This window comes from Oncorhynchus nerka, linkage group LG26 (assembly GCF_034236695.1).
Source record: "Oncorhynchus nerka isolate Pitt River linkage group LG26, Oner_Uvic_2.0, whole genome shotgun sequence".
Taxonomy (NCBI): Eukaryota; Metazoa; Chordata; class Actinopteri; order Salmoniformes; family Salmonidae; genus Oncorhynchus; species Oncorhynchus nerka.
In genome coordinates this window covers 14,992,585-15,135,520 of record NC_088421.1, presented here as the reverse complement: position 1 = coordinate 15,135,520, position 142,936 = coordinate 14,992,585, and the positions used below count along the sequence as shown (strand labels likewise).

Genomic DNA, 142,936 nt, shown 5'->3' with positions numbered 1-142,936 from the left:
TCGAGGGTCGGTAGGATAGTCAGTTTTACTAGGGTAAGCTTGGCGGTGTGAGTGAAGGAGGCTTTGTTGCGGAATAGAAAGCCGACTCTTGATTTGATTTTCGATTGGAGATGTTTGATGTGAGTCTGGAAGGAGAGTTTGCAGTCTAGCCAGACACCTAGGTACTTATAGATGTCCACATATTCAAGGTCGGAACCATCCAGGGTGGTGATGCTAGTCGGGCATGCGGGTGCAGGCAGCGATCGGTTGAAAAGCATGCATTTGGTTTTACTCGCGTTTAAGAGCAGTTGGAGGCCACGGAAGGAGTGCTGTATGGCATTGAAGCTCGTTTGGAGGTTAGATAGCACAGTGTCCAATGACGGGCCGAAAGTATATAGAATGGTGTCGTCTGCGTAGAGGTGGATCAGGGAATCGCCCGCAACAAGAGCAACATCATTGATATACACAGAGAAAAGAGTCGGCCCGAGAATTGAACCCTGTGGCACCCCCATAGAGACTGCCAGAGGACCGGACAGCATGCCCTCCGATTTGACACACTGAACTCTGTCTGCAAAGTAATTGGTGAACCAGGCAAGGCAGTCATCCGAGAAACCGAGGCTATTGAGTCTGCCGATAAGAATATGGTGATTGACAGAGTCGAAAGCCTTGGCGAGGTCGATGAAGACGGCTGCACAGTACTGTCTTTTATCGATGGCGGTTATGATATCGTTTAGTACCTGGAGCGTGGCTGAGGTGCACCCGTGACCGGCTCGGAAACCAGATTGCACAGCGGAGAAGGTACGGTGGGATTCGAGATGGTCAGTGACCTGTTTGTTGACTTGGCTTTCGAAGACCTTAGATAGGCAGGGCAGGATGGATATAGGTCTATAGCAGTTTGGGTCCAGGGTGTCTCCCCCTTTGAAGAGGGGGATGACTGCGGCAGCTTTCAATCCTTGGGGATCTCAGACGATATGAAAGAGAGGTTGAACAGGCTGGTAATAGGGGTTGCGACAATGGCGGCAGATAGTTTCAGAAATAGAGGGTCCAGATTGTCAAGCCCAGCTGATTTGTACGGGTCTAGGTTTTGCAGCTCTTTCAGAACATCTGCTATCTGGATTTGGGTAAAGGAGAACCTGGAGAGGCTTGGGCGAGGAGCTGCGGGGGCGGAGCTGTTGGCCGAGGTTGGAGTAGCCAGGCGGAAGGCATGGCCAGCCGTTGAGAAGTGCTTATTGAAGCTTTCGATAATCGTGGATTTATCGGTGGAGACCGTGTTACCTAGCCTCAGTGCAGTGGGCAGCTGGGAGGAGGTGCTCTTGTTCTCCATGGACTTCACAGTGTCCCAGAACTTTTTGGAGTTGGAGCTACAGGATGCAAACTTCTGCCTGAAGAAGCTGGCCTTAGCTTTCCTGACTGACTGCGTGTATTGGTTCCTGACTTCCCTGAACAGTTGCATATCACGGGGCTATTCGATGCTATTGCAGTCCGCCACAGGAAGTTTTTGTGCTGGTCGAGGGCAGTCAGGTCTGGAGTGAACCAAGGGCTGTATCTGTTCTTGGTTCTGCATTTTTGAACGGAGCATGCTTATCTAAAATGGTGAGGAAGTTACTTTTAAAGAATGACCAGGCATCCTCAACTGACGGGATGAGGTCAATGTCCTTCCAGGATACCCGGGCCAGGTCGATTAGAAAGGCCTGCTCACAGAAGTGTTTTAGGGAGCGTTTGACAGTGATGAGGGGTGGTCGTTTGACTGCGGCTCCGTGGCGGATACAGGCAATGAGGCAGTGATCGCTGAGATCCTGGTTGAAGACAGCGGAGGTGTATTTGGAGGGCCAGTTGGTCAGGATGACGTCTATGAGGGTGCCCTTGTTTACAGAGTTAGGGTTGTACCTGGTGGGTTCCTTGATGATTTGAGTGAGATTGAGGGCATCTAGCTTACATTGTAGGACTGCCGGGGTGTTAAGCATATCCCAGTTTAGGTCACCTAACAGAACAAACTCTGAAGCTAGATGGGGGGCGATCAATTCACAAATGGTGTCCAGGGCACAGCTGGGAGCTGAGGGGGGTCGGTAGCAGGAGAGAGTAATTTTCAAAATTAGTAGTTCGAACTGTCAATGTTACACCACATGGAAATTCACACCCACCCCACCCATTTAGACACTGACATATCACTCAACAACATCAACAGTGTCTGAGTTGTACCTGAGTGAGTGTGTGTTTCTTGTGATTTCATGTCATTATATAATTGTATCCTTTAATTAGGGTCCTGAGTTGTTTCTATCCATGTGACCTGATCAGGAAAAACTCAGGGCCCTGTCTACTGATGACTGTTACCTTATTGCATTATTGCAACATATCAATATAACTTTTTTATCGCTCATTGAATACTTTAATTTCTTGACTTTAATTGCTCTCAAATATTCGTCTTCAAATTGGCCATTGTGGGGTTAAAACTAATTTCCTTTGTCAACAATCAACTTCCGTTCAAGTTTTGTTAGCGGGAGGCGAGCACATGTTTAAGTACCACCCTGGGAGACAGAAAACAGTTACTATATCACCAGAGTAGATAATAACTATATGATAAACTACAGTCAACATAAACATCATAATCCACACAGCGATCACAACAATAGATATTAATAGATAAGTATGGACCAAATTAACCACTCACTTCCATGTAACAGCATGAGCATGAGGAGGCCCAACATCCTCTGGAGTGAGATCATGGTAGTTCTCTGGTACCCCATGCTGAGCAAGGTGAGGGTGATGGGGGATGTTGTAAGACAGGATGCCCTGACTGATGGTCCACCCGTTGGTCCAGGCTCGGTCCTAACACTGTGCTAGTGCCAGTTAGTGTATCTCAGGCAGAGAGCTTACTGTGTGAAGCAAGTATTTCAAAGAGGAAATTCAAACCCTACCCTGATGCTGTGCAAAGAGGAAACTGTTAAACTGAAACATGACTGAATCAAACCAGTGATGGAAAAAGTACCCAATGGTCATACTTGAGTCAAAGCAAAGATACCTTAATAGAAAATGACTCAAGTAAAAGTGAAAGTCACCCAGTAAAATCCTACTTGAGTGTAAGTAAAAAAGTATTTGGTTTTAAATAAACATAAGTATCAAAAGTAAATGTAGTTGCTCAAATATACTTAAGTATCAAAAGTAAAAGTAGAATAATTTCAAATTCCTTATATTAAGCAAAGCTTTTTCCTTATATTAAGCAAACCTTTTTCCTTATATTAAGCAAACCTTTTTCCTTCTACTAAGCAAACCTTTTTCCTTATATTAAGCAAACCTTTTTCCTTATATTAAGCAAACCTTTTTCCTTATATTAAGCACATTCTTTTATTTACCGATAGCCAGCACTCACACATAATTTATAAACAAAGCATTTGTATTTAGTGAGTCTGCCAGATCAGAGGCAGTAGGGATGACCAGGGATTTTCTCTTAATGTGCGTGAATTAGACCATTTTCCTGTCCTGGTAGGCATTAAAATTGTAATGAGTACTTTTGGGTGTCAGGGAAAATGTATGGAGTAAAAAGTATATTATTTTCTTCAAGAATGTAATAAAGTAAAAGTCATCAAAAATATAAATAGTAAAGTACAGATACCCCCAAAAAACGACTTACGTGGTACTTTAAAGTATTTTTTACTTAAGTACTTTACACCACTGCATCAAACCACAACGTCAGTTCTCATTAGCAAAAGAAACGGACTCCTACTTCACCTTGTGGTGTAATCTTCAAACATTTTTTTGCAATTTTTTATCAAATAAATACATTGCAGTTATAAAACAATTCCACATGTTGTGTTGGCATGTCAGTCTAACGCTGTCTTATTAACATACCTGTTTAACATATAAGAACTTCATTAACATCCTTCCTCATCCATGAAGGAACCATAATATTGCTGTGATGCATGATTGACATGTGTATAACACAGGAGGCTGCTGAGGGGAGGACGGCTCATAATAATGGCTGGAACGGAGTGAATGGAATGGCATCAAACACATTTGAAACTATTCCACTCCAGCCATTACCACGAGCCCGTCCTCCCCAATTAAGATGCCACCAACCTCCTGTGGTGTATATCTAATGGGAAGAGGGTTAGGTGGGTTTGATCATCATGGTGACTGTCTTGAGGGAGTAGGAGCCCCCATGGAACTCTGCCCAGTAAACCCCGTCCTGGTAGCGGCTGCGGTAGTGACCCCCTCGATACCACACGCCGTTTAAGTTGGAGTGGGCACACATGTGGTACCACCAGCCCCCCTTCTGGAAGTGGGCACAGTTCCCTAGTGAGGAAATGGAGAGAGAAACCAAATCATCAAGCCAAACCTGGGTGTTCAAACAGGCAGCCATGAAAAGAGCCAGAAATGAAAAGAGAGAGGGTAGTAGAGGTCAGAGTGGATTCACCTGAATAAGCATCCTTATCCTTGTCCAGAGTTGTAAAGGCTTTGTCATTGTGCCAGGACATTGAGTCTCCGGCGTTGCCTTGGTATTCCCCCAGCCTCAGACGGTACCAGTCGCTCTCAGGCTCCAGGCGGAAGCTGTCGTACTCTGCAAACACCTGCCGGCCCTGCCAGTCCTCCATGGCCACACGAAGCTTGTAGTGGGCCTGCTTGGTCAGCCAGTAGAGGTGCTCCAGACCCAGCCAGTACTCTCCATCCAGGTTCCCAAAGCCTTGCTGGGGTGGAGGGGTACAACAGATAGTTTAGGGTTATGTTCACTGTAGCAATAGTTTTCATGATTTCTGTGGTGTTAAACCGTCCTCAACTGAAGGATACTCTTGAGTCTCTGAGCTGTAATACCAGCTGTTTTTCTGGTTTTATAGCCCACTGTGATGGTTGTCAATTACAGTAACTATGCTCCTCATGTTTCATCACATATAATCTGCTGAAATGAAAGGCAAATGGAGGAGGGGAAAGGATTATGGGTCTGCAGTGCACACACTCACTGTGTGTTTTGTATTACAATGGTAATAGCACACTGGCTGATGTCATAACAAGCCCTTGAGTGCTTCACTTTTAGTGGCTCACTGCAAACTGGAGGTGAGAGCACCTTGTACTGCTCCCAGGTCCTGAAGAAGTTGACTGATCCGTCCTGTCTCCTCTGGATGACGGTCCAGCCTCCCTGGGCCTTGGTCTGTTCACACCAGGCCTGCAGAAGCCGGTTGGCGCTCTGTGGACGCAGCAGGTAGATCCCATTGGTGGTCTCGCCCGAGTCCAGCACATGCTGGCAGTCCCTCCAGGGTCCTGAGGGACAGAGATGGTGTAGGTATGTGGCTCACAAAGGCAGTTAGGATTTCGGAACCTGGGTTCAAATAGTCATAATTGTGCTCGATTGAGCCTGTCTGGTGCAATGGAACTAATGGAAGTCCAAACTCCGCCCACCTGCCACTAGGCAGGCTCAACCAACTGCTGGAAATGAGGGAGTGAGTGAGACACGTAATGGAGAGAGTGGTCTGGAATTCTGTTTGTTTTAGAGCCAACAGGGTCACAGATACATGTTTTCTCGATTTGCTTCAGCTTATCTCTTTGCTGCAGAAGACATTCTTTCACAACACATGTTGTATGTCTTATGTCACACTAGAAGAGATAAGCGTACACCGCATGAACGGACGCAGAAAGGCTAAGCATCACCTCTCTCTCACACAGTCCAGACCAGGGGTTATTCATACTGTAACCGTACACTCATTCTATAGACAAGTATCTTCTTGTCACTCATCCCACACACATAAGCTCTGAGTCATGCTCCCTTTATTCTACATTGTAACTGGTGTGAAGTCCACATGCTGCTGCTGCTGCTCAGCTCCACTGGGGGAGGAGCCTGTCCATACAAGGTGGTGTCACACATCTGAATGCTCTGCCTTGTAATCTCACACATTCCAGTGGCTCACACAACGTGCATTGTATGGGGGTATCACCTTGTAATTCAAGGTTACATAGCAATGTCCTAAAGATGGCTGTGATTAGGGTGTGTGTGTGTGTGTGTGTGTGTGTGTGTGTGTGTGTGTGTGTGTGTGTGTGTGTGTGTGTGTGTGTGTGTGTGTGTGTGTGTGTGTGTGTGTGTGTGTGTGTGTGTGTGTGCGTGTGTGTGTGCATGTGTGTGAGAGAGTTTGTTTGGTAAATTAGATTTTTTAGATTCTAATATATTTTTATTTGGAATTCATCCCACTTTCTAAAGAGGAGGTGCTGACAAATCTGGTTATTGGTACCAAATTGTGGATTAGCTACTTTTGATGGTTTATTTCCTAAAAGAGGATTATATTTTGGCCCATTTGATTGTTATTTATAACATATATTATTGATGAATTTGCAAATGTTATATCAAAGTCAAACCTTGTGTGCATGCGTGTGTGTGTGTGTGTGTGTGTGTGTGTGTTACTCATTAACAAAGCCCCTTCTCTACTCTGATAAGAACAGTTGGCAGTTATTAGACATTGTTTAGGCATTCCCAGAGAGATAACAAAGTCCTATCAGCGGGTCAGTGACTCCCCGAGCTTCTGCACAGTGTCTCCTGGAGTGTAAATAACACTGACAAAATACTAACATTGTTTCATACACAAACTCAAGGTCTCAACAGCAAACAATGAAGCATTTGAAGGGCCGAAAGAAAACAGCTTGCTTGTTCTGATTGTTGTCAGAGGTGACAGAAAAACAATATCGAAAAACAATATCGAAACAAAGCAGGAACCAATGAGATATGCAATGTATTGACTGAAATAAAAACAAGGTGTTATAATGTGTGATAACACTGCCCGGGGAAGATACATAGTGTTACTCTTTCACACGGTCTTACAAAGACAGACCTTCATTCCTACATAGACAGTGTTGGTTAAGCTGAAAGCCCCATTGGCAGTTGTAAGCTCTGAGGGTGCAGTGATTTACCTGGGGTCTTAGTGACAGGGAAGCTTATGAAGGGGGCGTCGGTAGGGGTGTCGGCCATGTTGGTGGGGAGCACCTTTGTCCCCTGCAGGGGTTCTCTCTCCTCCTGTGGCTGTAGTGGAGGGGAACCCTGGTCTCTCTGAACATCATTAGCCATCTCCTTGGACTGTGAGCTGTCATTCAGACACCCACTGGACTGGATACTCAGGGGTTCAGAGGTCATCTGTCCAATAAAACACAAATATATGAAGACTTTTGTACAGACCATTGTGGGTACTGTAGTATGTTATGGTGCAACTTTAGCTTCATGGGTCAGGGTCAGTGCTTGAGAAAGGCCCATGATAACAATGCCAGTGGTTTGATAAATACAGAGCTCCCCCTACCTGTGGAGGTGGGGTAGTGTTCTTGGTGGCCTGGCACAGCTTCTCCAGCCGAGCGATGAGCTGACTCTGGTTGCTCATCATGGAGGTGAGGGCTCCATACTTCTTCTCCAGCTCCCTGTAACTAGTGGAGATCTGCAGCATCTGGGATGTTGGTCCACCATGACCGAGCAACAGACAATGGGACAATCAGGGATGTATCAAGGTGCTACATGCCTGTCATCGATAGGTAAAGGATACTAAGACAGTAGAGAGATAGTAGGAGCAGGTATACAGTTATATGATTTTAACTTCCCCCTTATGAACACAGCTGTTCCCACAATGCTCTCTGTCTGATTACCTGTGCGGTGACGTTGAGCAGTAGGTTCTCGACCCGCCTCTGTTCGATCACCTGGTCCTTCCTGTACATGACCTCGTGCAGCAGCTGGGCATAGAGCTGGGCAATGCGGGAGTTCATGCTGCCGCTCTCTTTCCGTAGTGCCCCTACCTCCGTAACCAGGGCCCCCTCCTGTTCTAGCTGGCTCCTCAGCTTCTCCAGCTGTTCCTGCTGACGGCTGAACTCACCCCGCAGAGCCGTTACCTCTGAGTGGTTGGAGGCTCCGGTGGTGGACTCGGTGCTCACGCACAGCGCCCCTTTCAGTTTCTGCTGGGGAATGATAAAGGTGTAGGAGCAGCGGCCTGCTTTTAGCTCTGAGGAGCGGGACGGGCGCTTCTGGGACTCTTCCTTCCGCCCCCCCACCTCAGGCATGACTAGGAGGAGCCCCAGCAACAGAGACAGGCCAATAGTCAGCTGCTTCTCCATCTACCTGTTCAACTGCTCTTCTGTCCGTGGAAATAAGCAGTGATAGAGATTCATTAGCAGATTCCCCCAATAAAACATGATACTCTATATCTAGAACATGTAGAGATGTATTCATTCAGTAAAACTAGCTTTTCCCCATTTCAAACTATAATTGTACACCAACAAGTACATCACAGTCAGACACTGGCCACAAAGATGCAAAATTCCAGGCAATTTCAGTGAAAAGCAGAGCATGTAAAAGTGGCACCACAATATCTAAGATGCAGCTCAGACTGTCTTCAAGCCTTGACAGCCCACCAGATGTTCCCCTGGAAGGTGAAAGTACACTTAACCCTGTCTGCCTGGCTGGAGTTTATTAGCAAGTCAACACTGGGGTGACGATGTTCAACAAAACCCAGTCAGAGTCAACTCACACTTCCATCCCATTGGTCAACACAATCCTTTCAGGGTCAACTCTGGCTACCACCATTGTCAACACCATAACCACCATTATCACCTCAACATTGACACAATACACTATATTTGCAGGGGTCACTACTCCTCAACCTCAGTGAAACACATTATTGGTACCAACAAGTTTCTGTAAGTAAACTGGAATACCAAAGAAAAAGAATACATCACATGATTGCCAAATGGTAGTGTCAGAAGCCCTGTACCATATCGCCAAACATTAACCATTGATCATCTATCATTATAATAGCAGCACTATTCTTATTCAATCTGAAAGGTGATCCTACCTTTGTAACTTTTAAAGTGAGGGAGCATGACTTACCTCAGTCCTATTCAGAGGTATAGAGTCAGTTGGCAAACTCCGTCAGCTGTGTTCCTGTGCGTATCCCAGAATCCTGAGCTCTAATGGGTACAGAATGTACTTCTTTAAAGCATCCTCATCTAGAATCCAGATGACAGGACTAACGGACCTTTCCTTAGCATTGCCTCAGAATGGTCTACTGCCGCAGAATTGCCTCCCAATGAGAAAGTCCACCGTTGTGGCTGTAGCATGCAGCCCGGCGACCCTTTTTCCTAGTGTGTCTCAGGCAGACCAGAGAGACTGAGCTACAGCAAGAAAGACTCAAGGGAGAAAGAGAACTACTCACCAAACTGACACACAACATTTTTTCAGCAGCAAGACCTCCCCCTCACTTCATCCCTGTCACAGGCCATCTAAACAAAGAGAGACATAATTACAAACTACCCGAATGACACCCCCCCTGTCTCTCCCCTCCCATCCTCTCAACTCAGCTGCCTCTGGCCCTCAGTGCAGGCCCGTTGCCTACCCTTCAGCCTCACAAAGCCCTGACCTCAATCCCATAGAAAATTTGTGGGCAGAACTGAAAAAGCGTGTGCGAGCAAGGAGGCCTACAAACCTGACTCAGTTACACCAGCTATGTCAGGAGGAATGGGCCAAAATTCAACCAACTTATTGTGGGAAGCTTGTGGAAGGCTACCCGAAACATTTGACCCAAGTTAAACCATTTAAAGGCAATGCTATCAAATACTAATTGAGTGTATGTAAACTTCTGACCCACTGGGAATGTGATGAAAGATATAAAAGCTGAAATAAATCATTCTCTCTACTATTATTCTGACATTTCACATTCTTAAAATAAAGTGGTGATCCTAACTGACCTAAAACAGGGAATCTTCACTAGGATTAAATGTCAGCCAATTTATTTGGCTAAGGTGTATGTAAACGTCTGACTTCAACTGTATGTACTGTACATATAGGTAGGGGTAAAGTTACTAGGCAACAGGATAGACAGTAGCATCAGCGTATGTGGTGAATGTGAAAGTGTGTGTGTGGCATCAGTATGCATGTGTGTGGTGTCAGTATACATGTGTGTACATGTTATGTGTGTGTGGACGTATGTAGTGTGTTTGTGTGTGTGTGTGTGTGTGTGTGTGTGTTTTGGTCACCTACAAACAAGCAAGATTTCTGGCTCTCACAGACCTGTAACTTCTTCTTTAAGAGGCTCCTCTGTCCTCCACTCGTTACCTGTATTAATGGCACCTGTTTGAACTTATTATCAGTATAAAAGACACCTGTCCACAACCTCAAACAGTCACACTCCAAACTCCACTATGGCCAAGACCAAAGAGCTGTCAAAGGACACCAGAAACAAAATGTAGACCTGCACCAGGCTGGGAAGACTGAATCTGCAATAGGTAAGCAGCTTGGTTTGAAGAAATCAACTGTGGGAGCAATTATTAGGAAATGGAAGACATACAAGACCACTGATAATCTCCCTCGATATGGGGCTCCACGCAAGATCGCACCCCGTGGGGTCAAAATGATCACAAGAACGGTGAGCTAAAATCCCAGAACCACACGGTGGGACCTAGTGAATGACCTGCAGAGAGCTGGGACCAAAGTAACAAAGCCTACCATCAGTAACACACTACGCCGCCAGGGACTCAAATCTTGCAGTGCCAGACGTGTCCCCCTGCTTAAGCCAGTACATGTCCAGGGCCGTCTGAAGTTTGCTAGAGAGCATTTGGATGATCCAGAAGAAGATTGGGAGAATGTCCTATGGTCAGATGAAACCAAAATAGAACTTTTTGGTAAAAACTCAACTCGTCGTGTTTGGAGGACAAAGAATGCTGAGTTGCATCCAAAGAAAACCATACCTACTGTGAAGCATGGGGGTGGAAACATCATGCTTTGGGGCTGTTTTTCTGCAAAGAGACCAGGACGACTGATCCGTGTAAAGGAAAGAATGAATGGGGCCATTTTATCGTGAGATTTTGAGTGAAAACCTACTTCCATCAGCAAGGGCATTGAAGATGAAACGTGGCTGGGTCTTTCAGCATGACAATGATCCCAAACACACCGCCCGGGCAACGAAGGAGTGGCTTCGTAAGAAGCATTTCAAGGTCCTGGAGTGGCCTAGCCAGTCTCCAGATCTCAACCCCATAGAAAATCTTTGGAGGGAGTTGAAAGTCCGTGTTGCCCAGCAACAGCCCCAAAACATCACTGCTCTAGAGGAGATCTGCATGGAGGAATGGGCCAAAATACCAGAAACAGTGTGTGAAAACCTTGTGAAGACTTACAGAAAATGTTTGACCTCTGTCATTGCCAACAAGGGGTATATAACAAAGTATTGAGATAAACTTTTGTTATTGACCAAATACTTATTTTCCACCTCTCTCATCTTTTTAAGTGGGAGAACTTGCACAATTGGTGGCTGACTAAATACTTTTTTGCCCCACTGTATATACTGTAATCTAGTCAAGGCCTGTCCTATTTAATTATTGCTGTACATATACTATTCTATACTACGTATTCTTCAGATATACAAAATATTCGATCTATATACTGTCCATAATGTCTATACATCCCAGTATATATATACAGTACAAGTCAAAAGTTTGGACATACCTACTCATTGAAGGGTTTTTCTTTATTTTGACTATTTTCTACATTGTAGAATAGTAGTGAATACATGAACGCTATGAAATAACACAAAAAAAGTGTTTAAAAAAGTGTTAAAGTGTTAAACAAATAAATATATATTTCAAAGTAGCCACCCTTTGCATTGATGACAGCTTTGCACACTATTGGCATTCTCTCAACCAGCTTCATGAGGTAGTCACCTGGAATGCATTTCAATTAACAGGTGTGCATTGTTGAAAGTTAGATTGTGGAATTTCTTTCCTTCTTAATTTGAGCTAACCAGTTGTGTTGTAACAAGGTAGGGGTGATATACAGAAGATAGCCCTATTTGGTAAAAGCCCAAGTTCATATAATGGCAAGAATAGCTCAAATAAGCAAAGAGAAACAATAGTCCATCATTACTTTAAGACATAATGGTCAGTCAATACCAATATTAAGAAGAGACTTGCTTGGGCCAAGAAACACAGTGGAAATCTGTCCTTTGGTCTGATGAGTCCAAATTGGAGATTTTTGGTTCCAACCGCCGTATCTTTGTGAGACACAGAGTAGGTGAACGGATTATCTCCGCATGTGCTGTTCCCAAGCATGGAGGAGGAGGTGTGATGGTGTGGGGGTGCTTTGATGGTGACACTGTCTGTGATTTCTTTAGAATTCTGCATTCTGCATTTTGCAGCAATACGACATCTCATCTGGTTTGCGCTTAGTGGGACTCTCATTTGTTTTTCAACAGGACAATGACCCAAAACATACCTCCAGGCTGTGTAAGGGCTATTTGACCAAGGAGAGTGATAGAGTGCTGCATCAGATGACCTGGCCTCCACAAGCACCCGACCTCAACCCAATTGAGAAGGTTTGGGATGAGTAGGACCGCAGAGTGAAGGAAAAGCAGCCAACAAGTGCTCAGCAAATGTGGGAACTCCTTCAAGGCTGTTGGAAAAGCATTCCTCATGAAGCTGGTTGAGAGAATGCCAAGAGTGTGCAAAGCAGCCATCAAGGCAAAGGGTGGCTACTTTGAAGTATCTAAAATATATTTCGATTTATTTAAATTTGTTTTGGTTACTACATGATTACATATATGATTATTTCATAGTTTTGATGCCTTCACTATTATTCTACAATGCAGGAAATAGTACAAATAAATAAAAAACTTTTAATGAGTAGCTGTATCCAAACTTTTGACTGGTACTGTATATATATATTTTTTAAATATTTTTTTTATACTCCAGACTCCAACATTGCTCGTCCTAATATTTCTATATTTCTTAACTCCATTCTTTAACTTTTTAGATTTGTGTGTATTGTTGTGTATTGTTAGATATTACTGGACTAGTGGAGCTAGAAACACAAGCATTTCGCTACAGCCACAATAACATCTGCTAAATACACTACATGACGAAAGGTATGTGGACATCTGCTCGTTGAACATATCATTCCAAAATCATGGTTATTAATATGAAGTTGGTCTCCCCTTTGCTGCTTTAACAGCCTCCACTCCTCTGGGAGGGCTTTCCACTAGATGTTGGAACTTTGCTGCGGGGACTTGCTTCCATTCAGCCACGAGCATTAGTGAGGTTGGGCACTGATGTTGGGCGATTAGGCCTGGAAAAGAACTTCCCCAAAATGTTTCCACAAAGTTGGAAGCACAGAATCATCTAGAATGTAATTGTATGCTGTAGCGTTAAAGATTTCCCTTCACTGGAACTAAGGGGCCGGTCCCGAACCATGAAAAACAGCCCCAGACCATTATTCCTCCTTAACCAAACTTTACAGATGGCACTATGCATTGGGGCAGGTAGCGTTCTCCTGGAATCCACCAAACCTACATTAATCCGTCGGACTGCCAGATGAGTGATTGATCACTCCAGAGAATGCGCTTCCACTGCTCCAGAGTCCAATGGTGGAGAGCTCCAGCCCAAGCTCGGCATTGCGCATGGTGATCTTAGGCCTGTGTGCGACTGCTCTGCCAGGAAAACCCATTTCATGAAGCTCCCGACGAACAGTTATTGTGCTGAAATTGCTTCCAGAGGCAGTTTTGGACTCGGTAGTGAGCAGTGGTGTAAAGTACGTAAGTACGTAAAGTACTACTTAAGTCGTTTTTAGGGGGTATCTGTACTTTACTTTACTCTTTAAATGTTGGACAACTTTTACTTTTACTTCAGTACATTCCTAAAGAAAATAAAATACATTTTACTCCATACATTTTTTCTGACACCCAAAAAGTACTCGTTACTCCTTTCCCTTTACATTTTGAATACTTAGCAGTTGTCACGACTTCCACCGAAGTCTTCCACCGAAGTCGGTCCCTCTCCTTGTTCGGGCGGCGTTCGGCGGTCAAAGTCACCGGCCTTCTAGCCATCACCGATCCACTTTTCATTTTCCATTTGTTTTGTCTTTGTTTTCTACACACCTGGTTTCAATTCCCCCCATTACATGTTCATTATTTAACCCTCTGGTTTCCCCCATGTTTGTGTGCATGTTTGTTTTATTGTAAGGCTGTATTCTAACGGCTGATATTATTGTTGCCGGGTTTTGTTGTTACGCCCGTTTATTTCGTGGTACCGGTATTTTTCCAGCACCATAGTATTGTGTTTGTACGGGTGTTTTCTTGAATTAAATACCTTGTCCACGCATCTCAGCTCTCCTGCGCCTGACTCCTTTCACCAGTTACCTACAGCCTTGACAGCAGTACAGGAAACTGGTCCAATTCACACACTTATCAAGAGCAAATCCCTGGTCATCCCTACTGCATCTGATCTGGCAGACTCACTAATCACAAATGCTTAGTTTGTAAATTATGTCTGAGTGTTGGAGTGTGTCCCTGGCTATCTGTAAATACAAAAAACAAGAAAATCATGCTGTGTTGTTTGCTTAATAAGGAATTTGAAATAATTTATACTTTTACTTTTGATACTTAAATATATTTTAGCAATTACATTTACTTTTGATACTTAAGTATATTTAAAACCAAATACTTCTATACTTTTACTCAAGTAGTATTTTACTGGGGGACTTTCACTTTTACTTGAGTCCTTTTCTATTAAGGTATCTTTACTTTTTCACAAGTATAACAATTGGGTACTTTTTCCATCACTGATTTTGAGGGGAACATTATGTAATTAATGTGTAATTATACAGTACGTCATCCACCCTGACAACCTGGCCGTAATTTTAAAGATTCTGGAAGCACCAGCCAAGCGAAAAAATGAACACACTATTACTCCACAGAGTATGTGTAATATCTGTATAAGTGTAACGTAATTACTAGGTGTTACACAGGATTTAGCCAGTTAAAATTAAGTGTATCTTGAGATGTACTTACTTTTAATTATTGTGTACCTACAAAGTACGTTACCCATTCTGACAATGTAATCATTATCCAAGTGGGACAATAAACACACTAATACACCACAGAGTATAACTATATCTGCAATATCTGCATAAGTACAAGGATGTCACTAATTGTTACACAGGATGTAGCTATTAAAAGTGATGTGTAACTTTATAGTTACCGATAAGCAATTTCGATATTACAAATTACTCTTTACCAAGTGAAAATACCTACAAACAACAGATGAGCTTCTACTTTAGTCAACTTTATTGCAACATGTAAAAAGACCTTACATTACTTACAAAATAATAAGGATTTCTATTGTTAGATTCCTAATTTGATTAATTATATTAAACAAAGATATAGGCCTACTCAATAACATAAAAATAACAATTCTAGTGGTGACTCAAATCGAGTCAAATTTTATTGGTCGCATACACATACACTATACAATAGTAGGTGGACACCCCTTTAAATTAGTGGATTCGGCCACAAACGTTGCTGACAGGTGCATAAAATCGAGCGCACTGCCATGCAATCTCCATAGACAAACATTGGCAGTAGAATGAACTTACTGAAGATATCAGTGACTTTCAACCATCATAGGAAACCATCTTCCCAACAAGTCAGTTTGTAAGTTAAATATTAAGGCGCTAACCAACAGTGCAAAAAAGGTATTAGGTGAAGAATAGGTAAGTAAAGAAATAAAAACAACAGTAAGCGGGGCTATATACAGGCACCGGTTAGTTGGGCTGATTGAGGTAGTATGTACATGTAGATATGGTTAAAGTGACTATGCATATACAGTGGGGCAAAAAAGTATTTAGTCAGCCACCAATTGTGCAAGTTCTCCCACTTAAAAAGATGAGAGAGGCCTGTAATTTATCATAGGTACACTTCAACTATGACAGACAAAATGAGAAAACAAAATCCAGAAAATCACATTGTAGGATTTTTTATGAATTTATTTGCAAATTATGGTGGAAAATAAATATTTGGTCAATAACAAACGTTTATCTCAATACTTTGTTATATACCCTTTGTTGACAATGACAGAGGTCAAACATCTTCACAAGGTTTTCACACACTGTTGCTGGTATTTTGGCCCATTCCTCCATGCAGATCTCCTCTAGAGCAGTGATGTTTTGGGGCTGTTGCTGGGCAACACAGACTTTCAACTCCTTCCGAAGATCTTCTATGGGGTTGAGATCTGAAGACTGGCTAGGCCACTCCAGGACCTTGAAATGCTTCTTACGAAGCCACTCCTTCGTTACCCGGGCGGTGTGTTTGGGATCATTGTCATGCTGAAAGACCCAGCCACGTTTCATCTTCAATGCCCTTGCTGATGGAAGGAGGTTTTCACTCAAAATCTCACGATACATGGCCCCATTCATTCTTTCCTTTACACGGATCAGTCGTCCTGGTCCCTTTGCAGAAAAACAGCCCCAAAGCATGATGTTTCCACCCCCATGCTTCACAGTAGGTATGGTTTTCTTTGGATGCAACTCGGCATTCTTTGTCCTCCAAACACGACGAGTTGAGTTTTTACCAAAAAGTTATATTTTGGTTTCATCTGACCATATGACATTCCCCCAATCCTCTTCTGGATCCTCCAAATGCTCTCTAGCAAACTTCAGACGGGCCTGGACATGTACTGGCTTAAGCAGGGGGACACGTCTGGCACTGCAGGATTTGAGTCCCTGGCGGCGTAGTGTGTTACTGATGGTAGGCTTTGTTACTTTGGTCCCAGCTCTCTGCAGGTCATTCACTAGGTCCCCCCGTGTGGTTCTGGGATTTTTGCTCACCGTTCTTGTGCTCATTTTGACCCCACTGGGTGAGATCTTGCGTGGAGCCCCAGATCGAGGGAGATTATCAGTGGTCTTGTTTGTCTTCCATTTCCTAATAATTGCTTCCACAGTTGATTTCTTCAAACCAAGCTGCTTACCTATTGCAGATTCAGTCTTTCCAGCCTGGTGCAGGTCTACAATTTTGTTTCTGGTGTCCTTTGACAGCTCTTTGGTCTTGGCCATAGTGGAGTTTGGAGTGTGACTGTTTGAGGTTGTGGACAGGTGTCTTTTATACTGATAACAAGTTCAAACAGGTGCCATTAATACAGGTAACGAGTGGAGGACAGAGGAGCCTCTTAAAGAAGAAGTTACAGGTCTGTGAGAGCCAGAAATCTTGCTTGTTTGTAGGTGACCAAATACTTATTTTCCACCATAATTTGCAAATAAATTCATAAAAAATCCTACAATGTGATTTTCTGGATTTATTTTTTCATTTTGTTCGTCATAGTTGAAGTGTACCTATGATGAAAATTACAGGCCTCTCTCATCTTTTTAAGTGGGAGAACTTGCACAATTGGTGGCTGACTAAATACTTTTTTGCCCCACTGTATGATAAACAGAGAGTAGCAGTAGCGTAAAAGAGGGGTTGGTGGGTGGCAGGTGGCGGGACACAATGCAGATAGCCTGGTTAGCCAATGTGCAGGGGCACTGGTTGGTCGGGCCAATTGAGGTAGTATGTACATGAATGTATAATTAAAGTGACTATGCATATATGATAAACAGAGAGTAGCAGCAGCGTAAAAGAGGGGTTGGGGGGGCACACAATGCAAATAGTCCAGGTAGCCATTTGATTATGGCTTGGGTGTAAAAACTGTTGAGGAGCCTTTTGTCCTAGACTTGGGACTAGGTACCGCTTGCCATGCGGTAGTAGAGAGAACAGTCTATGACTGAGGTGGCTGGGGTCTTTGACTATTTTTAGGGCATTCTTCTGACACCGCCTGGTGTAGAGGTCCTGGATGGCAGGCAGCTTCGCCCCAGTGATGTACTGGGCCGCACGCACTACCCTCCGTAGTGCCTTGCGGTCGGAGGCCGAACAATTGCCGTACCAGGCAGTGATGCAACCAGTCAGGATGCTCTTATCTTCTTACTTGGATGGTATAAGGAGATTCAGGTTTTCATAATGGCTAGCGTAAACATTAATTATACATTATTTTTGTATTATAATCTGGGATGACACCCATATGGTAGACCCCAGTCAGTGAGGTTAACTTATATATAACTGTCACGCCATGATCTGTTTCACCTGTCTTGTGCTAGTCTCCACCCTCCACCAGGTGTCTCCCATTTGTCCCCATTATCTTCTGTGTATTTATACCTGCGTTTTCTGTTTGTCTGTTGCCAGTTTGTCTTGTCCCATCAAATCCTAACCACATATTCCCATGCTCTAGTTGTTGTGTTTCCTAGTCTCCCCAGTTCTGCCCTTTCTGCCTGTCCTGATCCTGCCTGCCGTCCTGAACCTGCCGTCGTGTTCCTGCCTGACTCTGATTTGGAATATGACTCTTTGCCTGCCTTGACCTACCTTTTGCCTGCCCCTTGTACTATAATAAACTCTGAGACTCGTACCATCTGCCTCCTGTGTCTGCATCTGGGTCTTAGCCTGAGCCATGATATAACATGTTTTTATAAACTCAACCAAGTTAACCCAGATGGTACACTTTGGGGGCAAGTGCTAGCAACAACATTGAGTGGAGCAGCTTCTATCTCAACGCCATCAGACTGTTAAATAGCTATCACTTTTCTGCTTCCACCCAGTTATACATAGACTTGAAATCACTGGCCACTTTAATAATGGAACACAAGTCACTTTAATAATGTTTACATAGTTTTGCTTTACTCCTCTCATATGTATATACTACGTTCTATTCTACTGTATTTTAGTCTATGCCACTCAGACATTGCTCGTCCTAATATTAATATATTCCTTAATTCCATTCTTTTACTTTTAGGTTTGTGTGTATTGTTATGAATTGTTAGATATTACTGCACTGTTGGAGCTAGAAACAAGCATTTCGTACACCCGCAATAACATCTGCTAAACATGTGTATGTGACCAATAACATTTGATTTTGAGATTTCGAAGGGTGTGGATTGACAGGTTGGTAATTAGAGCCTATTGAGCATCTAATTTGTATAATCTCGGACACCCAGCGCATCTGTCCACAAGAGATACGACCTTGTGACAGTTATTACTGAATCGGATGCAGTTTAGAAGAAACTAAATACTAAATTGGTGAATTGAAACACTAAATTGTTGAATTTAGTGGAAACTTGCCCCTTTGTAACAAACATGGTAACAAGCATTTGTTGTTACACCTCTGTAATTACAGAATGAAATGACCACCAGTTACATGTTATTACAGTGTAACTATGAGTTATTACAATTAACTACACTACCTGTTACATGTCATTACACTGTAATAATGAAGTTTTACCTTTTGGACTTCATATTGCAAATGTTCTTCAAATTCCTCTAGCAACACCAGGTAGGTTGCCAAATATACATACTGGAAGCTGAAAACAAAAGTTTGGTTAGGCATTTGAATAAGACGAACGTTTTTCAATGTGACACACAACGCGCCTGCGCAGTGAGATCCACGTGGTTGGAGAGCAGTATCTGATTGAAATGGAGGACTCAGAGAGGCATAACGGAGCTTGCTCGCTTTTTACATTTAGATAGTTAGGTTCATTAGCGACGTTTTATATTATTGACTCTATTATATTGATTTGTTAAACTGCCATTATGGGAAAGTCAAAGGTAAGCGGTTAAGTAGATGTTGGCTAACGTTAGCTAGCTAAAGTTTTCTAAATAACGTTAGCTATCTAGTTATTGACACGATTATTGTAAACTGAATAAAGTTACTGGTAACTATATTTAATATTGTCTCATCTGCATGTGTAGTTAGGTGGATGAAAATGATGTTTTTATGAGAATATCTGAACAATGATTAAAATATTTGTAACTGATTACATCCACAACGGCGTTAGCTTGTAACATAGCGAAGTATCGTGGCCATTTAAACGAACGTGTTAATTCAATATCAGACCAAAAACCAGAGGAAGTCACGTTTGAGTGCGAACCATGTGGCGGAAGAGGTGTTCGGTGCGGTCCCTCAAGTGTTTCACCGTGGCCAAGTCGGCAAGAATGTCGGTCAGCTAGTGGAGAACATGCGGCGCGTCGTGGAGCCCTTCACTGCAGAATCCCTTAAGGTCCGTTTGTTCATGTCATGAAACTCAAAGCTGGTATTTATAACTGATTTGAATCAAGTGACGTTACTGCATGCCACATTTGTTACTTAATATATGTGTTAATTTTTATAAAACTTTCAACCACTGTTCTGAGTTTATACATGGAAGCGTGTCTTGGCTCATAATGGATTGCATTTTGAGGTCTTGCCTGCTTGTGATTGACAGGTGAGGAAGAAGAATGTGCTGAAGGACTTTGTGGCTGTAGCAGGGCCACTGGGAGTGACACACTTCATGATCTTCACCAAGACGCCCAGCAGTGTCAACATGGTAAATAAGTCTGCAAACACCAGGTGTGTATTCATTATTGAAACCGTTTTACTGTTTAAGAACCATTTACTGTTTAAGAACCAAACTGAAGCAAATTAAACAGGGAGTAACATACTTGATTTTGTAAAGTAGAAACTCGTATTTTATTTGTCAAAAAGTATGTTTTGTTATATATATTTTTTACCCTTAATGGGTTTTGTTTGGCGTAAACAATTTATTTTGCAACAGACAACATTTTGCAACACCTGTTGCTTTACTGTACCACGAGGGGCTTTAACAGTAGACACTGCAGCTGCTGTAAACCCTTGGCCTTTTCAAAGGCAGGCAAAGGGAATAGCTTTATGATTTATCGCTATTGATCAATGAAGTATATGCTGTGTTAGCCACCTCCTTAGTTATTCCAATTGCTGGTGCAGATGATGAGTTATGAGAATATCTGAATTCATGATTAAGATGTTTTATCACTGATGCATCAATATCTACAGTTGGGCTGTTTACTAGATCCTAATGGCAAATTAGCAAGTGTATTGAGTAATTTCTTTCTCTTTCCAGAGGCTTGCTCGGCTGCTTAAAGGCCCTATGCTCCATTTCCGGGTGACCAAAGTGAGTACACAAACCCATATGACTTACTGGAAGAGATGGGCTCAAAGGATGACAGATTTTGACGTGACTGTTCGGTGATATATGTTCAGAGTAAACGCACTGATGAGCCCCAATACTAGAAACAAGCAATTGCTTTTCCTGAAACAAGCAATTGCTTTTCCTGAATATGTTTTTAATCGTTTTAGGTACTCCCTTATTAAAGATGTGGTCTCGTCACTGAAGAGGCACAGAATGCATGAACAGCAGTTCACACATCATCCACTGCTGGTCCTCAATAACTTTGGCTCAGAGGGCATGCATGTCAAACTTATGGCCACCATGTTCCAAAACATGTTCCCTTCCATCAATGTGCACAAGGTATGTCAAAGGCACCAGTACCTGGATTTTTGCTTTATTGGGGATTTGTGAAATATGATGATAGTACAGTCTTCTGATTATCTGTGACGATCACTCAAAAGTAAACGCTTTCTGATATCCCACAATCTTTTTATCCTCTTATTATATTGATGAGAATTTGGTTAGTATGCATTTTAACAGGTTTGCTTCTTGTAGGTAGCCCTCAACGCCATAAAGAGATGTACTTTGCTGAACTACGATCCAGTGTCTCAAGAAATTGAATTTCGCCATTAGTACGTATACAAGATGTTTTGTGCACTCGTTTTAATTCAAGTGTGGCTTGGTTACTCTATAGGAAGACTGCTTGGGCTCAGAGGATGACAGATTGTGATTTGACTGTTTAGTGATGTATATTCAAAGTAAATGCACTGATGCACCCATCATGCAGAATCCCCCCCAGTAGATTACTAAATGGTTCAGTCCACACTCATCCTTGTCCTTCTCCCTGTCCCCCTCTGCAGCAGCCTGAAAGTAGTCCCTGTGGGCATGAGTAGAGGAGTGAAGAAGCTGATGCAGGAAAAGTTCCCCAACATGAGCAAGTTTGAGGACATCAGTGAGCTGCTGATGAAGTAAGAGCCCTGTCTGTCAGTCCTATCAGACTGCAGAGTATCTCCTGCTGTACTTGATCTATCTGGTCTATCTGCATGTGTTTGGGTTGTCACTATTGCTTTGATGAATTTGAGCTGTTTCACAATGTTATTTGGGTGATACTACCTTGTCTATGCTGGCTGTGAAGTGATCTACCTACAAAGTCATTCTGATTTGGCCAGCTGTTATGTGTTCTCTTACCCTGCTAACTTTCTTTCAGAGGGGCTAATCTTTCAGAAAGTGAAGCAGAGCAAGATGGAGATCACAACATAACGGAACTGCCACAGATCTACTCCGGGCGTGGTAACATGGCGTCTCAACAGAGCGCTGTGAGACTGACTGAGGTGATTACCATGGTGACTTAGTGGCTGATCTTACTGATATTACATTGTAACCAGTGTTTCTATAGAATTGTCTACTCCTGTGTTGGCAGTGACTATAAATGATAGGTTTATAGCATCAGTTTGTCTTGTCATTTTCTGTCCATGGGATGTACATGATGAAAATATATCTATGATTACCTGTGATATTTCACAAAAGTAAACGCTTACTGACACATCCTGACATTTATCACCATGGTGCCTTCAGCGGTTGATCCTACTGATGTGACATTGTCAGCCGTTTCTGGTAGGGTTTTACAGCATCAGTTTGTTTTCTCTTCAGATAGGCTCACGCATCACCATGCAGCTGGTGAAGATCGAGGAGGGAATGGAAGAGGGGAACATTCTCTACCATGCAGTCAGTAAGTACACCTGTCAGTTTCCTGTTTATTTAGCTGTCCATGGGATGTACATGATGAAAATATATCTATGATTACCTGTGATATTTCAACAACAACAAAAGTAAACGCTTACTAACATATCCACTGAGAATGGGTGTTTCTGTTGATTGGTCATGGTGAAATGCTGATACAGGCACTCTGAATGTCTTTTCTGAAGTCTCCAAGACTGAGGAAGAGCTTCAGGAGATCCTGATCCGAAAAGAGGCGCAGATGAAAGAAAAGCAGGAAGAAAAAACAAGAGCCGGATGTTTCCCTAAAGAAAGCATTACGGGAGGAAGAACAAGTGAGTGTTATAGCACATTGGAACTGCTATTCATTCCACCTGAGTTGGAGTGGAACAGTGATGTTTGTTTCTGTAATGTCAGGAAAAGAAGCATGGCAGGCATCAAGAGGAAGCGCCAGGAGGAGGAAGAGCATGACCCTGAAGTGACCCTGAAGGTTGTTGAATCTGACGACGAGGCAGAGTACTACAGACAGGCTGTAGGAGAGGAGCCAGATGAAGGTATGTACTCTTTCAGTACTGAACCAAGTCTCTATAGTTTGTGTTTTGTTGTACTATATTTTTGTGCTACTTTGGCAGACAAAATCACCTTCTATATTTATTTTTCTCCCTCCCATCTAGATATGTTCCCTGCAGCCAAGAGGAGGCAAAGACCTGAAAGGCCCTCAGGAGGACCCTTCAAGAAGAGGAAACCGTTCTCTGGCGACGACAGGAAAAACAAATATGGTTCCAAGTCACCTCATAGGTCTGGTCCGAGAGGGAAACCCAGAGACCGAATGGGGGGGTGACGTGGACAGGAAAGAGGGAAAGAGATTTGGGGATGGGGGCAAATCATTTGGAAAGATGTCACCAGGGGGCAAAATGTTTGGAGGAAAGACATTTGGCGACAGGGATAAAAGATTTGGAGGGAAGTTTGGGGGGGGGCAGTACATTTGGGGGTGATAGGGGTTCTAAGTTTAAGGGCAAACCTCATCCTGGTGGTTTCAAGAAGGGTCCTAGAGGGGTGAAGGAGGGCTTCAAACAGAGGAAGGGGAAGAGCTGAGCTTCATAACCCTGGATTGATGCGCGCTGAGCGCTCTACCCTGGTAAAACATCAGGTGGCAGTATGGACTCACGCTTGTGGTCACTGCAGTTTCTGATCAACATGAACAGAGGAATTTATTCCTTCATGAAAGGACATTGGTATCGCCACAAGTCAGCTGGAGGACTGGATGAAAATGCAATGATGAATTTTGTGCCTTGTGAACATGTTTATAAAAAATATTTTAAGCATTGGCAAATAAATAGCTGAATACAAGGTACAGCTCAGTTGTGTGTAGCCTTTTTATCTTGGGGTTGACTCATGTAGCCTCTGCCACAAGCTTTCACTTCAAAGCGTGACCATAAACTGGAGCCGAGGCTGATGCACACGAGACTTGAGTATGGAACGCTGTTTGGGTCTTTGCGTGTCAAAAAGATACACGTAAAATAACACTATTTGACTTGTGTCAAAAAAGCTTCTTGACCAATCGACCTGAATATGACTCCACATCACATAATTTAACACGTTCATTATTTTTTTACGGTGTTATTACACATTGATTACACTCACTCGTAATTCATATGTTACATCGATTCTATGAGTCATAGATTTCTGTCACTGATGATCTACATTTGCATAAAGTTTGTTTGGACTCCGCCCAATTCTCAGGTACTGATGACAGACGTTAACTCAACTTCTGTTCTTCTGAGGTAAAATAAGCTGTCCAAATGGAGTTCCATAGAATGGTCACCTTTTCATTTGGTACTGTGCTACAAATAGAACAAGGGGCAGGCAGTGTTGGTCACACTTGAAAATGCCTACAAATGGGTTGATTTGGTTGGATGAAAGGTCAGAAAGGGAAGTGACTGCTTTAAATCTTTGTACATGTAACTAACCTATCATGGGAAGTTCTACTGGTCTCTGTGTAAACGTCTACCCCAGGAAATGTAGCCTTATCTGTCTGTCAATGAGTAAGTACTATCTGGCTTTATTCTGAGGTCATTGCCATTATACATTTAAATATATGTAAAGTGTAAGGTCAGAAATGGAGTAAATGTGAACCGTTTATAATTGACCACCTGTTTTTGAATACTGGTGCATACTTCTGGTGTTTGTGTCTGTTGAATAGCCTGGAGAAGTAACATCAGAAACGGTCTTGTGGCTTTTCTTAGAGAGAAACTATATGGAACTTGTTTTAGGCTCCATGGGGTGTTTTGGACAGACATTCTGTTGGTTTAAGATTTACACAACCTTGGTCCATGGTATTTTACATTATTATTTGCTATCCATTGCACAACATCAGTATGGAGAACTGCAGTGTGTTTTTATTTATTTTTGACCACAGATGTATATTTCTGATAAGACAACAGCTCTGAAGGTATCTTAAACCACTACTAATACTAGCAATTTATTACATGTATTGCGACAGAATGATACTGATTGACGTTATGAACTGTTATGACTGATGTATTGGCTGGCACAGTGCAAAGTTCCCCTTAGGGGATCAGGATGAACTGCATAAAAGAATGGTTCTCCACTTCAGAATATAATTAATATATTTATCCTTTTTCTTCCACAGAGATGAACAAATACCACTATTAGGAGCCTGTTTGCACAGCCTTTTCCCCTCCTATTTTCTAATCTCCTACAGAAATCAATACACAAACATGATGGATTACAACTCTTCTTGTCATGGTGACAAGTTCCAAGTGCAGTTATTGCCTTCAATGTACGGTGTTGAGTTCTGCGTGGCGTTGGTTGGTAACCTGTTTGCCCTGAGACTCTTGGCGACCAGGGAGAGGAACAACTGGCACACTGGTGTGGTGCTGTCCTGTAACCTGGCCATCAGTGACCTGCTCTATGTCCTCACACTGCCCCTGCTCATAGTCTACTACATGCAGGACAAGAACTGGCTGTTTGGGGTGGCGGTCTGTAAGATAGAACGCTTCCTCTTCACCTGCAACCTGTATGTTAGCATCTACTTCATCATGTGTATCAGTGTGAACCGCTATGTGGCCATTGTGTACCCCTTCTTCAGCCGGAACCATGTGAACCCAGACAAAGCCAAGGCTGCCAGTGTCGTCATCTGGATCTTTGTGACAGCCATCTCCTCTCCTGTGCTGAAGTTTGCCTCCACATGTCCAGAGGGAATCAACAAAACCCGTTGTGTATCCTACTCCTATTGCACCAACAGTGATGCAGTTGCATACACTCACTTGTTTTACAAATTCTTTCTGTCTGTGGTTGGGTGTTTTATTCCCTTCCTGGTCACATTTGCATCATACTGCGCAGTGTTAAGGGTGGTGTGGAGGAATGTGAATATAACCTCCCTGGAGAAACGGAAGGTGGCCCTGATGGTGTTTGCAGTGGTTGTGCTGTATGCCATTTCCTTTGTGCCTTATCACCTCCTCCAGAGCTACTATTTCTACCAGAAGGTTGACGAACTTGGCTCTGTCTGCGACTGGGTGTACAAGGCCTACCAGGTGTCCAAGGGACTGGCTACACTGAACATGTGCATCCATCCACTGCTCTACATGGCTGTGTTTGATAACATCCGAGTCGCCTGCTGTGGAAGGAGCTCAGCAGATATGGCAATGAATAATACATGAACAAAATGATGCTCTCGCTGCTCTTTGGATGCTTGCACTTATGGTGTTTCTGATAAGCAAGTGTTACACACAGTTGATGACTTATCTGTAAATAACTGCAGCTATATGCACTTCCTTCCAATGTTCTGATGTAAGATGTTTTTGATGGTCATGTTTCTTTTCATGATGTCTAAACTATGCCCTCTTCTATATTCATTATTACAGTATCAGATAATAGAAATTGAACATATTCAAAATAACTATTTGAAATGTAGCTACATTACAACATAATAACTTACAGTTTTCACATGATGAGAAATATATTAACACCAAAAGCACTGGATAAAAAGTCATTATAACAAGCATTGTGTGCCTTATGAGACAGTGGATGGTGGTTGGAAGAACGCGCTTGATTGAAAAAGAAAATAGTCGCGGTAGCTATTGATAAAGAAGAACATCAGGAGGAAGCAGCTGCTTTACAAGTGGGATGCACTGATGATCGCTACATCACGATGGGTTGTGCTGATTGAACATAGATTGTGACAGCCTTACAAATACTGCATACCAAACAAAGTTAAGGAAGTGCACTTCAACATTTTGCATAAGATATACCCATGTAATTCTATGATTTCCAAATTTGTGGCTATTGATATCTGCGTTTTCTGTGAAAAAGAAGGTGAGAATCTGTCTCACTTGTTCTTTGAATGTAAATTTGTGTCAGAATTATGGGAAAACCTTGCAAAGTACTTATTTACCATTATGAACACTGCCTATAATTTTAACATAAAATATATAATATGTTACTATTGCAATTATAACAAAACCACTGAAATGATTGTTATTTTTTAAATTCTTGTTGCCAAATACTTTATACACAAACAAAAATTCTATACCAAAATTACCAATTTTTCTGATTGAATTTAATTATCTTAATAAAACACTAACCCTAGTGAATAACAAAAAGAATAACATCTTCATGAATCATAAGATATTTTCAGAGTGAATATAATTGCACTTAAATTGTTTCTTTTTTGTATTTTATATTTTTTGTATGTTTGAGCATTGTTAATACCTGTGTTTGGTTTGCTAGACATGTTTGATGTAGCAATGTAAGTTGATTTTTGTATTATGAATAAAATACATTTATAATAAATATATATATTTTTTTATTAAAAAGAGATTGTGACAGCCGGTTAAATGGCGTCCCTTGAGAGGGCAGGAACAAGATGCATGTTAGGAAAAGTGCAGTATTATCATAATGTGATGTATACTTGGAATACGGAGGAAGAACGGAGAGAAAAAGAGTGGCAGAGGATGTCTAATAGAGAGGGAGGAATAGGGTGAGCTTGAATAGATAAAAAATGGCGGGGAAAGGGGGGATGTTTTGTTAAAGAAGAATGGTAAAAAGTAATCGCTTGTGTACGTACACTAGCACACGGTAAATTGCCGCGTCAGGGTGGCTCACTTGTGGAAGTGCTGGTAGCATATAGTTGCAAGTTCAGGCGATTGGCCAAGATGGCTGCTTGAACAGACGCTTTTTTACCGAGCTCCGTACCAAACTTCAGAAAGATTGTGAAAATTGTTTAAAAAAAAGTTTAGTCATTATTATTTTTATTTGTTCAAGATATAAGACCTTTCCTGTGACTGGAATGATAATTGGATAATTTATTTCAGCATGTCCATGCAAAGTCGTGACAAAAAAAGAAAGGAAAAAGTTAGCCGTTCTATTGCTAATCAACAAGAGAGAAACGTGCTTATAGACAACTGCCATAACTACACCTGGCCTATGGATAATATCATGCTTTCGAATGCTGAAGATGACGAATTCCCCTCTTTACCGGTTACTCCGTGCAAACCTCCACCCTCCAAAAAACCCAACATGAACTCTGACATCGTGGCTACCCTCTCCTTACTCATCAACTCCAGGTGTGACGCCATTGAGAAAATGGTAGCCGCGAACACCATGGTTTATTGAAGGCTTGAAAAGACTGTGGAGTTTGCATGTGGTGAAATTAATGATGTGAAAACGAGAGTGACAAAAGTTGAAAAAATGTGGAAAGGGTGGAAAAGAATAACAATGTCTACCATAGACGTCTCACTGATCTGGAACAATACACAAGAAAATGGAACCTGAGACTCTACGGCTTGCCAGAGGTGGAGAATGAAGATGTGCGAGGAGAGGCTATCCGTATCTGCCAAGAGGTTTTGCCTGCAGAGAACAACAAAGTTGGTGATAACATCGACGTTGTACATCGCCTCGGCAAGAAGCAACAGCAAAGCGATTCAAGACCCAGGGGTATCATCATCCTATTCACTACCAGATTCTACAGGGATGCTGTCTGGAAAGCTGCTAGGAAGAACGCCTTCCTTCAGAGCCATGGTATGCGTTTCTCCGAGCATCTCAGCCCGGAAGACATAGAAAGAAGGAACAAGTTGTGGCCAACGATCAAGATAGCACGAAGTGAGGGGAAGGCTGCTTACTTCGTCGGAGGACGAGGTTTCATCAACGGTTCAGAAATCCATATTCCTCCCTAAAATCTCACCAGAAGGAACAGGTTGATTGATGGTTTCAGCCATGGTATTCTCATTTTCCTTATGTTGTTTACCTAACAAGTATCAGGTGACTATTTTAAAGGAATACTCAGGTATTTCAATTCATTAGTTTGTTCTTGTATGACCAGAAGTCCTATTTTGTTTATAAACTTACGAAGAAGATTGAAAGCTGAATTTATGTTTTATGTATACAGTAACTAAGATACTGTTTTAAATGGCATACAGGTCTGCTCTGACTTTACACGGTTATTGTTCTATTTAGTTATTAATACTTATTTCCAAAAAGGTCTTAGGAACGTTTATATGTAAAACATTTTGTTATTCAATTATTTTATGATCAGTTTTCATATGTACTTAAAGTAGTAGTACCCTTTTATTTAAATTATTATTTGTATGATTTCTCAGAATAGTTCCTGATTACACTAAAGAGGGTTTTTAGTCTCTCGTACTACAAGAACACTTGGTTTGGTCTTGAACATAATTTCCAGTTGAGTTGCATTTCAAATGTTATGGAATAAGCTATTTTCACTTTAAATTGACTTAAATGGTGCAGATCTCGGTTCCTTATCGTTTACGTTCACTGCTCCTACGTCTTTGACTCATCCTACTACAGTTTATACTTTTATATAATCTTTGTTGTTTTGTCTTTGTCTATATTATCTCTTAATGCTAGGGGGGTTACGAAACAGTGTGAAGCGCAAGGCCTTATTTTTATTTGCTAAACAATTTCGAACAGATTTTTGCTTTTTTCAAGAGTCTCACTCAATTTCTGCTGATGCCAACTTCTGGAGGTCACAGTGGGGCAACGATATTTGGCTTTCCCATGGATCTGAACGCTCTGCTGGTGTCACTACAATGAAAAATACCTTTGGTGGTAATATTCTACACTCGGAATGTGACCCCTTTGGTCACTTTATTTGTCTTGTGATCAGTTACAATGACATTACACTCATTACTGTAAACTTCTACGGGTACAACACCAAACATGAGAATGATGAATTGCTTGAATCTATAGAGAAACATATACTTCATTGGTTATCTAAATTTCCCAATTCGTTATTATTGATAGGAGGGGACTATAACGTTACAATAGATAATTCAACTGATAGATGGCCCCCAGGTAGGCCAACCAATCAGAATTTGGGTTTAATACTTTTTATGGAAAAGTTTGATCTTACTGATATATGGAGAGGTTTCCGGCCGAAAGATCATTCACTTGGAGTAACAAAACAGGCTCCAGACAATCCAGAATAGATTTTTGGCGTATATCCAAATGTATTGATAGTGAGTGTGTTACTACAAATATTTGTACTACTCCCCTCACAGACCATAAGGCTATTTACATTGATATCAAAATATTTACCCCTGATACAAACCTTGGTAGAGCATCCTACTGGAAGCTAAATAGCTCATTATTAAATCATGATATAGTTACATTTGAGGTTAAAGATCTGCTCTCACACTTTTGGGAAAGGGCTTGTGAAGAAAAATCTTATTGCAAGAACTGGGAGCTCTTTAAATTTGAGGTGTCCAAATATCTTAGAAAATATGGTAGTAATCTTGCTAAGACCAGAAGAGCTGAGGAGGAAAAGGTGATCATTAAGATAACTTCCCTTTCTCAGAGGTCCCCAGCTGACCTCTTGGGGGAGGAGAAGATGGAACTAATTGAGTTACAAAATAAACTGGATAATATATATAAATTAAAAGCAGAAGGAGCCTTTATTAGATCTAGGAAAAAATGGATTGAGGAGGAGAACAGAATTCATCCTATTTCTTTAGACTTGAGAAATTTCACTCTAAAAATAACACTATCCATAAGTTAAACATTGATGGTGTTATTACAGATGACCAAAAATTCATCGCTAAATACTGCAGCAATTTTTACAGAAAATTGTATAGCTCTACGTACTGTCAGGAATCCACAGATATGTTTTTTAACTCACTGAATAATGTTCACTCTATCAGTGATATAGAATCTAAACAGTGTGATGAACCCATCAAAGTTGAAGAGATTATAGAGTCTATCAAACATCTAAAGAACAATAAATCACCAGGTGTTGATGGAATTACATCAGAATTTTACAAATTATTTTCTGAACAAGTAGCTCCTTCCTATTCCAAGTCTTTTAGAGAGTATTAAAAACAATGTTCTCCCTCCTACAATGAGTCAGGGGTTAATAACACTGATACCTAAGCCTAAAAAAGAAGTGCTGCTCATCGATAACTGGCGTCCAATTTGTCTTCTTAATAATGACTATAAGATATTAGCCTCACTACTTGCAAAAAGAATTAAAGAAGTTTTGGATGCAATCATTGATGAAACACAGTCTGGCTTCATGAGGAACAGACATTTTCTAACAATGTCAGACTAGTATTAGACGTACTTGACTACTCAGACCTAATAACTGAGGATAGCTTCATATTATTTTTTAGATTTTTATAAAGCATTTGACACAGTAGAGCATCAGTTTCTCTTCCACTCCCTTGAGAGACTTGGCTTTGGGGATTTTTTCTGTAAGGCTATTAAGACTCTCTATGCAAATGGTAACAGCTCTATCAAATTGAAATATGGCACCTCACCTAGATTTGAGTTAAAGAGAGGAATTAGGCAAGGTTGTCCTATCTCTCCGTACCTGTTTTTATTAATCACCCAACTTCTTGCAAATTCTTTAAATAATAGTCCTGTACAAGGTATTTCCATAGCTGGTAAAGAAATTATTATAAGCCAGCTGGCTGACGATACTACACTTTTTCTGAAAGATGCTAACCAAATTCCCATATCGATCAATGTGATACAATCCTTTTCCAAAGCGTCTGGTCTATATCTTAACATTAAGAAATGTGAACTCATGGCTGTCAAAGATTGTGTGACACCTTCATATTATGGTATTCCAGTAAAAGAAGAACTTACATATTTAGGCATAACCATTACAAAGGATCAGAAGTCTAGAGGCTTACTAAATTTTAACCCTCTTATTAAAAAAACCCAGAAGAAACTAAATCAATGGCTACAGAGGGACTTATCTTTAAAAGGTAGAGTCCTAATAACCAAGGCTGAAGGTATCTCTAGACTAACATATGGTGCTCTATCTTTATATCTTGACCGTAAAATAAGCAAGGAGATAGACCAGATGCTTTTCAACTTTCTTTGGAGAAACCGTACCCATTACATTAGGAAAACTGTTGTAATGAACACTTATGAGAATGGTGGACTGAATTTTCTGGATTTTACTACTTTAAATAATACTTTCAAGATCAATTGGATAAAACAATTCCTAAGAAGACCCACTTCTATCTGGAATTGTATTCCTCATCATGTCTTCTCTACTTTTGGTGGCCTTAACTTCATGTTGTTTTGCAATTATAATATTGACAAAGTTCCAGTGAAACTTTCTGCTTTTCATCGGCAGGTTTTCTTGTCATGGTCCTTAATTTATAAACACAATTTTTCTCCACACATATATTATATATGGAATAATCGGGATATATTGTATAAAAATACCTCTCTGTTTTTAGAATATTGGTTCAGAAATAATATCCTATTGGTGAGCCAACTGGTAAATGCAGAGGGTCTTTTACTCAGTTATAAAGAATTCTTATCACTTTACAAGGTCCCTGTAACACCTAAAGATTTTGCAATTGTTTTAGATGCCATTCCCTCAGGTGTTGCTATGTTATTCAGGAACATGTCAAGACCTGACCCTCAGAGCCTACCTTCTATTGACCCTGTTGACTCATCAGTAGGAAAGATTTGTTTCTCTTTTGGTCCATTCAACAACAGAGCGATACGATCCTTGTTTCAGCAGGATGTTGTATCTATACCTTATGTCATGCCTTACTGGAATGGATTTATTGATAATATCTGTTGGAAAAAAGTTTGGATGTTGCCACAAACATACCTACTTGTTAACAAAATTAAGGAAGTTTCCTTTAAAATTATTCATAAATACTATCCTGCCAACCACTATATGAAGAAGTTTAAGGAAAACATCAACTCAAATTGCTCCTTTTGTAATGACCACCCAGAAACAGTTGTGCATCTTTTTGGCATTGTATGCATGTAAGAAAACTGTGGCAAGACATCAGTAGGTTTATAATTGAACACATTTATGAAGATTTTACACTATTGTGGAGAGATGTACTGTTTGGATTCTTTACATACAATAGAAATAAGCGGAATCATTTTTATGTAATTAATTTCATTATTCTTTTGGCCAAATTTCATATACACAAATGTAAATTTACAAACAGAAAACCACATTTTCGTATCCTACAAAAAGAAATTGAACTGTATTTTAAGACGGTTAAATGCTCTACTAACAAAAAAGCTGTTAGAATTGTAAGTATATGCATGTCCCTTAAGGTCCTTGTGTAATTGTAATGTGAAATTGTACCCCCTAGCTCGATTGTCCATTGTTTGTAATCTATGTATGCTTGTGTTCCCTCATGTGCTTTATGTATTGATTTGTTGTTAATAAAAAATAAATAAAAAATAAAAAATTTAAAAAAAATAGTTGCAAGTTCAATTATGCATCAATATTTCGTCAATAGTTTAATCGATTTTCCATTTTATGAATTTATTCACAGGTAAATAGTAATGCTCTAAAACGCTCTGGTGACAAAAACGTTGCTGCCCTGTTTTCAGTCGTCCACATGGCTGGGATAACCTATTGAAGTAAGTAAATACTGTTACATTTTGAAAATGTAAAAACAAAAAATTATTATTAGCCAACTAGCTACCGTGCAGGCTACTGTTTCAGTAGGATATGTTGGATAAAGAAATAAAGACAGACACCAATGTCAAGTTTAGTAGCCTTTGTTCATGCATTGTACAAATCCCTACACACGGAGTCCGGAACATGATCCTTTTCAATAGAAAGTGCAAACATAACGGCATAACATTAAGTGCTTAACAGCCATAACAATTGAAAAGGCATGACATTTTTTTTACTTTTTACTTCAGTTGTCATCTTCCTTGTTTCTTTATATGAACAGAGGACACAGTCTCTTGCTTACCCACCCATGAGTAAGTATTGGCTCTGACAGGGGTAGGATTAGGGCCACGAGCTGGAGAGCTTGGTGGGGTAGAAGCCTCACCTTCAGTTGGCTCATGTCTCAATTCTGCGCCCCTTACCCTTAGGCCTAGATTGTGATCCAGCTCATCTAGGTGAGTGTATGGTTTGTCTGCTCTGCTACGCGCAGATCCACCCGATTGTGACGATAGAGGGAGCCACCAACATCCACCAGGTAAGAACGTGGTGCAACTCTCTGTAGGCATGTGCCCAGCCTCCAAAGTCCTGTGTGGTCTCTCGGCAGCGGTTTCATCCTTATTGTTTCACCCACCTCCAGCTCTGGTAGGTCTCGAGCAGTCCGGTTGTAGAAGCACTTAGCGAGCTGCTTTCTGTGACGCAGTTTGTCCGTGACACCAACCGCAGGCCTCAAGTAGCTTGTTAGCTATGGGGATGGTAGTCTTCAGACGTCTGGACAGAAGGCGTTGTGCTGGACTGCTGTCCATGTTTTCGGTGGGTGTGTTCCTTCACTGTAAGATCGCTTTCCATGGGTCGTTGCTGTCACACAAGGCCCTGCTTAACAGTTTTTTTGCAAGCTTGACAGCTGATTCTGCCTTGCCATTTGCTTTTGGGTGTCATGGAAAGGAGGTCACGTGGTCAAACTCCCATTCTGAGGCGAAACGCTTGAACTGTGCAATGAATTGTGTGCCATTGTCCGTGATTACTTTGTCAGGCTGACCTTGCCTTGCAAACTGAGCCTTGCAGCGCTTTATGATCGATTCTGCAGACAAGTCAGGGAGCAGTTCAAATTTCCCAAAAGTCAGAGTAGTGATCAACGCCTTTTGTCTGTGGCTGAATAAGTCCATGCTGACGATATGCCAGGCCCTTGTGGGCAGTTCATGTGACATCATGGTTTCCTTTTGCTGTTCATGAGCGTACTTGTTGCATGTGGTACAGCTGCTGACAAAGTCTTTAATTTCTGCTTGCATGTTTGGCCAGTATAATGTTTCACGAGCCTTGCGGTAGCATGCGTCAACTCCAACGTGACTGGAGTGTATGCGGGTAAGCATCTCTGGACGTAGTGATTTGGGAATAATGACGTTCTGACCTCTGAACAAGACGCCATTTTGCACGCTGATCTCATCTCGAAAGGTCCAGTATTCTCTCACTGTGAAAGGTGTCTCCTCTTTCAGGTATGGTCAACCTGCGAGAGCCATGGACTTCAGTGACTGTAGGTGTTCGTCCTTGTCTGTGTGTTGCCTGATCTGGGCTAGGCGGTGATCTGTGACTTTTAAGTAGTCTGCCTGATTGATCTGTTGAACATCTTGTTGTTCCTGCTGTAGCGAACAGATGGCCTGCCGCTGATAGGCAGTGCCCCTGCCTGTACATTGTGCTGTTGCCCTGCTCAGTGTGTCGCTGATGTACATCTCTGGTCCTGGCTTGTAAATTACCTTCAGGCTGTAGTTTTGCAGAGTCAGGAGCTTTGAAGCCTCTTGGGCGCATTGAGGAGAGGTTTACTGAATATGGCAATGAGTGGTTTGTGGTCAGTTTCAGCAGTGACCAGCTCTCGACCATATAAGTAGTGATGGAATCGCTGGCAGGAGAAGATTATGCTGAGGCACTCTTTCTCAAATTGTGCATATTTCTGTTCGGTGGGGGTGAGCGCTCTTGAGGCAAACGCAATGGGCTGGCCTTCCTGCATAAGGCAGCATCCAAGTCCCCTTTGGATGGAGTCGCTCTGGACTGTGACAGGCTTTGTGACGTCGTAGTAGCGCAACACTGGCATGGATAAAGCCAGAGATTTCATCTCCTGCACTGCAGCCTCATGCTTGGGTAGCCAGTACCATGGTGTGTCTTTGTCTAGCAACCGGCGCAGAGCCTCACAGACTGCTGATAGGTGTGGCATGAACTTTGCAAGATAGTTTGCAAAACCGATGAGACGCTGCATTCCTTTTGCATCAGACGGGTTTGTCATGTCGAGGATCACTCGGATCTTGTCTGGGTCCGGCTTCAGGCCTTTTGCTGAGAGAATGTGGCCATGGAAGTGGACGTCTTTCACCTTGAACTGCAACTTCTTCAGGCCAAGACAAAGCTTAACTGATTGTCAGCGCTCCATCAGTGCCAGGAGCTTCACATCGTGGTCACGTTCTGCTTCTTCGTCTTTGTCACCACAGCCTACGATCAGGACATCATCGGCGATGGGTTCAATGCCCTTGAGCCCAGCCAGTAACTCGTGCTGCTTGCGTTGGTATACATCAGGCACCACTGAGACACAAAACGGGAGCTTGAGCCAGCGTTTCCGACCCCAGGGGGTCCAGAAGGTAGTCATGAAGCTGCTTTCTTCGTCCAGCTTGCATTGAAGGAATGCATATCGGGCATCCACCAAGGTGAAAATCCAGGCCTTGGGAAGTTTGTAGAGGACATCCTCTAGTGTCGGCATGATGTAGAGGGATCGTTTCAGTGCTTGGTTCAGATGCTTTGGGTTGATGCAGACCCTCAGCTTCTCTGTTGTTTTCACGATGACCATATTGCTGATCCAGTCAGTTGGTTCAGTCACAGATGTCATGTGGCCATCGGCCTCATACTTGTCCAGCTGGGCCTTCACAGTCGCTTTCATTGCAATGGGCACATTGCGAGGAGCACACTGGACTGGAGTGATGCTCTCATCCACTTCAAAGTGTACCTCCCCAGGTACTGATTCAACGGGCATGTTGAATACATTGTCATATCTGCTGAGTAGTTGTTCTTCGGACAGGGGTCCATGCTGGACATGATCCACAATGTGCAGGTCATTTGGTACAGTGAACTGCATCAGTCCCAGGCGTCCGTATGTAGAGCCTGAGAGGAGAGGATGTTGACTGGTTTTCACAATCACAAACTCCAGCTTGTGTTTGCGTCCCCGAATAACACATTTGGTCTCAAAGGTGCCCATAGAGCTCATTAGCTCTCCTGAGTACAGCTTTAGTCGAGTATCGCTGGGCAATAGATGTGTCAGGTGCCAGAATGATTTTGTCTTTGTAGCTCATTACGTTGCATGTAGCACCGGAATCCAGTTGACATTGTTGTTGCTTGTTGTGTAATCGTAGTGTCACAAATAATTTCTTCCCTCTTGAGTGTACAGCCCCAATGGATTCATGCATGTAAATGTCACTTTCACTGTTCCGCTATGGCCCTCCAAATACACCTCTGCTGTTTTCAATCAAGATCTCAGCAATCACTGCCTCATTGCCTGCATCCGTAATGGGTCTGCGACCAAACGACCACCCCTCATCACTGTCAAACGCTCCCTGAAACACTTCTGCGAGCAGGCCTTTCTAATCGACCTGGCCGGGGTATTCTGGAATGACATTGACCTCATCCCGTCAGTAAATGATGCCTGGCTATTCTTTAAAAGTGCCATCTTAAATAAGCATGCCCCTCTCAAAAAATGTAGAACTAGGAATAGATATAGTCCTTGGTTCACGCCAGACCTGTCTGCCCTTGATCAGCACAAAAACATCTTGTGGCGTTCTGCATTAGCATCGAATAGCCCCCATGATATGAAACTTTTCAGCGAAGTTAGGAACAAATATACACAGGCAGTTAGAAAAGCTAAGGCAGGCCTCCCGGGTGGCGCAGTGGTTACGGGTGCTGTACTGCCAGCTGTGCCATCAGAGTCCCTGGGTTCGCGCCCAGGCTCTGTCGTAACCGGCCACGACCGGGGCGACGCACAATTGGCCTAGCGTCGTCCGGGTTAGGGAGGTCTTGGTCGATAGGGGTGTCCTTGTCTCATCACACTCCTGTGGCAGGCTGGGCGGACTGTGCGCTAACCAAGGTGGCCAGGTGCATGGTGTTTCCTCCGACACATTGGTGCGGCTGGCTTCCGGGTTGGATGCGCGCTGTGTTAAGAAGCAGTGCGGCTTGTTTGGGTTGTGTATCGGAGGACGCATGACTTTCAACCTTCGTCTCTCCCGAGCCCGTACGGGAGTTGTAGCGATGAGATAAGATAGTAGCTACTACAACAATTGGATACCACGAAATTGGGGAGAAAAAGGGGTCAAATTCAAAAAAAGACTCAAAAAAGTTCTGGGACACTGTAAAGTCCATGGAGAATAAGAGCACCTCCTCCCAGCTGCCCACTATTCTGAGGCTAGGAAACATTGTCACCACCGATAAATCCGCAAAATTGAGAATTTCAATAAGCATTTCTCTACGGCTGGCCATGCTTTCCACATGGCTACCCCTACCCCAGTCAACTGCCCGGCACCCTCCACAGCAACCCGCCAAAGCACCCACCATTTCTCCTTTACCCAAATCCAGATAGCCGATGTTCTGAAAGAGCTGCAAAATCTGGACCCCTACAAATCAGCCGGGCTAGACAATCTGGACCCTCTCTTTCTAAAATGATCTGCCGAAATTGTTGCAACCCCTGTTCAACCTCTCTTTCGTATCGTCTGAGATTCCCAAAGATTGGAAAGCTGCCGCGGTCATCCCCCTCTTCAAAGGGGGTCACACTCTAGACCCAAACTGCTACAGACCTATATCTATCCTACCCTGTCTTTCTAAGGTCTTTGAAAGCCTAGTTAACAAACAGATTACTGACCATTTCGAATCCCACCATACCTTCTCCGCTATGCAATCTGGTTTCAGAGCTGGTCATGGGTGCACCTCAGCCATGCTCAAGGTTCTAAACGACATCATAGCCGTATTCATTGACCTGGCCAAGGCTTTCGACTCTGTCAATCACAACATTCTTATTGGCAGACTCGACAGCCTTGGTTTCTCAAATGATTGCCTCGCCTGGTTTACCAACTACTTCTCTGATAGAGTTCAGTGTGTCAAATCGGAGGGCCTGTTGTCTGGACCTCTGACAGTCTCTATGGGTGTGCCACAGGGTTCAATTCTCTGGCCGACTCTCTTTTCTGTATACATAAATTATGTTGTTCTTGCTGCTGGTGATTCTCTGATCCACCTCTACGCAGATGACACCATTCTGTATACTTCTGGCCCCTCCTTGGACACTGTTAACTAACCTCCAGACGAGCTTCAATGCCATACAACTCTCCTTCGTGGCCTCCAACTGCTCTTTAACGCAAGTAAAACTAAATGCATGCTTTTCAATCGATCGCTGCCCGCACATGCTCGCACGTCCAGCATCACTACTCTGGACGGCTCTGACTTAGAATACGTGGACAACTACAAATACCTGGGTGTCTGGTTAGACTGTAAACTCTCCTTCCAGACTCACATTAAGCATCTCCAATCCAAAATTAAATCTAGAATCGGCTTCCTATATCGCAACAAAGCATCCTTCACTCATGCTGCCAAACATACCCTCGTAAAACTGACCATCCTACCGATCCTCGACTTCTGTCATCTATAAAATAGCCTCCAACACTCTACTCAACAAACTGGATGCAGTCTATCACAGTGCCATCTGTTTTGTCACCAAGGCCCCATACACTACCCACCATTGCGACCTGTACGCTCTCGTTGGTTGGCCCTCGCTTCATACTCGTCGCCAAACCCACTGGCTACAGGTTATCTACCAGTCTCTGCTAGGTAAAGCCCCGCCTTATCTCAGCTCACTGGTCACCATAGCAGCACCCACTCATAGCACGCGCTCCAGAAGGTATATCTCACTGGTCACCCCCAAAGCCAATTCCTCCTTTGGTCGTCTTTCCTTCCAGTTCTCTGCTGCCCATGACTGGAACGAATTGCAAAAATCTCTGAAGCTGGAAACTCGCATCTCCCTCACTAGCTTTAAGCACCAGCTGTCAGAGCATTTGACAGATCACTGCACCTGTAAACAGCCCATCTATCTACCTACCTCATCCCCATACTGGTATTTATTTATTTATTTTGCTCCTTTGCACCCCAGTATCTCTACCGGCACATTCATCTTCTGCCGATCTACCATTCCAGTGTTTAATTGCTATAATGTTACTTCGCCACCATGGCCTATTTATTTCCTTAACTTACCTCATTTGCACTCACTGTACATATACTTTTTGTTTTCTTTTGTTCTACTGTATTATTGACTGTATGTTTTGTTTATTCCATGTGTAAGTCCATGTGTTGTTGTATGTGTCGAATTGCTACGCTTTATCTTGGCCAGGTCGCAGTTGCAAATGAGAACTTGTTCTCAACTAGCCTACCTGGTTAAATAAAGGTGAAATAAAAAAATAAAAAAATTGAGTGACATCATCAACACAGTGAATCTTGCCCTCACTCACCCTCCTTTTGCTTTTGAGACACACATTTGCAAAGTGATTATTAGTTCCACAAGCTCTGCATGGTTTTCCGTAGGCAGGGCAGTGCTCTTTGCCAAGTGTGTGTGTATTCCCACAGTATTTACATGCTACGGGGCTCTGTGTTCACCGTTCGTGGTGAATTACTCTGCCTCAATTGGTTTTGTCTGAATGTCTGCCTAGCAACAGTGTGAACCCTATCAACATCGGGGCGTGGGGTTTCGATTTCCATTGCTCTCATTCTCATGTCAGTGACTTCAGCAGTGCGGCACATTTCAGTGGCAGTTACTAATGTTAAGCCTCTCTCTCTCAGTAGACGTCGGCGCGTATCCTCATTTACAATTCCCAGTACTATTTTGTCACGAATCAATTCATCTTTCAATCCCCCGTATTCACAAGTGGCAGATTTTTCTCTCAAACGGGTTACAAAGTTTTGTACTGACTCACCCTCTACCTGTTTGCTGCTTCCGAAAACGAACCGCTCGTAAATGACGTTTCTGGCGGGTTTGAAGTAATTCACCAATGCATCCAATATAGCCTTTGCATCACACTGTTGTCGTACTGTGAGGGTGAGATGGTGCCGGTAGATATGCCTGCATTCGCTGCCCATTAAACTCCTCAGAGTTGCCGCTTGTACCTCGTTAGGTTTCTCATGTAGACCGATCGCCAGGTCATAGTCCTCGAATTCATCCCTGAAGTTGTCCCAATTAGTATTCCAGTCCACTGTGAGAACCATGGGATTTGGTAGCGGAATGTTCGCTGCCATAGCGATGGAATAGGAGATTTCTTTCCCTTCAGTCATCGAGGTAGGTAGTGATGCTAGCTAGCCAGCTAACAACGAGTTGATCAGTGTTGTGACTAGGAGTAGGAAACGGCGTGTGTTCGCATATGTAACTGCGCCTATACTGTACTTAGCTACAAAAATAACAAACGTGTGTTTTTCGAACCACATCTGATACCATGTTTCAGTATTATATGTTGGATAAAGGAATAAAGACAGACACCAATGTCAAGTTCAATAGCCTCCTTAAGTCTTTACTGAAGACTCATCTCTTCAGTGGGTCATATGATTGAGTGTAGTCTGGCCCAGGAGTGTGAAGGTGAACGGAAAGGCTCTGGAGCAACGAACCGCCCTTGCTGTCTCTGCCTGTCCGGGTCCCCTCTTTCCACTGGGATTCTCTGCCTCTAACCCTATTACAGGGGCTGAGTCACTGGCTTACTGGTGCTCTTTCATGCCGTCCCTAGGAGGGGTGCGTCACTTGAGTGGGTTGAGTCACTGATGTGATCTTCCTGTCTGGGTTGGCGCCCCCCCCTTGGGTTGTGCCGTGGCGGAGATCTTTGTGGGCTATACTCGGCCTTGTCTCAGGATGGTAAGTTGGTGGTTGAAGATATCCCTCTAGTGGTGTGGGGGCTGTGCTTTGGCAAAGTGGGTGGGGTTATATCCTTCCTGTTTGGCCCTGTCCGGGGGGTATCATCGGATGGGGCCACAGTGTCTCCTGACCCCTCCTATCTCAGCCTCCAGTATTTATGCTGCAGTAGTTTATGTGTCGGGGGGCTAGGGTCAGTTTGTTATAGCTGGAGTACTTCTCCTGTCTTATCCGGTGTCCTGTGTGAATTTAAGTATGCTCTCTCTAATTCTCTCTTTCTTTCTCTCTCTCTGAGGACCTGAGCCCTTGGACCATGCCTCAGGACTACCTTGCACGATGACTCCTTGCTGTCTCCAGTTTCAAACGTTCTACCTGCGGGTATGGAATCCAAACCTGTTCACCGGACATGCTACCTGTCCCAGACCTTTTATTTGACCATGCTGTTCATTTATGAACATTTGAATATCTTGGCCATGTTCTGTTATAATCTCCACCTGGCACAGCCAGAAGAGGACTGGCCACCCCTCATAGCCTCCCTAGGTTTTGTCCTTTCTAGGGAGTTTTTCCTAGCCAACATGCTTCAACACCTGCATTGCTTGCTGTTTGGGGTTTTAGGCTGGGTTTCTGTACAGCACTTTGAGATATCAGCTGATGTACGAAGGGCTATATAAATTGATTTGATTTTGATTTGTTCATGCATTATACAAATCGCTACAGGCGGAGTCCGGGGAACAGTCCGGCTAGTCGATTACCTATCAACTAGACTGTAACAGCTACCATGGATGTACATGATGAAAATATATCTATGATTACCTGTGATATTTCAACAACAACAAAAGTAAACGCTTACTAACATATCCACTGAGAATGGGTGTTTCTGTTGATTGGTCATGGTGAAATGCTGATACAGGCACTCTGAATGTCTTTTCTGAAGTCTCCAAGACTGAGGAAGAGCTTCAGGAGATCCTTATCCGAAAAGAGGTGCAGATGAAAGAAAAGCAGGAAGAAAAAACAAGAGCAGGATGTTTCCCTAAAGAAAGCGTTACGGGAGGAGAACAAGTGAGTGTTATAGCACATTGGAACTGCTATTCATTCCACCTGAGTTGGAGTGGAACAGTGATGTTTGTTTCTGTAATGTCAGGAAAAGAAGCATGGCAGGCATCAAGAGGAAGCGCCAGGAGGAGGAAGAGCATGACCCTGAAGTGGAGGATCCCGGGAACCAGGATAACAGCCCCCCCCCCGGTTGTTGAATCTGACGACGAGGCAGAGTACTACAGACAGGCTGTAGGGGAGGAGCCAGATGAAGGTATGTACTCTTTCAGTACTGAACCAAGTCTCTAGTTTGTGTTTTGTTGTACTATATTTTTGTGCTACTTTGGCAGACAAAATCACCTTCTATATTTATTTTTCTCCCTCCCATCTAGATATGTTCCCTGCAGCCAAGAGGAGGCAAAGACCTGAAAGGCCCTCAGGAGGACCCTTCAAGAAGAGGAAACCGTTCTCTGGCGACGACAGGAAAAACAAATATGGTTCCAAGTCACCTCATAGGTCCGGTCCGAGAGGGAAACCCAGAGACCGAATGGGGGGTGACGTGGACAGGAAAGAGGGAAAGAGATTTGGGGATGGGGGCAAATCTTTTGGAAAGAGGTTTGGAGGAAGGAAATTTGGGGATGAGGCAAATGTTTGGAGGACAGAGGAATGTATTCCTTCATGAAAGGACCTTGGTATCACCACAAGTCAGCTGGAGGACTGGATGAAAATGCAATGATGTAATTGTGTACCTTGTGAACATGTTTATAAAAATGTTATAAGCATTGGCAAATAAATAGCTGAATACAAAGTTCAGCTCAATTGTGTGTAGCTTTTTTTTCTTGGGGCTGACTCATGTAGCCTCTGCCACAAGCTTTCACCTCAGTGTGAAACTGTGGCCGAGGCTGATGTGCATGAGACTTGAGTTGTGACATTTTCATTTGGTACTGTGCTACAAATAGAACAAGGGGCAGGCAGTGTTGGTCACACTTCTTGAAAATGCCTACAAATGGGTTGATTTGGTTGGATGAAAGGTCAGAAAGGGAATTGACTGCTTTAAATCTTTGTACATGTAACTAACCTATCATGGGAAGTTCTACTGGTCTCTGAACGTCTACCCCAGGAAATGTAGCCTTATCTGTCTTTCAATTAGTAAGTACTAATCTGGCTTTATTCTGAGGTCATTGCCATTATACATTTAAATATATGTAAAGTGTAAGGACAGAAATGGAGTAAATGTGAACCGTTTATAATTGACCACCTGTTTTTGAATACTGGTGCATACTTCTGGTGTTTGTGTCTGTTGAATAGCCTGGAGAAGTAACATCAGAAACGGTCTTGTGGCTATATGGAACTTGTTTTAGGCTCCATGGGGTGTTTTGGACAGACATTCTGTTGGTTTAAGATTTACACAACCTTGGTCCATGGTATTTTACATTATTATTTGCTATCCATTGCATAAATTAGTATGGAGAACTGCAGTGTGTTTTTATTTATTTTTGACCACAGATGTATATTTCTGATAAGACAACAGCTCTGAAGGTATCTTAAACCACTACTAATACTAGCAATTTATTACATGTATTGCGACAGAATGATACTGATTGACGTTATGAACTGTTATGACTGATGTATTGGCTGGCACAGTGCAAAGTTCCCCTTAGGGGATCAGGATGAACTGCATAAAAGAATGGTTCTCCACTTCAGAATATAATTAATATATTTATCCTTTTTCTTCCACAGAGATGAACAAATACCACTATTAGGAGCCTGTTTGCACAGCCTTTTCCCCTCCTATTTTCTAATCTCCTACAGAAATCAATACACAAACATGATGGATTACAACTCTTCTTGTCATGGTGACAAGTTCCAAGTGCAGTTATTGCCTTCAATGTACGGTGTTGAGTTCTGCGTGGCGTTGGTTGGTAACCTGTTTGCCCTGAGACTCTTGGCGACCAGGGAGAGGAACAACTGGCACACTGGTGTGGTGCTGTCCTGTAACCTGGCCATCAGTGACCTGCTCTATGTCCTCACACTGCCCCTGCTCATAGTCTACTACATGCAGGACAAGAACTGGCTGTTTGGGGTGGCGGTCTGTAAGATAGAACGCTTCCTCTTCACCTGCAACCTGTATGTCAGTATCTACTTCATCATGTGTATCAGTGTGAACCGCTATGTGGCCATTGTGTACCCCTTCTTCAGCCGGAACCATGTGAACCCAGACAAAGCCAAGGCTGCCAGTGTCGTCATCTGGATCTTTGTGACAGCCATCTCCTCTCCTGTGCTGAAGTTTGCCTCCACATGTCCAGAGGGAATCAACAAAACCCGTTGTGTATCCTACTCCTATTGCACCAACAGTGATGCAGTTGCAGTTGCATACACTCACTTGTTTTACAAATTCTTTCTGTCTGTGGTTGGGTGTTTTATTCCCTTCCTGGTCACATTTGCATCATACTGCGCAGTGTTAAGGGTGGTGTGGAGGAATGTGAATATAACCTCCCTGGAGAAACGGAAGGTGGCCCTGATGGTGTTTGCAGTGGTTGTGATGTATGCCATTTCCTTTGTGCCTTATCACCTCCTCCAGAGCTACTATTTCTACCAGAAGGTTGACGAACTTGGCTCTGTCTGCGACTGGGTGTACAAGGCCTACCAGGTGTCCAAGGGACTGGCTACACTGAACATGTGCATCCATCCACTGCTCTACATGGCTGTGTTTGATAACATCCGAGTCGCCTGCTGTGGAAGGAGCTCAGCAGATATGGCAATGAATAATACATGAACAAAATGATGCTCTCGCTGCTCTTTGGATTGCTTGCACTTATGGTGTTTCTGATAAGCAAGTGTTACACACAGTTGATGACTTATCTGTAAATAACTGCAGCTATATGCACTTCCTTCCAATGTTCTGATGGTCATGTTTCTTTTCATGATGTCTAAACTATGCCCTCTTCTATATTCATTATTACAGTATCAGATAATAGAAATTTAACATATTCAAAATAACTATTTGAAATGTAGCTACATTACAACATAATAACTTACAGTTTTCACATGAGAAATATATTAACACCAAAAGCACTGGATAAAAAGTTATTATAACAACCATTTCTGCCCTAGGAAACAGTGGATGGAAACGCGTGCTAGTTTGAAATGGAAAAGAGTCGCTGTAGCTATTGATAAAGAACATCAAGACGATGCAGCTGCTTTAGAAGTGGGATGCACTGTTGAGCGTTACATCCCGAGGGGTTCGTGCTGATTGTATGGAGATTGTGACAGCCATCTCTTGAGAGGGCAAGAACAAGATGAATGTGAGAAGTGCAGTATTATCATAAGGTGATGTATACTTGGAGGAAGGGGGAATGGAGGGAAAACGTGAGGCAGATGAGGTCTAAAAGAGAGGGAGAAATAGGGTGAGCTTAAGTCGGTTAAAAATGGCGGGGAAAAGGGAGATGGTTTGTTAAAGAGGAATGGTAGAAAGTGTAAGCAGAGTGAGTTGTACGCAGGATTGAAGACAGGAGGGGAAAGGGAAGTGAAACAGGGCGAAGTATCGGAGGCGCAATGGCGACCTGCCATTCGGGCAGGAAGCTCCACCTGTTTAGTAAAATACTTTAAAAAAATATATATATATATATATATATTTTGAGTTGTAAACATGTATATATATATATGTATAAACATATATATACACATTTAGTGTGTTATTTTGGCATTTATGTGTCACATAAATGTTTACAACTCAAACAAAACATTTGTTAGTAAGCATCCCCCTTTTTCCTCCAAACATAACAATGGTCGTGATGGCCAAACAGTTATATTCTTGTTTCATCAGCCCAGAGGGGATTTCTCCAAAAAGTATGATCTTTGTCCCCATGTGCAGTTGCAAACTGTAGTCTGGCTTTTTATGGCGGTTTTGGAGCAGTGGCTTCTTCCTTGCTGAGCGGCCTTACAGGTTATGTCGATATAGGACTTGTTTTACTGTGGATATAGATACTGTTGAACCTGTTTCCTCCCATATCTTTACAAGGTCTTTTGCTGTTGTTCTGGGATTGATTTGCACTTTTCGTACCAAAGTACGTTAATCTCTAGGAGACAGAAAGCATCTCCTCCTGAGCGGTGTGACAGCTGCGTGGTCCCATGGTGTTTATACTTGCGTACTATTGTTTGTACAGATGAACATGGTACCTTCAAGGTTTTGGAAATTGCTCCCAATGAGCAATTTTTTTTCTGAGGTCTTGGCGGATTTCTTTTGATTTTCTCATGATGTTAAGCAAAGAGGCACTGAGTTTGAAGGTAGGCCTTGAAATACATCCACAGATACACCTCCAATTGACTCAAATTATGTTAATTGGACTTTCAGAAGCTTCTAAAGCCGTTACATATTTTTCTGGAATTTTCCAAGCTGTTTAAAGGCACTGTTAACTTAGTGTATGTAAACTTCTGACCCACTGGAATTGTGATACAGTGAAATAATCTGTCTGTAAACAATTGTTGGATAAATTATTTGTGTCATTGCACAAAGTAGATGTCCTAACCGACTTGCCAAAACTATAGTTTGTTAACAAGAAATTTGTGGAGTGGTTGAAAATGGAGTTTTAATGACTCCAACCTAATGTCATGACTGTCCTGATCAGGTCAGGTTACAGGAGACCACAACCCTACAGATTATCTCTCAACCCCAACAGAGAAGGAGAGATCTAGGGGTCTGAAGATGTGGTTTTTTTATGACCCCTCACGTCCCTGTTAAATCTCAGGCCACAGACAAATTCCTTTGTCCTGTTACTATGGAGAACCAGCCTCAGATCATTAAATATGAAATAAAGGGACTTTGGAACAATGGTTTCCATCAGCCACAATGGTGGTCATGACGATAGATTGGAATATGAAAATGTATGTCATTTTTGTTTTGTTATTAAAGGTTAATAGATGACGTTATTACGAAAACATTGTAATGTGAAGAGTTTTCCTAGTAGATGATGTTTATACATTGTACGTTATATGGAAAATATCCAAATCAAAGAGAATGTTTTGGGGAAGATGAAATGTTAAGTTAGTTGTCTAAAATTGGATTTGAATAACATCTAGACCTTGCCTCATTAACTTGGTACGCCCAGAGAATTGCCCTAAAGGCGGTTACGCCCACTTCTGACCCAAGGGTATAAAACCTGTGAGTATAGAATTTACAGACAAGACTTCGTGACCCCAACTGCAGCAAGGTCTAAAAAGTCAATGAGCCCAGAACGCAACGCACGTTTGAAGACAAAGAAATCATTTTCTACCCAAGCTACGGATGAGTAGCTGTGTCTAAGCGGGTGAATTCAAGTCGAACCACCTAGCCTCCATCTCCCATCGAATCTTGGTATCTAAAGGGTTTCATTCCTATGCTGTGAGCTCTGAGCTACAGAGCTGTCTGTCCTCAGAAGACCCCTTCCAGAGCAAAGGGTGAGGGAACAGACTCCTCAGCCAAAAAGGACACTGACATCGGGAGGACGATCAGGGAGGTGCGCCGGAGTAGTGCGTCATCGAACAGCTGAAGGCCTACGCAGAGAATCCTCGGAGATCATCCCCACCTAATTACATCATTATATTCTGACCCATAAGAGCGGCAGTTTGGGGCAAGGCTATGGTTAGAATAGCAGAGCTGACAAATTCACCCAAATGTATATTTCTCTTGTGTACTTTCTTTTTTCTCTCTCTTTTGAAATCCTCATTGTGGGTAACATGCGCCATAGTGATTTTGCCCGTTATACTACGTTCTAATAAATAGCCTATAATGTGTTTTGTCTATGTGTATCTTTTATCATCATTTTAGCTTTTTAGTAAATAAATATTAAACTAAAATTGGTGTGGTACGAATTTATTGGTGAGACCCGGGTCTGTTGTAAAATCGATATTCTGATATTCTTTGAGTTAATTTGGGAAATAGAAACTCAATAAAAACTAGTTTTCCCATGGTGCCCCAGGTTAATGAGTTAATAATTGCTTGATTCAGTTAATCACGCAATTAGAAACTTTAATCATTCGATGAACAACAGTCGTCACATTAACTAATACAACGTCACGACACTAAGTATATGTAAACTTCCGACTTCCACTGTACAGTCGTGGCCAAAAGTTTTGAGAATGACACAAATATTAATTTCCACAAAGTTTGGTGCTTCAGTGTCTTTGGATATTTTTGTCAGATGTTACTATGGAATACTGAAGTATAATTACAAGCATTTCTTAAGTGTCAAAGGCTTTTTATTTACAATTACATGAAGTTGATGCAAAGAGTACATTTTTGCAGTGTTGACCCTTCTTTTTCAAGACCCCTGCAATCCGCCCTGGCATGCTGTCAATTAACTTCTCGGCCACATCCTGACTGATGGCAGCCTTCTTGCATAATCAATGCTTGGAGGTTGTCAGAATTTGTGGGTTTTTGTTTTTCCACCCGCCTCTTGAGGATTGACCACAAGTTCTCAATGGGATTAAGCTCTGGGGGGTTACCTGGCCATGGGCCCAAAATATTGATGTTTTGTTCCCTGAGTCACTGAGTTATCACTTTTGCCTTTGTGCAAGGTGCTCCATCATGCTGGAAAATGCATTGTGGGGCGGCAGGGTAGCTTAGTGGTTAGAGCGTTGGACTAGTAACCGGAAGGTTGCAAGTTCAAATCCTCTGAGCTGACAAAGTATAAATCTGTCGTTCTGCCCCTGAACAGGCTCTTAACCCACTGTTCCTAGGCCGCCATTGAAAATAAGAATTTGTTCTTAACTGACTTGCCTAGTTAAATAAAGGTAAAATAAAATTGTTCGTCACCAAACTTTTCCTGGATGGTTGGGAGAGGTTGCTCTCTGAGGATGTGTTGGTACCATTCTTTATTCATGGCGGCTGTGTTCTTCGGCAAAATTGTGAGTGAGCCCACTCACTTGGCTGTATGGTCTCAGGATGCTTTACTGTTGGCATGACAAAGGACTGATGGTAGCGCTCACCTTGTCTTCTCCGGACAAGCTTTTTTCCGGATGCCCCAAACAATCGGAAAGAGGATTTCTGCAGAATATCAGACTTTTGCAGAATATCAGTCTGTCCCACATGTTTTTCCTGGAGAGAAGTGGCTTCTTTGCTGCCCATCTTGACACCAGGCCATCCTCCAAAAGTATTCGCCTCACTGTGCGTACAGATGCACTCACACTTGCCTGCTGCCATTCCTGAGCAAGCTCTGTACTGGTAGTGCCCCGATCCTGCAGCTTAATCAATTTTAGGAGACGGTCCTAGCGCTTGCTGGACTTTCTTGGGCACCCTGAAGCCTTCTTCACAACAATTGAACCGCTCTCCTTGAAGTTCTTGATAATCTGATAAATGGTTGATTTAGGTGCAATCTTACTGGCAGCAATATCCTTGCCTGTGAAGCCCTATTTGTGCAAAGCAATGATGATGGCACGTGTTTCCTTGCAGGTAACCATGGTTGACAGAGAAAGAACAATGATTCCAAGCACCACCCTACCTTTGAAGCTTCCAGTCTGTTATTCGAACTCAATCAGCATGACAGAGTGATCTCCAGCCTTGTCCTCGTCAACATTCACACCTGTGTTAATGAGAGAATCACTGACATGATATCAGCTGGTCCTTTTGTGGCAGGGCTGAAATGCAGTGGAATTTTTTTTTGGGGGATTCAGTTCATTTGCATGGCAAAGAGGGACTTTGCAATTAATTGCAATTAATCTGATCACTCTTCATAACATTCTGGAGTATATGCAAATTGCCATCATACAAACTGAGGCAGCAGACTATTTGTGTCATTCTCAAAACTTTTGGCCACGACTGTATATATATCAGACCGTATACCATGGGTGTGACAAAACATTTATTTTTACTGCTCTAATTACCACGGCTAAGGGCTGTGTCCTAGCACTCTGCGTTGCATGGTGCAATAGAACAGCCCTTAGCCATGGTATATTGGCCATATACCACACCACCCTCGGGCCTTATTTTCTTAAGTAAATCCGATTTGTACATGTGCATAACTACAGATAAATTCAGACAGGAGAGTTTGATCAAAGTTGGACAGATGATCTCAATATGTTCAAGAAAAAAATAATGTTAGGCTTTTTTTCTGGCAATTGTGCCTTCTTTATGTGCCAGATGTTAAGTCTACAAACAATTATAAATGGCCTATTTGCAAGATTGACTTGACATTTCAATAGGCATAGGCTGTTGACTAAAATCTGGGTTTATAATTGCAATTCAACGTTGCCATGGTTTGCTGAGCTAGATGCACGTAGCCTATAGCCCCTGAAAGGCCCACATCTAATTTCAGGGAAAAGTCCACATTGAAACTGACATTAATTAAATGTGGAGAATGATACATACTCGATATGGCTGTGATGCATACGCGATATGGCTGTGACCATGATCACAATTGATAACTTCCAATTTAATTAACTATTAAGAATTGCATAATAACAAAAGGCTACAACAAAAATGGAGTTATATTTATTAAAGCCGTAAACAAGTAGCACAAATTGATTTGCACTGACTCCAGTGATATCGTAAATTCAAAATATTTATTGTACTGTGTCAAATGGTAGGTCACAGTAGCCTAGAATGGCATAGAAATTAATAGCCTACTTGATGGCCAACATATGCAAATGTGGCCTATCATTCTCCACATTTAATGTTAGTTTCATAGTGGACTTTTTCTCCATAAGCTCCATTTTAAATGTCCACTCTAGAGAGCTGCGCGAGTGGACATGTGAAACGGAATTTATGGAGGAAAAGTCCACTATGAAATGGACATTAAATGTGGAGAATGATAGGCCACATTTGCATATGTTGGCCATCAAGTAGGCTTTTAATTTCTATGCCATTCTAGGCTACTCTAGAACTGAGCATGAGTAAAACCCTTCGCTTGATACGGTTATCCATAAGAAAAGTCGACATTTGAATGCAGTTTACTTTAATCCACCTCTGGGCGAATTTATCTAAAGAGCTCTAGAGCACATAAAGTCATTTCCCGAGGCTTTGTCGCCATTATATCAGTTCTAGTGCATTAATATGTTTTATGGAAACATAATAAATAGCCTACCTACAACTGGTAAAAGTTGTCACGATGTGCATGCATGCTGCACTGTCTCCTTGACTCAACAGTATGGGATCAATATCATGCCAAATGTATTGTGAACATACAGCATGCATTTTGTATTCGTGTATCATGATCTGTACAAATAAGTACCAATCCACAATTGTAAATCACCAATCCACAAATGTAAATCATTATATATTGCATTAGAATTTTGACAGATATGGCAAACCTGCAACGCCATATTTGGAAGCGCTAAGGTCACCTGACTTTTGGCAGGGATTTGACAACAAGAAAAAGACAAAAAGTTCTCACATGTAGAAAGCGATTTGAAGTACCCCTAGAAAGCATGGTGGTTACCGTGTTATAATTTCTGCAGCCTTGTAAGGCAGGCATCAACATGGCCGAATGAGAGGCTGCCAGCGATTTATAGAAATCGTTTCCTACTGGTACAAACCTTTTTTCTATGAATACAAATAGCTTTTTTGGGGGTCATTGTCCTGTTGAAAAACAAATGATAGTCCCACTATGAATACAAATAGCTTTTGGGGGTCATTGTCCTGTTGAAAAACAAATGATAGTCCCACTAAGCGCCAACCAGATGGGATGGAGTATCGCTGCAGAATGCTGTGGTAGTCATGCTGGATAAGTGTGCCTTGAATTCTAAATAAATCACTGACAATGTCACCATCAAAGCACCCACACCATCACATCTCCTCCTCCATGCTTCATGGTGGGAACCACACATACAGAGATCATCCGTTCATCTACTCTGCATCTCACAAAGACACGGCGGTTGGAACCAAAAATATCCAATTTGGACTCATCAGACCAAAGGACAGATTTCCACCGGTCTTGTTCATTGCTCGTGTTTCTTGGCCCAAGCAAGTCTCTTCTTATTATTGGTGTCCTTTAGTAGTGGTTTCTTGGCAGTAATTCGACCATGAAGACCTGATTCACACTGTCTCCTCTGAACAGTTGATGTTGAGATGTGTCTGTTACTTGAACTCTGTGAAGCATTTATTTGGGCTGCAATTTCTGAGGCTGGTAACTCTAATGAACTGATCCTCTGCAGCAGAGGTAAATCTGTCTTCCTTTCCTGTGGCGGTCCTCATGAGAGCCAGTTTCATCATAGCGCTTGATGGTTTTTGCGACTGCAATTGAAGAAAGTTTAAAAGTTCTTGATAGTTTCCGGATTGACTGACCTTCATGTATTAAAGTAATGACGGACTGTCATTTCTCTTTTCTTATTTGAGCTGTTCTTGCCATAATATGGACTTAGTATTTTACCAAATAGGGCTATCTTCTATATACCACCCCTATCTTGCGGTTAATTTGCAATCTACAAATGATTTGTAATTATGCTCTGGCCCCCCGACCTACCACTCAAGAAAAAGTTGGCCCCCGGCTGAATCTAGTTGATGATCCCTGCTTACGGGCATGTGTAGGAGGGAGATTCCTTGGTGTAAGACATGTGCAGAATGGGGCATTAGGCAAAGGAATTTGTAGCATTGGGGAAAGTAGTGGTATGTGTTAATTGTAGGGGTGCCCATGGGGCTGGGGATCAGAAAAGTCCGGTGCAAGAGAGGCAGGTTGAGGTTTCCAGGGTTACAGTAGTTGTTATATGCTGAGGCAGGGAAGGAATTAGAGGAGGGTGGGTCAAGGGGAAGGGATCCTGAGAGGAGTGGTGTAAATTGTAGATCTGTAACAGTACAGAGGGATAGGCCAAGTGATATATGTTTCAGTAAGATTGGATTTTTAGCAATTATAGCAATGGTTATCAACTGAACTGCAGGGATGTAATGTACATCGCAGAAAATCGAGGTTGTGGTGGCATCTGCAGAAAGGTTTTTTGTTGTTGTGCGAGACTTGATGTCAGAAGAGTTACAGTGTGTTAAGTCTTTTCAGGCTGTTGGCCTGAGGTAGGAATAAATATATTTAAAAAGTGGAGCAGGGGGGTGGTTTATTTTTATATGGTTTATTATTATTATATATTTTTTTGTGTTTAGATGGTAGGGTATTTGTTGATCAAAAACAAATTCAAGCAAAGTATAAGGTAGTTATACTCCAGTCTAGTAACGTTAGGTTGCGGTAATTCAACATTAATTGGTTGCCAACCGCCGATAAACCTCATCGAATAAGATTTTGTGCCCGATCGTTTAAGTTGCATTAAGTAGCCTCCATACCCGTTGGTGGCACTCTAGCTATCCTATTTGGTAAGCTTTTTAGTTTGTGTCGTTCGTGTATTTTTCCTTGTTCTCTGGCCGCTGCGCGCACAGACAGAATGCCGTCGATTGAATACGACGAGTGAGTTCTTCAATACAAATATAATGATTATCGTATATATCATGTCTTTGAATTATCAAACACTGTGTGTTAATCCTTCTTTCTAGTTCCAAGCCCAGTTGGGCCGATCAGGTTGAAGAGGAGGGAGACGAAGGTAAGAGGCTGGATAGCATTAACTTGCTAGCTAAACCAGGCGATTTCCACGTGTATTTTTTTCTTCATTATAGTCGTTAGTTTCTCTGTCACACTTCGTAGTCAGTACGACAATTTTGGGGATTTGTCAGGGAGAAGGCTACCCCCCCCCCCCCTAATGTTAGTTGGCTAGCTAGTAACGAACGTTAGTCTGTCAGGGAAACAAAGTCTACTCGTCATATGGTGGGTAGTTGGTGGTAGGCAGACAATCCACTAACAGACAGTATCGATATTATTGTTAACTATCAGGACCTTATTTGTGTGTTGTCATCCCCACCACCAGGTACCCTACCCCCTCTAAAAGAAACCGTAAAAGGAAATGTCAAAACCATCACGGAATACAAGATCGACGAGGATGGAAAGAAGTTCAAGGTACTTTTTTGTTTTAATACTCATCCAAATAGGAGAGTGGGTTTCTTGATTCCTTCCCACACAGTCTACTGCCCCTGATGTCTGAATCAGATGTAACTAACCAAGAATTGAACATTTGTCATTTGTGTTATAGATTATTCGCACCTTCAAGATTGAGACTAGGAAGGCCTCCAAAGCTGTTGCCAGGAGAAAGGTCAGTATTTTATTTGGGAATTTAGCACAATCTTAACATTTGTTGCACAACACCTCAGTATTGAGTTTGATAGAATTGTACATTAACCCTTTACACGTGTACCTGTATATGGATGGGAAATGACAGATTTGGAGGCAGTGGCTGTACAATTAACATGCTATGCACGACATCAGAGCTCAGGGTCTCCTCAGCTTTGTATGGGTTTTGACTGACAGCTGTTCTGAACTTGAGCACTGCGTGTGACAAGAAGTTTCTCCCATCCATCCCGCTAGTTGGGTAACTTTAGAATGGTTTTGTCTGAGTGAGGGAAATGCTGTAAATTACAAGGCTCTATGTGTTTTGTGACAGATGAGATGTTACGGATTATAGTAAATACCACTGATGTCATACGAGCAAGCCAAACACACGTTAGTCTAAATGGGCACTTCACATTTCCATATCCTAAGACTCATTTAATATAACATCTATGATCACAATGTTTGATATACAGTTACAAGATGACATGGCATTATACCCCCCCCCCCCCATACTGAATACTGTTGCCAAATACAACAGGTGCTTACTTACAAGCAATTAACCAACAATGCAGTTATAAGAAAAAAATAAATATATATCAAATAATCAAGGAACAACAATAAAATAACAGTAGTGAGGCTATATACAGGGGGTTCCGGTACAGAGTCCATGTACAGGGCCACCGGTTAGTCCAGGTAATATGTAGGTAGAGGTAAAGTGACTAAGCATGGATAATAAACATAGTAGCAGCAGTGTAAAAATGGGTGGGGTAGGGATAATGCAAATAGTCCAGGTAGCCATTTGATTAACTGTTCAAGAGTCTTATGGCTTGGGGGTAGAAGCTGTTAAGAAGCATTTTTGACCTAGACTTGGCACTCCGGTACCGCTTGCTGTGTGGTAGCAGAGAGAACAGTCTATGACTAGGGTGGCTGGAGTCTTGGACAATTTTCAGGGCCTTCCTCCAATCCCCTTCTATCAGAACTGGAAGAAGTTTGGCAACTCGGAGTATGACCCACCAGGTCCCAATGTTGCTGATACCACAGTCAGTGATGATGTCTTCATGGTGTTCATCTCTAGCAAAGAGGTAAGGAGCCAGTGAGAGAAGCTGATCTAGTATTGTTCTCTTTGAGCCATCAGAGATCTCTTCAGTCACAACAATCCAACAATATGTTTTTGTATGATGTAGTTATATGATCCTTGTTCATTGTCACCTTTTAGTTCCGGTATAAATCAGTGATGACATGTAATAACCTGAATCCTTCTATCAGGACCTGAATGCCCAAGACGTGGAAGAGGACCCCATGAACAAGCTGAAGGGACAGAAGATAGTGTCCTGTCGAATCTGTAAAGGAGACCATTGGACCACCCGTTGCCCCTACAAGGACACTCTGGGTCCCATGCAGAAGGAGCTGGCCGAGCAGCTGGGCCTGTCCACTGGAGACCCGACGAAGACTGCAGGAGGTATTGTCATAATTGCCCATAGCTTAGTTATATTGTGGTTAATGATTTTGTTAAATTGACATCACTGATGGATATTTTTTTAAACTTTGTTTCAGACGAGCCTGAGCCTGCCGCACCAGCTGCAGGGAGCAAAACAGGGAAGTATGTGCCCCCCAGCCTGAGGGATGGCAACACACGTAGAGGAGAGTCCATGCAACCCAATCGCCGTGGTGCATGTACGTATGATTCAACTTTTCCACTGTTTTCTAGAATAAGGAGCATAGTCTATGGAGTCACCAGAACAACACCGTAGTCTCGTTTGAGAAGTATCTTGATGTCTGGACAACACTCATGGTCCTGGTTCAGCATGGAGCAGTCGAAGCAAAACATTTCTCCTCTTGATTTCATTTGGGGAATTCCAACAAAGCCAGGCATTTTGGTAAGAGGCCTAAACGGCTGAGGGTGAGAACTCAAACTAACAGTGTGTATCCTTCCACAGCTGATGACAACGCCACCATCCGTGTGACCAACCTGTCTGAGGACACCCGTGAGACGGATCTGCAGGAGCTCTTCAGGCCGTTCGGCTCAATTTCCAGGATCTACCTGGCCAAGGACAAAAACACAGGCCAGTCCAAGGTGAGAGCAGCAGTTCAAATCGTTACTAGTTTAGAAGTGTATACATGCACCAGCAAGTTAATGGAGTAATTGAAAATTGTGGGAGCATTTACAGGTCTTTCAGAAGTTCAACTGGTTGGTTTATTCTGAAATTGTTTGTCCTTCAGGGCTTTGCCTTCATCAGTTTCCACCGCAGGGAGGATGCAGCCAGAGCCATCGCAGGAGTGTCAGGATTTGGATACGATCATCTTATCCTCAATGTGGAATGGGCCAAGTGAGTATTGTTTGACTTGTGATGAGCGATTCATGTCAGATGGAGCACTCATCAGGAACTACAGATTCCATTATGCATGGAAAGCTTTGTGGCTGTTTAGAATCTAGACACTTCACTAAATTGCATCGGATTTATTTACTAATTTTATTCAACCATCTTTTCCCTCCCAGACCATCAAACAACTGAGATGGCGATTACATTTCATTCATGTAGTAAAATGTGACTGAATAAAGACTTAGTAAATCCTGGTGTCTCTACAGAACCTTTTTATTGGGTATATTGGGATGACCATTCAACATAAGCGCCACTATGCACTGATGTTTGCTGCAGTTTTGAAAAATCTGACAAATTGATGTACTGAAGGCCAAGATGACACCATTTAATAAGAGCTTTATTTGAAATATTACAACATATAAAAACTACATACGATTCACGTTCCAAGCAGATATTTGCAAATACAGTTAAAATCATTTAGAAAATCATAAACATGGAATGGTACTGCAGACTGGCCAGCTCATTTTAAAAATATGAGGATCTCCTGTGGCTTGGTGGGCTTCAGGGAATTTGATGACTCAGTGGAAAGGGGATTGGAATAGGGCTGGGCACTAGTCCGACACCATCTTCTCCTGTTTGAGGTTCTCTTCCTGCTTCCCGTTCTCTGAGGGAAGAAAATGACATTGTATGGATACAGATGACATGCTTCCCATCCACATTAAAGCCACTATCAGTAATTCACCCAAATGAGCAGCAGTAGCCAATACAGAATAGAATGCACTTTGCGCAGGCCTAACCTTTCTCATTCTCTTTTGTATCGTCATGCTCCTTGATCCGCTCTAGGACACACTTCTTGATCTCTAGTCCAATGGCTCTGGAGAGTGGTGGAGGAACAGCGTTGCCAACCTGATTTTTTTGGGGGGGGGACAGTGTCACTCAAAGGCACTTTCTGGGAGGGGATTGAATTCCAGATGGAGAACAGAGAGACCAAGTCCAGTACCTGTCTGTGTTTGTCCAGAACGTTTCCGAAGAAGCGGTAGGTATCAGGGAAGCCCTGAGAGCGGGCACACTCCCTCACACTGACCACTCGGTGCTGCTCTGGATGCAGGACACGACCCTGACACATGACGGGACATTTTAGTACCCAAAGCATCCAACATTACAGCTCTGAGGAAGGGACCCCAATACATTTCTATAGACTAGTATTTACAACCACTGTACAGGTTATTACATGGCTGTGTCCCGAGGTGAAATGGTCCTAGCCATTCATCAATTCCAATAGAACTGGTACAGTATTAGATTTTACCTGCTTGCCCATGGGCTCAGGGTTGGTAACGGTGGTGCTGAAGAAGCCGTCCCACTCCAGCCTGCCGTAGAGGCCGGCCCAGTGGTTGTGGCGGTTCCCCGTGTGGGGCAAACACCAGGGGATCAGTGTGTTGAACTGCCTGTCAGCAGGGTCACAGGGCACCCCTAGAGGACAGGATGGCAATAAGAACATATCTACAGCATTACAACAACCCCTTGGATTTGCCATCTGACCTGAAAGTGCCATAAAAATGAACATGTTAAGACTATTTGTCAGAGTCATGAACACTCCAAGCACCCAATGTTTTAGCCAAGAGGCTAAACTGATAACTTTTTTTATTTTTTAAATATATATATTTTTAAATCCATTAAGCATTTCATAACATTTGTATGGCCTAAGTATCCATGAAATGTAGTACCTCCTGAACAAGTACAAACACCCCTCAGTGCTCCAGAGCTGCTGCGACCATTCTTCTTGTCAGGGTGGGTGTAGCGGAGCTTCTTAGATGAGGTCCCATCTCTCAGCCGGACCTCAATGTTGGGCAGGTCCCTCCAGTCAGAGCCAGGCGCCAGGGGGATGTGCCTCATACGGGCAGCTACAAGGGCACTCAAGTCCTGGGAACAAAAGAGGGACTTTGTTTCAGGGAAAGCCATCCATCCTTGTGACAGTTCTCAGTGCATATATGGGGCATTGCATAATTCCATTGAGAAGCAACCATTTTTACTCCTAGTTCTACTTCCAAGATGATCCATTCCTGTTTTGATACACTCATGTAGACAGACACCACACGCCATGAATTTAACCAACACCGCAAGCATTAGAGGCACTACAAATTCGCTCTCAAAGTGTGGTGCTCTGCTTCTGTAAAAACCAAAACAGCTTTTCACTAAGCTGCACCGAAGTCTAATAGCGGACTAAATTATCCAAGAGAAGGCCGAGCCACACCTTTGGCTGTTCTAACAAGTTAATGCTGAGCCACCAGGTGATTGTAACTATGAGGCAGCAACTGTACCTTGCAGATGTGGTCTTTGAGGATGGGCTGGTACTGTGTGCCTCTGATCTGCCTCTGGAACCAGGACTGGGGCTCTCCGTTGTAGGAAATCTCCAGAGCAGACGCTCCGTTGCGGATCTCTGGCAGGTCAGACATGGTGTCCCTGACTGTGATGGTCCTGTACACACCGCCATTACCTCTGAAACAGGAAGGAACCATCAGAAACTAGACAACCCTCATCCTTCACATCACAAGCTATACAACACGCGTTTATATTGACTGGTGGCTGGTTACCGTGTGACGTTGCTGAAATATTTCTTATCGTCCACCACCACGTTGAGAGAGCATGCCCGGGGAGCAAACACATGCAGGGGCTCTGGGTAGCGAGGAAGCTTCTCCCCAGGCGCGGCCGCCAGGATGATGGCCCTGCGCCGTGTCTGAGCCACACCGTACTGCCCAGCCTGGGAAGTGGACAGCAGGGGTCAGGCTTAAGCATATCCCATGGATGACCTTCACAACATGTAGCACCATAACTAAAATTGCATAATACTGCAGACTATTGGATTCATAAATCAGAAAGAAACATGCCAGCTTAAGTTAACTAATAACTCACCTGAAGGACTCCGAATGTGCACTGATAGCCCATGCGGACAAGACAGCGCAGAGTCAGTTTCAGGACCATGGAGCTTTTGAAGGAGACAAAGTTCCTCACGTTCTCAAGCAGGAAGAACTTGGGTCTGTAGTAGTCGCAGTAACTATAGGAGAATACACATTAGGGGAAAAGTATACAACTACACAGCAACCACTTAAGACTGGAGCTTCTGTACTTGGACAGATCAATAATATACTCCTACATATGTTTAACTGACCTGAGATAAGACACCACCAGAGAGTTTTTGAATTTGGAGTAGGTTCTGGAGTTGAAGCGGTTCATGCCGCTGAAGCCTTGACAGGGAGGGCCTCCACACAGCATCTCCACGTCTCCCTTCTGGGGCAGCCGCTGGCCCAGGGAGTTGGTCTTCTCTCCAGACATCACCAGCTTTAACAGCACATTGCAGTCCTCTGTAAACACTGTGGTGCCCGGGTTGTTCAGTCTGAAGGCCTGGGCTGCTGGGTCCCACATCTCGATAGCCCACAGAGTCTCGGCGATACCTGACAGGTAGGAGCAACAAATTGCAGTCACTATGTGGCCTGACAAACACTTAACTCTTGTAAGAAATTCTCCCTGTATATTAAAATAAGTTCCCTCGGTCACCCACAACTTAGACATTTCCCAAGCTGTTGAAGTGAAGAAACTACTAACCAGCTTGGTGGAAGCCTTCAGAGAGCCCACCGCAGCCAGAGAACACGTCCAGGGTACGCAGCTTGGGTACCTTGGGGTCCTGAGGCTCCTGGTCTGGAGGCTCCTGAGCAGAAGACGACTTCCCTTTACCTGGAGGGCAGGGGGTTTGGAGCCACAGTTACAACAGTAGTCGGAGAAGCCTCATGACAAGCCTAAACCTCTAATAGGCAAGAGGACATTTCAAAAGGAGAGAACTATGTGACTGGCAATAAGTCCCACAGAGGAGAGTAGTTACCTTTGCCCTTCCCTTTCCCCTTGCCCTTGTTCACAGCAGAGCGGGCATGGTTGGGTGGGTCCTCAAAGCTCTTGGACTTGGCATTATAAGCCTTTGAGTTAGAAGGAGACCGATATTTCCATCTTGAGCAAACTTCATTGAACAAGCATTTCAGCTACTTAGCATGCAAGAATAACATGTGAAGTTAAAAGTTGCTCAATTGCTTCTCATCTAGTCCAGCCTCACCTCAAGGAAGTAGAATCGGTCAGGTCCACCTGAGGAGAAGTCCTGAACGGTCTCATTCAGGTCCTCTCCGTACTCCACACGACACCGGCCCAACACCTCTGACACGTTGACTGTCACTTCCTCGTCACTCCAGTACAGCTGGTTGATGTCTGTGTGGTAACCTGCCTTCGCCCCCTTGTGAGTGTTCTCAGGCCTGACAGAGGGTGAACATTAAGAGTACAGTAAAACCAAAATACAGACATGCACGTATTGGCACCAGTTCACATCCCTTACAGTGGAGATTCATTTTAGGCCACAATTCTCATTGTACAAAAGTCACTAAATTTGACATGGATCCAAGGGGTCCTTCTTTGCAGTTCTACAATGACATTTGACTTGGGCGCTCACCTGTAGAACTTGTACAAGCGCAGTTTGACTTCAGACACGTCAGCCTTCCCGTTGCTGCGTCTGTGGCAGAAGATCTCCTTGATGCGTCCCACTCTGAAGGGCTCAGGGGCATCCAGGTTGGAGCCCTTGATGTAGTCTGAATGCTTCCTGTAGTACTCTGGGTACAACTCCTCATCCACATCCTCCTTCCTGTGAGGACGCTTCACTGGACTGGCTGCCTTCACACTGAGCACACAAGAAAATAATGTTAATGTAAGGGTAGATTTTAAAATTATTATTTGCCAACACTAGGATTTGCCTAGTTGTCCCCAATGGAGACCATGCCTATGTAAGGCAGTGGTACTGAAACTTTCAGCAGGGACCCCATTTTTGCACCAGAATCTCTTGGGACCCACCCCTCCCAAATCAATACAATTAGATTTACATCAAATTATCTTCAATTCATTAGATGTATCCCTTAACTTCTTGGTGACAGGGGGCAGTATTTTCACATCCAGATGAAATGCATGCCCAAATTCAACTGCCTGTTACTCATCCCCAGAAGATAATATATGCATATTATTATTAGTAGATTTGGATAGAAAACACTGAAGTTTCTAAAACTGTTTGAATCATGTCTGAGTATAACAGAATTTATTTAGCAGGCAAAACCCTTCAGATCTTTTTTGTTTTGTTTTTTGAGGGCACTCTTTTCAATACGTTTTCCATTGGGAATCCAGATTCCTAAGGGACCTTCTTGCAGTTCCTAACGTTTCCACTGGATGTCAGTCTTCAGAAATTGGTTGAGGTTATTCCTTTGTGTAATGAAGTAGCCCTGTTCAGAACGAGGGTCACTTCAAGTGTACTGTTAGATAGAGGCGGGTGACCAGAAAGCTAGCTACAGTTTATTTTCCTCCTGTATCGCAGACAGATAATCCAGTCTTCAATTTGATCTATTATTTATGTTAACTCCTGAAACTAGGGGGCACTATTTTTATTTTTGGAAAAAACAACGTTCCCAAAGTAAACCGCCTATTTCACAGGACCAAATGCTAGAATTGACAGCTTAGGATAGAAAACACTAAAGTTTCCAAAACTGTCAAAATACTGTCTGAGTATAACAGAACTGATATTGCAGGCGAAACCCTGAGGAAAATCCAATCAGGAAGTGCCTCTTATTTTGAAACCGTTGTGTTCCTATGCACCCCTATTGGCCATTGAAAGGGATATCAACCAGATTCCTTTTTCTACGTATTCCCTAAGGTGTCTACGGCATTTTGACGTAGTTTCATGCCTTTATGTTGAAGAATGAGCGTAAACGACTACATTGCGTAAATGGCCAGCTGAGGGCTCAGTGATTTTTGCGTAAAAGACCCCGAGGTAGTCATTTTTCCTCTCGCTCCTACTGAAAAGCCAATTGTCCCGGTTGATAGATTATCGAATAGATATTTGAAAAACACCTTGAGGATTGATTATAAAAAACATTTGCCATGTTTCTGTCGATATTATTTGGAATGTTTTTCGGCGTTGTCGTGACCTCTATTTCAGGTGGATTTCTCAACATAACGTGACAAACTGAGGTATTTTGGGTATAAAAATAATCTTTATGGAACATTTGCTGTCTAACTGAGTTTCGTCAGTGAAAACATCTGAAGATCAAAGGTTAACGGTTCATTTGATTGCTTTTCTGATTTGTGACCAAGTTTCCTGCTGCTAGCTGGACATAATGCTATGCTAGGCTGTCAATAAACTTACACAAACGCTTGTCTTGCTTTGGCTGTAAAGCATAATTTCAAAATCTGAGATGACAGGGTGATTAACAAAAGGCTAAGCTGTGTTTCACTATTTCACTTGTGATTTCATGAATATTTTCTAGTAATATTTTTTGACCGTTGCGCTATGCTAATTAGTGTAGTTGACGACAATTCTCCTGGATCCGGGATGGGTATTTCCAAGAGTTAATGGGACATATTGGAGTGCCGACAAAAGAAGCTCGTCAAAGGTAAGGCATGAATTATATTTTTATTTCTGCGTTGTGTCGCACCTGCAGGGTTGAAATATGCTTCTTTGTTTACGGAGGTGCTATCCTCAGATAATAGCAGCGTTTGCTTTCGCCGAAAAGCCCTTTTGAAATCTGACATGTTGGCTGGATTCACAATTTGGTATCTTACATGTGCGATTTCATGAAAGTTAGATTTTTATAGTAATTTATTTGAATTTGGTGCTCTGTATTTTCACTGGCTTTTGGCCAGGTGGGACGGGACGCTAGCGTCTCACATATCCCAGAGAGGTTAACAGTTCTTTCTCAAAAACATTTGTCTACTGTCCCATACAATAAACTGTACTCTTAATTTGTGTTGTTGCGACCCCACTGCAATTACCCCACGACACCAACTTTGAATACCACTGATGCAAGAGAATCAACGAGGGGCTTTGCATCCTATGAAAATCATGAATGTGGAAGGTGTTCCACAATGTGCTAGCAGAGCTGAACTAAAATGCCATGGAGTTGCATTATTGTCCAGAGAATGCTTAGAGTCCAGAATGGATGCCTTTTATACCAAGGCTATAATTGAACACATTTGCCACTAGAAATGTTTAACATCCACTGAAGTAGATAGCAAGTTCACAAGATCACTACCGGTACATTGTTTTGGTCACCAAGGCAACTAGACTTGCTAGTTCAACAAACCAAACCTAGCTTACCAATCAGAAACAAGTATTCAACAATGCCATGTATAAGTGTCAGTATTCCTGGATGTTCCACTCACCTGAAGTTGTATGCGTCGGGCGGTAGGTAGCAGTTGTCTCCCACCCTGAACTGCTCTCCCTTCAGGCAGGCCAGAGCATATAAGGCCTTGGAGTCGTGGTCCTCGTCCTTTATGGGTTCAAACACCCGAGGAGACTCCTTCTCTTCCCTCTCCTCAACCCTACTACAGCTGGCACAGAAGCTGAAATACAGGAGACACGGTAACCCAAGACCAACTTACTAATCCTCCTATCAAAATGTCAAACACTTAAGGTTCATAGACATTGCTAAGTAAAATTCAACGACTTTCAAGCACTGAATTGTAATTTGAAGACCTCAATTTGTATTGAATTGCAGTATAGAAGAAAAACAGCATTACCACTTGACAAGCCTTTCCAAAGGCACTATGCATTGGAATTCAACATTTTGCCATTTGAGATGTAGGGTATTGTATCATGTTTCTCAAACAAAAAACAGCCAAAATGTCCTTTTGTATGGCAAGCCACATTCGAGACAACATTTGATGTCATAATAACCGTACATGGTTTTACCGCAACACCAGTCAATTGAAACTGTAGGAAAGAAATGAAAGTCTACATCACAAACTGATCAGAAATTAAATCGTTGGAGCAGGAGATTAAAAAACCTTGGCTAAAACACATTTCAAAATTATTTTAAGAACCACACCGAGGAATTGTTCGCTTTTCAAGGTATTCCAGTACTAGATTTTCAGAGCTCCAAATGTAAGTACTTATAGCACGGATAGGGCTGTCAAATGTCAATTATGACTCACTTGAACTTGCAGTCCACTTGGGGTGTGAAGGTGGGCGGGGTCTCAAAGCGGGCACATTCTCCTTCATACCACAGCTGGTAGAAGAAATTCTTCCCATTGTCATCGTCAATCACCTTGATGTCCTCTACCATGCCACCCTGGAAACACAGTGGTACAAAATACATCAGTGATGAGGTGCATTGAGTAGTAACTGTATAGACAATTGGCATGGCAATGACTGTAGGAGTTGAAAAGACCGTGCACACAGATCTGGGACCAGGCTAGCGACTCCGCTTAAAGAGCGATAAAGCCAATGAATTCTTACCTCCATAAACCAATTGTCTGAAGGGGCCTTGTACATGACGTTGACCTTGCCCTCTAAGTAGCTCAGCTGCATGTCTTCACAGTCCTCGACCAGGAACAACTCCAGAGGGTCAGAGGACTCCCCCAGTACAGTATCTGTACCACGGCAAAACCAGTGGGCATGAAACCACTTCCCATTGTTGTCCTCCCACAGGGATGTGATCCTGGAGACCCAAGACAGTCAACACCTGACCCAGACAGAAACCAATAGAAAAGGCAAAGTCAAGATTCTTAAACTGTTATAGGACCTACCTGGCCAGGTAGAGCAGGATTGATGGGTCATCAGAGCTGACAGAAACACAGTCTCCCACCTCCAGCACCTCGTTGTCCATACGCGCCTTCATGTAGTACTGCTTCTTCCCCTCAGTCTGAACACAGGAGGGAGAGGAGAGAACCTTTATCACAATAGCTGTTTGCATTGCAGCAAGTCAGTGAAATTACATACACATTTTTTATATTAAAAGTCTGGTGTACTAAGGGATATTTTGATCAGTTTGAGGTTAAGAACATCAACACTAAGGAGTACATACTTTGATTGAGTCTCCAACCCAGGTCAGCTTGCCATTGCTCTGCTTCTTAGTCTTGGCCTTGGACACCTTCTTTGAAGGGGCCTTTACAGGCAACAACTCTTCCTCCTCTATGTTCTCATCATCCTCAGCCTCCTTTACTGCCAGGTTGGGGCATCTGGTGGGGAAATTACATTCGCTAATGTGATTTGCTCCCTTATCAATGAGTTCAAGCCACCATACCTACAACATAAGCCCCCAATTTGAAATAAAGGGCTCTGAAGATGTTCATTAGCTGGCTAGCATAGCCCCATTCCCAGTTCCACCCCATGGCCCAGTTCACACTTGGCAGTTAAAAAATAAAATCGAGTCGAGTCAGTTTTAAGAGTCTCGGAACTGTCTAGCATTTTTCCAGAATGAGCTCATGGGAAGGAAGTGTTCTGGAACAAAAATGGTATGAGTGTTCAGTTACAGCCATGGCAGCCACCATTTATCTAGGCAGCTAAGGGGGAAGAGGGGCACTAAAGACCAGCTAACTTACCTCCTCTTCTGGCAAGCCTGCTTGCTGCGACCACTACCCCCGAACTTGATCATGTCCTTGCAGGCTGAACACTTGCCACAGTCTGGAACTAGGCAAACCTGGAGACAGAAGAATGAGAACATGCGTTTTAAACTAGGGCATTTCATACCAAAGCTGCAGCCTAAAGTCACATCGAGACTTGGTTTCCTCCATCAGTCGCTCTTCTTTCACCCCAGCTGCCAAACGACCATCCTACCCATGCTAGAATACGGAGATGTAATTTAGAGAGCGGCAGGTAAGTGTGCTCGAGCGGCTAGATGTTCTTTACCATTCTACCATCAGATTTGCCACCAATGTTCCTTATAGGACACATCTATGTATACCAGTCACAAGAATGCTTACTTGTAAAACCTTCCTAGGCCTCACTCCCCCATATCTGAGATAGACAGCAGCCCTCGTCCTCCATATACAACACCTGTTCCCAATAATGTTTGTACCATGTGTTGCTGCCATACTGTTGTCTTAACCTCTTGGGTAGGGGGCAGTATTTCCACATCTAGATGAGTGCCCAAAGTAACATGCCTGTTACTTAGGCCCAGAATCTAGGATATACATATAATTGGTAGATTTGGATAGAAAATACTCTGAAGTTTCTAAAACTGTTTGAATGATGTCTGAGTATAACAACTCATATGGCAGGCAAAAACATGAGAAAAAAAAAAATCCAACCAGGAAGTGGGAAATCTGAGGTTTGTCAGTTTTCAAGTCTTTGCCTATCCAATATACAGTGTCATATTGCACTTCCTAAGGCTTCCACTAGATGCCAACAGTCTTTAGAACCTTGTTTCAGGCTTCTACTGTGAACGAGGAGAGAATAAGAGCTGATTGAGTAAGAGGTCTGGCAGAAGCCATGAGCTCGGTCAGGCGCGTGTCCGTGAGAGGTAGCAGTTTTCCTTTTCCTTTCTAAAGACAAACTAATTCTCCGGTTGAAACATTGAAGATTTATGTTAACATCCTAAAGATTGATTCTATACATCGTTTGACATGTTTCTACAAACTGTAATGGAATTTGACTTTGTCTGGCCTGCGCGTCGTGAATTTGGATTTGTGAACTAAATGCAAACAAAAAGGGGAGGTATTTAGATAAATTATGGACTTTAATCGAACAAAAAACATTTGTGGAACAGGGATTCCTGGGAGTGCATTCTGATGAAGATCAAAGGTAAGTGAATATTTATAATGCAATTTCTGACTTCTGTTGACTCCACAACATGGCGGGTATCTGTATGGCTTGTTTTGGTCTCTGACCGCTGTACTCAAATTATTGCATGTTGTACTTTTTCAGTAAAGCCTTTTTGAAATCTGACAAAGCGGTTGCATTGAGAAGTTTATCCAAAGTTCCATGCATAACACTTGTATCTTTTATCAATATTTATTATGAGTATTTCTGTAAATTGATGTGGCTCTCTGCACAATCACTGGATGTTTTGGAAACAAAACATTACGGAACATAACTCGCCACTGTAAACTGAGATATTTGGATATAAATACGAACTTTATCGAACAAAACATACATGTATTGTGTAACGTGAAGTCCTATGAGTGTCATCTGATGAAGATCAAAGGTAATTGATTAATTTCTCTTTCTGCTTTTTGAGACTCCTCTTTGGCTGGAAAAATTGCTGTTTCTGTGATGAGGTGCTCCCCTAACAATCGCATGGTATGCTTTCGTCGTAAAACCTTTTTGAAATTGGACACTGGTGGGATTAACAAGTTCATCTTAAATGGTGTAAAATATTTGTATGTTGAGGAATTTTAATTATGAGAATTCTGGTGTTTGAATTTGGCGCCCTGCACTTTCACTCACTGTTGTCATATAGATCCCATTAAAGGGATCTCGGCCGTAAGAAGTTAACCTTTTGTAGTTTTTCAAAGATTGGCCTACCGAATAAAGTGTCTATGGAGTCAAGTTGCACTTCCTATGGCTTCCACTAGATGTCAACAGTCTTTAGAAACTGGTTTGAGGATTCTACTAGAGAGGGGCTCATGAGACCTGTTTGAGTCAGTGGTCTGGCATAGTGTCTCAGGCTCGTGACAGAGTTAGCTTTTGTTCCAGTGCTTTTCTTCAGGACATAGGAATTCTCCAGTTGGAACCTTGATGTTTTATGTTAAAAACATCCTAAAGATAGAAATATGTCAAACGATGTATGGAATCTAAAGGTCTGTAATGGAACAGAGTTTGTCTGGACGAAGTGCTCGCTCCTCATGAAGATGGATTACTGGGCTGAACACGCCAACAAGTGGCTATTTGGACAAATTATGGACTAAATCAGTAATTTGTCGACCTGGGATTCCTGGGAATGCCCTCTAATGAAGAGCAAAGGTAAGTGAATATTTATAGTGTTATCCAAAATGGCAGATATTCCTCTGGCTGTTTGGTTCTGAGCGCCGATCTCAGATTATGCTTTTTCCGTAAAGTTTTTTTGTTAATCTGACACAGCGGTTCCATTAATTTGAGGCGAGGCGTTCCCCTCAGGGAACTCCACCCCCCCACCCCGTTCAGCTGAAACAGTGGCGCAGGGAATGCAAAAATATTCTTTAGAAATATTTAACCTCCACACATTAACAAGTCCAATACCTCAAATGAAAGATAAACACCTTGTTCATCTACCCATCGTGTCAGATTTTTTAAATGGTTTACAGTGAAAACACAACATATTTATGTTAGACCACCACCAAACCAAAGAAAAAACAGCCATTTTTTCCAGCCAAAGATAAAATCACAAAAGCAGGATTAAAAATAAAATCACTAACCTCTTGAAAATCTTCAGATGACAGTCATATGACATGTTACACAGTACATTTGTTTTGTTTGATAATATGCATTTTATATCCATAAATCTCAGTTTACATTGACGCCATGTTCAGAAATTCCTCCAAAATATCCGGAAGAATTATAGAAAGCTTCGTCAGATAACAGAAATACTCATAAACTTTGACTAAAAATACATGTTCTACATATAATTAAAGAAACACTGGTTCTTAATGCAACCGCTGTGTCAGATTTATTTTAAACGTTACGGAAAAAGCCTAACATTGCAATAATCTGAGACTGCGCTCAGATGTAACAATATTTCTCCGCCATGTTGGAGTCAACAGAAATACAAAATTACAACATAAATATTCCCTTACCTTTGATGATCTTTCATCAGAATGCAAGGAGTCCTAGTTCCACAATAAATCGTTTTGTTCCAGAATGTCCAATACTAGTGTCCAAGTAGCAGCATTTGCTATCACTTACAGCTCATATGCCCAAAAACTGACTTCTGGTCCAGGATAACTTGCATGAAAACTTCCAAAAGACATATTCCAGGTCGAAAAAAATTGGTCAAACAAAGTGCAGAATCAATCTTCAGGATGTTATAATCATATATATCCAATAACATTCCAACCGGATCATTCGTTTTCATCTGGGGCTGATTGGAACAGCCGTAGCACACAGAGAAATGCGCCACAACAAAATGGCATTCTCTTGCGACACCTATTTTCCCTCCCATTAGGTCAAAGTTCACAGCAAATGCTCCATTACACTTTCTACTAAATGAGGATATCAGTGGAAGACGTAGGAAGTGTTTCCAGATCCATAACTTGTTGGGAAGGGAGGGGCGTGACGTCAAAGTTGCCCCAACTTTTTGTAGATTGCCTGCCCTGTGAGTTCTGTTATACTCAGACATAATTCAAACCGTTTTAGAAACTTGTGTTTTCTATCCAATAGTAATAATAATAATAATAAAGCATATATTAGCAATTTAGGACAGATTTTGATGCAGTTCACTATGGGCACGCAATTCATCCAAAGTGAAAATACTGCCCCCTATCTCCAACAGTTAAGGAGAAGTCTCTTTAATTCTGTGAATAACACTTGTATCTTTTATCAATGTTTATTATGAGTATTTCTGCAAAATCAGATGTTTTAGACAAAGCATTACTGCACTTAACGCGCCAATGTAAACAGAATTTTGGATATAAATATGCACATTATCGAACAAAACATACATGTATTGTGTAACGTGATGTCCTATGAGTGTCATCTGATGAAGAGCAAAGGTTAGTGAATATTTTATCTATATTTTAGCTTTTTATGACTCCTATCTTTGGCTGGAAAAATGGCTGTTTAATTTTTTTTTTTTTTAGACTTGGCTATGACCTAACAATCATATGTTGTGCTTTCGCTGCCAAACCTTTTTATTTTTAAAAATCGGACACGATGGGTAGATTAACAAGATGTTTCTTTCATTTGCTGTATTGGACTTGTTAATAATGTGTGAAAGTTACATATTTCAAAAAAATATTTTTGAATTTCGTGCGCTGCCTTTATTGGAATTTTGTCGAGGGGTTCCGCTAGCGGAACGCCTGCACTAGAAATGTAGTGTTGTGTCCTATATTTTTAATCCCAGGCTCCCATCCCCACAGGCGGCCTTTTCGTAGGCAGTCATTGTAAATAATTTGTTAACCGACTTGCCTAGTTAAATTAATTCTAAAGTGCTACATACTTCAATTATGAACAGAAGACTGTTCCAATTAGTTGCATAAGGGTTTAGCTAGTGCGAGTGGCAGAAGGTTTGCACTTATTCAAAGTGCAATTAAATAAGGCTCCCCCCAGCCTTGGCTCAACCTTATTCAGATTGGCACTTAGTAAGTTACCTCACAGACACCACAGCGCTGGCGTTTGATTCCACCATCCTTCTCATTCTGATCAATCTGGTCAGAGAAGAAAGTGTCAAAGATCTTGTAGACCAGCTTGGTGGTAGTCGCTCTAGTGGGCCCTCCTTTGCTGTCCTTCTCAATCTTGGTGGGATGGCGGATGGCCTGTCTTCTAGCAGCTCTCCTATGAAGGCAAAGAAGCAGGTGGTTGGGTGATGGCCCAATGCAATCAATTATTTTAACTAATATTAGTACAAATGTAGTAATGCTGTGTTCAAGCTCCCGACAGCCAAAGCAGCCATGCTTTTAGTAGGCATGCAGCAGATTTTTTTAAATGACAAACACAAATTGGGATGAGCTATACAGTTCACCAAATTGCTATGACAACACATTTGTTGCAATGCACACCAAACAAGCCAAGGATATATTCAGACCGAAGGGCTGTAGAATACCTACCAGTACAACAGCATGCTGCATTAGGGAATGTCAAGAGGATTGTTAAACACCAGGGATCAGAGGGAACAGACAGCAGGGAGACAAACATGACCCCCTTATTGTTCCACAACACAAATCAGCATGTGAACATACACAGCTCTGGTGGCTGGACCTTTAGCTTTACGGTTTCAACATAAAATGAACCACAGCCAAATTAAGACTGAATTGCATCTTCAATCCAGCTACTGACAGACAAGTCTGCCATTTTAACTTCATACTAAGAGTTATGATTCTCTTCCAGCCACACAGCCTAGTAAGAAGCAGACAGCACTAAAGGGGAAGGACAGGGGGGTTGTGCTTATAATGGCAAGTCTGTTGCAACATCAGACAATACCAGGTCCTATCATTACCTCTTTCCCAGGGTGACCCCAGCCAGCTTGATCAGGTCCCTCATGCAGGGGGTGACGATGATGGGCTGCTCGTCAGAGTCCCCGGCCTCGTCGTAGCTCTCCACCTGCTCCACCACAAACTGGGCGTGGCGCAGCAGCGTGTCCTCTGTGAAGCGGTTGAAGTTCAGCCCAGCAGGAGGCACTGTGGTCTTAGGGGCAAAGAGGAGAGCTGGCGAGTCAAGTCAGTGCTAAAGCTGATGTTGCAATGTGTGAAGATTTGGACCATGTTCATTAAACAAAAAAAAACCTGCATTTATCCATTGAACTTTAGTTTGAAACATTTTGCACTACTGAACACAACCCTGGTCAAGTGTCTACACCAAACATTAGTATTTCACCTCAATCTTGTTGAGGAGGTCCTCATAGCTGACGTCAGGGTTCTTCTGCAGGAACTCCACCACCATCTTGCTCATGTAGATCTTCTCCTGCATCACGGCGAAGATGGGGGCGTACTCTTCCCTAGGATCCATCAGGATGTAGTCAGCAAAGGCTGGAGAGAGAAGACGTCATGGGTTAGAGATCAGAGTCACTATATACACACACCCCATGAGTATAGGCATTAGGCTAATGTTTTAACCTTCAATCCACTTAAACCTAAAGGAAGCTCTTCATTAGATTACCTGTAGTGAACCCAATTAAGGCCTTCTCTCCTCCGTCAAAACCAGTGATCCACCAGGCATTGATGGGACCAAGCTTTTTGGCAGGAACCCCACCTAGAAGAATAGCAGTACAGTAGTTAGCCAGATGTACACCACTCAAGTATACCTCACATAAAATGGTTTAGTAAAAATAGTTGATTTAGAATGGTTGGAGAAAAACAAGTATATAAACAGTTAGTGTGAAAAAGGTCAGGGCCATACCATCCATGCAGGGGTTGTCATCATAGATGGGCTTGACTGCACAGCTGAAGTACAGCTCAACATTCTTCTCAATGAGCCCAGAGTCAAATGGACACAGGTGGCCACGCTTGTCATAAACACTGCAACAAAGAACAGTTCACTTTTACCAAGGTGACAGCAAAAAACATGCACTAAAAGGCTGATGCGGTATACATTGTCGAAGGGACAGCATGAAGGGACCACTCACCAGAAGTTGGTAATCTTGTGCTGGGGTAGTTCTTCGTAGTTCTCAAAGCCGTCTTCGTTTGAGTCAAACAGAGAAAGGCGCTCGTCTGTTAACATTTCTGGCTCATCCAGCTGTAAAAATACAAACATAAGCAAGAAAAGTAATGGTTTCATTGATTGTTCTACCAGAATAACTCCATATTGTTTTACTCTATAAAAGCCTATTTAGTGCAAGTCATCATTCAACAATTATCCAGTTGGCCCCAATGATACGTTAAATTGGCACCGTATCACATTTTCTGTAGTCACACTAGAGTTTCTCACCGCATTATCAGGATCTCCCTGAAATAACTTGAGGTCCGAGTCATCCAGATACTGCCTGCAGTCTGGACATTTAGGGGGCGGAGTCTGAAACAGGAGATGAGAATCAGTGACACAGCAACTCTGCACCAAAATTATAACTGTGTGAGTGCAGGAATAGGCCTCACCTTAGCTGGAGCCACTTGCTTCATTTTCTCACTAGTGGTGTCCTCTGCAACTGGCCTGAGAAGAGAGATGTGACAGTCAATGCAAATTGGAGGAAGGGTGTGGCCAATTGAAGGGAGGGGGTTAGAAGGTGGAAGGTCTCACTTATTGTCTGGCTCCACTTTAAAACGCTTCTCTTCCGGTGTCTACAACAGAAAGGACTGATTAGCAGGGGCATTGATTAATAAGAGTAAATCACAAGGTTTGAGTGGCAGGTGCCAAACAATAAGATCACCTCTTCCTCCATGTCCCGCTCTTCCACTTTTCCATTTGTAACCTCTCCATTCACCTCATCAGACTTGCACGTCTGACTGCAAGGGAGCAAGAGGAAAGTTTACTCATGAGCAGAATGCATAAGACCTTGAAAGGTTAAGGAAAACAGATGAGTTCCTACTCACACTTTGGAGAACATTGATAAGATGGTCGGTTGTTTCCCGGAGACAGAGTTTCTTGTGACCCTGGAACCAGGAGATTCTGGACATAAGCAAAGAAACAAATGTTTTATTATTTAAGGATTTGGAATCAATTGCACATGCATACATGTGCCTCAACACTTGGTCATTTCCCAAAATGTACAGTTCTCTAAAGATGTGTTTGGTGTTTTACAAGTTGCTTGGTCAAACAATTAGATGGACATCAGAACCAATCTTTCAGAGCAAGAGACATCACAGAAAAGTAAGGGATACTGTATAGATTTCAAATGGATGTTCCCAGCCACTCCTACTCACTCTTGGGCTCAGAGTCTGACTTGATCTTCCGTCCTCCCTTGCCTTTGGGGGCAGAAGGGGACTTAATGGCATCAGCCTCTTTGGTGTCCATGATTCCATCATCATAATCCTCTTCCTTGTGAGAGTCACCATTTGCTGCAGAGCCATTTGTTTTGCCATTCTTGCAGTTCTGCTCCACACACAGCTCACGTCCCAATAGGGCCTTCACCTTAGAGAGGTAGCCATCCTGAGGGGAACATGCAGGCCCTAGTTAAAAGCACTGCACTATATAGGAAATAAAGTGCCATTTTGGACAAACCCAAAGATAATATTTCTGTGGAGTGAGTGATGGGCCAGAGTGAGTGGATTCGTTAGAGTGACAGGATGCAGCCACAACTCACCATTGAGATCTCTGAACTCTTCATCTTGGCTTTCAGGCTGCTGAGCTGGTCCTGGGCATCCGCATGCAGGAAGTCCTGCACCAACTCCACCTTTTCTTTGACAAGGTCCTATGAGTTAAATAAACTCGTTTAAGACCTGCTTTGGAAGGTGCTACCCATCTAAGTTATTTTAAGTGCTTAGCCACAAGCAGTTCACTCGCTTACTGTGAGGAAGACTATTGTAGCATGAGGTCTGATACCAACAGGCTCAGAGACAGCTTGTAGCTACAAGCCACCAGAATGTTGAACACTATGCAGCCCTCCTCACATTTATCTTGTACCCCAGTATCTCTACTTGCACAGCTGTGTGATATTTTTTCTTTCTGCACATCTACCATTCCAGTGTTTAATTGCTATATTGTAATTACTTCATCACCATGGCCTATTTATTGCCTTACCTCCCTTATCCTACCTCATTTCCACATACTGTATATAGACTTTTTCTACTGTATTATTGACTGTATGTTTGTTTATTCCATGTGTAAACGGTTGTGGTGTGTCAAACTGCTTTGCTTTATCTTGGCCAGGTCGCAATTGCAAATGTGAACTTGTTCTCAACTAGCCTACCTGGTTCAATAAAAGGTGAAAAAATAAATACAAATCCACACGATTGCATGCCACAATAATGCACAATGTAAACACTTGCCCTGCAATCCCAAAAACAGGTGTAAATAGACTATAGATGTGCATTCGTGTATTATACTTATGCTAAAATGTTTATTCTAATTTGAGCCATTTACTTTCTCTTGTATTATTTCATATTGCCAAGCGACCTGCAAGTAAGCATTTCGTTGGACGATGCATACCATGTGTATCTTGTACATACGACGAATACAACTTCACAAGGGGATAGTCATGATCGGCTTTCTGGGCATTAGTCAACGATGAAATAACATAGAAAACGTAAACAAGTCTTTAGCAACCGAAACCAAATGTCCAACTTGGTAGTGCAGGCAGAGTCCAGCCTACCCACTTGCTCATCTGAACATAGTCAAATCCCATCTTCATAACGCTAAATGTTTTCTAGCAAGCACACTGAACCCATTTGAATTCCTATCCTAGTTTAAAGCATCGAATAAAATAAGCCAGCTAGAGTAATGTTATGCTGTAAACAGACAAAGTAGATAGCTAGCCGTTTTGAGTTGCTACCATTTCACAAATTATGATAGCTAGCAAGCTAACAATTAGAGCATAACGCGAACGTTAACATTAGTTAGCCAACTAGGAAATAAAAACATGCATGTATCCAATATTGAAGTGAGAGGCAACAGCTGACATGAGCCAAAATGTATTATTTGGCGCCAAATCTATTCCAAAGCACAACGCATCTTTGGTACAGTTAAATAGCTAGACATGGCATAGGTAGTAAACTGTGTGGAAGATGCTAGCTAGCAATCCAGTTAGCTGAGCAGCTTCAGCATGGCAACATTAAGTCGCAGTATTGTGCATGGAATGGTGGATCGTGTGATGCGGTGAGAATTAGAATACCCCATGCCATGCATGTGTGCTTATTTGACAGGACAAAGGGTGAACTGAATGCAGTCTGCTGCAAGCTAGCTAGCCGAACATGACAGCACTGCAACATTACATTTGCGCTAGCTAGCGTGTAACGTTACCTTTTCCTGACATCCACCGGCAGAAACAAGGAGGTATTGGCTGGCATTTCAAGTGTGAGCGTGATAGACTCAAATATAAAATTCGTTTAGATTAAAAAACAACAAATAATCGTTAAAACAATGTGCTAAAACCAGAGCTCTCTGAACAACAATGTGTGTAGCATCTGTTGTAGGCTATATGCAGTTCAGGCGCGCGGGCCCTCTTTTCGCGCGGAAACCCGGGCATTTTGGGCTTTACCATTACGTTGATGTATAGGTGAAACGCATGGAGAATATGGGATCACATTTCATTAATAAATGTATCGATTAAGTTTTTGAACAACTTTTACATTGATAGTTAAATTAAATAATACATCCATAGCATTGGCTGTTTGTTTCATAGTATCTTTTAACCTCTATGGAATATTGTAAATTGTTGATACCCCCATTGATTTGCCTACTACGAAACTACGTTCACCACAATGTACATGATTTTTCGAGGGAAATGCAATCGGATTACTAGTGATAATGGTTGATGTTTTTTTTGTTACTTATCAGAGATAAACATCGCTGGCTTTATAAATGTATTTGTTATGGTGACCTGCTGTACAACTAAAGCCCCATGTCGACGAGATGCCGCAAACTCTTTGCGTTCCGGCGGTTGTCATTCACTGTCAAAGGAGCAGTACGAACGCTAAATTAGGGATGACGCACTAGGTGGTTGTGCGTTCTGTGCACCATGCGTTCAATATTTTCAAAACGCATATGCATCTGGTGGACTTGGGGCAACTTGGCATACGCGCACGTGGGGGTGGCGGGGGTGTGGTTTATTTATGGGTAATTTCAGTGGCAACAGACATTGTATTAGGAATTACATAATTTTTTATTTTGAAATAAAATACATTGAAACCCACAAATTTAATTCAGACTTGTAATTTAATGATTTGAAACTGAATTGAATGAATATTGCATTCAGTTTCAAATAAAATATAATTTAATGTTAAAATTCAATATTTATATATTTAGTTTCAATGTTGTAGATATTGCATTCACTGTCTGTGTATCAAGTTTACAAACTATAATTTCAAGTTAATATAAGTTAATATATTAAACTTCTCAAATGCATTCAGATTTCAAATTCAGTTCTATAAATTCAGATTGAAAACCAGAGACCAACATCCTGGTGCTTTACAGTGCTTGACTTGGTCTGAAATAGGTGCCAGTACTGTTTATATTTAGGTCCAGAAGCTACACAATACTTTTAAGCTAATATTTTCTAAAAGTAACAGGAGCTCAAGCAGTAGAACATTTGAAATGCTGGTACTCAGCTCTGGTGAGCTCCTGCCTAAGTCAAGCACTGCTACTTTGCCAGCCAGGAAAGGTAGAGGATAACAGATTTAAAGACTGTGTTAACACACTTAGCTAAAGCCTATAGAGACTCACATTGGAAGTGTAAAAATACCCATAAAACCTAGCGGTCAAACAGGGAAACAGTTCCAGTTGTTTTTCCACCATTCATTTTTTTCATAGGGGATTTTAGAAACACTTAAAATAGGAGCTGTGTTTTGTGTAGGCTTGCCCTGGCGTGACGTTTTGATAAACCATTTAAATCTCTCTCGGAGAAGGCGACATAAATATATTTGTCTATTTACTCTCAGATTCGAAAAACGAATTAACATAAAAGTAGACATCATGCAAGACTAGAAATCCCTGCAAGCTCCTGCACATCATCTCTGACACCTTTGTTAACAGGTATTATATCAATTTAAAACTTGCACAGGACAGTTCACAGAATTGTCCACTTAAAATACATTTTGCCAATTTATTCATTACTACATGGTAGTTAAGAGATGATCTAGATAGAGACTGCTTCAATTAGGCAGTCTCGTCCAGATCATCATGGCATTTGTAGTTCTTTATAATAGCCACATGAGCAGTTTCATTTGACTAGGCAAGTCAGTAAGAACAAATTCCTTTTTTCAATGACAGCTTAGGAACAGTGGGTTAACTGCCTTGCTCAAGGGCAGAACAACCTTTCAGTTACTAGTTCAACGCTCTAACCACTAGGCTACCTGTCACCTCAGGTAGGTAGTTAATTAGCATTTCATTTTGGGGGATTAAATACAGGCTAATTTAGTGATAAAAGTCACCTTGTCCTATGGAGATTTACACGGTTATCAAAATGGCAGTCTACACGAAACACAGCCTTTATTTTAAGTGTTTCTAAAAATTAAAAAAAGAACGGTGTTTGACCGCTAGGTTTTTATGGGTATTGTGACTCATACTGTGGTACTCTATTTGGATACATTCAGGAAGTTCATGTAAAGGACTGCACCCTGCTTGCTTATCAAGTACCGCTTAAAGTGCCAGGGCCCTCATTTATCAATGTTGCGTAGAAAAGCTTCTAAATTAACTGTACGAAGAAAATGTAGAATGTTCGCAACTACAACAAAGTTTGTATTTATCAATTGCTCGTACGCTTGATTTACACACACGTGTATGTATTTTGCCTTGATAAATCAGACACGTTCTAAAACACTGCTAGTGCACGTGAAGTCTAATTTACATAAATAACCGCCCCAAATGACCAATTATGGTCATAAACCTTCCCTTTAATGCTGCAAGAAATGTCACTCATTTCTTTCCGCCAACGTGGAGAAATCAAAGAAAATAAACTTTTTCGCTGAAATAGAAATAGAACTTTTGATCACCGAAGTGGAAGCAAAACAAGACATACTTTTTGGAGCCCTCAGCAATGGCTTGACAAATAAGATAAAAAATATTGCTTGGGAGCAGGTTAGAGCTGTGGTAAATTCTGCCTCTGAGTGCAGAACAGTTAATAAAATAAAATAAATGGTTTGATTGGAAAACGTATGCAAAAAAAAAAAGATCCACAAAAGGGATAGAAGTGCAACAGGAGGAGTGCAGAGTGACTCTTCACTGTCTACAATGGACCAGCGCATTGGCAGCATAATTGAAGAGACCTGTGTCTGGCATCATTTGATGGTGATACTGAGGACCCTCTCCCAGACCCTGAAGGAATAGCAGGCACCAACTGATGGTAAGCCAAACTTTATTTTCGCAACCATATTCAAACATGGACCGCATCTAAATATTTTTTCTTGACAAATATATAACAAAACATGAAATCTTCACAGATGTGGGTGATTTGCCTGACCCCCCCAGCCATCCCCAGGCCTACAAGAAGTGTGTCTGCTTTGGCGAGCACTTCAGCTGTGCGGCATGTTTTGACTGACGCAGTACTGAAACAACAAGAGATCAACACATCAATTATTGTACTCCAACAGCAGCTGGAGGATGTATGCAACGGCCTGAGAGAGTAATCAATCATTGAAATAACTTGTTGATTGTGTTAAGCATGTGAGACAAATTCTGGCGCAATGTAAACGTGTTTTCCTTGTCGATTTGGTTACAATATTTGGAAGAACAGATACCTTTAAACCGTTGTATGATATTGACTCTTGTCTTCAGTTCCAGAGCTATGGGTGGTGGGAAACACTCCGTCAGTCATGGGCTCATCGGATCTGGGTGGATCATTCAGTGGAATGCCATTTTTGAATGTAATGTTGTGGCGCACACTGCAAGCCTTGACAATGTAGCAAACCTAAAAAGGAATTTGCGCATTGTATTACATTCACGCAATGACATTTGAAGATGTCATTCCAAAGGCAAGCCTTGCTAGGCTGGTATTGCAGTATGCCTCCTGACCCAGACAAGCACAGCCAACGCCCTTTCAACAGGCCTATGGTGCGCACCACTGTTCTTGTGCGTGCGTGGCCTTGGTTGTACCTTGCATCTTGTTGGTTTGTGAGGGGAGTCATCAGCTATGGTTTTTAATGGGTAGCCCCGGTCTCCTGCAGTTATGAACACAACATTCAGTTTCCCATTAGAGGTCGAACATGGAAAATAAAACACTAGTCACTTACCAATAAGCCATCCATACTCAACAACTCCCGTCTGGAGGTTAAGGCCAACTGAACTGTTGTTCTGCGCAATGACTGAATCATGTGTCCCACCTGGCCACTACAAAGCCAAATGTGAGTCACAGATAACCTGCACATTGACAGAATGGAAACCTTTTCTGTTGACGAAGTTGATTTTCTTCACTGATGGTGCTTTTATTGCGATGTGGGTGCAGTCAATTGTTCCAATGACATTGGGAAATCCCTTTTCACTCTGGCCTGTTGCACAGCAGTGTACGGAAACAATGTATTGTGGGGTCAATGAAATAATGCCATGAAGGACTGCAGGCAATATTCGGCTCATGGTTGGTTGTGAAATGCCAGACCAATCCGCAGTCTCCCGTTGGAATGTTCCAGTGGCCAAAACTTCCAGGGTGGAGAGGACTTGGGTTTGCACTGGGATTGCATTGGTGCGTTACGTCTCGCTTTCTAATACTGGAGAGAGTTGGTTGCAGAGATACAATAAAATATGCCTTGGAAAACTTAATCTACTAATAAGCCAAGCGTCGCTCTCAGCAAAAAATTCTGCACGCTCATTGAAAACAGCTCCCTGTGTAATGCAGCTTGTGCCAGATTGACTTTTCTACCACAAGGTGCTGTGCGTACACATGGTCAGAGTTGTGCTTAAATTTACGCACATTCTCAAGTATAAGTACAAATGGATAAATCCCACACTTTGCTTAGAAATGATCGCACGCATGCTTTACGAACATTTCTGTTCGCACTCAACATTGATAAATGAGTGCCCAGGATGATGTCTTTGAATTTAGAAAACTGAATCTGAATGCATTTGAGAAGTTGAATAGAGTGCATTCGGAAAGTATTCAGAGCTCTAGAGTGCCTCTGTGGCGATGGGAGAAACTTCCAGAAGGACAACCATCTCTGCAGCACTCCACCAATCAGGGCTTTGTGGTACAGTGGCCAGATGGAAGTCACTCCTCAGTAAAAGGAACATGATATCCTGCTTGGAGTTTGCCTAAAGACTCAGACCATGAGAAACCAGATCCTCTGGTCTGATGAAACCAAGATTGAACTTTTGGGCCTGAATGCCAAGCGTCACGTTTGGAGGAAATCTGGCACCCTCTCTATGGTGAAGCATGGTGGTGGCAGCATTATGCTGTAGAGATGTTTTTCTGCAGTAGGGACTGGGAGACTAGTCAGGATCGAGGGAAAGATGAACAAAGTACAAACAGATCCTTGATGAAAACCTGCTCCATAGTGCTCAGGACCTCAGACTGGGGGGAAGGATAACCTTCCAACAGGACAACGACCCGAAGCACACAGCCAAGACAACGCAGGAGTGGCTTCAGGACAAATCTCTGAATGTCCTTGAGTGACCCTGCCAGAGCCTGGACTTGAACCCGATCGAACATCTGAAGAGACCTGAAAATAGCTGTGCAGCGACGCTCCCCAACCAACCTGACAGCGCTTGAGAGGATCTGTAGAGAAGAATGGGAGAAATTCCCCAAATACTGGTGTGCCAAGAAGAGTCAAGACTGTAATCACTGCCAAAGGTGCTTGAACAAAGTACTGAGTTAAGGGTCTGAATACTTATGTAAATGTGATATTTCAGTTTTGTATTTGCAAAACAATCTTGACCTGTTTTTGCTTTGTCATAATGGGGTATTGTGTGTAGATTGATGAGGGGGAAAAACAATTCAATCTATTTTAGAATACGGATGTAGCATAACAAGATGTGGAAAAAGTTAAGTGGTCTGAATACTTTCTGAATGATCAATGTTTCTTTTGAAATAGTATTTAAATAGGAATAGTTTCACCATATTAAAACGAGAGTTCAGTTCATATAACATGGTTGACCTTAGAATGAGGGTCATGTTTATTTATTTTTTACCTTAAAATTAATAACTAATCATATGAAATACGTAAACTCCAGAAATTACTTTGTCAAAGCATTGTAAAGGGCTTAACAACGATGGTGAAAACCTTTGGGTTTAAGTGGGTTAAAATATTCCTAGAAGACACAGAGGGTGCATATAGTGTCTTTATTGATATAAAAACGTTCTATATTAATGGGTACTTCGTTTAATATAACATACTTTTAAAATGTAAAATTGGTGCACAATTTCTACTTAAAATATCAAAGGGATGCAAAAGGGACTCATTTCATGGAACGACCAGTACACAATAGCAACATTTGTGTCTATTGTCGAAAAACAAACCTTCATAATTGCAAGTGTGTGCAGTAAAATGTAATTAAAATCATCCCAGAACCATTGAGCACATAACATAAGCCAGCATCTCTTCATATTTATTTTGGGTTGGACAAATGGAACGAATAGATAGATATAGATCTGTATTATTTACATTATGCAACCGAAAACAAAAGTTAATAATGTGTAGAAATATCCATGAATAAAAAATAAAATAATTATATTAAAAACTCACACACATCATACTCAACATATTATGATAGAAATTAGTGCTGTGAATGAAAGTGAAATGTACAAGTAAAATTGAAGTCTGTTTCACCACAAGGTGGCACAAGTTCATTACGGTTGATGTGAATTTCTTGAGGCTGAGGGTGTAACAGTATAGCTTCCGTTCCTCTCGCCCCTTCCAAGGCTCGAACCAGGGACCCTCTGCACACATCAACAACTGACACCCACAAAACACCGTAACCCATCGCTCCATAAAAGCCGCGGCCCTTGTCTGCAAGGGGAACAACTACTTCAAGGTCTCAGAGCGAGTGACGTCGCCGATTGAAACGCTATTAGCGCGCACCCCACTAACCAGCAAGCCATTTCACATCGGTTACAAGAGCATATGAGCTTCTTTGTACGTGTGTGTTTTTGCTGTGATATATCTATAACAGGAATGTGCAGCTGTCCCCAATTGCCTGTATGTTTTAAGCTCGCAAGTGTGCAGTCTTGTTTTTTCCAATATGGATGCCTGATTGAGGGTGTGGCGTGAATGTGTTCATGTATTTTTAAGCATATGCAGCTGTTTCAGTTGATCTTTATGCACACAGCGTAACCCTTTATGCCTTTTGTGTTCTTCACCTACAGGTTTCTAGACTCTGTCATATCCTGCTGCTGAGCTCTGGAAATTATTGGCCACATTCCCAGCAGCGCAGGGTCATGGCTGGAAGGGATCCAGCTTTTGTCAAATTAACTGTAAAAGTATTTTTTAAAGCATTTTACCTAACTTAATTCTCCTAACCTGCTATGTTAATTATACTAACCTGCTGCGTAAGTTCTAACCTGCTACGAAAAGTCAAATCGGACTTTAATTTGACAAAAGCTGGATCCCTTTTAGTCATGACAGCAGCGCAGCCTCCTGGGGCTGATTTAGCCAATGTTCCCACCCAGGAATCCTGGACGTCTGACAGCAACCAGGCCAGACTCTCTTTCAAGTCCACACTCCGTCAGCCTCTCCCGGGCCGTGGCCCAGAGTCCGCCCTCCCTCCCAAGGCTGTCTCCCATCTTTATGGAGCGCCCAGAAAAACAGCCACTCTCCCTCCTAAATAACCATTTCTTAAAACTGCCTGCCACACCCGATTTTCTTTCATTCCCTCCCTGACCTCTCCTGCCCCTTATGGTCACCCCTAACATTTCACACAACAGAAATCTTTCTCATGTTAGTCTGGAAGCAGTTAAAAACCATGCTGTTAGATGTGAAGGCCAAGGTTAAATGGGGAAAGTTTAATGGCAACATTTCCATAGAGCTTTTTCATGTTGAAACAAATATTTTTTTAGACTTTGTTAGAGCATGTTTGGATTAAATATCAGTTTTCAATTACACCTCATGCAGTCATGTGAGATTTTGAAAGATGGCAATAGGCCTGGAAAGTGAAACGTATCAGAACAGGTTTTTCTCATACAATACATGCACAAATATGAACTTTTGTGTGCACACATTCACTCGTTTAAAAACACACACACAAAACGCATTGGATTCTTTTGATACTTCATTTATTTGATAAAAAGGAATGCATTTAAGAAAAACAAATGATGTACCACTATTAGTGTTTAATATGTACCGTTCTGACACAGGCATAGTGCTACTGGACACACAAGACATTCCATACATGAACACAGTTCATACATACATACATACATACTGTACATACTTACATACATAGTTATTCATATATTTATACAGGGTTAGACAACACATGAATGAAGTGATAGGTAATGTTTGCGTTGTCTTTTAAGAAACCCGGGAGAGCGCAGGCAGTCAGGCAATATGGAAGCTGCCATATTGCTTTCACTATTCCTATTGGTCTGGCCTAGCCCGGAATCTACATTCATAGGTTCAGTTTATTGTGAAGTGAAACAATTGTAACAGAGCATATCAGTTTGGATTCCAGGCTAGGGCTCGCTGTCTAACTAGCAGGCTGTAAAAACCTGCATGGAAATATGAGGACCAGAAGCGTGGCCAAGTGAGAGTGAGTGTGTCTGGACAAAGGCAGATGAGGTTCTTCCTGAACAACAGCAACCGCTTTATGAAACACAGGACTTCCTGTCGTTAGAGGAATTAAGAGTTTATTTAGGCGTCTTAAGAGAATAAAGAGGGCGACCTCTCTTGAGAAGGGAATGGAGACCCCCGCCCCCCTTGAAACTGGATCTTCTCTCGTTTATGGAGGGGGATTATTGGGATTGGGGAAGATGTGTCTACTCTGGACGAAGCCCATGTCTTCCTGTGTTGAACAGGACTGTACTATTTTTCAACCATTCTACCTGGACATGCTTGGTGGTGATATTGCTGCTATTTGTTGTGGTCTGTTTTTAAGACTTCGCAGTGAGATTGACCTACCCTGTTTAATCCCACTCTCTGCACATCAATGACAAGTCAATGATCAATAATACTGTCAAAAATAGAGCGGTCTCGCTCCAAACACTTCAGACTTACATTCAGGCCCATTCCCCTGGAGCAAGACCCAATAATAACAGAAAGCACACTCTGCCACTGCGTTGCTACAACTTTGTTTGGTTATGGGCTGCTGGGTAGCTGTAATTGAATGAAATTTATCAGTGCCAACTCACTTCAAGAAATCGGTTTTCTGATTGGGCCTTCCTCTTAGGAAACGTTAGTTACAAAAGACAACAGTAAAAGCGAGAGGGACAGATTTAAGTGGGCGGAGAGAGAGAGAGAGAGAGACAGAATGTTAATGAACAAGCTGAACTTACTGGAGTACACCAATGCACATTAGTTCTTACAAAGGAGTTAGAATGTCATGCAATATACGTAAGCAGAGTACTTTTGTTTTTGCAGTTAATCAAAGGGATCTATGCATGTTTATATATGAAGATATATAGCCCTGGTTTAGAGGGGTACTTGTAAGGGTTTTGGCCTGCATGGAGTGCAGTACTGAGTGAGGACTAGTCACTGCCTGGGTGCCTCATGTCTCGTCTGGCCTATGAGTACTGTATGTATGGATACATATATAATTCACTCAGGGAAACGTCTGTGGTTGAACCTTTCAAGAGGGTGACAGCCATAAACAATCACACAACGCTTACATGTCTACAAAGTGCAATATGTGAAAGCTTTACCATTATCAGGGCGCAGTAAAACACTCCAACAACTCAGCATCACGATGATGTATATGGTGTCTGTGGATTTGGCTTTCCATAAGAGAGTCTGCATACATGTAAAACAAGTCGACATGCAGAACATTAATTATGTATCGTTATAATCAAGACTCCCTCAACAAAGATTGACTCCACTCTGTGAAAGTCTCTAAGAAAATGTTTAAAACATTGTTAAAAAATAAGATTAAAAAAAAAAGTCTCAGCTACGATTGTGAATTCATTGAATAATAGTGAATTCACTCTCGAGGATGATTGCGTTACCACGCTCTTGTGGTGAATCGGTTGAATGCTGATTGTGAATTCACACAGGTATGATTGTAATGAGAGTCAACGATGTTGTGACATCTCTCCAGACAAACAGACAAGACGGTCTTCTGTGTGGCAGGTCTGGAGTGGGGATGGGGGGGGGTTCACAGGTGTGCTTTCCTCTTTAAGTCTCTTCAACAGCACACAGCCCCATCACACATACTATCCCTCTCACACACCCAGTCGAATAGACACACGCACACACATTCACATTCAGAAACACACACTGTGTGATTATAGCATCGAGTCAGACACAGGTGGTGCACTCTGCCTGCATGATGGGCGTGGTCTGGTGTTCGTGTTTGTTGGTACAGTGCTCCATAGAGCTGGAGCTCTTGAGGGGCACCAGGCATCGGTCAGTGGGGCGCCCGCTGGTCAGCAGCCCCCAGCAGCACAGCACACGCAGGAACTCTTTTCTCATGTCCTTACTGCGTAGCGTGTAGATCAGCGGGTTGAGTGCCGAGTTGAGCGTGGCGATGCCGAAGAAGATGTCTGCCTTGGAGAGGACGGGGCAGTCCAGCCTGCGGCAGGAGGTGTCTAGGAGGAGGACTGTGAAGGCGGGCAGCCAGCACACGATGAAGACGCCCAGCACGATGGTGACCGTCTTCAGCAGGGCGTAGGCCGGAGAGTTGGTGGCCTCCTGGTGGCTGGAGCGCACGATCAGGTAGATGCGCACATAAAGGATGCCGATAGAGAGCAGGATGATGCTGAAGATGGTGACCACAAACAGGATGTACTTCTTAGAATAGAGAGGCAGCAAGACCGAGCACTCAGGCAGGTTGTTGATGCAGTTCCAGCCGATGATCGGCAGGCCCCCCAGGAGGATGGAGGTGACCCAGCACGTCCCGATCAGCAGGAACATACGACACGTCCTGTTGGAGCCGTACACCCTGACCTTGGTGATGGCGATGTAGCGCTCGATGGCGATGGCCAGCAGGCTGAAGACAGAGGCGGCCAGCGCTATAAAGGCTGTGCCCTCCCGGATGAACCACTGTACCGGCACCAACTCAAAGGTCCTTGGCCCTGATAGGAAGATGTTGGCGATGTAGGCAGAGCCGGCCAGCAGGTCGGAGAAGGCTAGGTTCCCGATGAAGAAGAACATGGCGGAGTGGAACTTCTTGTTGCGGAACACGGCAATGAGCACCAGCAAGTTCTCCAGAATGATGATGCTGCAGATGATGACGAAGACGATGTTGAGGGAGCTGAGCTGGGCCTTCCCGTTGGTGCGCTCCTCCAGCTCCTCCGAGGTCATGTCCTTGGCAAACACATAGTAGGCATGGATCAGGGTCCGGTTGTAGTACTGGGAATACTTGCTCTTCATGGCAACAACGGGGTGGCAGAGCACGGTGGCTTTTCGACAAAGAGTCATTCACACAGTGGTGTGGTGGCGGTAGAGCTGGTCTGGGCCGATAGTCATTCTCTCAAGAGGAGACGTCTGGGAGTCAGGGGGAGGACGCAGGGCAGGCAGGCTGAGGGGAGGGACTGTGCCCGTCCCAGAATCACGTCTCTGTGGCCCAGGAAGCCTGGTTGGGTCACCTGCAGAGAAACAGAGAGACATGGTCAGGATTACTAACAGGGCATATAATAGTGTGCATTGTGTGATTTTAACCAACTATGAGTAGGCATTGCCTACTAATCGTCTACTAATTGGTTGATATCATTGGAAACACTTTTTTACTACAAAACATATAAAAAGCACAATTTTCACACGTTGATGTTGGGGTGGTGCTGGAGATAACAATGAAGTTTAATATTTACAACTTTTTTCCCTTTAAATAATCATTTTAAGAGGTGGAAAAAGGTTGATTCAAGTGTCAACTCATCTAGGGGAGACAAAGTAATGAGTTGGTCTGTGTTACAGTGAAATAGTTTATTAAGGTCAGACTTGCTTATGACACAAATCAGAGCAGTTGTGTGTGATGTGTGTGTGTGACTGATTCTTACTGCCATAGGGCCTGCTTTGGCCTGTGGACCTTTGGTGATCAGACATGTCTTAGGGTTCAAAAATAGATCCAATCCGGACAGATCTGGCATCTGCCTTTAGCCACAACTATCCCCTGCGCATTACACAGCGAGGACTGTGTGTTACCACATGTGCTACTGCTGCAAATACACTGTGTACTGTGTCCTTTTGCTACATCTCCAGCTAAACACCCACACAGACAGACAGTTGCTTCTTTTGTCTGTGCAACAAGATTGGAATGGCAGTAAGGAGATAGTGTATTAGTGTTGAGCATTGAGAGACTCCAGGGCAAGGTTTACGTCATCATAATAACCTATCATGAAGAGTTACACTCTTTGACCAATCTGGAACTGTAATTCCTAGGAAAATCAGTACGAGGAAACATAGGAAACAAGACATTCCAGAACAGTAAGCCTAGATAATTCTGCAGACAGAGATCACCTGTAGGCTGTAGCCTCAGAACCGAATGGTCCGTCAGGCTAGAACAGACAGCAGTTAGGTCTGTCTGTCTACCGAGGATATTCTGCTCACCATTTCTAAGCACCTTGCCGTCAACACTCTGCTCCGTCACACCATCGTTGTCCGGACTGAGCAACATTTAACTCTATTGAAGTCCCTCTAACACCAGCATAGCAGCATAGATCGTGGATCAGCCAGACTAGGGCCAGGGGCAAGCCTCAATGTGATGACCCCCCAAACACTGGAGGGCATATCACAAGATGGGGACTTTCCAGACTTGTGGGAAGCATATTATTAACCAATCTAAAGTGAAATTTAAAATCTATTCTCATGGTCATTGGTTAAATGATGGTTAATAAGTGATAAGCAGTAATGGACAGTCACTACCATCGTGGGACTTTATTTAGTTTTATTCTCTGTTCCAGCATTCAACCCACATAATGCTTTGTGCATTTTAATGTTGTGTCTTTTTAAACTGTGATTTATTTTTGTATTATCTAACTGAAACTAAACCGACCTCAGCGTAGCTCTCTTATCCAATAAAACGTTTGTCTGTCTGACAGGAAGAGGTTTTGAGTGAGTTGTGTTTTTAGTCTCTGCGACTGTAGACTTCGTGATTTATAGATCCATACCATAGTGTGTTTGTGTGCATCTATTATAGATCTATAATGGGTCAACAGAAACCACGTCATGGCAGTACTTGCTGTAGATACTATGTATGATGTACAGTAGCTTCCAAACGTTGTTAGGTTACAGTTAAAATTGATTTGATGAGGGGAAAACATGTTTTATTTTATCTACATAACAATACCCCATAATGACAAAGTAAAACAAGTTTTTCGACATTTTTGCTATTTTATTAAAAATAAAAAACTGATAACATTTATAAGTATTCAGACCCTTTACTCAGTACTTTGTTGAAGCACCTTTGGCAGCGATTACAGCCTGGATTTTGTCTTGGGTATGATGTAACAAGCTTGGCACACCTGTATTTATTCTCTGCAGATCCTCTCCAGCTCTGTCAGGTTGGAAGGGGAGCGTCGCTGCACAGCTATTTTTTAGGTCTCTCCAGAGATGTTCCGTCAGGTTTATGTCCGGGCTCTGGCTGGTTCACTCAAGGACATTCTGAGACTTGTCCCGAAGCCACTCCTGCGTTGTCTTGGCTGTGTGCTTAGGGTCGACCTTCGTTTCAGTCTAAGGTCCCGAGTGCTCTGGAGCAGGTTTTCATCAAGGATCTCTCTGTACTTTGCTCCGTTCATCATTTCCTCGATCCTGACTAGTCTCTCAGTCCTGCCGCTAAAAAACATCCCCACATCATGATGCCACCACCACCATGCTTCACCGTAGGGATGGTTTCAGGTTTCCACCAGACGTGACGCTTAGCTTTTAGGCCAAATAGTTTAATATTGGTTTCATCAGACCAGAGACTCTTGTTTCTCATGGTCTGAGAGTCTTCAGGTGCCTTTTGTCAAACTCCAAGCGGGCTGTCATGTGAGGAGTGGCTTCAATCTGGTTACTCTACCATAAAGGCCTGATTGGTGGAGTGCTGCAGAGATGATTGTCCTTCTGGAAGGTTCTCCCATCTCCACAGATGAACTCTAGAGCTCTTTCAGAGTGACCATCAGGTTCTTGGTCACCTCCCTGACCAAGGACTTTCTCCCCCGATTGCTCAGGAAGGTTCCAAACTTCTTCCTTTGATGGAGGCCACTGTGTTCTTGGGGACCTTCAATGCTGTGTACATCTTTTTGGTACCCTTCCACATTTCTGTGCCTCGGCACAATCCTGTCTTGGACAATCTACGGACAATTCCTTTGACCTCATGTCTTGGTTTTTGCTCTGACATGCACTGTCAACTGTGGGACCTTATATAGACAGGTGTGTGCCTTTCCAAGTCATGTCCAATCAATTGAATTTACCACAGGTGGACTCCAATCAAGTTGTACTAACATCTCAAGGATGATCAATGGAAACAGGATGCACCTGAGCTCAATTTCGAGTCTCATAGCAAAGGATCTGAAATATGTAAATAAGGTATTTCTGTTTTTGCTGAGGAATTGTTTTTATTTAATCCATTTCAGAATAAGGCTGTAACGTAACAAAATGTGGAAAATGATAAGGAGTCTGAATACTTTCCAAAGGCATTGTATGTTTCAAGCCCCATTGCTTCCTGACTTTATACACTGCATTGTGTCTAACGGTCCTGCTGAGATAGAAATCTCTCTTCCTTCCTGCACTGACATCTTTCATGCTCCATCTCACTGCATTTGTGTTGATACCGCAGAGACACTATTGACACTTGGCGTCAAGGGTGATAACCTGTGGTCAGGGACCGGGGTGGGGGAGGAGGCGTTAAGGGGAGGGAGTGCAGAATGGAACAATCCTCCAGACAGCTAGCAGAGCTCTCAACGAGTATGCTCACCACACCATTAGACGGGCCAAAAATGGAACCCGACAAGGCAACCAATCACAGCAAAGATGGGTCCTACCCAGCGTGGGACTATGATGGATAATGATAACCCATAACCCTCTGGCTGCTCTAAAACCTGAGAGAGATTAGCTAGGAGGAGGAGAGAGATTACTACTACAGAGGTAAGATTGTGTCTGTCTGGTGCTTTGATGCGAATACAACAGCTTTAATGTGATAGATGGGTAGTGTGAAGTAGAGGTCATCTCAGATCTGGAAATTTAGATCCAAATCGAATTGGATTTGTGAAATTCCCATCTGACATTTTTTGCAAAATCAATACCCCATCCGATTCGGGTTTCCGAGGTGGACCAGATCCGACCCAAAATATGTCAGAGAAATTTCAATACCTGAACACTTCTCCGTTGCGCAAATACAGCTGTGTCTGTTCCAAGCTCATTGGCGTGGGAAATTGTGAGGGCCCAGTTGAAACAAGTTAGTCAACATGGGTCAGGATCCCTGTGGAATGCTTTCAACACCTTGTAGTCCATGACCCGACGAACTGAGGCAGTTCTGGGGACAAAAAGGGGTGCAACTCAATATTGTTGTTCCTAATCTTTTGAACACTCGGGGTACTGTATATGTATGTACGTCTCTGTGTGTCCATGTGACTGAGTGCAGTTATACAAGACGATGTTGTGTCTGAGGTATCTCAAACACTGATGTCTAGGTTCACTGGTTTCCCCTGCAGCAGGAGAAAGTGGAGCTGGGTAGCTGTGAGTGCTGCAGTGACAGCAGGTGGGTAATGGAACAGCTATCTGGGAGGGGAGCAGCAGGCACACACACACACACTGCTAATTGGGGCTTATCAGGTGTTGCTGGGAAAGGGAAAACACCACCTGGGGCTTTTGTGAGAGCATAGCAGGGAGCTATCAGTGGGTCACATGACCACTATGCCGGAATGGGGGGGCTTGGTCTCAGTGTGGGGTTAGGAACCAGATAATTTTGTCCACCAGCTGGCTCTCTCTGTCGAACCACCTAGTTTTACAGCGCCTCAGAACGGGTCTTGACTGGAAGTCTATGGTAGGAGCGGACGAAACAACCGCTGGTTTTAATTGGCTGATCTCTCAGTAATAATTGGCTGATCTCTGTCCATCACCATCTCGCTTAACCCTTAGAACCTCCCCCCTACATTGTGGACTTCAAAGTGCGAGCAACGCAGGTGAGTTTGGAAAATCTGAAAGTACGCATCTTAGAAATAGTTTTCACGTTTAAAATGTAAATGCCTGAACTCAGAATCAATTGGTTTAATGAGAGAGAACATTTATTTTGATTGACGATTTTGAAGTCCTGTCTACTACACTTCCCTTTCAAGTCCCACTTTGTTGCACAGTGTTACCTAGCTCTCTGCACCAGTCGAGCCCGGGGAAACCAGAGAATAAGGTCTCAGAAGATCTTTACTATTCGGACTCCTGAATATTCAGCATGGTTCATTTGAATATCTTACTAAATACACATTGCGTGATAAACTTTGAGCAGCTTTGATTATGTAAGACGGATATTATTATCTGGTTGTTTTAGTTCTGATCATTTGTGGATGTAAAACAACTTGGTGTTGGAGACACACTAGATGGGCTACATGGTCACAAACTAAACTCAGCAAAAAAAGAAACGTCCTCTCACTGTCAATTGCGTTTATTTTCAGCAAACTTAACATGTGTAAATATTTGTATGAACATAACAAGGTTCGACAACTGAGACATAAACTGAACAAGTTCCAAAGACAGAAATGGAATAATGTGTCCCTGAACAAAGAGGGGTCAAAATCAAAAGTAACAGTCAGTATCTGGTGTGGTCACCAGCTGCATTAAGTACTGCAGTGCATCTCCTTCTCGTGGACTGCACCAGATTTGCCAGTTCTTGCTGTGAGATGTTACCCTACTCTCGCACCAAGGCATCTGCAATTTACCGGACATTTCAGGTGGGAATGGCCCTAGCCCTCACCCTCCGATCAAACAGGTCCCAGACGTGCTCAATGGGATTGAGATCTGGGCACTTCGCTGACCATGGCAGAACACTGACATTCCTGTCTTGCAGGAAATCACACACAGAACGAGCAGTATGGCTGGTGGCATTGTCATGCTGGAGGGTCATATCAGGATGATCCTGCAGGAAGGGTACCACATGAGGGAGGATGATGTCTTCCCTGTAACGCACAGCATTGAGATTGCCTGCAATGACAACAAGCTCAGTCCGATGATGCTGTGACACACCACCCCAGACCACGACGGACCCTCCACCTCCAAATCGATCCCGCTCCAGAGTACAGGCCTCGGTGTAATGCTCATTCCTTCGACGATAAACGCGAATCCGACCATCACCCCTGGTGAGACAAAGGGAGCACTTTTTGCCAGTCCTGTCTGGTCCAGCGACGGTAGGGTTGTGCCCATAGGCAACGTCGTTGCTGGTGATGTCTGGTGAGGAGCTGCCTTACATACCCTCAGTCTAGCCTCTCTCAGCCTATTGCGGACAGTCTGAACACTGATGGATGGATTGTGCGTTCCTGGTGTAACTTGGGCAGTTGTTGTTGCCATCCTGTACCTGTCCCGCAGGTGTGATGTTCGGATGTACCGATCCTGTGCAGGTGTTGTTACACGTGGTCTGCCACTGCGAGGACGGTCAGCTGTCCGTCCTGTCTCCCTGTAGCGCTGTCTTAGGTGTCTCTCAGTATGGACATTGCAATGTATTGCCCTGGCCACATCTGCAGTTCTCATGCCTCATTGCAGCATGCCTAAGGCTCGTTCACACAGATGAGCAGGGACCCTGGGCATCTTTCATTTGGTGTTTTTCAGAGTCAGTAGAAAGACCTCTTTAGTGTCCTAAGTTTTCATAACTGTAACCTCAATTGCCTACCATCTGTAAGATGTTAGTATCTTAATGACCGTTCCACAAGTGCATGTTCATGAATTGTTTATGGTTCATTGAACAAGCATGGGAAACCGTGTTTAAAGCCTTTACATTGAAGATCTGTGAAGTTATTTGGATTGTTACGAATTATCTTTGAAAGACAGGGTCCTGAAAAGGGGATGTTTCTTTTTTTGCTGCGTTTACATAGCTTTGATAATGACCCCATATCTAGGCTATGCAGCATGAGCATACATGTTTGGTGATTCGTCTTCGGCTCCTTTCTTGATGCAAATGTGCTCCCTGAAGCGTTTTTTGATTTCCTGTCTCTGATTGACACCTGAGAAACGTATGTCTGGTGCTTGTCTTCCTGTCTCTCGCTGCTGCGTTTTACCTCTTATTTCCTCTCACTCTTTCCATCCATCCAGCTCTCTCTCTCGCTCTCTTTTTACACACTCACAATGGTGACACCATTCTCCAGCCTGTACTGTATGGCCGAGACCCCTGGTTCTGCAGTAGACCATTGAACACTAATGTGGGTTAGAGTAGGGCCTTGAGCCATGGAAATACAGAAGCCTGAGGCTTTAGGTTCTTGCACCAGTGTAAAACCTGGCAGTGGAGCCACATGAATCTCACATAGCACACAGACTTGTTCTCTCATTGGATCTAGGCCTAATCCCTCAGTGTAATCTTTCATCTCAGTCACTCTCATCACGTCCTGTTGTTGAAGGTAGGTAGGTAGGGAAGGAAGGAATCGTGGCAGGTGTGTTTTGGTCTTGATGCTGAGCATGTGTTTATCTGTTATGGCTACAGCATCAGGGATCTGACAGTGATGTATGAGGTGTCAAGACAGTGCACAGCTTTGACTCGTGCCGTATGAGGTTCAGGACTACAGAGCAGTGGAGCAGGAAGCCTGCTGCTCTCATGTCCTGTCTGTCAGCTAGTTGCCGTGGAGACGTCTGGGCCTGTGTGGCACAGGGCAGGGCAGATCAAGGGCGAGACAACAGCACTGCAGGTAAACCAGCCCATCAGGTTTCACACACTGTCAAATCCCCTGGTCACAGAGATGTCATGTGGCACGCCAAGGTCTCCACGGTCACGCACAGTCTGACGGGACCTTGAGCTGCCGTCTACGAGCAAAGTCGGAAAACAGTCGGGAAACTCTCCTTAGAAATCTGACTGAAGAGACCTAACTGAAAGATGAGCTGAGGGGAAGGAAGAAGATGTGATGTTTTGGAAGCAGCATCTTCTCTTGCTCTGTTCAATCTCAGCCGTTTTTAGAGAGCTGGTTTATATTGGCTCCTCCAATAACAACATCATTACCGTCTGCAGTAGTAATGTAACCTGATGTAATTACACTGGTGCGGCTGGCAGAGGCACTCAGCCTCAAGCCCTGATTTCTCTCTACTTATGGACACAGGAAACCGGGGGGACGGGCGGAGACCTGATGCTATGAATCCGATAAGGAAATAGGAATATATTAATGGAATTGAATCAACTGTATTGTTCCACAGAGGGGACATTGGATTTGACCCCAGCATAAAATGGGCATACATCAGCACACGTCCAACGGTTAATACAGTTGCAGCAGCCCTATTGGGAGTAGTCTGACCGGGGAGGGAGTGACTCCAGCATGGCTTGGTGTGGCTGTGTTATTCAGGCTGGAAGGCAGAGCTCCTCCACGCCGAAGGAGACTATTGTTCTTTTGTTCCTGCTTGAGGAAACAGCAGAGCATTCTGGTTATTATTAGTAACCAAGAGCAGCTGTGTGTGTGTTCAACCTGTGTGTGTGTGTGCAGCTGGACTGGTGTGCTGCTCTACTCAGTTCTCTGTGTGTTGAGTATATACTCTTAGGTGTGTGTGACCGAGTGTATAGGGCTATGTTCAGTACATTTCATTCCTGTGTACGGTGCATGGACAGGCACATGACGTTGAAGCTTCTATGTGGGGGTCTGGTGTGTGCTGGTATCAGTGTGTGTTTTTGTGAGTGTGTGTGTGTGCACGAGTGCGTGTGTGTGTGTGTGTGCTGGTATCAGTGTGTGTTTTTGTGAGTGTGTGTGTGCACGTGTGTGTGTGCACGAGTGTGTGTGTGTGTGTGCACGAGTGCGTGAGGGTTTTGTGTGCGTCACAGATGTCTCAGATTCCTGCCTTTGTGTTCAGATGCCATTCCACATGGGCACGCCGCTCTTTCCACTCTCCCCAGCCCAGCTCCTCTCTCCACCCTCGCCGAGGTTTGTCACAGCCCAGTAGACAGGACGACAGTTAGACTACCTAGCTAGCTACCCAAACAGCAGTAAAAGCGTTTAGATTAGTGAAATGAAGCAGGCAGCAGCAGCTCAGGCTGTAGAGAGGAGGCGTGCAGTGAAAGCATCAGGATCAGGTTACTATGAGCTGTTCTCCAGACGCATCTCGTTACCGTCAACGTATTTAAGAGCTCAGACTCTAATCAGCTTTCCAGAACATCTTTACTGCTGGACAGCTTTTATTTTTGTTTTAACAGAGCCTCCTCCTTTCAACACTGTTTTGACATTTGACTACTGATTCCAAGCTTTCTTTGTGGACAAGTGTGTTATTTGCATACATTTGATTGCAAGTCATTATTTAAACTGTATCATTCAAATGAACAAACGGCTTAATTTGAACTCATTATTGAATGTAAATGTTTAAGGGTAGAGTGGATCTGAAAACCAGTAACACACATCAGCTAATTAAAATGTTATGACCCAACTGTGGCTTTTACATTGACTTTATTTCAATATTTCACCTTCCAACAGGACAACGACCCTAAACACACAGCCAAGACAACGCAGGAGTTGTTTTAGGCCTATTTGATGACTACATTATTTCATTGTAAGTCATTATCTCATCTCTGCAGAGCTGAAAGTGACATATTTGAGTTGCTCTTCAATGTAAATAAGGCCCATTTTATGACTGCTGAATACCAACTAACACACTTGTACACTACATGATCAAAATTATGTGGACACCTGCTTGTCAAACATCTCATTCCAAAAGAATGGGCATTCATATGCACACAAACTATTTTCATACAAATCTGTAGACGTTCTACAGACGATCAGTGACACTTGTATATCACCCTTTACCAGACAGCGTTTTCCAAATCAGATGACACCCCCCCTGGTCTCTACTTTACACACAGACACCAGCTACACTCTCTTCTATAGCGACAAGTCATTACATAGTGGAAACGGGCAGGGAAGGACAAGCCCTCTACAGCCCACTGACTAAACAGCCCCAGACAGTTAGCCACACACTGAGCTTAGCTTCACAGTCAGGATGTAGTGGGACTGAATTTGCTGGTGATAGCAGGTGGCAGCAGTGTGTCTCTGCTCTCTCTCCACATCCCTGAGCCCCAGGGCTCCATCCATGACATGAAGTGATTTCACAGCCATCACTGCAGCATTGATTGCCCTCAGTCTGTTCCCAGGGCAAGGCAGAAGCAGAGGCAGAGCATTCAAGTTCACAAAACCAGCAGGACCAGGGGCAGAAACACGATTTGAATAGTCTATCTGTAGATGCTCTACAGACTATCAGCAACATTTCAACTAACTAACTAGCTACTAACCCTAGCTTTAACCCTAACCTTAACACTTATCCTAGATAGGTCTGAGTTCCATCTGCAATCACAAACAGAAGAGGTTTTATCTCAGGGTGTTTTCCCATAGGGAACATACATACAACATTAACAACCCAATTGTGAGGCGTAAATGAAATAACACTAACTGCTACATTAACCCAGGGTAAGTCTTCAGGGCATTAGTCATGCAGTCGATTGGTGGTGGTGGTGGTGGATGATCTGTGAGAGAAAGAGAGAGAGCAGTGAGCCTCCCCTGGCCTTCTTCCTGCCTGGTGTTATCTCCTCTAAATGGCTCAGTGTTGACAGGCAGGCTGATAACACCCACAACCGCACAGCCATGCAGCCAGGGCTGAAACCCACACCAGGAGAAAAAAACACACAAATAGCAACACACACGACTTCCACCGAAGGTGGCTCCTCTCCCTGTTCGGGTGGTGCTCGGCGTCAACCTTTTCATTTGGTTGTGTCCGTCTTGTGTTTCACCTGTGTTTGATTTAGGGTAATTAGGGGGGGGGGTATTTTATCTCGCCATACCCTCTGGGTTTTGTGCGGGATTGTTATGTTTGCTGGTATTTAGTTTGGGTTGCGTTTTCTTGTGTTCTGTTGAACAGGTGTTTTTTTCCTGGACGGGGTCCGGTTGTTTTGAGGCTACTGTTGTAGTCCTGTTCCTGTTCTTTGGACTTGTTAATAAAAATGCCCTTTTTCGAAATTTTGCTTTCTCCTGCGCCTGACTCCACACCCACTTCTCCTTGGGGAGATTGTTGACAAACACTGAAACGCCACACAACAACACACGCCTGCTCGTGGACCAGACACAGAGATACACACAGACACCTGCAAAATGCCAAAATAAAAATATTATCACTCACACAGACACACCAGCATAATCTTATCTATATGCATACCACTTAGACACTGATATTCACAACTGTTTAGAGCTCAATTTCCTAAACAAAGGAAATGGCTATGGTGAAATCTCCACGAGCAGTCTCTGGACTTTGGACTGGAGAGTGAATCACTTGGTCTGTCTGTGATTTGACCTTTGACATACAGTTCTGTAGCACCTGGCTTTGTGGAGCTGGCTACATCGTGGACTGACTGATTGTGGGGGAGTGAAACTCAGACTCCAGAGAGAGACGAGGCTCTGTCGTTGAGAGACTTGCACTGTTCATATGACCGCCAGGCAGCTAAATGAAACAAAAAAACAGAGGCGAGAGGAAGAGAGGCTGTTTCTGTGTCGCTCTGTGACTTGTACTGTAGAGAGGCCGGACGGACCAGTGATATGAGATGGAAGCCTGCAATATCTCCGTTTTAAGCTTTAAGAGGAATTCCACAGGGGATCTTAGTGCACATTCGGAGAAAGATTTTTTTAAATATGGTGGAAAAACATCTTTGTAGCTTGCTTTGTGTAAACTTACCAAACCATGTCCGAGACAAACACATTCCCCTGGCTCTTCACTTGGACGTATTGTTTAGAATAGTTATAGTGAAACATTAGTCCAGTAATGATCATTGAATATTTACATTCATGCGTTATCACTGCATAGCTATAGTAGTACAGAGTCAGATAGCTTCTACTGATGCAGAAAAAATAGCAGAAATATATTTTAGAGATCTACTTCTGTTTTTTGTTACAGAAGTCTAATTTGCAGAGATGCTAACTTCTTCCCTGGAAGGCACATTGTTTTTGGCTTCAAAGACAGAATGTCTTCCTCTCCCCCCTTGTCGTATGATGTGGGGATTTGTTAAAATCTTGCTGAATGATAGGTCATCTTGTAATTAGGGATTGACCTTCCCCTCATCAGCAGATGACAGTTTGAGCACAGCCTCTTTTGGGGGTCTAGTTTCTGTCTGCACAGTTCGGTCAAGAAGCAATGTTTACTTTCAACGGATGGATATGTGCCCTTCTCTCCCTCCACTTGAGAGGGACAACTGAAGAAGGGCATCGTGCAGCATTGCCCCTACCCAAACGGGAGGGGCAATGCATCAGAGGGGGTGGCGCCTTAGAGGCAATTACTGTAATACATTTACCCTCAGTCCATTCCTGTCAACCCCTGTCCCACGGGGCACACTGCCAAATTATTCATATTCTTACGTCGCACTATTCTGCATATTTCTCTTTCATCAGTCGTCCTGATTTAAAGGGACCACATTTCCCTCTCTCCGTGTCCCCCCCCCCCCCTCCTCTGGTATACTTTACACTTACCACAGAGATCAAAGCACAAGGGCACAAAGAGCTGACTTAGAACACATCTGGAGCAGACATGTTCTTACAGTTCCGTATTAAGGCCTCATGACTCCATATAAAAGGAACCAACCACTCTTTGGTTTGAGGCTCGTCATGACACCCTGAGCCGTCTTCACACCACATCATTTCAACACTCATTTCACACGAAAAGGTTTGCAACAACCTGAGCAGTTATAAGTTGGCGACAGATTTGTATGTGAACAGACTAACAATCAGCACAAAGAAAATATGTGAATTTCCTCACCAGTAGTGTGTTTCAACCAAATGGACTTGTGGATAAAAAAATCAGTGCGATGACATTGTTTTTTGCTTGTACCAAATAAAAATCTAAAAAGTTTAATGGGTTTCCATTAAATTCAACTCTCCCAATAGTGTTGTCACAAAATGTTTTGTTAAATAGCACATGTTCCTACTCTAGTCTTGGCACGTGGACTCACAGATACAGTGAGGGTAGGCTAGTCTACATGATGAGATTATTATGGATAAGAGCGAGAATATTTTGTATTTGTCAAACGGTGGTCAAGCATCGATCATCATGTCACCAGAATAAGACCCCAAACAGTTATTGGAAAGGAGCATCAAGCTCCACCCTGTGAAGTTCTTATTTCACCTGTAGCCTAATAAACTGCATGGTTTCCTGAGTCGTAGTGGGAGGACCACACACATATCATTGCGTGACTCCAAGTTTACTTTGATATGATGGTTATTATATCAATATTTGCACATAAAAAGGTGTTTCCACCTCCATTTCTCGCATAATACATTTTACAGACAAAATTATCTGTTATCTGCATTTCTGCATTATCTGCATTTCAAAATTGTACCTACACTTTGTTTCCATCATAGCTGTCGTGATTTATTTTTTATAAAAGGTATGACTATACTTGCATAAAAACTGTGGACGGAAACGTGGTTAGTGTCACAAAGGAAGCGTGGTAGTAAAAGATAACAGTAGGCTAATGTTCTCACAGCACTAAGACACGTACACACTAGTCACATTACTGGTAAACCACAGAGGCAAGGCTCGGAATATTTACACTCAGCCCGGAGGCCTGCTTGTCTCCATCCAGCTCTGAATATTTACACTCAGCCCGGAGGCCTGCTTGTCTCCATCCAGCTCTGAATATTTACACTCAGCCCGGAGGCCTGCTTGTCTCCATCCAGCTCTGAAACTGAAAAGAATGCGAACGCAAGGCTCAGTAGTTTCAACAGGACAAGTCAGTCTCGAACCAGTATCCTGGCTCGCTCAGAGCAGTGTGTGGGGGGGGGGGACAAGGAGCTCTGTTCTTCTGTTGGACCTGAACAGAACCGGTTGGTCTTGGTCAGAACCCTTCAGTTTGGAACAAGGTGTTCCATTATGGGTCAGATCTGGAACTAACAGCTGAGCTCAAGGGAGGATGAGGTGTGCTTGTTTCAGGTTTCAGCAGCGCTGCTATTCTCACATCTCTGTGTTGTTGTTTAACAGTCAGGTACTCCTAAACTAATAGGCTTTGAATGCACATTCAGCTTTTCTTTGTCCCAGCTCCTATTCTGACCCGATGCTCGAACTTGGACTCCAACCCTACTCCGATTCTATTCTATTGCCTGGCTAGGATACGGTGTGTAATGAGGGTTTGGGATAGCACACAGCATCCATGTGCACAGCATGCATGTGATCGTGCATGTATGCATGTTAATGAATGTAAGCACTATAGAAGCAGATTCCAAATGCTTTGACACATCTCTATGTGTGTGCAATATTAGTTGTGTGTGTGTGTACACAAATTGGTGGTGAGGGTGCAGGCAGTGACTGTGGCACGACAAACTGCATGCTTGTTCCTCTGATGTTCCTGTGATCTTTCTATGCATCAATAACAGCAGACTGTCACGGGACAGAGAGCTGGGAGGCCACAATAGAGGAGAGGGGGATGGTGCCAATGAAAGAGATGAGAAGTGTGGAAAAAAATATGGTAGAATCTATAGGGCCGAACAGAGGGGGACAACGCAGTTCTGATTGCTTTTAGATTCTGTTTTAGATACTGCATTGAAGCCTTCCGTATTTTATTAATAAAGACCTGTATTCAGAGCTTTGCTGTCAGAAAAATACATGGTTGCCTAGTGAGAGAACACGCTCTACGAACATTCAACAAAGTTTTAGACAGGATGACATTTTCTTTAGAAAAAAATATCAAGAGCTAGCCAATGTGTCTCATGAAAAACAACGAGGATATTTCGACATCCAGAGACCTCCCGAGCACTGACATATAAGAGCACCAATCCCCCCTGAGACTGGACACATACAGTTACAGTACATGGTAAAAGCAGACCACATACAGAGGCAGAGAGAGCTGTACGGAAACAACCCAAGAGGTTCAGTTTCAAGTCACATGCACAAGTACAGAGAAATGCCTTTCTTGCTAACTCAAAGCCCAACAATGCAATAATCCATAACAATTGAATACTAGAAGAATAATATATATATGATATACACATTAACGTAAATAACGTAAGAAATAGGCATACTATATAAGGCAAATATTTAAAAAGTCAGTTCCAATACCATATTTACAGGTGCAGGGATACTGGAGTGATGGAGGTAAATATGTATAGGGATAAAGTGACTGGACAACAGGATATGAGATAAACAGAGCAGCTTGCATGTGAGTGGGTGTGCAGAGTCCGTATAAATGAATGTGCATATTATGTGTGAGTGAGCGAATGATGGAGCGAGTGTTTGTTGGAGTGACAGTGAGTGTGCAGGGCCCTGTGAGTGTGCAGGGCCCTGTGAGTGTGCAGGGCCCTGTGAGTGTGCAGGGCCCTGTGAGTGTGTAGGGCCCTGTGAGTGTGCAGGGCCCTGTGAGTGTGCAGGGCCCTGTGAGTGTGTAGGGCCCTGTGAGTGTGCAGGGCCCTGTGAGTGTGTAGGGCCCTGTGAGTGTGTAGGGCCCTGTGAGTGTGTAGGGTCCTGTGAGTGTGTAGGGCCCTGTGAGTGTGTAGGGCCCTGTGAGTGTGTAGGGCCCTGTGAGTGTGTAGGGCCCTGTGAGTGTGTAGGGCCCTGTGAGTGTGTAGGGCCCTGTGAGTGTGTAGGACCCTGTGAGTGTGTAGGGCCCTGTGAGTGTGTAGGGCCCTGTGAGTGTGCATAGACTGTGCAAATAGTGAAATAAAAGGTAAATAAAGATACAAGTTAAAGTCTGTGTAGCTATTTGGTTAGCTATTTGTCAGTCGTATTGCTTGGGCATGGAAGCTGTTCAAGAGCCTGTTGGTGTCAGACTTGATACACTGGCACCTCATGCCGAGCGGCAGCGGTTGGGTTTTTTGATGACTTTCCGGGCCTTCTTTCACACTGCCTAACAGAGGTCCTGGATGGCAGGGTTGTCTGCGATAGCGCTGTGTGCGGTAGCCATGCTCTTTAGTTTAGCGCCAACCTCAGTGTTAATCCAGGGCTTTTGATTGAGGAAGTAGCGAACCCTGACCGTGGGTACAACGTTGCTGATGCATTTTCTAGCGAATTCATTGACGGAGGTGGTAAACTCGTCAACGTTAAATCGGTGGAGTCTCAGAACATATTACAATCAGCGCTAGCAAAGCAGTCCTGAAGCATACCCTCTGATTCTGGTGACCATTTCTCAACGGAGCAAATTGCGGGTACTTCCTGTTTCAGCTTCTGCTTGTAAACAGGAAGCAAGAGTACGGAGTCATGATCTGATTTGTCGAATGCCAGACGAGGGAGGAGATTGTATGCTTGCTTATGGGTAAAATAGCAGTGGTCTATGACTTTCTCCCCTAGTGGCGTTGGAGACGTGTTGATGGAAGTGGGGCATCGCGTATCTTAGCGATGCCGAATTAAAATTGCCGGAAACCAGAAAGGCGGCCGCTGGGTGTAGGGCTTCCTGCTTGTTTATAGCCTTGTACAGCTCGTTAAGTGCCAGTTTATTATTTTGATTGGCCTGAGGTGGTATGTATACAGCAGTCACAATAACAGCTGAAAAGATTTGGGAGTTTGCGCCATGCTACGACTATTTCACTGGCTTGCAACCTCTCTAAAAGGTACCTTGATGGAACAGTTGTATGTGTGTATATTTGTGTATGTATGCTATAATATTAATAGTGAGCAGGTCTGAAAGTAGTCTGCCATGCTGTGGGGGTATGGTTTCGAGGGCAGTGAGAGAACGGCTACTTGACTTTGACCGGGAGCAGAGAGAGGATCTCACAAGAGTTACAACATTTGACCTGTTGTCATGTTTGGTTGAGACAAACATTGTCCATTTCAAATTGATCTGCCAACTCCTATAAAGCATTCTGAACTGCTGCATGACCTCACTCCAGTTCAGTTACTCGTGGCATGTGTTTTTCTTTGTGCAGTTCACTTAAAATCCCATTTCAGGATGACAGTCCGTTAATAATGAGAGGACGTAGGCCAGCCAATACAGAGTCTGTCAGTCTGCCACATCCATCTTTATTCCTAATCACACATTAGAGATGTATCGCCAATACGTTGTTAATGGAACAGACCTTCTTTCAGAGTTCGAAGTCTCAGTAAGCAGGTCAAACACTGCTCTAAGAACTTTAATCTGAGCTTCTCCCACTTGAACAATCCTGAAAGGCCTGACTCCAACTCCTTGTCTCCCTCCTTCTCCATGTGAGGGGGGGGGTTGAAGAAGCACAGCTTTTCTTCCAGCTGCACAAACAAAGCCAGCTCAGAATAACAATGGCTGCCAGAATGGAGGGATGTGGGTGGGGGTGGGGTTCCAAACCACACATCTCCATGTGTACCTGCTCCAACATCACTGAAACATGACCACTGACTGGGATTGACCAGACACCAGGAAACCACAATCTGACCACATTGATTAACCATACAGCTGTAGCAGGAGAGCGGAGCTCATTCCACTACCTCCCTACCGTTAAATCACAGTATTCGTACACTGTACAGTTCTCAAAGTGTTGTCGCCTTCTTCGAAAGCCACAAAACCAAAATGAAAATGTTGAGGTGGTTTGTTATTGTTTCATGTGCCATGGATGAAATATCCAATATTGCAATCCAATAACCTTTCTTAGCCTAATTACTTAGACTGGCAGAAAGTTTCTGCCAGTCTATGGGTGGTCCACAGTGAAGTTAAAAATACTGTATGATACAGACATGCCTCTATCACAACTGTGCAGGATGATTTGAACCAAATCCCTTTAATGATATGTCAGGCATGCTGGTATGTTGGTGAGGGTATTAGGGTGCGTAGCCATGGATACGTTTATGGTTAAGTGACTAGAGAAGACGGGATATGTAACAGGACCTTTTAAAGCTGTTGGATTTGGGTAAGGAATTTAAACATCATCCTGGACTGAAATACCCCAAACCTTTCCCTCCTCCAAATGTCTGCTCAACTAAATATTTATAAAGTATTCCTGAGATCACGTCTGACAGTGAGTCCGGGTGTGTTAGACAGATTACGTTTTGAAATAGTTTCATGTGTCTGTGTGTGCGTGTAAGATGTTGGGAATGGGAAAGAAGCAGAGCAGGCCATATATTTCCTGAACGGAGACACTCCCAGTTCTTGGCTGTGTATCAGAAAGCTACATGCTGTCAGCTGTTTGTTGCAGCTTGTACTTCTGCAGCCTGCGAACAGAAGGCACTTATTTTTCTACAGCTGCCACACCCAGGAAAAGTGTTTTTCAGGCTAGCGGAGATTTTCATTTGGGCAAAAGACCGTCCTCTCATTGCCTTCTCCTTTCTCTCTCCTCCGCGACCCGGTAAAACCGATAAGTGGTCGAGCGTTAATTTGTTAGTAGGCGAACGAAGGAGGTTGCTCCCCTCCTCGATTACCAACTTCGACAGAGGATGCACAAGAGTATCCACACCACAGGAGGTTGGTGGCACCTTAATTGGGATCGACGGAATTGTGGTAATGGCTGGAGGGGAATGGTCTCAAATACATCAAACACATGGTTTCCATGTGTTTGTTGCCATTCCAGTCACTCCGTTCCAGCCATTATTATGAGCCGTCCTCCCCTCAGCAGCCTCCACTGATCCTCACTGCAGGTAGCGCAGAAGTGTTTTAATACCCGCCACACCCCCTTTGAGTCAGCTGATGTTTTCCCGAAGGAGAAGAGCACACACACGTTTATAAATGATATGCTACTTATCCTTTAATCTAGAATATTGCACTAACTACATTTGTTTTGATCACTTTATACATCTATTTGGGGATCCACCCCTGTAAAGGCATTACACACATTGGTTGTAGGATACATTTATTTGGGGATCCACCCATGTGAAGGCATTACACACATTGGTTGTAGGATACATTTATTTGGGGATCCACCCATGTAAAGGCATTACACACATTGGTTGTAGGATACATTGTTAGTCAGTGCTGCAGCTCTTATCTGTAAGTAGGGGATTGACACGTGACTGTTTCCTTTTAACCCTGCCTGTACAAGCCAGAACGTTGTTGCACCCGTTGTTCCCTTCTCTGATCTTTCCGCTGTCCGTACTCCTTTCTGAAATGGCTGACTAAAGTAAAGTGGCTGTGTGTAGTAGACAACAAGAGCCTTCAGCGTCCCTAAGGAAAAAGACTTCTCACTGCTCGTATTAGTGGCCTCGCTCTCCCAGGATTGGAGCTGAAACATGAGCATCCTTTAGGGACGACCCCACCCACATCTCCCTCCGACTTCAACCCCCATGTGACCCGGCTTCCGACCTGGCCTAGAAATAATCCCACACATCCAGTTCCCACTGCTGAATTATCATCCATTTATTTATCCATCCGTTTACTTTCTACATTGGTTTATTTATTTGTCCATTGATTTGACTTGCATTTCTCACGCGCTACTTCTCCTTGCAGTCTTCCTCCACTCAGTAGGCTTTGATGACCCTGGGGCCCATGGGGGGGTTCAGTTCATGAGGGATAAACTGGTGACTGAGCAAGGAAGGAGCCAGGGTGGGTAACAGCACCCAGAGACCTCCTGGCCCCAACATGATGATGTCATGATCTGCTGGATTTAACCAGAGAGCAGTCTGACATCATGGAGTTTAGATTCACTCTATACGGACTGCTAAACCCAAAAACATGCGTCAGAGCCAGAGCATGAGATCCAATGAATCCCTTTAAATCATTTTTTTGTCTTTAACAGTAAGTCTGCCTGGTTACACTGTGTGGATGCTGCTGTCATGTCTGCCTGGTTACACTGTGTGGATGCTGCTGTCATGTCTGCCTGGTTACACTTTGTGGATGCTGCTGTCACGTCTGCCTGGTTACACTGTGTGGATGCTGATGTCATGTCTGCCTGGTTACACTGTGTGGATGCTGCTGTCACGTCTGCCTGGTTACACTGTGTGGATGCTGCTGTCATGTCTGCCTGGTTACACTGTGTGGATGCTGCTGTCATGTCTGCCTGGTTACACTGTGTGGATGCTGCTGTCATGTCTGCCTGGTTACACTGTGTGGATGCTGCTGTCATGTCTGCCTGGTTACACTGTGTGGATGCTGCTGTCATGTCTGCCTGGTTACACTGTGTGGATGCTGATGTCATGTCTGCCTGGTTACACTGTGTGGATGCTGCTGTCATGTCTGCCTGGTTACACTGTGTGGATGATGCTGTCATGTCTGCCTGGTTACACTGTGTGGATGCTGATGTCATGTCTGCCTGGTTACACTGTGTGGATGCTGCTGTCATGTCTGCCTGGTTACACTGTGTGGATGCTGCTGTCATGTCTGCCTGGTTACACTGTGTGGATGCTGCTGTCATGTCTGCCTGGTTACACTGTGTGGATGCTGCTGTCATGTCTGCCTGGTTACACTGTGTGGATGCTGATGTCATGTCTGCCTGGTTACACTGTGTGGATGCTGATGTCATGTCTGCCTGGTTACACTGTGTGGATGCTGCTGTCATGTCTGCCTGGTTACACTGTGTGGATGCTGCTGTCATGTCTGCCTGGTTACACTGTGTGGATGCTGCTGTCATGTCTGCCTGGTTACACTGTGCGGTTGCTGCTGTCATGTCTGCCTGGTTACACTGTGTGGATGGTTGACTGTTGGTGTGTTGGAGCTGTTAACAGCAGCACTCCAGGACTCTGTCACTTGGGCCAGAGATGAAAGTGTGTGAAGTGAACGTGTGTGAAGAGGGTTGGCAGAGGTCAGTGGTGGCTGCGGCGTGGTGGGTTTTGTTCTAGTGTAATGAGCCGTGAGGTCACATGGTCCCAAAGCAGATGGCCAGTCACCTGGATCAGGTTATATCTATCTCCAGCCTGTCACCCCCCCGGTAGCACAGGCGTCCCATCCACACCCGAAACAACCCACAGCACCACCACAACAACATCCCCATCTCACACCTGATATTCTTCTCCACCTACATACACTGAAAACACCAAACATTATGAACACCTCCCCCCTTTACACTCAGAACAGCCTCAATTTGTCAGGCATGGACTCTACAAGGTGTCAAAAGCATTCCACAGGGATGATGGCCCATGTTGACTCCAATGCTTCCAATAACTCCAATGCTTAGCAGGATGTCCTTTGGGTGGGGGACCATTCTTGATACACACAGGAAACTGTTGAGCGTGAAAAACCCAGCAGCATTTCAGTTCTTGACACAAACCAGTGTGCCTGGCACCTACTACCTTACCATGTTCAAAAGCACTTAAATCTGTTGTCTTGCCCATTCACCCTCTGAATGGCACACACACAATCCATGTCTCAGTTGTCTCAAGGCTTAAAAATCTGTCTTTAACCTGTCTTCTCCCCTTCCTCTACACTGATTGATGTGAATTTAACAAGAGACATCAATAAGGGATCATAGCATTCACCTAGATTCACCTGGTCAGTCTATGTCATGGAAAGAGCAGGTGTTCTTAATGTTTTGTACACTCAGTGTATGTCCTTCTCCCACCCACCACCCCTCTCAAATTATGTTATCATGGAGAAATGTTTGCTTGTCTTTATTTGGTGCTCTGTTTCCATTGGTTAAGCATGAGCTAATGTCATCAGGAGCTTTTAACATGTTAGAGATGCTTAATGGCCAGCACACTGAAGAGAGTGAGCTGAGGAGAGAGAGAGAGAGAGAGAGAGAGTGAGCTGAGGACAGAGAGAGAGAGAGAGAGAGTGAGCTGAGGACAGAGAGAGAGAGGAGAGAGAGAGAGAGAGAGAGAGAGAATGAGCTGAGGACAGAGAGAGAGAGAGAGAATGAGCTGAGGACAGAGAGAGAGAGAGAGAATGAGCTGAGGACAGAGAGAGAGAGAGAGAGAGAGTGAGAATGAGCTGAGGACAGAGAGAGAGAGAGAGAGTGAGAATGAGCTGAGGACAGAGAGAGAGAGAGAGAGAGAGTGAGAATGAGCTGAGGACAGAGAGGAGAGAGAGAGAGAGAGAGAATGAGCTGAGGACAGAGAGAGAGAGAGAGAGAGAGAGAGAGAGAGTGAGCTGAGGACAGAGAGAGAGAGAGAGAGCTGAGCTGAGGACAGAGAGAGAGAGAGTGAGCTGAGGCAGAGAGAGAGAGAGAGAGAGAGAGAGAGAGAGAGAGCTGAGGACAGAGAGAGAGGAGAGAGAGAGAGAGAGAAGAGCTGAGGACAGAGAGAGAGAGAGAGAAGAGAGCTGAGCTGAGGAGAGAGAGAGAGAGAGAGAGAGAATGAGCTGAGGACAGAGAGAGAGAGAGAGAGAGTGAGCTGAGGAGAGAGAGTGAGCTGAGGACAGAGAGAGAGAGAATGATGAATGGGTGTTTTTATCAGGGTAATAAAACACTAGTTCCTCCTCCTTATCTGCTTATCTCTGTGTTTCTCTTACCCATGAATAGATTACCGACACCCTCATTCTGTGTGGGTGTGTCTGGAAGGTGTTTTTGCATAATGCTATTCTTTCAAAGAGCAGAAACGTGCAGGGTGCATTTATGCTTTTCATTGTCAATTTGACCCAAAACTGTGATCCTAACAAACACTTTCATTCATCCTGGCCAAGGTGCAGAATGGGTCATAAACACACCATAACAGACATCACAGCAGTCACCTAAATCCACACAACCCAGACAATTATGACACATCCTGTTCCACACATCTTAATCCACATATTCAACACGCTGAACTGTAATGTCAAGCAGTGTCAGAGGAAGGCCCTAAAAACTGTCAAAGACTGCAGCCACCCAAGTCATAGACTGTTCTCTCTGCTACCGCCCGGCAAGCGGTACCGATGCACCAAGTCCAGAACCAAAACGACCCTGAACAGCTTCTACGCCCAAGCCGTAGGACTGCTAAATAGTTAACCAAATATCTACATTGAACCTTTTTTGCGCTCTCTTTTGACTCATCACATACGCTGCTGCTGCTGCTTATTATCTATCCTGTTGCCTAGTCACTTTACCCCTACCTATAATACCCATCTACCTCAATTACCTCGTACACTGTATAGACTCACTTTTCTTCTTCTATTGTGTTATTGACTGTACGCTTGTTTATTCCATGTGTAACTGTGTTGTTGTTTGTGTCGCACTGCTTTGCTTGATCTTGGCCAGGTCGCAGTTGTAAATGAGAACATGTTCTCAACTAGCTTACCTGGTTAAATAACAGGTGAAATATTATCGACTACATACTGGTACCCAGTATATATAGCCAAGTTACCATTACTCATTGTGTATCTTTTCCTTGTGTAATACATTTTTTCTATCATTTTTAAATGTTTCTCTCTTCATTGTTGGAAAGGGCTAGTAGACTAAACCTGTTGTTTTACAAAGCATGTGACAACTAAACTTTGATTTGGTTTTGTAGTCAGTTAAGACCTCAGCAGATTATACATGTACAGTATGACAGAACAAATAGGTTAGCCTAATGGAATGGTTTGTGAAAGTGTGCAGGCTTTTACAATAGAATTATGAACAGTTTCTTTATCTTTTAAGATAAAACTGAGCAGTGTTGCTAAAAATATATATATATATATATATTAGCCTTTATTCATTTTGGAACACTTGAAAACATTTTAGAATGGAAATGAGGTTTAATCCACCAGGCACTTGGGGACCCCGATCCGCCCACCAAGCAGCTCCGCTCCGGTGAGATGGTATAATGGAGCCTTTTGTTTTATTAAAACATCCTTTCAGGACAATGCGCCCTTTACAGTGACGGATGAGCGGACCTCGACAACACACGAGGGGGGCACAGCGGGTCTTGCAACCGCTACAAGACGTATAGAAGCCCCCTGCGAAGCTAAAGCCAGGGGACCACAGCCCCACCCCCCTCGACAAACTACAATACACATAGAGCAGTAGTGGATCCGCCAGCAGCGGGCACCGTGGCTTGTTAATATTTAATGGATCATGTTACTCATTAAACACAACGTTCCAAAACATCTGTTATTCTCGGAGAATAAAAACAACATATTTATTGAGGGATCATTTTCTGGTTGTTCGATTAACCATCTAATGTACAACCTTGAGGGACAATAATAAGGCATCACCCAAGACACCCATAAGCTTCTCTTAGAATTTGTGTGTGGTTTCCTTTCACGTTATATACTGATAACCTCTCAACACGTTTGACTGCACCCTTGTGATCATTCATGCTGCCCAATTCTAGTATCATTAGGGTTAAACAATCCTGTGTGATTAGACGTCAGTGGTTGCCACTAAATAGGTCTTTGGGTAGGTTAATATAAAATAATAGGCTATATCTTCCCAAAATGGGCGAAGTTCATAACCGCCCTCGTGTGTTGCAGACTCGCTGCACATTGTTCATTGATTGATAGTTTCTTTGTTTTTCTAACAAACGGCACGTGTAGAGTGTACACTTGCCACAATTGTACAATTTGGCTGGTAGGTTTACACATGAAACCACTTACCCCATGTGCGAAGTCGGCCGGTGTAGTTGTGGTTGTTGTCGACAAAGGTGTAGCATGTGGCTACCTATCTCCAAATCAAATGCATTTTCAAAAGTTCACCTGATTTGTGAGCGCTGTCTTCTTCTGGGTCGAGGGTAATGAGGAATATCAAAAGTTCGGATGACGACTGGGCAGTGTTGCTTGTCTGGTCAAAGGTAAATCCATAGCTGGAACTACTCTGCCTCCAAAAAAAAGTATATACTGCGAAGACTGAATGATTCCCAATACAAAATACTTTAAAGACAATGCCTAAGACTTTTCGTTTGGCTCATACTTTCTCCTTTGTTGCTCTATTCCCAGTGTCCGTGTGGTTGTTCCTTCTCTAACTCTGATAACAACAGCTCCACCGGCTATGGAACAACAGGGAGGCGCGCGCACATTACGCGCCGGTCACACACATATTTCCTCAGAACCACTGTCGAAACGTCCTACTACAGAATATGAACACCAGTCCCATTGGTGGTTAATGGTTTTCACTTATAATGTTCAGATAAACCCTCTACCTTTATTCATAGTCACTAATTAGACTTACAGGATAACAAATTGCATTTTCATTGTGAGTTTTTCTCTGTCCAGTGTACAAATGAAGTCCAGATGTTTTCGTCCTTAATGTTCCACCACCTCACTTCCGGAGCCCTCGCGCTCCCTGGATGAACGTGAGTCCAGTGCTCCTCCAAATCTAAACTAGCCTGAGACCTGAGGAGTCTTCTGACAGACTACAGTACTAGAATTACTGTCTCTGGCATACAGGCTATTCATATACTGAATAATTTCAGTGTTTCCCATACATTATTTGTAATTAGATTTTACTATTAGGGAAAGGAAATGTATTTGCATTTCAACTTTGATATGGCTCATAGCAAAACATGTAAATAAGCGTTGAGTCAGTTGTTCATGTTGACTCATTCTTGTTTTTGTCTTTAATCAATACATCATGGCAATTAGTCTGCTGTCAGTCAAGAAGGTAGGGGAGAGGTGAGTATGGGCATGTTCTGTCAGTCATTATCAAGCCAGAAATCCAGCCTAGTTACTGTACCGCGATGCAGAGTGACATCAATGTAATGCTGTTGTATACAGCAGCCAGAGACCACATGACACATTACACACATCTTGGTGGCAAATGAAACTAGGTAATGAAACTCACACAGATTAAACATATAGTCCATAAACTGTCTGCTTTCTCTCCCTGTGTTGGTGAGTGAGTTGAGAGTGAATAGAGCTGCATAGTAAGAGACAGGCAGTGATTGGGCAAACCCCACCCACCAACTGTAGACATCCTTCCCACCTTTCCTCCTTCCACCTCTCCTCCTCCACCAGCTGCGTGGGAGGTGTTCTCTCAGAAGCAGGGAAATTGTGAAATGATCTTGAATAGAAACACACTGTATATTTGGGAGAAATCAAAAGGAGACTCAAAGTTAACGTTCTGTTTCTCTGGAAACTGAGAGAGGCTCTTCGACACGTGGGCGTACCTACCCTCTAAGGCGCCAATTCTTTTCGTACCTCCATGTCAGTGACGTACTCCACTTAAGCGTTGGCAGTTTGAATGGACAGTGAGTAATCTGGATGTCTAGCAAGCGCTCATTATGGACTGACTGCACATTGTCAGGGAGTTTATGATGGGACAAGACATTTGAGAGAGAGTGCACTGCAAAGCCTCACAGAGGAGAGAGGAACCCCCAACCTTGCAGCTCCCACTTAGCTCAGGGGAGGGGTCAAGAGCCCTGACCTCACTTCCTGTTGGGGCTACTCACAAGCATTCCATTGTCTGTGAGAATGTGACTGGGCTCTTGAGACTCCACACATCTGGCAGCTGTTATTACGGCCCCAGCATGGTGAAACATCTGTCGATGTGCCCTTGAGCAAAGCACAACCCTAATTTCTCCTGAAAGTCACTTTGGATAAGAATGTCTGCTAAATGACAAAACAAATGTGAAGTGCCTTTCTTGTAAGTGAACATGGATTGTTGTGACAGTCTGTGGTTACCTGACTTGTCTCTAGCCCTATGGAGTTATGTGAAAGTGAGAGAGAGCGAGAGACAGACAGACATTTAGAGAAACAAAACTATTTCTTGTAATGTCTAGCAAGCAGACCTGGGCAGAAAAAGTAAGTTTGTGTTTTGTAGTTTATTAGAAAACACCAACATTTCAAATACTTGAGGTAGTCCAACAGTAGTCAGATATAGAACATCAACTACAGGCAATTATTTCCTTTGATATTCAAATAAAGGTCTCAGGAAAATCACCTTTGAAAGTATTTTGAATACCTCTCAGAAAAACACAATATTGAAAGGTATTTTATATGCAAGGTATTAAAAATATATATACTGAACAAAAATATAAACACAACAGCCAACAATTTTACTGAGTTACAGTTAACATAAGGAAATCAGTCAATTGAAATAAATAAATTAGGGGCTAATCTATGGATTTAGCATATTTAAAACTATAGTTATCCCAGGACTGCTAGCAAGCAAAATGTCCCATTGAGTAAGAGCAGATATTATGACTCCTCAACTCATCTCCATACCTCCTCTCAGACCCAACAAGGCAGAGTGGTATTAGAGGATCTGAGGATCTGAGTTTCCTTTGTATCTACTTTTAGATGCTGGCCAGCCTTCACTAGGGAAGTCATCACAGCAGTCAAGCGTAACTGTTCTCATGCTCTATTTCAGTGAAAGGGGACTTTCCATGGCTAAATGGTATACATTTAACCTATTTTCTATGGTGTTTACAGATGCAAGGATGTTGTCAACGTCATGCACTGGGATTTCAATTAGGGTTAAACTGGTTAAGGGGGACTATTATTTAGTGTACACTGAATGCACAAGGTCTAGGTTTCCTCCTTTGCACAAAGATCAGGCAAGACAATACTAAGAAAATATTCTGTTACTATTCTGCATGAGGATTGCTGGGTGAAATCCACTGTGTATTCCTGTTAATATGACCTTGTTTGGATTTGAAAAAGAGATGTAAAAGAGAAAAGCAGGGGAAGGATCTCTTACTCACATCACTTCCTCTTCTGAAGTCAGAGAGCAGCTCCACAAATCCTGGACATAAGCCTTCCTCTTTCCGCCACAGATGCTTCAAAGTACCCAAAGTTAGCCTTTATATTTTTAGCACTGTGAATGTTCCTTAAGTCATGTGCATCTGTAATCCATTCTTGTGATACAATGAGACCTGATGGTCACAATGACATGAATAATGAGTGTTACTCTGAGTGTTCTCATTCAGGTCAAAGGATGTGGAAATTATTTTGGTTATGTAACACCTTTGTGACAGTTAGTCTCCAGAGCGACATATTTCTCACCAACTGATGATTGAGACAGAAGGGGCACGGGGTTCATTTTAGCATTAGCTCATAGCCTCATTTTAGTTTAGGTTTTACCAGTAACATTTCTAGTGCAATTTTCTAGCGCAAATATGCTTTACCACAAAGCGGTTATACTACATACAATACTCCTATTCTGGTTGTATCTTGGTACTAGGGTAGTGCTGCAAACAGTCAGAACATGAGAGAACAGGACACAGCTAAAGGGGCTTTGCATGCTTGCATGTGATCGTGGTTCAGCGCCATATTCTACACTCTATTTTATGAATACAGCATAGGGCATGTTCTGAGAATTGTCAATATGAGTTCTGGATGTTCAAATCAATAGTGTTACTGTAGATGAACAGGCATCCCATCCAGAGGCCTCAGCTACAGCTGCTTCCAGCCACTATGAAAAATCACTAAAACCTGTGCCTTTAACCATCAGTAAGTATCCTGATGCGCTGTGTGATTCAATCAATGGAGCAATGGGACCGAGTGGCGCAGCGGTCTAAGGCACTAGTGCTAGAGGCGTCACTACAGACCTGGGTTCTATACCGGGCTGTATTACAATCGGCTGTGATCAGGAGTCCCATAGGGCGGTTCACAATTGGGCCAGCGTCGCCTGGGTTAGGGAAGGGTTTGGCCGGGGTAGGCCGTCATTGTAAACAAGAATTTGTTCTTAACTGACTTGCCTAGTTAAATAAAAGTTCAATAAAAAAATTAAGACAGCAGGCTGTGTGTGCTGCTGGTTGTAGAGGAGGTGTGTGTGTGTGTGTCATTGCCGGGTGTTTATTTAAACATTCGTCCCCCATCTGTCTGTCTGTCTGTCCCTTAAAAAAACAGAGTCTGTCATTGTCGTCTGTCTGTCTGTCTGTCTGTCTGTCTGTCTGTCTGTCGTCTGTCTGATCTTCTCTGTCTGTCTGTCTGTCTGTCTGTCTGTCAAATCACCCATTAGTGGCTTAAGTCTGTTCTGTCTGTCTGTCTGTCTGTCTGTCTGCCACATCTGTCTCTGTCTCTGTCTGTCTGTCTGTCTGTCTGTCTCTGTCTGTCTGTCTGTCTGTCTGTCTGTCTGTCTGTCTCTGTCTGTCTGTCTGTCTGTCTGTCTGTCTGTCTGTCTGTCTGTCTGTCGTTCACAGGCTATGTGGTAAAACAGGTCCCCCTGCTCCCCCTCCTCCAAAATAACCTCTAGTGTTACCTTCCACTCTTATCTCGAACCTGATCTTCTAGCATTCTCTTACCTACACAGTAGACTTGTAGTTGTTAGAAACATTTGATCTCTTCGTTGTGGGGTGAGGTTCACCTCATTGTCCACACCACATGGAGGGCGCTTTGTTTCCCCCCACACAAATGAATCCGTATGTGCTTTTGTTAGTTATGTACATGATGGGTACATGAAGCCACTTATAACACCAGATTTTATTACAGGCACATTATTATTATACATATTTTATAACTGCCAGGCCTTGTTGTACCCATCTTCTGTTTGCTTCCTGTGTGTCCTTTGTTAGTGTTTTCTCTGTGTGTCTTTGTATTTTCTCTCTGTGTGGCTGTGTGAGGGGAGTCTCTCTGAACGTATATGATCTGTCTATTTATTTTCCTAGCAGAGCTCTCTGGGTATGAGTGAGATGTTTCCGTGGTGCAGTGGATCTCAGTGTGTAGTCAATGTTAAAGGGCTCCACCCCTTCTGCCCAGGAATCTCTCTCAGGAGTATAGAGTTACCCCGATTATTATAGTCTGGACTCAATAGACTGTTCCCATGTTCAACTTTATTCATGTGTGTGAGTGTGTGGATGTGTTGTTGTGTCTCTGTGTGTTGGTTAATCTACTGGTGTATTGGGCCATATCTATTATGTTCCATTTCAGTGTGTGTGACTCTGCCATCACCTCTCTCCCTCTGACAGGGTGGGGAAAGAAATGAGAAGGGCAGGGAGGTCCAGAGAGCTCCATGGTGAGGGACGGTATGGACACAGGGATTGGGAGATGAGGGACACAAGGTAGGGGTTGGGGGCCATGAGTTTTGAGGCTTCCTGGAGCTTAGGCCCTGTGTTTACAGAGCCTTGCTGAAGTACCAGTATGAAAACACATTCTCATCCGCACATTCATTATTAAACTAGACTCTATGAACATGATAACTCAGAGATAATGTTTTCCTAAACAGGACCTGTCATTTGTGCTGTCATACAACTCTTGTCAGTCAGCTTAGATCACCTTCTCTGTGTGTGTCTGGTTGAAAGATAAATACACGTACATATCAGAGGAGGCTGGTCATTGGAAACATTTAACATTTTTAGATACATCAATGAGAAATATTTGTTTAAAAATACTGTTCTGAAATGGTCTAATCTCAATAGCGCCCCCCTCATTTGAGGACGGATTGAATAATCTCTCATACTGTAGGCATGTGCGATTTGGACGATTTTGATGAACTGGTTAACATTTCCAAGGCCAGATATAGCAAGCATGTTTCACATTAGTTATTAACTACCAAAAGGGAGGCCTTTGTGTTTTTAATTGTGGTGCCACTATGCCCACATGAGCTTGTCAGCTATCTACTAGCCAGCTCTGATCCAGGGCGTTACTTACGTACGAGATGTAAACAAATCATTTCTAACAACTGGAATAAAAATTGAGTTATTTCCCCAGTCATTTTCACCAGTCAACTTCTAAAGTCTAAAACAGGCATGAGCAGCAAGCACAGTTAAACAGGAACAACAGACTGAGTTTAGGAGTCAGTTAAGCGTGAGAGGTGACAGTCATGGATGGGGCTCTATTATATTCAGAAGCATCAGAGAGGACAAGGGAAAAATCTGAAAGCACATGGCAGCCATCAGCATCTCCCCTTGTCATTGGTAGAGAAACCCAACGTAGAGATTTACAGATCATTATTTGACCTGTGTGTGTGTGTGTGTGTGTGTTTTTGGACATATGGGTGGATGTAGTGTGTGTTTGATGTGTAAGATTGTCGCCGAATACTGTTTTGCATGTTCTCCCGCTCCAGCTGTGGAACATCTGGACCCATAGGTTGACCTGCAGTATGTAGCCTACTAACTGGTTGGGCAGTCTTAGAGACAGCTACATGTGTACTCAGATAAAAGAGAAAGAAATTGGAGCACAGATGTTTCACAGCGTTGGCACAGCTCAGCAGGACACCCCGAAGAAAGGAACGCTTGGGCTCTCAAATGCACTCATGCAGACTGTTACTACCCTGAAGATTTTGGGAGGGAGAGGGTGGGGGGTGTTTTGGAGGATAGTAAATGATGTGTGAGGATGGGGGAGCTGAGGGAGTTGGGTGAAAAAGGTGAAAATAGGGTAAGGAAATAGAGGAAGGATGAATGGATGGATGGATGCAGAGAAGTTGAAGGAAGTGAAGTGTGTCAGTAAAGGGTAAAATAAGCTTTCAGTAAGCAGGTCAAGCGTGAGCCTATTGGAATCTCACCTCCCGGAGATTGTACACACACTGCCAGTTGTTTACCTGAGAGATCGAGCAGAAGATCAGTGTGTGTGTGTGTGTGTGCGTGTCTTACTCACTTTGTGTATTTGTGACAGGGATGACTGTGCATGCAGGATTTGTTTGTATAAGTGTGTTTACAAAAGAGTGTTTGTGCCGACTCATGTGTCAAACACACATCTCTCCCCTCTCCACTTCCTTATCTTCTAATCTCTCAGGGCAGGATTGGCTGGTTGACTGCAGGGGTCAATGTTGGGGTCATCAGATAACAAGGATCAGGGTCAGGCCATCTCTCTCTCTCTCTCTCTCTCTCTCTCTCTCTCTCTCTCTCTCTCTCTCTCTCTCTCTCTCTCTCTCTCTCTCTCTCTCTCTCTCTCTCTCTCTCTCTCTCTCTCTCTCTCTCTCTCTCTCTCTCTCTCTCTCTCTCTCTCTCTCTCTCTCTCTCTCTCTCTCTCTCTCTCTCTCTCTCTCTCTCTCTCTCTCTCTCTCTCCAGCAACTCTCTCTCTCTCTCTCTCTCTCTCTCTCTCTCTCTCTCTCTCTCTCCATCCTGAATCTCTCTCTCTCTCTCTCTCTCTCTAAGAGGAATCTCTCTCTACTGTGCTGGCTCAGATATTTTCTTTCCACTCTGTCCTTTCCAGCACAGTTCCAGCAACTATGATGGATGGTAACCAGGCCAGTGAAGTACAGCTCGGCTCAACTCAGTAGGTTAAAAAGAGTACTTCAGTTAAGAGGGAAAACGAATGTGAAGATGACTAAGGGATATCTGTGAGTGTGTGTCTATGTTTACTTGTGTGACAGACAGAGTGACAGGGTGGTGGAATGTCCGTATCTTAAAATAACAAAGGCTGTGAGAGGAGATGACTGGGAGAGAGTGAGGGTCTAGATCTCACTCTCTGCCGACACAGCCTGGAGCAGTGCAGTCTACAGACATCTCAGACATACTGCCGACACAGCCTGGAGCAGTGCAGTCTACAGACATCTCAGACATACTGCCGACACAGCCTGGAGCAGTGCAGTCTACAGACATCTCAGACATACTGCCGACACAGCCTGGAGCAGTGCAGTCTACAGACATCTCAGACATACTGCCGACACAGCCTGGAGCAGTGCAGTCTACAGACATCTCAGACACTCTGCCGACACAGCCTGGAGCAGTGCAGTCTACAGACATCTCAGACACTCTGCCGACACAGCCTGGAGCAGTGCAGTCTACAGACATCTCAGACAGCTGCAGTCTACAGACATCCAGACACACAGCCTGAGCAGTGCAGTCTACAGACATCTCAGACATACTGCCGACACAGACATCTCAGACATACTGCCGACACAGCCTGGAGCAGTGCAGTCTACAGACATCTCAGACACTCTGCCGACACAGCCTGGAGCAGTGCAGTCTACAGACATCTCAGACATACTGCCGACACAGCCTGGAGCAGTGCAGTCTACAGACATCTCAGACATACTGCCGACACAGCCTGGAGCAGTGCAGTCTACAGACATCTCAGACATACTGCCGGGGCGGGACACAACACCAGACATTCACAATCACCTAGACAAGAAAATGGCCATAAAGGACACCAATTGTGCAGCTGAGACCATCCATGACACAGCTATTTCAGTTTTACCATCCATGTTCATGATCAGTTGATATATACAATTTTGCCTTCTTTTCAGTGCAGACTTGTCTTTTCTTGTGCATGTCTCGGCACTTAGCCGTTTGCAATGAAAGGGACCATGGCGTTAGTTAGCCTCCACCAGGGATCTGGGAGTGGTGTTGTTATTGTAAATCACACTTGAAACACACTTGAAGTTGAGCAGAGATTTACTGACTGTGCAGCGGTAGCTCCCCTCTGCACCACAACACACCACCACCACCACCCTGAGGTCTGGTGCTTTGATCTCCTACACACTCTACACATTCTTCCCTTTTCCATGTCACTTCACTTCCCTCTCCCATGTTTACGAGGGCTGGCAGACAGGAACTGAACACTTCTCCAGTCCAGTTGCCCAGACCTCTGTCTTCACGGTCACCAGGGTCACCACAACGGTCACCCTGACAAACCACCGCTGCTGTTGGCCAAATAAGTGAAGATCTTTTCCGACTCTCGTTTTCATTTCACACCTTTACGCAATCACAGGAGGGCGGGAAGGAGGGAACGTATTGTGCAACAATGGAATCATCACACGGCGTTGTAAATGTTTCATGGCCACCCATTTTCCATCTCACATGAGATAGGGGCTATTTTCATAGTCAATAATGGCACTGTTAATTTTTTGCACGAAGGTCAGGAGTTTCTATAGCATGGGACGGTGGGAGATCATCTCTCTCTCTCCCCCTCTCTTCCTCTCTCTCCTGCACTCTCTCTCTCTTTCCCTCCTCTCTCTCTCTCTCTCTCCTGCACTCTCTCCTCCTGCACTCTCTCTCTCTCTCTCTCTCTCTCTCTCTCTCTCTCATGCTATCGCTCTCTCTCGCCTGCTTACTCTCTCTCTCTCTCTCGCCTGCTTACTCTCTATCTCGCTATCTCTCTCTCTCTTTCTCTCTCCCCCTCTCATCAGGTTGGGTCTGTTGTGTTGATTCTCCTCCTGGTTCCTGCTGCTGCCTCCACTCCTCTTTCCTTCCCCTGACCTGTAAACTGGGTGTTGAGACAGTGAACAGGGAGCAGAAAGGCCTCGAGCAGGAAAAGGCTCCTCTGTGCTGCAGACCAGAACAGGCCAGACCAGGGGAGGGGAGACCAGAGTGGAGGACGGACGAGAGGGATGGATGGAGGAGGGGAAGGAAGGTTTTGGCGAAATTTGGTGATGCTGTGCCGTAATTACATTATGACCTCACCGGTCACATCCAATCAAAACTGAAATAACACAGCGGTTGGTATTCAAAGGAAAGGGGTGAAAGACTAGGAGCCCAAAGAGAATAGAAAATTGAACGGCAGCACCCTTATTGCATACACTATAGACACTACTGTATAGACACAATGTTAACTGTAAACACTCACCTATTACACAGTGTGCTCTAAATACTCAAAGCTAAGATTCCACCCACACATGGTCTACTTAAGCAATAAGGCCTGAGGAAGTGTGTTATATGGCCAATATACCATGCTAAGGGCTGTTCTTACGCACGGTGCAACTCTGAGTGCCTGGACACAGCCCTTAGCCTTGGTATATTGGCCATTGAACCACAGGGTTCAATTCTCGGGCCGACTCTTTTCTCTGTGTATATCAATGATGTTGCTCTTGCTGCGGGCGATTCCCTGATCCACCTCTACGCAGACGACACCATTCTGTATACTTCTGGCCCTTCCTTGGACACTGTGCTATCTAACCTCCAAACGAGCTTCAATGCCATACAACTCTCCTTCCGTGGCCTCCAACTGCTCTTAAACGCTAGTAAAACCAAATGCATGCTTTTCAACCGTTCGCTGCCTGCACCTGCACGCCCGACTAGCATCACCACCCTGGATGGTTCCGACCTAGAATATGTGGACATCTATAAGTACCTAGGTGTCTGGCTAGACTGCAAACTCTCCTTCCAGACTCATATCAAACATCTCCAATCCAAAATCAAATCTAGAGTCGGCTTTCTATTCCGCAACAAAGCCTCCTTCACTCACGCCGCAAAACTTACCCTAGTAAAACTGACTATCCTACCGATCCTCGACTTCGGCGATGTCATCTACAAAATAGCTTCCAATACTCTACTCAGCAAACTGGATGCAGTTTATCACAGTGCCATCCGTTTTGTTACTAAAGCACCTTATACCACCCACCACTGCGACCTGTATGCTCTAGTCGGCTGGCCCTCGCTACATATTCGTCGCCAGACTCACTGGCTCCAGGTCATCTACAAGTCTATGCTAGGTAAAGCTCTGCCTTATCTCAGTTCACTGGTCACGATGGCAACACCCACCCGTAGCACGCGCTCCAGCAGGTGTATCTCACTGATCATCCCTAAAGCCAAAACCTAATTTGGCCGCCTTTCCTTCCAGTTCTCTGTTGCCTGCGACTGGAACGAATTGCAAAAATCCCTGAAGTTGGAGACTTTTATCTCCCTCACCAACTTTAAACATCTGCTATCTGAGCAGCTAACCGATCGCTGCAGCTGTACATAGTCCATCGGTATATAGCCCACCCAATTAACCTACCTCATCCCCATACTGTTTTTATTTGATTTACTTTTCTGCTCTTTTGCACACCAGTATCTCTACCTGCACATGTTCATCTGATCATTTATCACTCCAGTGTTAATCTGCTCAATTGTAATTATTCACTCCTATGGCCTATTTATTGCCTACCTCCTCATGCCTTTTGCACACAATGTATATAGATTCTTTTTTTTCGACTATGTTATTGACTTGTTTATTGTTTATTGTTTACTCCATGTGTAACTCTGTGTTGTTGTCTGTTCACACTGCTATGCTTTATCTTGGCCAGGTCGCAGTTGCAAATGAGAACTTGTTCTCAACTCGCCTACCTGGTTAAATAAAGGTGAAATAAATTTTAAAAAATATACCACAAACGCCCGATGTGCCTTATTGCTATTATAAACTGGTTACCAATGTAATTGTATACACTACCGCTCAAAAGTTTGGGGTCACTTAGAAATGTCCTTGATTTCCATGAAAACATACATGAAGTGAGTTGCAAAATTAATAGGAACTAGGCAAGAACTTATTTAACTAGGCAAGTCAGTTAAGAACAAATTCTTATTTACAATTACAGCCTACCAAATGGCGAAAGGCCTCCTGCGGGGACGGGGGCCTGGGATTAATATAAATGAATAAATACTGTCATGCCCTGATCTGTCTCACCTGTTCCTGTGATTGTCTCAACCCCCTCCAAGTGTCACTTATTTTCCCCAGTGTATTTATCCCTTTGTTTCCTGTCTCTCTTTGCCAGTTCGTCTTGTATGTTAGTCAAGTCAACCAGCGTGTTTTTCCCATTCTCCTTTTGCTATTCTCTTTTTGGTAGTCTTCCTGGTTTTGACCCCTGCCTGACTCTGGACTACTTTCCTGCCTGCCTGATCATCCTGCCTGCCCTGACCTTGATTCTGCCTGCCTGATCATCCTGCCTGCCCTGACCTTGATTCTGCCTGCCTGATCATCCTGCCTGCCCTGACCTTGATTCTGCCTGCCTGATCATCCTGCCTGCCCTGACCTTGATTCTGCCTGCAACTCCCTATGTCTCCCAATGTTGGCTCCCTGCCTTAACCTATTGGATTAATAAATATTGTAAGACTCCAACCATCTGCCTCCTGTGTCTGCATCTGGGTCTCGCCTTGTCATGATCGTACGAACTGGCCATGACAGACCCAGCAGACTTGGGCCAGCTCCGCCTAGCTGTCTCCCTGCAGGGAGCCAACATTGGGAGACATAGGGAGTTGCTACAGGGCCTTTTGGAAGGGCTCAGTTCCTTGACGGCACGCCACGACCATGGGTTAAAGGCTATTATGGTGCAAATCAGGGAGTTAGCTCAGACTGTCTGCCACCTCTGAAAAAACCCAATCACCCAGTATTTTTTTCTGTATCTGTGGTGAGTGAGTTATCCCCACGGAATACCATGACCTCCTGGAAGTGTTTAGCAAGGCACGTGCTACATCCCTTCCCCCGCACCGTCCTTATGATTGTGCCATTGATCTTCACCCAGGCACTACACCACCTCGGGGTCAGTTGTACTCTCTGTCCCGACCAGAGACCATTGCTATGGAGGAATACATAGTCTCTGGCTACTGGGGCCGTCCGTCCGTCTGCATCTCCTGATGGCACAGGGGTTTTCTTTGTGGAGAATAAGGACAAGACCCTGCGCCCATGCATTGATTACCGGGGGCTTAAAGATATCACTGTCAAAAATCATTAACCCCTACCTCTCCTTTCCTCAGCGTTTGAACCTCTCCAGGGGGCTACCATGTTTTCCAAGTTCGGAATGCCTACCACCTGGTTTGCAAACATGAGGGGGATGAGTGGAAGACAGCCTTCAACACAGCCAGTGGACATTATGAGTGCCAGGTCATGCTATTTGGACTCCCCAAAGCCATCGCTGTCTTCCAGGCTTTGGTCAATGATGTGCTTTGGGACATGCTAAACCGGTTTGTGTTCGTAAAACCTGGACGACATCCTGTTTTGTCCCGATCTACCCAAGAACATGTACTCCATGTCAGACAGGTCCTTCAGCGCCTCCTGGAGAACCAACTGTTTGTCAAAGCCTAGAAGTGTGAGTTCCACCGCTCTTCTATCACCTTTCTGGGATATGTCATTGCTGAGGGCAATGTTCAGATGGATCCTGGAAAGGTGAACGCAGTGGTGGATTGGCCTCAACCAACATCCAGGGTTCAGTTGCAACGGTTTCTTGGTTTTGCAAACTTCTACAGCCATTTCATTCAGGATTACAGTACCCTGGTGGGCCCCCTCTCGGCACTCACCTCCCCCAAGGTACCATTCAAATGGTCTTCAGCTGTTGACAAAGCCTTTGTGGACCTGAAGCATCGGTTCACAACAGCACCCATCCTCATCCATCTGGACCACTCACGTCAATTTGTGGTGGAAGTGGATGCTTCGGATGTTGGAGTGGGGGCCATCCTGTCCCAGCGATCTGCCCAGGACCAGAAGCTTCATCCCTGTGCTTTCCTGTCCCATCGTCTCAATCCTGCTGAGAGGAATGATGATGTTGACAGCTGAGAACTCCTGGCAGTGAAGATGGTGTTGGAGGAGTGGAGGCACTGGCTGGAAGGAGCAGAACAACCATTCCTGGTCTGGACCGACCATAAAATGTGGAATATCTCCATTCAGCCAAGTGCTTCAAGGCAGGCCTGGTGGGCCCTCCTGTTTACCTGATTCAACTTTACCATTTCCTACCGTCCAGGGTCTAAAAATGTGAAGCCTGATGCTCTTCCGCCTATACAGTTCCTCTGCCACACCCTCGACCTCTGAAACCATTCTCCCTACCTCATGCCTTGCTGCCACTGTGGATTGGGGTATTGAGAACCTGGTTCACGAGGGTCAACGCTCCCAGCCTGGACCTGAAGGGGAACCTAACCCAGTCCGGTCCTGGAATGGGCTCATTCCTGCAGGCTGCCCTGTCATCCAGGGACCCGTCGTACACTAGCCTTCCTTCGACAATGTTTCTGGTGGCCGACAATGGTTTCTGACGTCTCTGCCTTTGTCGCCGCTTGCACAGTCTGTGTTCAAAACAAGACTCCACGGCAAGCTCCTTCTAGCCTCCTGCAGCCACTACTGGTTCTTTATCGTCCCGGTCTCTGGACTTTGTCACTGGGCTCCCTCCCTCTGATGGCAACACTGTCATTCTGATGGTAGTCGACCGGTTCTCCAAGGCTGCCTATTTCATCCCTCTCCCCAAACTATCTTCTGCCAAGGAGACGGCCCAGCTTATGATGGTGTCCACTCAGGGTTCTCAGGGTCTCAGTTCTGGAAGACATTCTGCACCCTTATTGGGTCATCGACCAGCCTGTCATTCGGATTCCATCCCCAAACTAATGGTCAGTCGGAGCGAGCCAACCAAGACCTGGAGACCAACTTAAGGTGCCTGGTCTCAACCAACCCCACTACCTGGAGTGGTCAAGTGGTCTATGTGGAGTATGCCTGGAACACTCTTCCCAGTTCTACTACGGGACACTCCCCTTTCGAGTGCTCTATGGGGTTATCAGCCTCCACTCTTCCCTGAGCAAGAGGTCAGCGTACCCTCGGCCCAGATGGTTGTCCGCCTCTGTCGACGTACCTGGAGAAGAGCCAGGGCGGCTATTCTCAAGACCAACTTCAGGTATCGTCGACAAGCGGACTGCTGCCGGACCCCAGCTCCCCGCTACCGCATTGGGCAGAAGGTATGGCTTTCCACTCGGTATCTGCCCCTTCGGGTAGAGTCCCACAAGCTGTCTCCCCGGTTCATTGGTCCTTTTTCCAGCTCTAAAGTCCTGAGTTCCACTGCTGTCCGTCTTGTTACCCCGTACCCTCCGTATTCACCCTACCTTCCATGTGTCTAGGATTAAGTCTGTGTCTCATTGTCCTTTGTCTTATGTCTTCAGGCCCATCCCTCCCCCGGGTTATCGGTGGCCAGCCAGCTTATACGGTGAGACTCCTCCTGAAGGTTCGACCACGGGGTAGGGGTTTTCAGTACCTGGTTCACTGGGATGGTTATGGCCCATAGGAGAGGTGCTGGGTCCCTGCTCAAGACATCTTGGACCCGGCCCTCATTGCCGATTTCCACAGCCGAAAACCCGGTCAGCCAGGTATGTGCCCAGGTAGGACGCCAGGTGGCGTCTCTAGGAGGGTGGGTACTGTCACGCCCTGATCTGTCTCACCTGTTCCTGTGATTGTCTCAACCCCCTCCAAGTGTCACTTATTTTCCCCAGTGTATTTATCCCTTTGTTTCCTGTCTCTCTTTGCCAGCTCGTCTTGTATGTTAGTCAAGTCAACCAGCGTGTTTTTCCCGTTCTCCTTTTGCTATTCTCTTTTTGGTAGTCTTCCCGGTTTTGACCCCTGCCTGACTCTGGACTACTTTCCTGCCTGCCTGATCATCCTGCCTGCCCTGACCTTGATTCTGCCTGCCTGATAATCCTGCCTGCCCTGACCTTGATTCTGCCTGCCTGATCATCCTGCCTGCCCTGACCTTGATTCTGCCTGCCCTTTGGTACCTTTTGGACTCTGAACTGGTATTGACCCTTTTCCCTGTCCACGATCATTCTCTTGCCTTAACCTATTGGATTAATAAATATTGTAAGACTCCAACCATCTGCCTCCTGTTTCTGCATCTGGGTCTCGCCTTGTGTCATGATAAAATATAAATATAGGACAAAACACTACATAGAGACCTAAGATAACATAGCAAGGCAGCAACACATGACAACACAGCATGGTAGCAACACAACATGACAACATGGTAATAACACAATATGTTACAAACATTATTGGGCACAGACAACAGCACAAAGGGCAAGAAGGTAGAGGCAACAATACATCACACAAAGCAGCCACAACTGTCAGTAAGAGTGGCCATGATTGAGTCTTTGAATGAAGAGATTGAGAACTGTCCAGTTTGCGTGTTTGTTGCAGCTCGTTCTAGCTGCAGCAAACTGAAAAGACGAGCGACCCAGGGAAGTGTGTGCTTTGGAGACCTTTAACAGAATGTGACTGGCAGAACGGGTGTTGTATGTGGTGGATGGGGGCTGCAGTAGATATCTCAAGTAGGGGGGAGTAAGCATCAACCAGCAGTAAAAAATGTTTTGTCGTACCCGTCATATACTGTCTGATATACCACGGCTGTCAGACAATCAGCATTCAGGGCTTGAACAACCCAGTTAATAATCAAAACTAACACTCTGGCCGTCTCACAATGAGGAAACCTGATTCTTGATGAGGAAACCTGACTCTGGCCATATTGCATTAATACATCGAGCCGACACTTTTCCAGCTTAAGTAGATGATGACAGATGAAAGGAGTGTGCCGCCACATATTGGATTTCTTATGAAATAATATGATGGGAGTCACGGTGTCAAACAGAGCTGCCTGCCTGGCATACACTGAGACTGTGACTGAGGTTTCTACATGATGAAGACTGTAAGTAGTTTCATTTGTGAACCCACTTTCAGCCTCCAGGCCTGCCAGATGGACTCACTGGGTAATTCCTAGAGATTTAGTATGATGTGAGTCATGCCATTAAATCCATGGCAAACAAAAGTCAAAGCTAATCTAGGGCAGCAGATAGAACAGTCACTGCAACACAAACACATCAGGAACACTGGTTTGTTAATGTGAAGAGAGCAGTTGACACATGGGACAGAGTTCATTGTGAGGAGGGCAGGCCGAGCAGAGCAGTCATCCCTCCAAGGAATTATGGGAACTTCCCTCACTAGGAATTAGGGGTGGCCTATGGAAAATGTAAGAGACAGGGGCCATATTACATCCCTGTTAGAACCAAGCCTGTTCAGCCTCAGATCCCTACTACACTACCACATGAGCGGGGTGTGTGTGTGTGTGTGTGTGTGTGTGTGTGTGTGTGTGTGTGTGTGTGAGATTAACAAGCTGTGGTGGTATGGAAGTGTTTTGTGACCATGGACCGAGCTGTAATGCTGGAAAACATCCCGTGTTTATCTTGAAAGTCAGAGTTTGGCAACAGTGCAACTGTCCTGAAGAATGCTCCATAAAGTGACGAACATCGCTGCTAGCTAACACAAAAGAAAGCTGGCTTAAATTAAAGGCTCACACGAACCCCTCTTCCAGGGCTATCAGTGATCATGTTAAATTGAAGCAGATTGGTTGAGATGGTTCTGATAGTTTTACGACTCCATGGTGAAACTATAATAGCAATGCTATAATGCTAATACGCTGTGGGTCTGTGTGGGTGTTGGTAACTTGCTGGAGGGTTTGTACTCTTTCTGTTGCATAGGAGGCATTGGTGCTGACAATAACTTATTAGGCCGCTGGTGTGACTCATTGAGAAACTGGTTCAAAGGGCAGAACAGTACACTAATAGAGATAAGCTCTGGTCCTTTTTATTATTACACTAACAAACACACACCTACAGGTGCATGCACAAACACGCACACACAGAAACACACAAGTCACACACACACACAAACTCATATGCAGTTGCTCAAGAGACTCTATATACGTATAAGGTTGCACATGCTTGCCTCTACGTGCATGTGCATCCACAGCCAACAGAACAACAGTGTGGCTGATTCACTGTCTCAATGTGCATACTGTTCAGTCTGAACTATTGTAATCAGTTGGACTGTTACAAACCAGTCCACTTATCCTCTACAGTCTTCAGCTGACTACTTGAGCCAGGGAAATGCTATAGTTACCTAATCATGTGCGGTGTTGACCCCTTAGCTCAAATAACAAAGTTGAACTGTAGGGTTCCATCTTTGAGAAACAGATCTACCCTATAGGGATAGACAGGGTGAAGTGTGTAACTCAATGCAATAGACAGGCAGGGGGAAGAGATTGTTCATTAGCTTTCAACCTCCTGAAACCCATCTGGAGGAGAATTGATTTAACGGCCACTGGTGAAATATAGCTCCTTCACTGGCCTTCGGACCACACTCACCCCTTAACACCCTGCTCCCTCTCCCACCAAAAGGCCTCGAATTCCAGGAAAAGTTGGAGTGAAGTTTTGGTCTGGGCTCTATAAATCAGTGCTACACACCCCCAGCCGGTCCTTGTTTCAGAGGAACCAGGAGTGAAACATCACCACTCCCTCCACTCCTTAACCCCAACCTAACCAGGTGTCTGTTCAGCACTCTAACCAAGGATGGTGGATAAATGAAGATAGTTCACTCAGGCCGTTTACCATTGGAGAAAATGGTCAGTACTGGTCTACTTCACAACAAAAAAATGATTTAACCTTTATTTAACTAGGCAAGTCAGATAAGAACAAATTCTTATTTACAATGACGACCTACCCCGGCCAAACACAGATGGCGCTGGGCCAATTGTGCACCGCCCTATGGGACTCCCAATCACAGCCGGATGTGATACAGCCTGGATTCGAACAAGAGACTGTAGTGACACCTCTTGCACTGAGATGCAGTGCCTTAGACCACACCACTCGGGAGCTTAAGGTTTGGCTCTCCCATAGACACCAATGCGATAGCAGCTGGGTCTGGTCTACCTAGTTCATTGACTCACATTGAAACAGAAAAATTGAGGGAGTGGGATGTCTTGCTTCCTATTCTGTCTCTGCTCTAACCACAACTGTTTCTGGTCCTGTCTGTCTGTTGCACCATAGTTGAGTCAGAGTCATTCTGCTCCAATCAGACTCCTTATTAACCTATTAATGCTACTGCGTGTTAGTCATAGTGTCCTTTATAGGCCACAATCAACAGTGATGCCTTCCATTCATCCCTCTGCGCCTGAGGCTGTTGCTATCTCTAACAGCCATATACCAGGAGGGAAGAGAGAAAAACAGTTAGGCCACAAACACCAAGGAAACTATTGTTGTCATGGTGAAAATAACACAAACTATGGAGATGGTGGTCAGCGGAGATAATGAATGACCTGGGGATAGCATGCAATATAACAACTGTCAATAATAGCACCAAAACACATTTAATGGGTGACATAAGAGGCATTTGTTATGATTCATGACATGGTGGAAAATCACATCAGTAATTAATTGGCCTGTAATTATAATGTGTAAAAGGAGTGTGTGTGTGTAACTGGTCCTGATACAACTCAGCCCATGGGCCATGTGAGTGATAGACCTGTCTGCACATGCCCATTAGACGGCAGTGAGGCAGGAGGCTGATTCATCTGCAGGGCAAGGTTGGTTCGTTCACAGGTGAATGACACATCCGTCAAAGGGCAGCTGCAGATGATCCTCTGTTCTGGGCCAAGGAGAAGAGGAGTCATGATAGGACCTCTCAGCTCAGCTCTCATGAATAACACACAAACAGAGAACATCCGTAAACAGTTTAGAAGTTAGCCGTTTGTTTCAATTCTTTCCAAACGGGTGGGTGGGATGGAGGGATGAGGGGATTGGAGGGGTGAGAGTGTGAAAGAGTGAACCAGAGCAGTTGATATTCCCTCTGTAGGGGCCCAATAGGGCGGAGTGACATCATCAGCCTTCCTCTGCCTCCCCTGCTCCTATGGGACGTTCTGCCTGTACAAACAAACCCACCCTCTGGGCCTCTTGTCTAATGGGAACCAGACCTGCCCAGGCAGTGAACCCTCCCTCCCTCTGTCTCTCTTTCTTTCTCTCTCTTTCTCTCCCTTTCTCCTTTCTCTCTTTCTCTCTTTCTCCCTTTCTCCCTTTCTCTCGTTCTCCCTTTCTCCCTCTCTCACTACACTCCCACACTCCACAAGCAACTACAGCTGAGGGATGCACTTCAATTATCCCAAACAGACCTGAAACTATTTCCTCTCTCTCTCCCTCCTTCTTTCCCACATAGCAATGAGTCATGACGTTCCACCTTTCCTCCGCTCTGGCTGACCTCTGTGACCTTGGAGCCACCAGACGCCCACCAACCTTTGCTTATCTCTCGCTCCCAATCTTCCCCTTGACCCTGCTCCTCCCCTCAGAGTTACATGCTCTCTTTCTTGCCCTCCCTCCCTCCCTAACCCACTCACTCCCTCGCCCCCTTTTCTCTTGCTGATTATTTCATCCCTGTAACACTTTAGTGTCACTCTGGCCCTTGGCAAGCTCTTCATCTTATGTGCTATTTTTCCTTGACCTAGTTTTGAGGTAACGCTTTTCAGCTTGTGAGATAATGCGCTGAGCGGTCTAAGGAACTGCATCTCAGTGCTAGAGGCGTCACTACAGACACCCTGGTTCGAATCCAGGCTGTATCACAGAGGTCTAAGGCACTGCATCTCAGTGCTAGAGGCGTCACTACAGACACCCTGGTTCGAATCCAGGCTGTATCACAACCGGCCGGGACTGGGAGTCCCGTAGGTCGGCGCAATTGGCTCAGCATTGTCCGGGTTTGGTCGTGGTAAGCCGTCTATGCTAATTGGACAATCTCATGTCAGTAACTGCATCATTAGATTTCTAACCAATGAGGTAAGCACGTACTAATCACAGACTCTCCACTTGGCCAACAGTGGACGAGGCACCATCTTGGACTGAGTGTCAGTGAGTGAGTGCAGTTCCTCTCTGAATGCAGGTCTGAATGTTCTTATTGTGTAAGGAGTATGTTCATAGTATATCTGTGAATGTCCTCCCGGTCTCCTAGCAGTTCTGTTTCACTACAGCATGAATCATGGCACAGAGAGAGAGAAAGAGAGAGAGCGAGAGAGAGGGAAAGGGAGAGAGAGAGGGGGGAGGAGAGAAATGCTATCAAACCACAGGGACTCCACATCGAGTACAATGTAGAAAGGGCTGGTTGAGAGCGTAACGGATGACATTCACTTCCTAAGACATGAGGCACTGTTTTTATAGTACTTCCTTATCACTGGTCGACTGTGTCACTGCTAATTAGCATATCTCTGGAAGATAGAGGACGACAGAGTATGTGTTACCGCTGCCTTCTGTTCCACTGACTTGCTGTGTGTGTGTGTGTGTGTGCGTGCGTGTGAGTGCGTGTGTATGTGTGCGTGCATGGTGTGTACTAAGAGTGTGTGTCCAACACTATAATATGTGAGAAGGCCCTAAGGGGGTGTGTGCCAGAGTCAGCAGCGGGTGGGGAATGAATTGTCCTGGAAACATAACATATTTGTTGTAGAGGCAGTAGAGCAGCACCACGAGAATGACTGGAGGGATTGGCAGGGATTCAGACACACTGGATCTTACTGTCACTTCTGTGTCCATCCATCCCCTCCCTCACATCTGGGCACAGACTCACCAATGTCCCTGCAGGCAGAGTGCTCAGACTCCACAGCCTCCTCAGTGAATTCACCCCCACCCCTCGCCTCTCTGCCCCCCTCTTTCCCTGGCCTGCTCTGTCTGTTTTTCTCCTTTTCTGTGGAGCTGCTGTGTGTTGCTTTCTGGCAGCGCTACTGTCTTTGTGTCGTGAGGGCCGGGAGTGGCCAGGCCCCAACACACCCCTCTGGAGCAACAGTGTGTGTTTGTGCACCGTTAGCAGAAAGCCAGACCTGGCGGTAACAGACATGTACAGACTCACTGGGGATGACTGTCCTGGAGACTGAGGGAAGAAGGGAATGCAGGTGTGTCTGTGAAAGTGGTATAAATGATAGGTGAGTGTATGTGTCAGTTTGACTTTGTTCTTGTGAGTGACTGTGCGTGCAAAGTTTAACCTCAAAATCCTATGCTTGTGCCCCCCAGTGCTGAATCGATCTGCTGTGAATGTCTGCTCGCAGCTCTCACATGCCAGCTGGATGAAACACACTGTAGGCATTGATCAAAAATGTGCTTTCTCACTACTCTCTCTCTCTCTCCTGATCCATTTCTCTCTCTCTTTCTTTTTCACTCTCTAATCTCCTTTCTTAGATAAAACTTATTGTGAGAAATTGAAAAGGAAAGGTCGTCTTGCAGGGCTTGACCTGATGATAAGGTAACATTCAATGAGTCTACAAAATATTAAGAACACTCTTGCCATGATATAGACTGACCAGGTGAATCCAGGTGAAAGCTATATTAGGAAGGTGTTCCTAATGTTTGTTGTGCTCTGTTATTTAAATAGGCCTAACCGTTGCAATGTATCTATTGATACTTCACATCAAAAATAAACACTCCCGCTAATGTAATCGTAGCCAAAATCATAATAACCAATTACTTTGATAGCCTTCACAGACAGTGTTTATTCTAATCTAAGAGTTTGGTAGTGTAAATGTCATGTTACGAATAATCTATTCTTCTCTAATCTAATGTGCACACTGGTGAGGACCCACTCAGGTACTTTCCATTCCTTCTTTAGAATCACTTAGAAATTGGAATGGATTGGAATGATCTTTCTTTTCACAGGTCGAGCGTTTCTCTAAATGGGGAATGGTTTTCTTGTCCAGAAGACAGAGGTTCTATCCAGAATGCAGTAAAAACACTCACATTGTCAAAGGTGTGTGTGTGTGTGTGTGTGTGTGTGTGTGTGTGTGTGTGTGTGTGTGTGTGTGTGTGTGTGTGTGTGTGTGTGTGTATATATATGTGTCCATGTGCACGTGCATATATGTCTGTGCGTGTGTGCACGTATGTGTGTGATCTTCCTAGTCTACAGTAGGGCCCCCTGAGAGAAAGAGCTGATGCCTGCCCCCACACCTCCTCTGTGTATAAGGCAGTAGGCCAGGTGGATGTGTTCCTGTTGCTGCTGCCTGAGGAGAAGCAGCTGTAGAGTTGAGCTCTGCTACAGCCTTGCCTAGGCGTTTCCTTGATGTCATCAGAATATAGCAATAGCACCCTGGCAGCAATAAACCGTCAGTCAAATTCATTGACTCACATCAGGGACAAACGTTTCCAGTCAGTTTGTCTCTCTGTCTCCATGTTTTTACGACATATTGACTTGGGTTTTCACAGAAAGATACAGTAGCCTACAGCATGTGTCTAACCAATCAGACTGATCGGTTCTCCATTCCTTTTGATATTTTGTGCTTCATTTACAACTTTTCTTTGTCGAATCTTTCTTCTCTTTGTCGAATCTTTCTTCTCTTTTATTTTCGGTGGCTTTTCTGTTTCAGTCCTTCCTCTTCCACAGTGTTCCACTGCCACATTGCAGTCCAGTCTAGACCAGTTGTGAAAGTTAAGCCACCTGGACCTGGATCTAGAAATGCTTTTCACAGAGGACCTCTTGGTTCCTGGTGGCACCTTCATTGTGGAGGACAGGCTCATAGTAATGGCTGGAATGGAATAAATGGAACGGTATCAAACACATGGTCCATGTGTTTGATACCATTCCATTCACTCCATTCCAGACACTATGATCAGCCGTCCTCCCCTCACCAGCCTCCTGTGGTTTCAATGCAGTTAAAGCTCTAGTCTATAAGTAGAGACGTGCGACCATGATGATGTGGCATGAGCAGTGAGCACTAATGAGAATCAACTGAGTTAGGGGCCTCCACACCCCCTCCTTCCCTCTGTCAGACCTCTCTCCACTCCACTCCCTCCTGAATAAAATATTGAGTGTGGGATTACTTTCACAAAAGGAGGAACACGAACCCCTGACTTCCTGCCCAGTGATGAGGTCACCGGTCTCTAAGGGAGTGTCTGTGAAATACATGCTCAATATCAGCCCAAGCGATGGATGGCAGGGAGGAGAGGAGAGAGGGAGGGTGTGGAGGAGAGGGGGGGGAGGTTGAGAAAAGAGGTATGTGGAAGAGGGAGGGGTGGAGAGTGAGGCGGGGGGGGGGGGGGGGGGGGTCAGAGAGTGAGGAGTGGAGGAGAGAGATGGGCAGGGAGAGGTAGAGGACTAGAGTACTCTGGGGATGTGAGGTGGTAGTGGAGGGTGGCTGGGGAATGAGCTGGTGGTGCTGGGGTAGGGCGGAGGTAGGTTTAACGTCCAGTTATTGTCTCTAGCGTGCCGCGGGCACTTGGCCTAGTACAGCATGTACTCATGTTATGGAGAAGGCTTGGCTAGCTCTTAAAAAATTACTCTGGGGGGTGTGGGGGTGTGAACGCTCCACAGCCAGGAAAATCTCACGAAATGGGGGAGCGAGTTCCAGAGTTGGCCAGAGAAACCCTCTTCTTTTCATTTATCACAGATGGCTCTATAACAGTCAATTGCTCTGTGAGTGGAGACTAGGGGAGTATTTGCTTTGTGATCAGTCTTATGACCTATGGAGAGAGATATGGATCAGTATACTCCAATACCCAGCATGCTCTATTTCTCCCTGGGGCCTGCTTCATTCGTATCTGACAATGTTGAACCTTTCACCAACCTATAATATCTTCCTGACAACCCCCAAATCCCAACAATAGCTCCTTTGGGGAAAAGGAACTATGAGTATTACATCAAATGTCCCTCCCTGTCTCATGTAACCCCTATGTAACCTGTTGTATTACAATCTGTTCTGAATCAGCTGGCTTCCTCTTCTCCCTGAAATTCTAGATTATATAAGTGTGTGCTGCTGATTGGAGTGGGACCTGCTCTGTGTCTGCATGTGTCTCAGTGAAGGTCATGTGCTGTGTGTGAGCCATTAGCTACTCTGTTCCCTCTCCCCAAGCCCAGGGCAGCTGGCTGGGCCTGGGCTGCTGGGACGACTGATGAGGGGGGAGCACCTTGTGTACCCTGCCTGAGGCTGGGCCGAGCCGGCTGGGGGTGAGGATGGGATAAGGGTGTCTCTCTCTAACACACTCACACAAAGCCATTTTGTTTCTAGCCCAGGCCCAGATGAAACTGTTCTGTTGCCAAGGTTTCTGATCTCTACATCCTGCCTTCAAACGACTAGCAGGAACAAAGACTCATACAGCACACTGCATGGCGCTAGGTCACACACTCACACATTCCCACTGCCTATGTACACACTATCACTCTATCCCTTCACCCTTATCTCCCCTCCCTCTCTCCGTCTCAGCCTCCTCCATCGCCCTCTCTCTCTCTCTCTCTCTCTCTCTGTGTCTTTTTAAAATTGCTCTAACTTTCTCTGACCCACAAATGTAATTGACTACACACACCCACCCACCCACCCACCCACACACACACACACTTTACTATCCTTATGGGGACCAACAATTAATTCACATTCAAAATCCTATTTCCCCTGACCTTAACCCTAACTCTTAACTTTAACCCTACCCCAAAATCCTAACCCTAACCCTAAAACTAAACCTAACCCTAAACCTAACCCCTAAGCCTAAAAAGTGATCCCCACAAGGATAGTAAAAACGAAACCACACACACACATTGAGACACACACACATTCTCCCTGCTCTTATTCCTCCTATGTCTCACCCCTGGGCAGTAACAGCATAATGCTTTCCAGATGCTGTATATTCTCCACCTCTACCCAACTTTGGAAATGCCCCCCCTCTCAAGGCGTTAATGGTGCCCAGGGGGCCTCTGAGAGGGGGAAGGGGTCAGCAGCCCTTTCATGCTCCCATTGAGCTTTTAAAACAGTTCCCTTCCCTCCTTTCCCTTTCACAAAGTAATCCCTGACCTGTCGTCTCTTTGCCCTGATCTGCAGGGTTACATACAGTACATGGCTGTGACGGAGTTGAAAGACATTCTGACAGTATTTCAGTACACAGATAAGCTCTAAAGCATATGTGAAAAGTCCACTGCTGTCCTTTCTCCAGATGGTTAGTGATGTTCATATTGGGTTTCCAACTGTCTGCAGCCACTGGATGATGGGCTTAGGTTATTGGCTGTAACCATGGTGGGGTATCTGGTGTCGGTGGTCTGCTGTTCACCCAGTCTGAATGATGAACATCTATCCACTGTAGAAAATCAATGGCCAGTCAGTTTAGTCTCAAAAGCTGGTTTGGTTTACTGCCCTCTCTCCCCACACCCTGCTAATGGGAGAGGATCATTAAACCAGTATGATTAAACCTCCGTCTTAGATCTCTGTGTGTCATACAGGGATACATGCTGTAACCTCATAAGGGCCACAAGGGATCCAGCCCCAGTCCCTTCTGCCCCAGAGCCCCAGTCCCCCCAGGCCCAGTCCCTCCTGTCACAGAGCCCCAGTCCCCCCTGCCACAGATCCCCAGTCCCCCAGCCCCTCCAGCCCCAGTCCCTCCAGTCCCCCAGCCCTCCAGCCCCAGTCCCTACAGTCCCCCAGCCCCAGTCCCTCCTGCCCCAGATCCCCAGAACCTCCAGTCCCAGAGCCCCAATCCCCCAGCCCCAGACCCTCCTGCCCCAGACCCTCCAGTCACAGAGCCCCAGTACCTCCTGCCACAGCGCCCCAGTCCCTCCAGCCCCAGAGCTGCAGTCCCTCCTGCCACAGAGCCCCAGTCCCTCCAGCCCCAGAGTCACAGGCCCTCCAACCCCAGAGCCCCAGTCCCTTCTGCCACAGAGCCCTAGTCCCTCCAGCCCCAGAGCCCCAGTCCCCCTGCCACAGAGCCCCAGTCCCCCTGCCACAGAGCCCCAGTCCCCCTGCCACAGAGCCCCAGTCCCCCTGCCACAGAGCCCCAGTCCCTCCAGCCCCAGAGCCCCAGTCCCCCTGCCACAGAGCCCCAGTCCCCCTGCCACAGAGCCCCAGTCCCTCCAGCCCCAGAGCCCCAGTCCCTCCAGCCCCAGAGCCCCAGTCCCCCTGCCACAGAGCCCCAGTCTCCCCTGCCACAGAGCCCCAGTCCCTCCTGTCCCTCCTGGAGACTCCACTATAATGAGTGTTTTATTCATGTTGTTGTGCTAGACAACCTTAGGGTGGTTGGAAGAGGAAATATGAATATGAATGGTACAGAACTGAAATCAAGGATGGCTGTGGCACATACGCACACACACACATGGAGGCATGCAGTGCACACACATCCACATATACACACGGGGAAAATGACTGTAAGTCTCAGGCACACTGAGGTGGAGAAAAAGAGACAACACAGAAATAAGACGGTATACAACTGGGGCACGGAGACATGATACTAGACAACACAAGTAGTAGTCCAGCGGCTCTAGCGGCTCCAGGGGGCATGAGCATGGCTGGGGCCACAAACCAGACGAGACGGGCTGGAGGGCGGAGGGCGGAGGGCGGAGGGCAGAGAGCGGGAACAAACTCCAGTCTCCAGACCGAGGAGCTGTTCTGTGAGAATGTGTCCATCTGCAGCATACGCTGGAGCCCGCCCAAAAGAAACAGACTAAAATTAAACCACAGCAAGACAGCCATGCTCCATGTTTAAAGTACTCACAAACAGAGGATTACTGTGTTATACCGTCTGTAAAGCTCTGAGAAATGGCTAATAATGCTGTCTAAATCCTACCACAATATAGCCAATGGTCTTGCTAAACAGTCTGTTGTCATGTACTGTAATAATACACTATTGTTGAGTATCTATCATGGAGTAAAAATGGGATTATATAGGTTGTTTCTGTTCTGGACATAATGTAGATTGCATTTCAGCTCCATATGTACAAACCACCCAGCAGCACCATATGTACAAACCCCCCAGCAGCACCATATGTACAAACCACCCAGCAGCACCATATGTACAAACCACCCAGCAGCACCATATGTACAAACCACCCAGCAGCACCATACCACCCAGCAGCACCATATGTACAAACCACCCAGCAGCACCATATGTACAAACTACCCAGCAGCACCATATGTACAAACCACCCAGCAGCACCATATGTACAAACCACCCAGCAGCACCATATGTACAAACCCCCCAGCAGCACCATGTACAAACCACCCAGCAGCACCATATGTACAAACTACCCAGCAGCACCATATGTACAAACCACCCAGCAGCACCATATGTACAAACCACCCAGCGGCACCATATGTACAAACCACCCAGCAGCACCATATGTACAAACTACCCAGCAGCACCATATGTACAAACCACCCAGCAGCACCATATGTACAAACCACCCAGCAGCACCATATGTACAAACCACCCATGAGCTTTCTAACAACTGTTTACATCTCTATCTCTCTTTCAGGTGAAAAATGTCACCGAAAATATCAATCATGTTTCCTGTCCTGTGTCCTGTTGAACCATTATTCAGAGATTTATTTATATCAGTGAAGTGTTTGATGACAGGAGAATAATTGTGTATTGCCTAATGGTTTCAGTTAGAGGGAGAGATTAAGAGACCACAACAGAGACTCTTTCTCATTCTCCTATTCCTCTGCTAATATTGATGAATGCAAGGTGAATGTGAGAAACAGGAACATCATGTTAGTGTGTGTGTGTGTGTGTGTGTGTGTGTGTGTGTGTTACATACATGACAGTGGGATTGTCTGTGGTCTATGTCTTCGCCACTGTTGAGTTTTTCCAAATCCATAAGATACATGAGACTGTTGGCTGTGAGAACCACCTTCCCTCTTCCCCATACCCACCACCACAACCCCTTCTCAAGTAGTAGAACAGCTTGCTGACACAAAATAAGAAACAACATGAATCTTTCTCCAGGATAAACAAACACCCTAATGGCAAAGGTTTTTAGCTTCTGGTTAGCTGTGGTCTTTGATATGATAAGAGACTTCCATCTAGTGGTTATAGACACACTACTACAATGTCTGAGGACATGACTCTAAACCAGGAGAACTATTGTACAGTCTTGATTTGCACTATTGTTCATCTACAGCAGTATACTGCACAATATGTGCATTACTTACAAGGTGAATGTGAGAAACAGGAACATCATGTTAGTGTGTGTGTGTGTGTGTGTGTGTGTGCTCACGCGCTCGTGCATGTACGTGTACAAGTGTGTGTGCTAGGGTCGGAGTTGTGAGCTGCCACTAGGGGGCCTGGCCCGCCCTACCGTACCTCCTTGCCCGTCCAAATAAAATATTGAAATATTGATATTTTATTTGACCGTGATGCGCACTGACAGAAAGACGCATCAATCTCAGATAACATTTCAGAGCGAGCGAAACAGCACCCCCCTATCTCCGTATGTATAGACCATCTGATGCTGTCTGGAATAAATGAGCATGGCATGTCATACATTTTCTGGCCAGACAGACTCAGATACATGGGCTAGATGTAGAAATACAGAGGGGCGCTGTTTTGCTCGCTAGTTTCAGCAGAGAGGAAGAGGCGAAGCGAGAGGGCTCACTCTCGCCAAAATCTGTCCTTAATAAGCCCAATGCGTTTCTATGGGCATTTTATGCAGAAAAACGGGACGCCAATAGAAATCAAATGCCCATCCTACTGATTCCTTCGTGCGCTGGCTGTGGCGTGTGCGTGCTTGTTTGTGCACCTGGGTGCTTGTGTGCCTGTGAGTGAAGTGTAGTGAATGTAAGCATATATTATTTCAAGCAACAGGGCTGGAATTTCTCCTAGGAGCAGCATCATCAGATGATATTGAAAGGTCTCTTGACTGAAAATATTTCCACTTTATTATCCCCTAACCTGTTATAATTCCTCCACAATCTCACATAACACAGCAGAGGACCCATACATATCCGTACATATCATCCCCACGCACATAGTTACTGGATCTATTTAGTCACATGATAACATGATAAGAGCCAGTCAGCCAGCAGCTACAGTTTACGATGGAGTGCTTCCTCTACCACACAGGAGGTGCAGGCTGGATATGCTTGTTGTCAGTGAGGAGGAGAGGAACGAGGAGAAAAAGGAGGAGGGCTTACTCCTACGTGGGAAAGTGAGAGCAGATTCTTCATGCAGGAGTGCTCATTCTCCCATGACTCAGCAGAGAGAGAGAGAGAGGTCCTGTGAAATCCAGTCCCTCAACAGCCATCACTACCCCCATCGCCAGCTCCTCCTCATGAGAGGCAATAATAAGAGAAGAGAGGAGAAGACCAGAAGCAAAGAGGACAAGAGAAAGGGTGAATGAGCCTCTGATTCATCAAGCCAATGCTTACCTCATGCTGGTGTTCCAGACATGTATTCATATTCAGGGCCCGGTCCAGAATGAATCGGTTGGAAGGGCGTTGGAATTTGGTTTCTATAGGCCGGTCTGTTTTCATGGGACATCCTGTGTGCATGAGCTTGCTAATTAGTGGGTGTTATCAGTGGTGATTTTAGCATGTACATCTTGGTGGGGCAAACACTAAACGATACATTAATTGCACTATAATGGTGACAAACGGTGCCCACAAACTGTTAGGGCCTACATAAAGCTGTCCCAACAGCCGTCCCAACATCTTACCACTGCTACACCTGACTATCAGCGGAGCCTTGTCTGGCAGCGAAACAGTTCATTCCACCCCATTAACCGCCATTAAAAAAACATAGCTGATATGGCTGACTTGCTTAAACAAATGTGGTTTCGAATGACAATTGAAATGCACAAACTATGGGGATGACAAGCGGATAAGAGGCAATTAGTAATTTAGAATAAGACAATGAGCGAGCTAGGACGGACGAAACGTTAGTTAATATAACTATTTGTTTAGCAGCTTTGAAATGTACAGCGACAGAATTCAGAACATGGGCCGTTCTTACAGTGTTCTCCCTGTACACCAAGTTAGAACTTGGATAACTGTAGGATATAAAAGGGGACACATAGGCAGACAATGAAAGCTCTTACAATATGCATTGATTACATTTCTCTAAAACAGGTTACAGGCTACAATAGAACAGTCAGAACAGTAGGTAAAATTAAGAGGGGTAAATAGACCAAATTATTAGGGTGAGGCACATGGGCTACTAACGGCTTACTACACAACATACACTTACTACTACTTTCTTAGCTACAGTATATTTTAGATACATATCTCCCCGGCATATTACATCATCTATGAAGCAGCATACAATACATTTTTGGACTCACATTGTTGTACTCGGTTCACTTGAACAGGAAGGTGGAGCGGCGGTCCTCCGAGTTAACAGTTGTTTTGAGAACGGCACAAATCATGCTTCATTGACAGCATGGCCAATGTTGAATGTTTTTCATTTTAAACTTGGAAAAGAGCCCCTTAATCCCAGATTTGGGACCACACAACTACTGTCACTGATTCCTTCCAAACCACTCGTTGAATTTGCGATTTCCAACTTGTTGTGTAATGTTTATGTACAGTGGCCGATGAGCACCGATATGTTTCATCTATAATTTCTCTTCATTATTTCTCTTCATATGACAAGGATTAAAAAAGATTTACAAGTAGATTGTCGACTTGATTCATGATGATGACTGCTAGCTAAGATTGTGAAAGTATGATGTTGACATGATCAGTCCAATCAAAGCTACTGTACATATAACGTGACTTGACATACTTTTATCTGTGGCTAATGACCTTGAGCCTTCTTGGATGGGCACTTCTATGGTAGCAGCTGAAGGGCTAGAATTTTCAATGTCTCCTCTTACACTCTTACACTCTTGCGCAAAGTCCCAATGAGTGACAAAACACTGAGCCAATCACGGTGCAGCGCTCCGTATTTTCTGCTGGCTTGCCCCACCACCGCAGAAGGCACTGAGCTAGGCTGAAACACCTGCATTTTGGAGCTGCCTTACTCAAGAAAGCAAAAAAAAGACCATGTTTGTATGTGGCGTTATTACTTAACTCAATTATATGTATTATTTTTTACAACTGATATGTGACACGTATTAATGTCAAAATAACATGCAAAACAGGCAAGCACCCGAAAAATAAAAAATAAAATTATTTTAAATTCTTTTGTTAAAAATGTGGGGCTCGCCTTGAATGACGATTCGCTGCTGGGTGTTATAATAAAGACTATAGGTGTCACACCCTGATCTGTGTCACCTGTCTTTGTGCTTGTCTCCACCCCCCTCCAGGTGTCGCCCATCTTCCCCAGTATCCCCAGTGTATTTATACCTGTGTTCTCTGTTTGTCTGTTGCCAGTTCATCTTGTCTTGTCAGGTCTTACCAGCGTGTTTTCCAGTCTGCCCTGACCCCAAGCCTGCCTGCCGTCCTGTACCTCCCTGACTCTGACCTGATTACGAACCTCTGCCTGCTCTGACCCGGAGCCTG

At 44.0% G+C, this 142,936-nt stretch overlaps 6 protein-coding genes, 3 long non-coding RNA genes and 1 pseudogene across 15 annotated transcripts; 6 read left to right on the top strand and 4 right to left on the bottom strand.

Annotated features, from left to right (window-relative positions):
• Nucleotides 1-3,354: 3,354 nt before the first annotated feature.
• Nucleotides 3,355-9,228, bottom strand: LOC115109908 (angiopoietin-related protein 2-like). 2 transcript variants are annotated; one of them, XM_029635158.2, is made up of 8 exons: nt 9,141-9,228; nt 8,816-8,895; nt 7,582-8,063; nt 7,245-7,385; nt 6,865-7,084; nt 5,036-5,229; nt 4,391-4,661; nt 3,355-4,269 (listed from the first exon to the last, which is right to left on the bottom strand). In XM_029635158.2, exons 3-8 carry the CDS (start codon nt 8,041-8,043, stop codon nt 4,085-4,087), a joined length of 1,473 nt encoding a protein of 490 aa, XP_029491018.1. In that variant the 5' UTR covers nt 8,044-8,063; nt 8,816-8,895; nt 9,141-9,228; the 3' UTR covers nt 3,355-4,084. The 2 variants fall into 2 exon arrangements, with proteins under 2 accessions (XP_029491018.1, XP_029491019.1); XM_029635159.2 differs by lacking the exon at nt 9,141-9,228 and having other exon boundaries at nt 8,816-9,120.
• Nucleotides 9,229-19,198: 9,970 nt separating this feature from the next.
• LOC115110894 (suppressor of SWI4 1 homolog) lies at nt 19,199-27,256 on the top strand. Its single transcript, XM_065010928.1, has 12 exons — nt 19,199-19,367; nt 19,655-19,819; nt 20,024-20,125; nt 20,678-20,727; nt 20,914-21,085; nt 21,281-21,357; nt 21,586-21,693; nt 21,933-22,056; nt 22,376-22,454; nt 22,651-22,995; nt 23,116-23,239; nt 25,083-27,256. The coding sequence occupies exons 1-12, from the start codon at nt 19,353-19,355 to the stop codon at nt 26,122-26,124; spliced, it is 2,403 nt and encodes an 800-aa protein (XP_064867000.1). The 5' UTR covers nt 19,199-19,352; the 3' UTR covers nt 26,125-27,256.
• Nucleotides 27,257-41,598: 14,342 nt separating this feature from the next.
• Nucleotides 41,599-43,118, top strand: LOC115110545 (suppressor of SWI4 1 homolog; annotated as a pseudogene).
• A 77-nt stretch (nt 43,119-43,195) lies between these two features.
• On the top strand, nt 43,196-48,066 carry LOC115110544 (P2Y purinoceptor 11-like). Its single transcript, XM_029636297.2, has 2 exons — nt 43,196-43,443; nt 44,035-48,066. The coding sequence occupies exon 2, from the start codon at nt 44,123-44,125 to the stop codon at nt 45,068-45,070; it is 948 nt and encodes a 315-aa protein (XP_029492157.1). The 5' UTR covers nt 43,196-43,443; nt 44,035-44,122; the 3' UTR covers nt 45,071-48,066.
• Nucleotides 48,067-53,590: 5,524 nt separating this feature from the next.
• On the top strand, nt 53,591-56,981 carry LOC115110547 (eukaryotic translation initiation factor 3 subunit G-like). 2 transcript variants are annotated; one of them, XM_029636300.2, is made up of 10 exons: nt 53,591-53,654; nt 53,741-53,787; nt 54,109-54,197; nt 54,331-54,390; nt 55,358-55,489; nt 55,674-55,866; nt 55,962-56,081; nt 56,345-56,481; nt 56,628-56,734; nt 56,905-56,981. In XM_029636300.2, the coding sequence occupies exons 1-10, from the start codon at nt 53,632-53,634 to the stop codon at nt 56,918-56,920; spliced, it is 924 nt and encodes a 307-aa protein (XP_029492160.1). In that variant the 5' UTR covers nt 53,591-53,631; the 3' UTR covers nt 56,921-56,981. The 2 variants fall into 2 exon arrangements, with proteins under 2 accessions (XP_029492160.1, XP_029492161.1); XM_029636301.2 differs by having other exon boundaries at nt 53,593-53,654; nt 55,385-55,489.
• A 123-nt stretch (nt 56,982-57,104) lies between these two features.
• Nucleotides 57,105-74,510, bottom strand: LOC115110546 (DNA (cytosine-5)-methyltransferase 1-like). 2 transcript variants are annotated; one of them, XM_065010133.1, is made up of 33 exons: nt 74,389-74,510; nt 74,009-74,234; nt 73,679-73,754; nt 73,516-73,591; nt 73,386-73,426; nt 73,244-73,298; nt 73,080-73,163; nt 72,778-72,887; nt 72,552-72,670; nt 72,312-72,404; nt 72,030-72,181; nt 71,653-71,840; nt 71,264-71,278; nt 70,808-70,991; nt 66,125-66,222; nt 65,608-65,761; nt 65,330-65,445; nt 65,040-65,241; nt 64,736-64,872; nt 63,965-64,144; nt 61,215-61,439; nt 60,828-61,020; nt 60,603-60,693; nt 60,329-60,457; nt 59,895-60,177; nt 59,639-59,780; nt 59,320-59,486; nt 59,047-59,224; nt 58,453-58,648; nt 58,035-58,198; nt 57,729-57,845; nt 57,526-57,634; nt 57,105-57,392 (listed from the first exon to the last, which is right to left on the bottom strand). In XM_065010133.1, the coding sequence occupies exons 1-33, from the start codon at nt 74,410-74,412 to the stop codon at nt 57,340-57,342; spliced, it is 4,377 nt and encodes a 1,458-aa protein (XP_064866205.1). In that variant the 5' UTR covers nt 74,413-74,510; the 3' UTR covers nt 57,105-57,339. The 2 variants fall into 2 exon arrangements, with proteins under 2 accessions (XP_064866205.1, XP_064866206.1); XM_065010134.1 differs by lacking the exon at nt 71,264-71,278.
• Nucleotides 74,511-77,622: 3,112 nt separating this feature from the next.
• On the top strand, nt 77,623-83,825 carry LOC135564661 (uncharacterized). Its single transcript, XR_010461189.1, has 3 exons — nt 77,623-79,083; nt 79,181-82,801; nt 83,032-83,825. It is a non-coding gene; the product is annotated as an uncharacterized LOC135564661 (long non-coding RNA).
• On the bottom strand, nt 79,125-80,140 carry LOC115109909 (uncharacterized). Its single transcript, XR_003860578.2, has 4 exons — nt 79,970-80,140; nt 79,833-79,897; nt 79,478-79,647; nt 79,125-79,285 (listed from the first exon to the last, which is right to left on the bottom strand). It is a non-coding gene; the product is annotated as an uncharacterized LOC115109909 (long non-coding RNA).
• Nucleotides 83,826-83,920: 95 nt separating the features above from the next.
• Nucleotides 83,921-114,463, bottom strand: LOC115110548 (sphingosine 1-phosphate receptor 2-like). Of its 3 annotated transcripts, none has more exons than XM_029636304.2 (2): nt 114,278-114,463; nt 83,921-87,402 (listed from the first exon to the last, which is right to left on the bottom strand). In XM_029636304.2, the coding sequence occupies exon 2, from the start codon at nt 87,233-87,235 to the stop codon at nt 86,114-86,116; it is 1,122 nt and encodes a 373-aa protein (XP_029492164.1). In that variant the 5' UTR covers nt 87,236-87,402; nt 114,278-114,463; the 3' UTR covers nt 83,921-86,113. The 3 variants fall into 3 exon arrangements, with proteins under 3 accessions (XP_029492164.1, XP_029492162.1, XP_029492163.1); XM_029636302.2 differs by lacking the exon at nt 114,278-114,463 and adding an exon at nt 111,234-111,981; XM_029636303.2 differs by lacking the exon at nt 114,278-114,463 and adding an exon at nt 111,333-111,981.
• Nucleotides 90,535-126,765, top strand: LOC115110550 (uncharacterized). Of its 2 annotated transcripts, XR_003860648.2 has the most exons (3): nt 90,597-90,877; nt 126,063-126,266; nt 126,499-126,765. It is a non-coding gene; the product is annotated as an uncharacterized LOC115110550 (long non-coding RNA). The 2 variants fall into 2 exon arrangements; XR_010461188.1 differs by having other exon boundaries at nt 90,535-90,877; nt 126,063-126,765.
• The last annotated feature ends 16,171 nt before the right edge of the window (nt 126,766-142,936 follow it).

Excerpts from the sequence above, each read along its gene's own strand:
- LOC115110548 (XM_029636304.2), bottom strand. The coding sequence starts at position 87,235 with ATGACTCTTTGTCGAAAAGCCACCGTGCTCTGCCACCCCGTTGTTGCC.
- LOC115110547 (XM_029636300.2), top strand. The coding sequence starts at position 53,632 with ATGCCGTCGATTGAATACGACGA. Across the intron at positions 53,788-54,108 it reads TGAAGAGGAGGGAGACGAAG|GTACCCTACCCCCTCTAAAA; the intron begins GTAAGAGGCTGG and ends CCCCACCACCAG. Across the intron at positions 55,490-55,673 it reads TGTTCATCTCTAGCAAAGAG|GACCTGAATGCCCAAGACGT; the intron begins GTAAGGAGCCAG and ends TCCTTCTATCAG.
- LOC115110546 (XM_065010133.1), bottom strand. The coding sequence starts at position 74,412 with ATGAAGAGTTCAGAGATCTCAATG. Across the intron at positions 60,458-60,602 it reads GGGGAAAGGGAAGGGCAAAG|GTAAAGGGAAGTCGTCTTCT; the intron begins GTAACTACTCTC and ends CCTGCCCTCCAG. Across the intron at positions 57,393-57,525 it reads TACAAAAGAGAATGAGAAAG|AGAACGGGAAGCAGGAAGAG; the intron begins GTTAGGCCTGCG and ends TTCTTCCCTCAG.
- LOC115110894 (XM_065010928.1), top strand. Across the intron at positions 20,126-20,677 it reads CGCCCAGCAGTGTCAACATG|AGGCTTGCTCGGCTGCTTAA; the intron begins GTAAATAAGTCT and ends TTCTCTTTCCAG. Across the intron at positions 21,694-21,932 it reads ATCAGTGAGCTGCTGATGAA|AGGGGCTAATCTTTCAGAAA; the intron begins GTAAGAGCCCTG and ends ACTTTCTTTCAG.
- LOC115109908 (XM_029635158.2), bottom strand. The coding sequence starts at position 8,043 with ATGGAGAAGCAGCTGACTATTGGCCTGTCTCTGTTGCTGGGGCTCCTC. Across the intron at positions 7,386-7,581 it reads TGCTCAACGTCACCGCACAG|ATGCTGCAGATCTCCACTAG; the intron begins GTAATCAGACAG and ends CCAACATCCCAG. Across the intron at positions 4,662-5,035 it reads GGACCTGGGAGCAGTACAAG|CAAGGCTTTGGGAACCTGGA; the intron begins GTGCTCTCACCT and ends CCTCCACCCCAG.
- LOC115110544 (XM_029636297.2), top strand. The coding sequence starts at position 44,123 with ATGATGGATTACAACTCTTCTTGTCATGGTGACAAGTTCCAAGTGCAG.